Source organism: Acanthochromis polyacanthus, chromosome 24, assembly GCF_021347895.1.
Source record: "Acanthochromis polyacanthus isolate Apoly-LR-REF ecotype Palm Island chromosome 24, KAUST_Apoly_ChrSc, whole genome shotgun sequence".
Taxonomy (NCBI): Eukaryota; Metazoa; Chordata; class Actinopteri; family Pomacentridae; genus Acanthochromis; species Acanthochromis polyacanthus.
In genome coordinates this window covers 2,378,665-2,518,583 of record NC_067136.1, presented here as the reverse complement: position 1 = coordinate 2,518,583, position 139,919 = coordinate 2,378,665, and the positions used below count along the sequence as shown (strand labels likewise).

General features: G+C 42.5%; 11 protein-coding genes, 1 long non-coding RNA gene and 7 other non-coding genes across 19 annotated transcripts in view; 9 read left to right on the top strand and 10 right to left on the bottom strand.

Annotated features, from left to right (window-relative positions):
• Positions 1-48,444: 48,444 nt before the first annotated feature.
• Positions 48,445-56,366, bottom strand: LOC110946816 (L-amino-acid oxidase-like). Its single transcript, XM_051944474.1, has 8 exons — positions 56,200-56,366; positions 55,145-55,202; positions 54,314-54,531; positions 53,309-53,421; positions 52,738-52,939; positions 51,667-51,735; positions 51,412-51,548; positions 48,445-49,820 (listed from the first exon to the last, which is right to left on the bottom strand). Exons 2-8 carry the CDS (start codon positions 55,173-55,175, stop codon positions 49,019-49,021), a joined length of 1,572 nt encoding a protein of 523 aa, XP_051800434.1. The 5' UTR covers positions 55,176-55,202; positions 56,200-56,366; the 3' UTR covers positions 48,445-49,018.
• Positions 56,367-58,401: 2,035 nt separating this feature from the next.
• LOC110971583 (L-amino-acid oxidase-like) lies at positions 58,402-70,009 on the bottom strand. Its single transcript, XM_051944471.1, has 8 exons — positions 68,429-70,009; positions 67,565-67,616; positions 65,376-65,596; positions 63,948-64,060; positions 62,929-63,130; positions 61,044-61,112; positions 60,410-60,546; positions 58,402-59,886 (listed from the first exon to the last, which is right to left on the bottom strand). Exons 1-8 carry the CDS (start codon positions 68,558-68,560, stop codon positions 59,091-59,093), a joined length of 1,722 nt encoding a protein of 573 aa, XP_051800431.1. The 5' UTR covers positions 68,561-70,009; the 3' UTR covers positions 58,402-59,090.
• Positions 70,010-72,629: 2,620 nt separating this feature from the next.
• Positions 72,630-77,258, bottom strand: LOC110946441 (uncharacterized). Its single transcript, XM_051944771.1, has 6 exons — positions 77,109-77,258; positions 76,102-76,351; positions 74,440-74,609; positions 73,970-74,340; positions 73,633-73,881; positions 72,630-73,502 (listed from the first exon to the last, which is right to left on the bottom strand). Exons 1-6 carry the CDS (start codon positions 77,256-77,258, stop codon positions 72,989-72,991), a joined length of 1,704 nt encoding a protein of 567 aa, XP_051800731.1. The 3' UTR covers positions 72,630-72,988.
• LOC127532673 (uncharacterized) lies at positions 76,972-79,989 on the bottom strand. Its single transcript, XM_051944677.1, has 6 exons — positions 79,977-79,989; positions 79,417-79,682; positions 78,884-79,332; positions 78,476-78,800; positions 78,138-78,383; positions 76,972-77,847 (listed from the first exon to the last, which is right to left on the bottom strand). The coding sequence occupies exons 2-6, from the start codon at positions 79,555-79,557 to the stop codon at positions 77,305-77,307; spliced, it is 1,704 nt and encodes a 567-aa protein (XP_051800637.1). The 5' UTR covers positions 79,558-79,682; positions 79,977-79,989; the 3' UTR covers positions 76,972-77,304.
• A 3,081-nt stretch (positions 79,990-83,070) lies between these two features.
• Positions 83,071-83,177, top strand: LOC127532753 (U6 spliceosomal RNA). Its single transcript, XR_007940383.1, has one exon. It is a non-coding gene; the product is annotated as a U6 spliceosomal RNA (small nuclear RNA).
• Positions 83,178-83,792: 615 nt separating this feature from the next.
• LOC127532752 (U6 spliceosomal RNA) lies at positions 83,793-83,899 on the top strand. The gene has a single exon (XR_007940382.1). It is a non-coding gene; the product is annotated as a U6 spliceosomal RNA (small nuclear RNA).
• A 615-nt stretch (positions 83,900-84,514) lies between these two features.
• LOC127532751 (U6 spliceosomal RNA) lies at positions 84,515-84,621 on the top strand. Its single transcript, XR_007940381.1, has one exon. It is a non-coding gene; the product is annotated as a U6 spliceosomal RNA (small nuclear RNA).
• A 617-nt stretch (positions 84,622-85,238) lies between these two features.
• LOC127532750 (U6 spliceosomal RNA) lies at positions 85,239-85,345 on the top strand. The gene has a single exon (XR_007940380.1). It is a non-coding gene; the product is annotated as a U6 spliceosomal RNA (small nuclear RNA).
• Positions 85,346-85,960: 615 nt separating this feature from the next.
• On the top strand, positions 85,961-86,067 carry LOC127532749 (U6 spliceosomal RNA). Its single transcript, XR_007940379.1, has one exon. It is a non-coding gene; the product is annotated as a U6 spliceosomal RNA (small nuclear RNA).
• Positions 86,068-86,682: 615 nt separating this feature from the next.
• LOC127532748 (U6 spliceosomal RNA) lies at positions 86,683-86,789 on the top strand. The gene has a single exon (XR_007940378.1). It is a non-coding gene; the product is annotated as a U6 spliceosomal RNA (small nuclear RNA).
• Positions 86,790-87,404: 615 nt separating this feature from the next.
• LOC127532747 (U6 spliceosomal RNA) lies at positions 87,405-87,511 on the top strand. The gene has a single exon (XR_007940377.1). It is a non-coding gene; the product is annotated as a U6 spliceosomal RNA (small nuclear RNA).
• A 1,147-nt stretch (positions 87,512-88,658) lies between these two features.
• On the bottom strand, positions 88,659-89,967 carry LOC127532674 (atherin-like). Its single transcript, XM_051944678.1, has 3 exons — positions 89,694-89,967; positions 89,358-89,606; positions 88,659-89,272 (listed from the first exon to the last, which is right to left on the bottom strand). The coding sequence occupies exons 2-3, from the start codon at positions 89,411-89,413 to the stop codon at positions 88,669-88,671; spliced, it is 660 nt and encodes a 219-aa protein (XP_051800638.1). The 5' UTR covers positions 89,414-89,606; positions 89,694-89,967; the 3' UTR covers positions 88,659-88,668.
• Positions 89,968-90,061: 94 nt separating this feature from the next.
• On the bottom strand, positions 90,062-92,324 carry LOC127532672 (uncharacterized). The gene is made up of 5 exons (XM_051944676.1): positions 92,022-92,324; positions 91,677-91,922; positions 90,825-91,386; positions 90,496-90,720; positions 90,062-90,417 (listed from the first exon to the last, which is right to left on the bottom strand). The coding sequence occupies exons 1-5, from the start codon at positions 92,238-92,240 to the stop codon at positions 90,077-90,079; spliced, it is 1,593 nt and encodes a 530-aa protein (XP_051800636.1). The 5' UTR covers positions 92,241-92,324; the 3' UTR covers positions 90,062-90,076.
• A 1,363-nt stretch (positions 92,325-93,687) lies between these two features.
• Positions 93,688-94,964, bottom strand: LOC127532735 (uncharacterized). The gene is made up of 4 exons (XM_051944770.1): positions 94,607-94,964; positions 94,340-94,530; positions 94,171-94,237; positions 93,688-93,759 (listed from the first exon to the last, which is right to left on the bottom strand). The coding sequence occupies exons 1-4, from the start codon at positions 94,940-94,942 to the stop codon at positions 93,688-93,690; spliced, it is 666 nt and encodes a 221-aa protein (XP_051800730.1). The 5' UTR covers positions 94,943-94,964.
• Positions 94,965-98,891: 3,927 nt separating this feature from the next.
• On the bottom strand, positions 98,892-101,139 carry LOC110945909 (uncharacterized). The gene is made up of 6 exons (XM_051944769.1): positions 100,831-101,139; positions 100,081-100,713; positions 99,855-99,990; positions 99,513-99,722; positions 99,281-99,367; positions 98,892-99,142 (listed from the first exon to the last, which is right to left on the bottom strand). Exons 1-6 carry the CDS (start codon positions 100,987-100,989, stop codon positions 98,892-98,894), a joined length of 1,476 nt encoding a protein of 491 aa, XP_051800729.1. The 5' UTR covers positions 100,990-101,139.
• A 6,910-nt stretch (positions 101,140-108,049) lies between these two features.
• Positions 108,050-109,907, bottom strand: LOC127532544 (uncharacterized). Its single transcript, XR_007939964.1, has 3 exons — positions 109,830-109,907; positions 108,264-108,329; positions 108,050-108,141 (listed from the first exon to the last, which is right to left on the bottom strand). It is a non-coding gene; the product is annotated as an uncharacterized LOC127532544 (long non-coding RNA).
• A 1,097-nt stretch (positions 109,908-111,004) lies between these two features.
• On the bottom strand, positions 111,005-112,115 carry LOC127532734 (low affinity immunoglobulin gamma Fc region receptor II-like). Its single transcript, XM_051944768.1, has 3 exons — positions 112,085-112,115; positions 111,356-111,610; positions 111,005-111,282 (listed from the first exon to the last, which is right to left on the bottom strand). The coding sequence occupies exons 1-3, from the start codon at positions 112,113-112,115 to the stop codon at positions 111,005-111,007; spliced, it is 564 nt and encodes a 187-aa protein (XP_051800728.1).
• Positions 112,116-135,597: 23,482 nt separating this feature from the next.
• LOC127532533 (lithostathine-1-like) lies at positions 135,598-137,271 on the top strand. Its single transcript, XM_051944357.1, has 3 exons — positions 135,598-135,935; positions 136,027-136,118; positions 136,234-137,271. The coding sequence occupies exons 1-3, from the start codon at positions 135,704-135,706 to the stop codon at positions 136,345-136,347; spliced, it is 438 nt and encodes a 145-aa protein (XP_051800317.1). The 5' UTR covers positions 135,598-135,703; the 3' UTR covers positions 136,348-137,271.
• Positions 137,272-138,252: 981 nt separating this feature from the next.
• The window catches only part of LOC127532733 (scavenger receptor cysteine-rich type 1 protein M130-like), an 11,770-nt gene continuing 10,103 nt past the window's right edge, over positions 138,253-139,919 (top strand). Inside the window, exon 1 of the mRNA XM_051944767.1 lies at positions 138,253-138,299. Within this exon, the coding sequence (XP_051800727.1) occupies positions 138,253-138,299 (47 nt within the window). The remainder of the gene's footprint in view (positions 138,300-139,919) is intronic.

Sequence of the window (139,919 nt, the reverse complement as noted above, 5' to 3'; positions counted from 1 at the left end):
AATATTTCTATCACTCTAACAATGAAAAAGAACCAGTTAATTACATTGACTTCTACAATTTCCTTTAGCAGACACTTTTATCCAAAGCGACTGTTTGAGTAGACATCAATACTTGTTGCTCTGCCATCAATAAAAAACATTTTGTATGCAACGTTATCCATGAAACAGCAACTAAATTTATCTAGAAATTACCAGAAAAAAAATTCACGAAACACCAACAGCTGAGACAACAAACAAGTATGCAGGCAGTAAACAACATTTACATCAGCTACTGAAACACAGGTGATGTGGAGGTGAACTTTTTAGTCTTTTGTGTTGCTTTCAGAAGTTAGCTATCACAAAAATTGTTTGAAAAAAAATGGATTAAGTGAGCTAAAATTAGCATAAAGTCCTGTTGAGACAACTGAATCAGTTTAAGAAATAAATCCCAACTTCATTAAAAAGGAGGCATTTTGGAAATTATAACTATCAGTAATTATGAAAGAACACCCACCTTGTCTGTTGTATTGTTTCTGATTGTTCTTAATCCTTTTCTCTAAACTCACCAACTGCTGTTCACTCCAAACGAGCGGTGATGCTTCTGACTCTGTTGAAGATATTCATGCATCTGTTTTACTCATATAACTTCATCCTTCCAGATGCAAATCAGTGTGATAGAATGAGAGGCATTCCTCATTGTTATTTCTCAATTTTAGAGAATCTCAGAGATGACACGCTGCATTTTTAAACAGTTAAGAAAGGTAAAAACATGTTTAAAAATGTCCTTTAAATGGGGTTTATTCATTTTTAAAACATATTTTCACTGGCTGTTCTTCATTTCATCAATCTATTACATTTGACAGGATTCAAATCAAAAGTCTGCACGATTCAAATGACCTGTAAACACAGACTGGTGTTTATTCAAATGAAGCAGTAGCGTGCAGATTGTGTGTATAAAGTGCACAGAGATGATTGATGGAAATTCATTTCTTTGTTTCATAATTTCAGCATGTATGACCTCAACTGTTGTTCTTATAAACAGCTTTCAGGCCATCCCCTTTGGTATCCTGCCGTCCCCTAAATACAGTATACAACAGAAGTGAGCATACCTAAAAATCAACCAATAAAGACATCACTGAAAATGGCACCACCTTTCAAGAATGAAGTTTATTCTGTGTTGATGCATGGAACAATCAACAAACAATTTAGATAGACTATGCTGGAAATTCAGGCCTCAAATTAAAAACTCAATGCAGTAAAAATAAAGACACCTCTGATCCCTGATACACAAGTGAGAAAACATCTGCATGTCTTCATCGTGGCTGTAAATGGAAAATAACCGAGATGAAAAAGAAGAATTTGACAGTGACATTCACAAAGGTGGAAAAGGATAGTAAAAAACAACAACACTCAAACATAGTTACAGCAGTAATCAGGCGACATACACACGTGGACAAAATTGTTGGTACCCCTCAGTTAAAGAAGGAAAAATCCACAATTCTCACTGAAATCACTTGAAACTCACAAAAGTAACAATAAATAAAAATTTATTGAAAATTAAATAATCAAAATCAGCCATCACTTTTGAATTGTTGATTAACATAATTATTTAAAAAAACAAACTAATGAAATAGGGCTGGACAAAAATGATGGTACCCATAACTTAATATTTTGTTGCACAACCTTTTGAGGCAATCACTGCAATTAAACGATTTCTGTATTTGTCAATGAGCGTTCTGCAGCTGTCAACAGGTATTTTGGCCCACTCCTCATGAGCAAACAGCTCCAGTCGTCTCAGGTTTGATGGGTGTCTTCTCCAAATGGCATGTTTCAGCTCCTTCCACATATGTTCAATGGGATTCAGATCTGGGCTCATAGAAGGCCACTTTAGAATAGTCCAACGCTTTTCTCTCAGCCATTCTTGGGTGTTTTTGGCTGTGTGTTTTGGATCGTTGTCCTGTTGGAAGACCCATGACCTGCGACTGAGACCAAGCTTTCTGACACTCGGCAGCACATTTCTCTCCAGAATGCCTTGACAGTCTTCAGATTTCATCGTACCTTGCACACTTTCAAGACACCCTGTGCCAGATGCAGCAAAGCAGCCCCAAAACATTACTGAGCCTCCTCCATGTTTCACCGTAGGGACAGTGTTCTTTTCTTCGTATGCTTGGTTTTTGAGTCTATGAACATAGAGTTGATGTGCCTTACCAAAAAGCTCCAGTTTGGTCTCATCTGTCCAAAGGACATTCTCCCAGAAGCTTTGTGGCTTGTCAACATGCATTTTTGCAAATTCCAGTCTGGCTTTTTTATGAGTTTTTTTCAGCAGTGGTGTCCTCCTTGGTCGTCTCCCATGAAGTCCACTTTGGCTCAAACAACGACGAATGGTGCGATCTGACACTGATGTACCTTGGCCTTGGAGTTCACCTTTAATTTCTTTGGAGGTTGCTCTGGGCTCTTTGGATACAATTCCAACGATCCGTCTCTTCAATTTGTCATCAATTTTCCTCTTGCGGCCACGTCCAGGGAGGTTGGCTACTGTCCCGTGGGTCTTGAACTTCTGAATAATATGAGCCACTGTTGTCACAGGAACTTCAAGCTGTTTAGACATGGTCTTATAGCCTTTACCTTTAAGATGTTTGTCTATCATTTTTTTTCAGATGTCCTGGGACAATTCTCTCCTTCGCTTTCTGTTGTCCATGTTCAGTGTGGTACACACCTTTTCACCAAACAGCAGGGTGACTACTTGTCTCCCTTTAAATAGGCAGACTGACTGATTATGAGTTTGGAAACACCTGTGATGTCAATTAAATGACACACCTGAGTTAATCATGTCACTCTGGTCAAATAGTTTTCAATCTTTTATAGAGGTACCATCATTTTTGTCCAGGCCTGTTTCATTAGTTTGTTTTTTTAAATAATTATGTTAATCAACAATTCAAAAGTGATGGCTGTTTTTGATTATTTAATTTTCAATAAATTTTTATTTATTGTTACTTTTGTGAATTTCAAGTGATTTCAGTGAGAATTGTGGGTTTTTCCTTCTTTAACTGAGGGGTACCAACAATTTTGTCCACGTGTGTAGAATGACCCATAGCACCACTCCATCTCGTGTTTCTAAACACATGTAAGCTAATAATTTACTAAAGTCAGAGAAACCACACTGTCAGTAGGATCCATCCTCTGGAGATCATGAGGATGGTTGTATCAATCCATCTAACAACACACTGAGTGACACTGAAGTCAAGTAGTTTCATTGAAAACTATCTAATGTAACCCAACAAGTTCCATATTACTGAAGGAACAACTACTGAGTTCATATAAATTTTAAATAAATAAAGGCTCAAAAAGGCAACTTTCTGACCGCCTTAATCATGAGCCATTTTAATTTACAAGCGACTATTATCACACCACTATCTAAATCTATCTGTTTTTTTCAAAGGGTTGTAAATTTATATCAAAGACTATTGTGAGTCGACTTTATTTTTCCGTTTTTTCACTTAGAACAAAAACAAAGGACTCAGAAACAAGGTCACAGAGGAATTTGGTTCAGTCCCAGTATAAAACTCTGGCAGTTTAGGGAAACTCTCTGTAGATTATTACAGAAAGAAGCAATTATGTGACACTTGATGCAATGATTGATAATTTTAACCCTCTGAACCCTACCACATTCTGGTTAGTTTACAAAGCACGGGTTTAAATTTTTCTTTTAGAAAATGGCCAATAAAGTAGTTCTTAGATCCACAAACTATAAACGCAGAAAGAATGGTAAGACTTTTAGTTTTCCGATGGCCCTTGTACCTGTCAGCTGTGCTGTGTGGTTCTGTCAGAAAACATAACCAAAGGTACATAAAACACAGCTATACAATGAAGTGTGTAGTTCTATATTTGATGTGCAGAGTTGTGTGAAAATGCTAAGTTTGTAGGGACTGTCAGAATGTACAGTAAATAGTTGAATATCTATACCAAGGGTCACTAACTGGCAGATCACGGTCCAGACCCAGATGTCGTCTTGTAAGAACTCAGACCTGTAATCAGTAAATTGTAACAGGATTTTAAATCTAATGGGTCACTTCTATTTTACCAATGCAGTTTGTCCAATGCTTAGGGCAATGCACACAGACCAATTATAAACAAGTTCAGCCATCCCACGTGACGCTACTCAGTGAATGAACTCTCTGCATTCATCGCAGCTCTGTCTTCAGAAAACAGTTGACAGGTGAGGGACAGACAAAAAAAGAAAAAGAAATAATGCAACACTGAGAAGAAAGTAGCACTGCACATGCTGATCATGTTTGGCTCAACATACAGCTGTAAGGCAGCTTTCTCAACCACAAACATAATCAAAGCTAAATCTGGTTCCAGACTCACCAGTGAGCTCCAGATGTGTTTGAGAACGACCCCGACACTATTCAGACCATGATTCAGAATACTAACAGCTCAGTTCTAACATTAAGCAGCAGGGATGTAAGGGGAATGATACAAGACAGGGGCAAAATGTAAAAATGTTCACTTGTTTAAATTTTTGCTGAGATGTAGATATTGTTAAATATGTATATGATTTGATTCAGGTTGTTCAGTCATTATTTTTTCAAGTTCTGCACTTTTTAAAGATGTACAGTTAAATCAAAAGTTATTTATTACTAAATGTTGTCAAACTGTTTCTGAATTTATTTGATTTGATGGTCACTTATTGATTACATGCAGATGCTATTAAAACTACCAGGTTACATCAACATATATCACACTAATTCAAGTTAGACATTATGATGTTCTGAATCTTTGCTTAAATACATTTTCTCTGACTGGACCTCTTTGAAATTTAGTTGAATATCCCAGATGTATACCCTGAAGAACCACCAATTTCCATCCAGTAATGACAACAGCTGTGGGCTTTTGTGAAAATGTTGAACATGCTGATTACAACATTTATGTAATTAAAACTGTGTCGAACTGCACAGAAGACATTTCTGAGTTCTCTGCTTCTAGCCATGGTTGTGCTGTTTCCGTAGAGGCTGAGGACTTTATATTGAAGTAAAAAAGAAATTAGCCCAGTGACAAAACACATGGTAATAGCAAAAGACATCCAGAAACTGTTGTGAGTTTCTGATGGTAGCGGTGCACACATACCAGTCATAGGTCAACACATTGCTAAATTTGGCTGAATTACAAGAGCCATAAATGAAGAGCTATTTGAGAGCTGAAAGAGCAGTAATTGATCATGTGATTGATTTTTAATTTAGATGCTGATTGGTTGGTTTAACATGCTTCAAACCGCCAATTGAACAGATTCAGTACAGGAAGCTCCCTCACAAAGAAATAAAAAAACAAAGGAGTCAAACTCTGCTTAAAATGACCCTTTTCTGAAAAATAAAAAAATGGGAAGGCTACAAGGTGTTAAAATTGCCTAATCTAGTGACAAAATTGCAAAGATTTGAAATTTTGAAACTTTGATTCATGGTGCTATAATAAAAACAGCAAAAGATAGTTACTCTTTTTCATATATATTGTAAAATATCATCGACAAAGAAGTGAATTTATGTATGCTATAATATCTTCCTTCTATGATGCTATAATGTTTATCATATATTATCTTGGCATTTTATGTATATTTGTTTACTTATTCTAAAAAGGTGTCCAGTGAAACCTTTCTTTGTCAGGCATGACACACTTTCAAAGATTATATCTCACATGCTGTTATTTATTCCTGTGTAGTTTTTTCTTGTCTAATCAGATTTAATGTATTTTTTTTATTCTCAAAGCTGCTATAATCAGTGTTTTTTAATCATCATTAAAGACGTTCAGTCAAATCATCCTCCAGATTTGGTGTCTTACTTGCAGACTGGTAGTTTTCCTGCTCTGTGCAGAAACAGCAGAGGTAAAACCAGACTGCCCGGCAGAGTCATCCACGTTGCAGATGATGCCACCGCACATGAGGCCTGGGTCAGAGTTGAATAGTACACTATATTGCAAATCAGGGTTCCCACAAACCTCAACAACAGAGCTCCCATTATGACTGTGATGGTGTGGAAAGCCCGCTTCTTCGTTTGGTCAACATGCTCCCTGTCCCCGCCCCCTCCCCCGAACCTGGACGAATCAGGACGCACAGAACCGAGAGGTTGCAGAACAAGACAAGTATTAAGCCGAACACCAGGAAGCAGGATTCTGCGGCAACTATCAAAGATCTGCTGAGCACTTTGGTCAGAGCTAACATTGCGAAACAAAGCAGCCAATTCTGTTGTTTCTGAACCTGACACCGCCGGCCTGTCTCAGACCCAAGTAGGTGACTGGATGGACGACAGCCAGGTAGCGTTCTACACATGTGAGGACATGGAGCATAGACTGTCCAGGTGAGGTGTAGCAGAACACGTCTATCACTACCAATATAATACTTCTAACATTTAATATGGCACCAAAAACATAACAGCAGCACCCTAAGAAGCTTATCAGCTCCAGGGCAACCACGTTGTAGGTGAAGATATCGGAGTGGGTCGTCATTGCCGCTGTGGAACCACGCCGCTGTTTCCTGCATCGCTGGTAGCCCACATGGAGGACGAGGATGAAGAGAGGGAGGAGGAAGAAACTGACCACCATGAAGGACATAAAGATGAAAATGCTAGATCTGGATTCAAAGCAGTAGCGGAGAAAATCGGTAGAGGTATCGGAAGAGTTGAACGAAGAGTTGACGGACATCTTTAATTGCCTGGAGGCCTAAAGAGGAAGAGGAGAAACAGACGGATTGAGATGAAGAAGAAGAAGAGAGTTGGAGAGAGATTAAAAATCAAACTGTTTATCAAAAAAATAAAATAAAATTTGCTCCCAAATGAACTATTAGTCATTTAGATTCATTTTTTGTGCTGTTTTTATGCTGTAGAATAAATCTTAAATGGATGGAATTTACATTTTGCCCATCGATCTACTCAGTTATGTCACAGTTCCGCTCCTCTGCCCTGTCTCTGTCTGGTTGTCTCCCGTCCGCTCCTCTGCCCTGTCTTTCCCCTGCAGCTCGGTGCCTGAGTGGAGTCTAGCTTCTCAAGCTGACTCCACTCAGGCAATCAACTATCTCCATGGCTCCCGGACAGCTGACGATCATTCACTAACGACTCACCTCTGCAATAAGTACCGGCTCAGCCTTCCACTCCCTGCCAGAGTGTTAACCAAGAACCATGCAGTTCGGTTTGCTCTCCAGCCTTTTTGCATTATCTGTTTGAGTTTCTACCCAGTTTTTCCTCACGTTTGTTTTCTCCTGCCTCCACGCAGCCAGCTGTCCGGGAACCCCACTCCTGCCTGGTCCCCCTCTCCTGCCTGGAACCCCCACTCCTGCCTGGAACCCCCACTCCTGCCTGAAACCCCCACTCCTGCCTGGAACCCCCTCTCCTGCCTGGAACCCCCTCTCCTGCCTGGAACCCCCACTCCTGCCTGGAACCCCCACTCCTGCCTGGAACCCCCACTCCTGCCTGGAACCCCCACTCCTGCCTGGAACCCCCACTCCTGCCTGGAACCCCCACTCCTGCCTGGAACCCCCACTCCCCCACTCCTGCCTGGAACCCCCACTCCTGCCTGGAACCCCCACTCCTGCCTGGAACCCCCCGCTCATGCACTCTGGTTTCCCCATCCTGGCCATTATTCATCCCCAACAATAAACCACTTGCATTCAGCCAGCCCTGGTAGTGTGGCTTTCTGCTTGGGTCCACCCGCTCGCCGTGACAAGTTATCCATAAAGACAAAGTAAATATGTTTATTTATTACAAATCAAAAACTGAAATCCTACTGACAAAGTATCCTTAAAATGTGACTTTGTAGAAGCCACTTTGGCATCTTCCAGTCGTCTTGGATACGTCTATATTTAGACTGTTTAAATCTCAGGCTCCATCAGACTGGATGTCTCACTGCAGGGATGGTATTACCAGCTATGGGCAGTGTTGCTGTTTAGACATAGGACTTAGAGTTCCATTGAAAATGATCATCTGCATTGAAAATGTTATTTTCTTTCAGTCAGGTTTTGACAAAATCCCCAAAAGATTGCTAGCATCTATCAACAATTCTAGTGATTTTATGGACTTGTCTTTACTACTTTCTGTCAAAGAAAATCACTACTTTACTAGTCCTGTCCCACAAACGTGACACCCTTAGCCTGTAAAAATGAATTAACCCTCCATGGCGTCATGTATAGGTTTCTGACTCGTCCCAACTCTCAGCTAATCCAGCATAACTGAGGTGGACAAATATTTCTGAGCCATGGACTGTCCTACAACAGCACACATTTAAGGTGGTCATGCCCCTAATTATTCACAACTTTAAGCTGTCAAATTTTGTAAAAAATTCACCACCGTACAGCTGTCATGAACAGAGAGTTTTGTTGTAGAGACCAAGCATGTTCTTGTACCAAGCTGCCAGCTGTTAGATTTCTGCTGCACATTTTAAAAAGGGGATCTATATGGATTAAAGAGGACAGTCGAAGAACTACATCGGTTTGTGGCTCATCAATGTTGTCTCCATTTTTCAGCCTTTGCAAGATAAATCAAAATTAATTGGCAGAAATGAGCACAACTTTCAGTTGACTGCTGGGCCAATGCAAAAGTAACTTTTTAATGTGTGCAAACACTTTCGCCTTCCTCTTTGAGTTATTTTAAATACCTCCAACTTCACTGCAGAGCTGTTGCATTTTTCTCGAGTACAGATTGAATTTGTCAAATATCACATTTGAGAAATCAGGAATTTAGCAGAGTGGACCAACAGTTTGGAAAGTGACGATTAACACATGGTGCTGCTATGCAAAATGACTTCTGATCCAACCAGAAACAGTAAAAAATGAAAATAGAGTAGCTTCACTGTGAGTTCAGTTGTATTTAAATATAGAACAAGAGAGATGCTAACAGATGTACAGGCCTGACAATAGACAAAACACAAACTTGACGGGATGGCATCATGAAAATGCAAATGACAAAGTTATGCTACTTATTAACATTTAATAACTTTTCATAGAAAGCATTTGACAGAAAATGGTGAATTATGAGACCTCACAGGCCTGTTTAGTCCATTTAGTTTCCCACAGGTGGACTATAATCAACCTCTCGATACATCTTTGTGTTGTATTTTATCTGTTGCTTGCTCTGTAAAGCACTTTGGCTTGAAAGTGCCATATAAATTAAATTATTATTATTATGTCAGGGGAAATTTAAAAAAAAAACAAAATGCACCTGACCATAATTTGTGAAGCTGCAAATAGTCTGAATACTTTTACAAAATAGAATTATTTTAATTAAATTTGCAAAATTCCCCAAAAAGTTATGGGTAAAATTAAAATTTTATTAACTTAACATCAAAAATACAACAGAATAAAGTGTTCACAAAGAGTGGAGGGTTCTGATATCTTTGTGAAGTGACTGTGTGTCCGCAATAAACTGGGTTAAAATCTGTAAATGCAATGTTTTCGTCTTGAAAAAACAAACATCAAAACCCACAAAATGAACATTTTTACACATTGTGTTACTAATGATGCCAGGATTATGATTTTTATGCCATTATTTGGAAATAACTTCAGAATGACAACAATAATTCCTTGTTGAATGCAAAGCACTCCTTAATTTACACACGTGGACAAAACTGTTGGTACCCCTCAGTTAAAGAAGGAAAAACCCACAATTCTCACTGAAATCACTTGAAACTCACAAAAGTAACAATAAATAAAAATTTATTGAAAATTAAATAATCAAAATCAGCCATCACTTTTGAATTGTTGATTAACATAATTATTAAAAAAAACAAACTAATGAAACAGGCCTGGACAAAAATGATGGTACCTCTATAAAAGATTGAAAACTATTTGACCAGAGTGACATGATTAACTCAGGTGTGTCATTTAATTGACATCACAGGTGTTTCCAAACTCATAATCAGTCAGTCTGCCTATTTAAAGGGAGACAAGTAGTCACCCTGCTGTTTGGTGAAAAGGTGTGTACCACACTGAACATGGACAACAGAAAGCGAAGGAGAGAATTGTCCCAGGACATCCGAAAAAAAATTATAGACAAACATCTTAAAGGGAAAGGCTATAAGACCATCTCTAAACAGCTTGAAGTTCCTGTGACAACAGTGGCTCATATTATTCAGAAGTTCAAGACCCACAGGACAGTAGCCAACCTCCCTGGACGTGGCCGCAAGAGGAAAATTGATGACAAATTGAAGAGACGGATCGTTCAAATTGTATCCAAAGAGCCCAGAGCAACCTCCAAAGAAATTAAAGGTGAACTCCAAGGCCAAGGTACATCAGTGTCAGATCGCACCATTCGTCGTTGTTTGAGCCAAAGTGGACTTCATGGGAGACGACCAAGGAGGACACCACTGCTGAAAAAAACTCATAAAAAAGCCAGACTGGAATTTGCAAAAATGCATGTTGACAAGCCACAAAGCTTCTGGGAGAATGTCCTTTGGACAGATGAGACCAAACTGGAGCTTTTTGGTAAGGCACATCAACTCTATGTTCATAGACTCAAAAACCAAGCATACGAAGAAAAGAACACTGTCCCTACGGTGAAACATGGAGGAGGCTCAGTAATGTTTTGGGGCTGCTTTGCTGCATCTGGCACAGGGTGTCTTGAAAGTGTGCAAGGTACGATGAAATCTGAAGACTATCAAGGCATTCTGGAGAGAAATGTGCTGCCTAGTGTCAGAAAGCTTGGTCTCAGTCGCAGGTCTTCCAACAGGACAACGATCCAAAACACACAGCCAAAAACACCCAAGAATGGCTGAGAGAAAAGCGTTGGACTATTCTAAAGTGGCCTTCTATGAGCCCAGATCTGAATCCCATTGAACATATGTGGAAGGAGCTGAAACATGCCATTTGGAGAAGACACCCATCAAACCTGAGACAACTGGAGCTGTTTGCTCATGAGGAGTGGGCCAAAATACCTGTTGACAGCTGCAGAACGCTCATTGACAAATACAGAAATCGTTTAATTGCAGTGATTGCCTCAAAAGGTTGTGCAACAAAATATTAAGTTATGGGTACCATCATTTTTGTCCAGCCGTATTTCATTAGTTTGTTTTTTTAAATAATTATGTTAATCAACAATTAAAAAGTGATGGCTGATTTTGATTATTTAATTTTCAAGAAATTTTTATTTATTGTTACTTTTGTGAGTTTCAAGTGATTTCAGTGAGAATTGCGGGTTTTTCTTCTTTAACTGAGGTGTACCAACAATTTTGTCCACGTGTGTATTGTTTTTGAAGTTGTTGTGCACTTACCTTATCAGCAGTGTTTTGTGGTTGTTATTGTCCTGCGTCTCCAACCTCATCGACTGCCCTGAACTGATCTTTGACCGATACCTTTATACTTATGTGTTGACACTTCAGAGTGACAGATGGCAGGAGGACCTTGACACTTTTTTACATCTTGCAAATCCAATAAATCCTGTGTTGCTGATGTAATATGCCACTCTACATTCTAGTCATCTTGCTAACTTTCTTTCAATATTTTCCATCACTAAGATAGCAGTGATGGCTGTTGCTCATCAGCGCTATAGTGGGGAGGCACCATCATAAAATAGTCACAATCTTAAATTTGTGGGCAGCTTTCAGAGAACAAACGCATTTTCCTTGACTTGTACCTTAATAAATTTCCTTGTCAATTTCACAAATTTCAACGTTTTTGTGCTCATACATAGCTGCATCATTTTTGATTTGACTAATTAGTCCATATTTTATTGAATCGGGGTGGTTTTAAGCTTTCAAAAGGACACCGACATGCACGCACATCTAAACGGAGGCAGCACACAGGTGTTCTGATTTGACTAAGCGGCAGTGTGGATAATTTAAACAATGTCAAACACTCAGATGAAATGAAGTATGAGCATTACACCTCTTCTTACGTCTATTTTGTTTTCGAGGTGACAAATTGCTTTTTGCATTAAGCCTACATACATAATATGTAATATCTTCCCCAACGGTCACTGGCAGTAGTGCAACAAAAATTCCCATCCAGGCCAAAAAGCATTTTATTTGTACAAGTCACTGTCATAAAGAGTACAGTACATTCTACAATATAAAACCTATGATGACTGAAACAGCATATTTGAAGTGAACCTGAGCAGGATGACCACAGTGAATGAATGGTTCTGACAGTGAAGCACGGAGGTGGGAGTGCGATGATGTGGGGTGACATTTACAGATGAATGTCTGTGGATCTGTCAGGCTGACAGCACCAGGGTCTGGTTAGTTCTCTCTCTCTCTCTCTCTCTCTCTCTCTCTCTCTCTCTCTCTCTCTCTCTCTCTCTCTCTCTCTCTCTCTTTCCTCCCCCTCCAGGATCTTCAAGGGAGGCTGACAGCGGCAGGTGCTGCTCATTACAATTATCAGGTGCAGGTGGAGAGCGCATCCAATCAAGCCCTCTTCACCACAATATAGCCAGACACCTTTCGTCTCCCAGTGCCGGATCGTTGCACAACGAGTAATACCTCTCATGTTCACTAGCTTGTTCCTCAGTTTTGGCTAACCTAGTAACTCTGACTGTCCTCCTTCGCTTCAGGTTTTGGATTCCCCCTTTCCAGCCCCCTTTCCCCCGGTCGACAACCGCTGCTTCTGGATTCTTTTGCTGAGATGCCTTCCTCCACCCGGCTCTCCCCTGCACCTACCTGCCATAACTGTGTTCCCCTGGGATTCTCACCTGCCGAGCCCCGAGCCCAGTCCGAGCATCCAGTTTAGTTTCGTCTCTAGCTAAGTTGATTTGCCTAGTTCCTTGTATTATAGTTTCAGCAATAGTGTGCTCTGCCTCAGAATTAGTTTTTCAAGCCACCTTGTGCTTCGCTTTTGGTTGTTCTTCGGTTTAGGAATTTCTGAGCTCGTGAATTTTTGCTGATAGTATTTCGGTTCTGTTATTAAAACTTTTCGAATGCACTCACTGTCTGGCGCTCATTTCCTGCACCTGAGCCTCCCTGTAAAATCCTAACAGGATCAACCAAAAATACTGGCCAACAAGTAGCTGGAAGAAGAGGAATATTCCATGATAAGTGTCAATTGTTTAAAATATTTTCATTTTTATCGTTGAGGCTTTGTCGCACGGGCAAGCAGCTCGCATTATTTAAAAGATCAGACTTAAAATCATATTGTCACACTCCCTCCTGTGCCAGTGCTCTGATTCAGCTTATTAGGAACAGCTGGGGAGAAGCACAGCTGAGCGCGATGACAATCAAGAACAATCTGCTCAGTATAAAGCCTGGCGCTTCCCCCAATTCCCTGCTGCATCATTGCCACTTACCTCCCGTATCTTGTCATGCCCGACACCAACCACACCCCACCGCGAGCACACAGCTCTCTGGATTTTTGGATCATTTCGTCTGCCACCCCGCTACATGCTGCCCCATCACACGCACTCCATTGTTTGGACTCTGCTCTCTTCCGCCAGCTGCTCAGTTCTCACACCGTCTCCGCCGCCATCTCCCTCAGCTCTGCTCTCAACCTGGTCTCCCGATTCCCCTCCTGGACACTTGTGAGTTTTCCCCTCTCCCTGTTATATTAGTTTAGCCCTTATCGCGGCTCTAAGCTGTCGCCTTTCGTTTCGTTTAGTTTGTTTTGCCCCCCTTCCTGATTTTATCCCCTGTTCCTCCTTTGGAGCGATTTTATGTTAATAGTAAATTTATTGTTTAATAAATCCTTATTAATCCATCCTGCCTGTCTGTCGCCTGCTGCATGGGTTCGCACCCCCTGTTCATGACACATATATTGGCTCACAGAAAAGCCCACCCATGGCATTACATTGTTGCAATTCATAGGTGCGAAAATGACTTTGTAGAGTTGACAGTCGATGATGCGAACTGATGTTGACCGGAAAGAGTCTAAAATTTTTAATGTCTTCTATAGTCATAGAAGATTAAATCTTTTATTGGAGTATACACTGATGAGGATTAACATTCTGACCACAGACAGCTGAAGTGAATAACACTGATAATCTCTTCATCATGGCTCTGGTTAGTGGCTTGGATATATTAGGGAGCAGGTGAATATTTTGTCCTCAAAATTGATGTTAGAAGCTGGAAGAATCTTCAAGTGTAAGGATTTGAGTCAATTTGAAAGACGACCGAGTCAGAGCATCTCTAAAACTGCAGCTCATGTGGGGTGTTCACGGTCTGCAGTGGTCAGGATCTATCAAAAGTGATCCAAGGAAGGAACAGTGTTGAACTGGTGAGAGGGTCATGGATAGCCAAGACTCATTGATGCAAATGGTGAGGAAGGCTGGCCTGTGTGGTCCAATCCAACAGACAAGCTTCTGTTGCTCAAACTGCTGAAGAAGTTAATGCTGGTTCTGATAGAAGGTGTCAGAACACATCAGTTTGTTGTGTATAGAGCTACATAGCTCTATACACAAGAGATATATAGCTCTATACTCAGACCAGTCAGAGTAACCCTTTGCATCAGAACTGGACCACGGAATGATGGAAGAAGGTGGCCTGATGAATCACATTTTCTTTTACATCACATTGATAGCTGGGTGCGCCACTTACCTGGGAAACACATGGCACCAGGGTGCACTATGGGAGGAAGGCAAGCTGGCAGAGGTAGTGTGATGCTTTAGGCAATGTTCTGCTGGGTCCTGCCAACCATGTGGATGTTACTTTGATATGAACCACCTACCTAAGCATTGTTGCACACCAGTACACCCTTTCACAGAAACAGTATTCCCTGATGGCTCTAGCCTCTTCCAACATGATAATGCACCGTGCCACAAAGCAAAAATGCTTCAGGAATGGTTTGAGAAGCACAACAACCAGTTTGAGGTGTTGACTTGGCTTCAAAATTCCCTATGAACTCAGTCTAATCAAGCACCTCTGGAATGTACTGGACAAAAAAGTCCAATCCATGAAGCCCCCACCTCACAACTTCTAGGACTTAAAGGATCTGCTGGGAACATCTTAGTGCCAGATACCACAGCACACCTTCAGGGGTCTAGTGGAGTCCAGGTCTCAACAAGTCAGAGGAGTTTAGCAGCATAAAGAGGACCAACACAGTTTTATGCAAGTGGTCATAATGTTATGCCTGATCAGTGTAAACAGGAGGAGTTCATTTTAGTTGTTCTCCATCAGAAGACATAAAATTAAAAAAAAAATACAGTAATAGCACAATAACGGCAAGAAATGAGAGTTAATGTGCCCATAGTCAACTGGAGGGCAAAGTTCTTATTATGGATGTTTTTAGCTGATTGCTCATGCTGAAATCAGAAAAATCGAAATTTTATACTTTCAATGTCTGAGGATGATGAACAAATGGTCAAAACCTTCCTTACTAAGTTGTCTTTGAGTGAGGTGTTGGATCTTCGGCAAAGCAGCTATGCTCCCTGTGGACGAACAGTTTCCATACTGCAAGACTCACAGTGAATGAGTTGTTTTTTTTCTGCATGGAAAAAAATACAAACAGTCCTGCCCACAACTATATACTAAACATGCAAATACAAAATCCTACATCCATATGAACTCACACACAGATGCACCAAAGTACATCTGGATTTTAAACCCCACACAGCAGTCAGCCACTTTGAGGAAACCAGAGGAAGAACATCAGGAACCAAGTCTTCTGGTGAGGTGGATTTAATTGTTAATATTTTATCTGTTTGTGCAATTGAGAACAGTAGCGTGAAGTGAATTAAAAATCAAGACATTCTCATAGAAATCAGCAGTCAAATGTATTATTTGGTCAGTGACAAAACTCTGAACACTGTTAACTGTCTTTAATATTTTGATGGTTATTCATGACACATGAACTAATTTCATTAAAGTTCCCTGAAAAATCACAACAAAAATCACATCAAAACCCTCTAAAACCAGGTTATAAACTGCAGTGTCATGAGCCACACCCAACAGAGCCAGGTCTACATACATCAGTGATCCAACTCTTTCGAACCCTAATCTCATGTCTTACCATTTAAATAATTTTGACATTCATTTAAAGTTCAGGATAACATGTTTTAGGGTTTTTAGGACAGAGAAAATTCACAAATATTTCAAACGAGATATTTGATGTTTTTTCTGTCTCATTTTGCACAAAACCTGCTGTGGGTCATCATAGCAGGACTTCTTCCAAACCTACCAAAGCAGGTTTTGTGAGACAGAAAAAACATCAAATATCTCATTTGAAATATTTGTGAATTTTCTCTGTCCATAAAGATCCCAGACCGGGACTTGAACCAGGGATCTTCGAGCTGTAAGACATCAGTGCTAATCACCAAGTCACTTTGCAGCCCACTACCAAACACATTTATTAATATTCACAACCTTAAGCTCTGATCGTTTGGCCAAGCGACAGATTTGATTTGATTTGATTTGATTTGATTTATTTGGATCCCCATTAGCTACAACATCTTTACAAACACAAAGACAGGATGCTTATATGCTAAGTTAAGATTGTGTACGTTACATAAGACTTCACCTTTTATGCATTTAGCTCAGAGTACTTCTGTTACCACATAATGTTTCAAGCAAAAGCTTACATCCTCTTGTGAAGATCATGAAAATCATGGTAGTCTTCATTTTCCTGTGACTTCTATAATTTTCCATGATGGAATCATTGAAACACACAAATCTTTGTCACAGAAACAATCGTGTATTTTGGTTCTTCTATAGATTTATTTAAGGTCCTTTTGAAAAATGACAAAATGTGCTGAGTCATAGATATACATATAGAAATGCTAATATTTGGTTAGATGTCCATTTTCCCCTCAGTTGGTTCTTTTGGTTTCCGTCCAAGAGCTTCTGGTTTATCTTTCACTCCTCTGGACAGAATTGGTGACTCAGACTTGTTTCTTCATCAGTCACAGGTTCTTGATGGATTTAAGTCAGGACTTTGGTGAGACCAGTCAAATACTTTGATCCTAGCCTGGCTGAACCATTTCTTTATCAAGTCTGATGTGTGTTTGGATTCATTGTCTGGTTCAGACATCCAGCTGTGTCCAAGATCAACTTTCTGCTGATGATTTTAGATTTTCCTAAAGAATGTGGAAGCAATCTTCCTTCCACATGATGCAATTTACTTTGTGTAAATCCCCAGAGCATGATACTGCCACCTCCATGCTTGATGGTAGGTTTGGTGTTCTTGGGGTTAAAGGCCTCACCATCTGTCCTCCAAACATATTTCTGCTCAGTTTTTGTTCCATCTGAACACAGAAGTTTCCTCCAGAAGACCTTTTCTTTGTCCATGTGATCAACAGTAAACTTGAGTGAAGCTTTAAGGTTCTGCTTCTAGAGGAAGAACTTCCTTCTTCATGGATCCTCTCAGCTCATGTTGATGTCAAACCCTGTGGACACTGACAGCTGTGTTCCAGCAGCTTCTCATTCATTCAGATTGATGGTTTTTGGTAGATTCTTGGCCATTCTGACCAATGGTCTCTCAGCAGCAGGTGATTGTGTTTTCTTCCTGATGATGGCAGTAACACAACTGGACCATGAACTTTATTCTGACAAACAGATTATTCTGGATCTGAAGCCATGTTCAAAAGGCTTCAAGTGACTTTCTGACTTGTTCAAGTCAATGATCTGCTTTTTCACGTCTTTGTTTATCTCTTTAGATTTTTATGTACTTTAGTGTATCTCATATTTCCAGAAGACCTAGAATAAGTCTGTAAAAGAACCTAAATGGTTCATAGTTTTTTGTGATTTGTGTTTCAATGATTTCATCTGAGAAAATTCAGAATTACAGGGGTCATTGGAAAGTCATTTAAGACTGAGGTGATGCGTGATATATCAGCCCGATCTCACGAGGATTCGTGAAACTGTTACGTAAATTTTTGTTTCGGTTTCGTGCGCACCAACACGATTTCGTCATGTTTTTCGTGCCGCTCACCACGAAATGCGCACCAATGTATTTTAAACGGCGGACTTTTCGTGCCACCCAGAACGTATTTCAAACGAATGTGTGTATTATATTTTTAATGTAAAACCATGGCGAATCCAACGCTATATTTTGCATGACATCGTCCCTAACCATAACCCTAACCATAATCCTAACCATAACCTAACCATAACCCGGTGGTACACTTACCAATTTGCATAGGAATTTAAAGAATGTCCGGCGGCTGGCGGCCGCAAACGCGATCACACAAGCAGTATACGCCGATGGACAGCTTAGATCGTCATGAATCCGCTGGTATAAACCACTTTCAGCTGTGATTACCACAGCGGGTTTCGTTGTGAGCAACACGAAAAACATTTCGTGGTGAGCGGCACGAAAAACATGACGAAATCGTGTTGGTGCGCACGATAAAGAAACAAAAATTTACGTAACAGTTTCACGAATCCCCGTGAGACCGTGTTGGATATATAGGTGGAAACTTCACGACCTTAACAGAGATGTTCCTGTATCAAATATCAGGCCTTTCATATATGTTTAAGATTATTTCTTTTCCATTTCTGTAAGTCTGATTTTCAGTCGTCTTCTTGTCCTGTTCCTTCCTCAGGCCTCCACTGGGTGAATATGTCAGTCAGCTACTCATTCCCCAACAATGACTCCCTTCCTTCTCAGCCTCCCTCCTTCAATTCCTCAATATTTACCAATTTATGCGCCGACTCCATTTCATTGTACATGGTCGCTGCCTCCTACATTATCAACATCGTCCTCGTCCTTCCACCCTCTGTCTTCGTCCTCTTTCTGGGATTCCAGCGATGGAAACAGCAGCGTTCCTCTGCAGCTGTCGTGAGTCACTCAGACTTCTTCACCTACAACATGGCTGTGATGGAGCTCATTGGAATTTTGGGTTCTGCCATTATTAGTGTGAGCAGTTTGATTGGTCTCCCTGAAATAATGTTGGTGGGCTTGCTCATTTGGAGTTTCCCCTGGAGTTCACAGATGTTCTTCCCCATCCTGGTCTGTTTGGAGCGCTACCTGGCTGTTGTTCACCCCATCACCTACATGAAACTGAAACAGGGAGCAGGTGTTAAGATCAGGTACATCAGCACTGTAAGCATTTGGCTGCTGTGCTTTACAGGGGTGGGTTTTGTGATTTTGCTCATTAAGTATCCTCAGGTCATCATTATGAATATCTGCTTAATGGTCTTATCTTTATTTACTGTAACGTTCTGCAGCCTTTCGATTCTCTGCGTTCTGATTCGTCCTCGACCAGGTGAGGTGGGCAAAAACAGGGTGCAGGTAGACCAATCAAAGCGTCGGGCTTTCCAGACAATGGTTATTATACTGGGAGTTCTGTTGGTGAGATTTGGAGGGAATCTGGCTGTATATTTGGTGACATTCTCGAAATCTTTCAACAACAATATTAAGTGTATTGTGGGTACATATACAGTCTGGTTCAACCTGCCCAGCAGTCTGGTTTTACCTCTGCTGTTTCTGCACAGAGCAGGAAAACATCCAGGATGTAAACACAGCACTGAGTGAGGGTGAGGATCAGATCATGTTACAGAGTCTTTCATTAACCCCTTACACTGTAGTCAATTTTCGCCTGAAATTTCTACTAAAGATGTACGGAAAGTAAATTGAATGCTGTTCTTGAACTGTTTGGAGTACATGCATGGTTGGGGTCTCTTTTGAAAGAAGACAACCTGAATTTTCACCCAGTGCAGTCAGAATTACTCTAGGTGCTACTGGCACAGAGCATTTTATGTTGGAACACACTGAATTAGGATGAATTTTATTCTCGTCTAAATTTTTTCCCTAATAAAACACCTGAAAATAAGTGTGGCAGCACTGTGACAGCTTGAAAACACAAAAGGCAACAGCCTGGGGTCTTACATAGTTCAGGTCAAAATTTTAGAGCAATACTACAAGAAATGAGTGTTTCACACATGTATTTGTACTGCTATGGCCAGGCGCTGTCAATTTTGGACACCCTCTGCACACCCTCTGCACTCCCTGGGCAAAAATAGTATATGTTCGTTTTTCAGCCCGTTTTCACATTATTTTCACTCCAAAAACTTATAAAGAACTCAGAAAAAGCACTTCAGAGCAGCTCCAGTGTGGATCAGACACAGAGACTGGGAGGGACAGAGAGAGGCTGCAGCTGCAGCCCCGCAGCGGAGGTGTGAAAAGTCACAGAACCCTGCTAGCAGAGGCTCTATTTACATCCTGGTATTCAGCAGGCTCATTGGCTACATGCCCTGTCAGTCAAATGTTTCCTCCAACGTGATTTGCTCAGAATTTACTGACAAAATGAGGTAGGTCCAGATCTGTCAGTCTCGGCAATGGTTGGCTGTTTGGCTTGCCTCCCAGGCCTAGAGTCACTTGATTGGTTGAAATGCGGTTGTAAACATAGATATACTAGATGCCTCGCCCCACTGTCCAGCATAGGCTGGCGATGCGTCAGTGCGCCGCCATCTTGGAGCGGGAGTGACGTTGTAAACAACCAACGTCTGGTATATGCGAGACCATTACACAGCCACAGTTTTCCGCTCATAACTTTCCTTGTAATGCATAGATTTCGACATGGTATGGCTCATTTGAAAGCTTACAAGGTCATCTTTTGATTACACTCCCAAAGAGATGGTGTCAATCAGCACAACAAGTTTTAGGGACCCTTTTCCTGCAACTGTTTGTTGTGTTGACCTGTTGTGATGTCAGGTTTCTCTGATCACCCTGATAAGCAGCTTCTAAATTTTATTTATTTAGTCTACTGATTATTCCTTTTTTGTGCCGCATTTCCATATGGGATTAACATCTTTGAACAATTATCTTGAAATTATGTTGAAGGTTAATATTAAGTTAATAAAAATTTTGAGGGTTTTTCTATTTTCTCATTTTCAGTGCGTTACTACTAAAGAATTTTCAAAGCTGGCACAAAGTTGGAACCATGCCTAAATTCTTCAATTTACTTGTGTTCCATGCGTGCATGAAAAAAAGCTAGATATTCTGCCCTCCCTAACGTCTTGTCAAGTTGGCAGATAGTCAACAGTCTTCATACAAAGACAACACTTTGTGGGTTCAGGCCACGCTTTATTATCTCCACATGAATTACTGTAAAACTGAATAGACAAGAAAAATACAATAAGTAACGACATACACAAAAATACGCGTATAAACAAAGTCCGCTAGCTTGATGCTAATTCCTACGGGAAAACCCATTAACATGCTAATGGTTAGCATTGCGGTCGCGGAAAATAGTACAAGATCAAACTCAACAGCATCGTACTTGCTCAATTCAATAACACAAACGGTAAGTAATTCAGTACTCACAGGCATAGATTTTCCTCACTCTGAGAAAAAAGGGAACAACAATAACAGCACATAGCTGGCACAAAGTTGGAACCATGCTTAAATTCTTCAATTTGCTTGTGTTCCATGCGTGCATGAAAAAAAGCTAGATATAATATTGATTTCATTAACTGCTCATCAAAAACAATATATCCTTTTCTAAGTTCAGTATGAGTTTATTTCTGAAACCCAATTTGCCATCTCTGTGTGCACTTCTCCAAAGATATAGCCACATCAAGAAGTGACAGACTGACAACGTCTTGGTATCATACCATGGGTTTCTGCTACAATATCTGGTGAAATCTGTGAAAAGTTCAATGGAAAGGACATACTCACTTGAGGAATGTGATTCCTTGTGCCCTTGTGTTTGGGTTGCGTTGTATTGTGCAGCCCCAGGCCGCACAAGACTGTGGCATTTTGAGCTTTTAGGCAATCGGTGTGTGATAAACACGCTTATCGCTGGTTTGTTTACTCTCGCTTGCTCCCGTTCCAAGATGGCGGAGCACTGACGCATCGCTCATTGGCCGGCGAGGCATCTAGTATATCTATGGTTGTAAACCAAAAGGATAGAGTTCAGCCGCCATTTTGACTGCAAAACAGCAGCGTGACCTGTATTGCTCATAAAAATATGGACAGAAATACAGTGAATATGAAACGCACAGCGCCACCATGCGCCGCGTGCACGCGCACGGAGCCGAGCTATTTGTGGATTATTTACTTATTTCAAGACATGTTTTGGACAAAATATTATACTGGCTTATTTTGTCTGGATGCCTAAGATTGGATTCTGGCCGGTTTTTGTGGATTATTTTCATCTTTGACCAGTAAAAGAGCGTCCAAAGGTGAGTTCTGCCCTTTAAATGTTTTGTTGTTTGTCTGGAGAAATGTGTTTATATTACCCGCTGTGGTAATCACATCTGAAAGTGGTTTATACCGGCAGATTCATGAGAATCTAAGCTTTCCATGGGTGTATAGTGTTTCTATGGGAAAAGCCAGCGTGTCGTCATTTGTTATGGTCACGTGGTACAAGACCACTGCTGGTTGGCAAGAACCGGCAGTAACATAACGGCTTGCTACGAGAACGATATTGGGTTTGAAACAAATACGTAAAGTTATCGCTTTTCATGAATGAAATTGCACATGTATTTATCACAATGGTAATATCATGTGTCGTTGTTAGTTGTACGAAGCGTTCCTTCTCGTGAAGCGATCTCTACACTTTCGGTTTGGTTCAGTGTTGTCATGTGTTACCGATCGCTTTTTAGGCGATGAAAGTATACTAAAGTCGAATGAAGCATATTCAATAACATCTCCTTAAGCCAGCAGCCTCATATTTGTAACCACATTTGTTTCTGTATGCGTCTTGCGATCATTTTTTAGAATTGTCCTATTTTCGATCACCAATGCTGTGCGTCTGTTACTGTTACATAGAAGCCATACTGCAGACAAAAAATACAGCAACTTCTTGACGTTTCTTTGACATCTTGTTGAAGATTAACATATATTATTTTTAATTCATAATTATATATTTTTGGGTGGGTGAACTGCCCAGCGGTGTCAATCAAGTAAAAATAAATGTCAGTGAAGGAAATGTCCGGCCACAATGAAGGATCGTCAACTCACCCAGTCTTCAAATTGTAGGGATCTGGCAAGGTTTCACTGTTTCCCTGATATCTCAGCTTACTCACGTATCTTTGTCGGGCCTCAGGTGATGAGGATAGAGCATAATCGGACAATTTCACGGAAGCATAGTTCGCATTGTTATCGTCAGCCATTGTTCCTCTGGTTCCTCTTGCCAACCAGCGCGGTTACACTGCAGCGGCCCGTATTTGGGCCGCTGCAGTGTTAATGTCTTAACGTTAGATGTGCATCCACACAGTCATCAAGTAAATCTGAAGCAAATTTTGAAAATGTCACAATGAAGGTTGTTCCCTACAGCAATGCACAGGGGTTGGAATCCCATGCATGCAGCGCGCCACCCATGGCAGCAGCAGCTGGATGAGTGACTGACTACTGAGCTGAGCTCCCCGTCCCATTACCCTTCACCCTTACCCCAGTTAACCTTGTCTAGTGTTATGGTTTGTCTGTTGCGGGTTTGTTTTTTTCAGGTTCCTTCTCAATTTGAATTTTCCCAACCTTGGAGGCTTCATTTTGTTTAATGAACCTTTTTTTCATTTTACCCTCTGCCACCCTCACCAAATGTCTCTTCTTTTTTCTTTTTCTCTCATTTCCTACATACAGGTGGCACGCTTACAGCGCAGCAGCCGGAGCTGCCATTGGCAGGGCAGCTCAAATGTAATTTCGTTGTATACTAAAGTGTGCAATGACAATAAATTCTCTGATTCTGATTCTGAATTGGACTATTGCAGACTACAGTCAGGGCTACACAGTGGCGTAGTGGTTAGCACTTTCGCCTTGCAGCAAGAAGATCCCTGGTTCAAATCCCAGGGTGGGCCTGGGATCTTTCTGCATGGAGTTTGCATGTTCTCCCTGTGCATGCATGGGTTTTCTCCGGGTACTCCAGCTTCCTCCCACAGTCCAAAAATATGCTGAGGTTAATTGGTTACTCTAAATTGCCCGTAGGTGTGAATGTGAGAGTGATTGTTTGTCTGTATATGTAGCCCTGCGACAGACTGGTGACCTGTCCAGGGTGTCCCCTGCCTAGTGAGGATAAAGCAGTGTATAGAGAATGGATGGATGGATTTAGAGTGAATAAATAGACTGTGTATGTCATCAAAAGATGGTTGTGTAGGCTTCTGGTATACGCAGGAGGTTTAGACTAATTCATAGACGCTGATTGCTTGTAAAAGAAAAAAAAAGAAAGAAAAAAGGGGGTGTTAGACGCGAGATTGGGACATACTCCCTTTGTAATTTGCAGTGTAGGTCAGAGTAGAATCTTCAGCCCTCAATTCATCAGCCCTCAATTTTGTGTGAATTGTTTAATTTGTGTTCATCATCTACTTTTCATGAAACAATTTCAACTTCGGTTCAACAGCGTTACTTCCTCTAGACAGTCAAAAACCTTCTTGAGTTAGTGTCAAAATTATTTTGTAAAATTGAGTTTTATTGTCGGTTTCCATCAATGTTTTCAACTGTGTTGCTCAAAATGGGCTTTAAGATACAGAACGGACTGGAGTCTATTGTATCAGTCGGTTTTGGTGTGCCACAGGGATCAATTCAAGGCCCAGTGCTTTTTGAAAAATCAAGCAAATTCAGCATCAACAAACAATTGCAGACATTTCATCATCCATCCATCCATTCTCTATACACTGCTTTTATCCTCATTAGGGTCGTGGGGGGTGCTGGAGCCTATCCCAGCTGACTCAGGCAAAGGCAGGGGACACCCTGGACAGGTTGCCAGTCTGTAGCAGGGCTACATATACAGACACACAATCACACTCACATTCACACCTACGGGCAATTTAGAGTAACCAATTAACCTCAGCATGTTTTTGGACTGTGGGAGGAAGCCGGAATACCCGGAGAAAACCCACGCATGCACAGGGAGAACATGCAAACTCCATGCAGAAAGATCCCAGGCCCAACATTTCATCATGTACATTACAATTTGGATGTGAAATAGTTGTTAGACAATACAATCTACCATAACTTGTCAACTAGTCCAAAATTACAAAAAACACTACCTTTCAAAAGTCTGGGTAAATTACTATTCTAGCAAGAAACGGTTAATTTTTAACAGAATACCTACAATGGGGTACAGAGGAACATTTCCACCAATCATCTCTTGTGTGTTCTAATGATACATTGTGTTAGCTAATGTTGAAAGGCTAATTGGGCAGTTATGTTAGCACATGAATAAAAGTGTGAGTTTTCATGGAAAATATGAAATTGAATGGGTGACCCCAAACTTTTGAACATTGGTGTATATGTGGAACCTTTTACTACCTGTATGCTTGTATTTTATCAATGGCTATTGAGTGCCATTTTCTAAACATATGTGCTTCGATATTTTGCAACCTACAATAGAAATTAAGTCATATTTTCCTTAACAATTTTTGCTTGCAAACTGACTTTCATTGATTAAATTCATTAAAGCAATGGCTCACTGATAAGATTTGACTTTGTGCTTGTTGCATTTTTTGCTTCTTTCTTCTTCTTTTTTGACTAAAAATCAACAGGTAAAGAGTCACTGGCATTGTTGTCTTCCATATTGAAAACTGAAACTCTTTGTTCAACTTGATAAAACTAAAAAGTGTTTTTCGTTTAAAAAAAATCATATTCCTCAAAGCTGTTTCCTCTTAAGATATTAAACAAGATTCCTATCAAAGTTGATTCATAAACATACACATTGATCTGGATAGATTTGGATTCTCCTTGGACCTTCATACAGTCCCACATGGAACCTGATTTGCTGCATTTACATTTCCTTTGTCCCAGAATCCATCTCCATCCAATGTTCCTTTCTTCCTAGATTATCCATCCAAGGCAGTTTTTGATCAAATATAGTTGCAGTTTCAGTAAACCCCTTTAGTCTGCTGCTTGACTACTACTGATGGCTGAGCTGGATTTAGTCTTGACACATGCAGATGAAAGATGAGGAGTAGAAGTGGATCCAGTCAGTCCCAATGACCATTTACTGCATTTATTGTTGTCGAATAACAGAAAAGTTGAGTTTTTTTTTTTTTGAAAAAAAGCTTTAAACCAAGGAGTCTTTAAGAAGACCTCGTTCCTTGATGCAGCCACATGGTCTAAAAACTGTTTTCCTGCCTCAGCTACACCCAGATGCTGTGGCAGCTGGTTCTTCAGCCTTCCTCCTTGGGCTCCACTTTCAGCTTCCTCAGCCAGGAGGAGTTAGACTCTCTGGTCTCCTCTAGGAGGGTAAACACACCTGTGGCCATACATTCTTCCAAAGACACACAAGCGCTCTCTCTCTCTCTCTCTCTCTCTCTCTCTCTCTCTCTCTCTCTCATTCACATCCACATACTAATAACAAGAAATGTATGAAAATCAACATAAAGCTCTATTTGGCTCCTGCACTTGGATTGTGTGGATATTTGCTCATCATTCTTGCAGTGCAGTGAACTACAAAGTGCAAATAATGCCCATTTTATGATATCTGTTGTTCCAATGCATTTACACAGTCACTGTCCACAGTTCCACCCTAAAACATCCGTAGTGTTTGAACTCTTTGACTTGGTTGTAATGTGTTGTGTGACTTATTCCACCAATAGATGAGGACTCAAAGACAAACCTGGGTAATGCCACACATTCCACAATATTAAGAACAGCTTCACTTGTAGATCACATTTGTTTGTTTCCTGAGTGTGTTTCATAATGACCTACACAAACAGAGAGCTCAACACTGATTTGAATAATAGCACGACTCTGTTTGCAGCTTATTTGAATGCTGTCAGAGTCATAAAATGACTGATGGACACAGCTCGACTTTAAGGGAAAATACTTTGCTTGTAAACCTGCGATCTTTCTTGCAATAAATCAGATTTTAACATAAAACCTCACAGATTTCACCATTTATTCCATTTCATAACCTCATTCTAAACCAGTGATGCTCATCTTCCACTGACCCTGCAGCTCCATCCTCAAACAAACTCCTTCATTTGTTTATTGTTGCGCAAAAAAAAAAAAGTGTCACTTTGACACATTAATAACTGTCAAAGAGCAGTCGGTGAGTTTGGAGCTGAAGGAGAAACTTCATCTCTGCATTCGACGTGAGCATCACTTCATATTTTCAACTCTTTCGTAAGTAAATATTATGTTTTTAAAAATTACCTTGATCCATTGCTTACTAACTGAAATTGTTGTTTAGGAAAATGGATAAAAAATACCACCATATAACTCGATATTGTCAATCAGCTGTTGTTCATTGTTGATGTTTTTCAAATTGCCCTTTTGTCAATTTTACGTCCACTTTGATTTAAAATAACTTCACATCATCAGTTAAATTCACCACTAATGCTTCTATTTGTGGTGATCATAAAGTTAATTCTTTAAAATGTCATGTTCCATAAAATGCTTTAGATATGCAATATCACAAGGGTCCTTTCTATGTTTTTCATCATTTTCCTGTAATATTGTGAAAATAATATGGAAGCCCATTTTTGCTGGGCTGCAATTTAAGTAACAAAATGTTCTTCATGTTAAAAAAAAAGCACACACATACACACGTGGACAAAATTGTTGGTACCCCTCAGTTAAAGAAGGAAAAACCCACAATTCTCACTGAAATCACTTGAAACTCACAAAAGTAACAATAAATAAAAATTTATTGAAAATTAAATAATCAAAAACAGCCATTACTTTTGAATTGTTGATTAACATAATTATTTAAAAAAACAAACTAATGAAACAGGCCTGGACAAAAATGATGGTACCTCTATAAAAGATTGAAAACTATTTGACCAGAGTGACATGATTAACTCAGGTGTGTCATTTAATTGACATCACAGGTGTTTCCAAACTCATAATCAGTCAGTCTGCCTATTTAAAGGGAGACAAGTAGTCACCCTGCTGTTTGGTGAAAAGGTGTGTACCACACTGAACATGGACAACAGAAAGCGAAGGAGAGAATTGTGTAGCGATATTGCCTTATTAAACGTTAATTTAATAAGTCTGCACTCGTTGATGATAGTTTATTAATCGGGGCACCACCCAGTCTATTTACTGGGAAATTATTAATCAATCTTAATAAAAATATTATTAATGGATTGAATATTTTGATTAGTTAATCAGTCTAATATCTGAATGTCGAGAATCCTCGAAAAACATTGACCCCAGTCAACACATATAAACCCAAAAGAGACTGTAATTGTGGTTTAAATGAAAGATATTTATTGACTAAAACTAATAACAAAACAGTGATTAATACAGTAATAAGTATAATGTGTGTGTGTGTGGGGGGTGTAGGTGATGATAGATGGGCGTGTGTGTGTGTGTGTGTGTGTGTGCGTGCGTTAATTATTCAGATTTGCATTTCTAACTAGGATTATGGACTGAGTAATCAGACCGCTGAAGGTATGACGAGATGATTAATAATTTGGAAAATGAACGACTGATAGGTAACTAAACGGAGTAATTAAAAGAAAGATTTTGGAACTATTTAAGGAAGATTTCAAGCTATTTTGAGACGTCAACCCAATAATTCAGATCACACCAATGCGTTTGCTGGCTTACTTTGTTGGAGAACGGGTCACTCACGAGGTCCGGCTGGGACTGCGTTGCCTTGAACGGACCTGACTATACGGGTCGGCTGATGCTCCGGCTGTGAAGTCTGTCGCTATGGCAACGTCTTGGCGTCCTGCCGTCTGGTAGCTGTTGATGCTTTTGAGCGCCTCTGGTTCGGTTCGGGCCAGCTGGGTGGATCTCAGCAGATGGTGAGAAGAACGCAGGAGCCGTTCTTCCTTCTCGGGGGTTGACTTGACCGAAAAATAGCTTGATAACAAAATAAAACCGCAGGCTCTTGGTTTGTCTCAGTCAGCAGTTTTGGCTGGAGAACAGACGAATAGAGAGCCACTAAAAAAAATTAGTTCTTGATTAAAAATAATTGTCGTCAAACAAAAATGGACTTGATTTGTTTAAATAGTGAGCGAAGATATCTATTCTTTGATTTAAAAGAAAAATGATTAAGAGTCGTGGTTAGCAAAGGCCAGCTCTGCTACCAGGATAAGCTTAGAGTAAAGAGGACAAAAGATAGTGAAAGGCGCCAAAGAAAGAACAAAAGAACCGCTCGAACTTAGTTTCTGTAAGCAAGTTAGTAAAAAGAGAGCGAGAGAGTAAGAGGCGTAAGAGGGTAAGCGGCGTAAGAGAGCGAGCAACGTAAAATGGCTGGTTTTAAGGGTTTTCTCTGAGAAGGGGCGTGGAAGTGTCGGCTGAGGCGCGCATTCCTTTGAATCTGAAGGAGGAACCTCCTTGGGCTCAGAGGGGAGAGATGAAACCGGATCAAATAATGATTAAAAATATTAAAACACGCAAAAAGAACGATCTGTTTACTCCTCCATGATCCTTACAATATATTTTAACCGATCAAAGATAAAATAAACTGATTATACAAGCTAGTCTAAGAATATGTGAGTTCTAGTTTCTATTTATATGTTCGTGTGCATTCTAATGGTTGTTATATGTATCACAGTGAAGACATGGTAACATACATTCATACAAGGCAGAATAAAATAGTTTTCACTTCTTTGAAACCTGGATAAAGCAAAGTTTTTATAGTTAATACCGTGAAAACCTCGATAAGGTCATGGCATTCCGACGTCAATAGGGAGCAATGTTGAACTGTGGAAGAAATGGGTCAGGCAGACAATAAACTTTCCAGAATTAATATCTCAGGACAGAAACATGCTAGAGACGTCGGAGTTGGACTAACATGTATAACAACTTATTATTTCAACTTTAATATCTTCAAAATCGCAAAATAAACGTCAGAAGCAGGATTTTAGAAAGAGTGTCCTTCTGAGCAACAAACAGGCTGAGTGTCTTTTTGCAGAGGTGAGAAGCAGGTCATTAGAATATTTATGACCCTGCTTATCTGATGGCAGACCGGGAGAGCAGCAGAGGTCCAGCTTAGTTCATCAAAGCAGTTCTGTCGGTGTGGACCACAAACATTTGAATGGTAATCAAATTTAAAGGTGTTAAGAGTACTCTGAAAAAAAAGGGTCTGTATGTGAAGTTAGAAATACATGAAAGCATACATGTCCCAATTCAATACAGGAATAGTGATAGCCTGCAAAAAGGAGTCTCTTAAGCAATGTCAGAGGTCGTCATAAACATGAATCAGGTGTCCTGGTGAATGGTACAGATGTCTCTGAAAAGATGCAGGTCTCTCTCTGGTCATAAAAAAACACTTTGGGCTCTTAGTCTTGTTTGTTTAAGCTTTCTGAGAGGAGAGAGTTTGTTGTTATCTGAGGAGGGAATCTGCTGGGGAATGTTCCGGTCACTTAAAGTGGATGTCTTACTACAATTGTCCCAGGACATCCGAAAAAAAATTATAGACAAACATCTTAAAGGTAAAGGCTATAAGACCATCTCTAAACAGCTTGAAGTTCCTGTGACAACAGTGGCTCATATTATTCAGAAGTTCAAGACCCACGGGACAGTAGCCAACCTCCCTGGACGTGGCCGCAAGAGGAAAATTGATGACAAATTGAAGAGACGGATCGTTGGAATTGTATCCAAAGAGCCCAGAGCAACCTCCAAAGAAATTAAAGGTGAACTCCAAGGCCAAGGTACATCAGTGTCAGATCGCACCATTCGTCGTTGTTTGAGCCAAAGTGGACTTCATGGGAGACGACCAAGGAGGACACCACTGCTGAAAAAAACTCATAAAAAAGCCAGACTGGAATTTGCAAAAATGCATGTTGACAAGCCACAAAGCTTCTGGGAGAATGTCCTTTGGACAGATGAGACCAAACTGGAGCTTTTTGGTAAGGCACATCAACTCTATGTTCATAGACTCAAAAACCAAGCATACGAAGAAAAGAGCACTGTCCCTACGGTGAAACATGGAGGAGGCTCAGTAATGTTTTGGGGCTGCTTTGCTGCATCTGGCACAGGGTGTCTTGAAAGTGTGCAAGGTACGATGAAATCTGAAGACTATCAAGGCATTCTGGAGAGAAATGTGCTGCCTAGTGTCAGAAAGCTTGGTCTCAGTCGCAGGTCATGGGTCTTCCAACAGGACAACCATCCAAAACACACAGCCAAAAACACCCAAGAATGGCTGAGAGAAAAGCGTTGGACTATTCTAAAGTGGCCTTCTATGAGCCCAGATCTGAATCCCATTGAACATATGTGGAAGGAGCTGAAACATGCCATTTGGAGAAGACACCCATCAAACCTGAGACAACTGGAGCTGTTTGCTCATGAGGAGTGGGCCAAAATACCTGTTGACAGCTGCAGAACGCTCATTGACAAATACAGAAATCGTTTAATTGCAGTGATTGCCTCAAAAGGTTGTGCAACAAAATATTAAGTTATGGGTACCATCATTTTTGTCCAGCCCTATTTCATTAGTTTGTTTTTTTAAATAATTATGTTAATCAACAATTCAAAAGTGATGGCTGATTTTGATTATTTAATTTTCAATAAATTTTTATTTATTGTTACTTTTGTGAGTTTCAAGTGATTTCAGTGAGAATTGTGGGTTTTTCCTTCTTTTACTGAGGGGTACCAACAATTTTGTCCACGTGTGTATACGATATTTAATGAAGAAGTGGAAGATTTTCTTATTACAAACAAATATGATCCCCAATATAAGATTTAGATTTTCAAAATATAGAGACTCTAATACTGACTCCTTCTTAATTATTTTAAGTAACAACACTCATTGGAAAAATCACATTTCATGATTTCAATTAATGGGTTTGTGTGTGTTATTAATCAAAATGTTTCATCTTGGACTTTTACCAGGTAGGTTTGAATTAAAGTCACATGTTTATTACGTGAAACATTTAGACAATTCCTTTTTAAAGGCATTTTGAATAAACGAAAGTTTAAACAACTTCAAGAGTCTACAGGGATTAAAACATCGTCATGATGACACCAAATTATTTAATTAATCAGTTATCAGCACAACAAAATGGGTTATTACATGATGTTGTAATAATATGAGGATAAAAATAGTAGATTTCTAATATAACTTTAGCAAAAAAAAAACCAAAACATTACATTCCACTCTGATGCATTATTATTTTTATATGCAGTCTCAGATTCTCATATTCAGCACCATAAGGGCTAAAATATGTGTCAAACCCCCTTAAAAATCTCTTTAGCTACTATTCTGTTTTCAGTGACTTTGATTTTTTTTTTAAGCAACATCAGTCCTGGTCATAACATGCAAATATTTATTTTTAGGATTTAACATTTAAACAAAACAGTAAAAATGAATTCTTTTTAAAGCCATTGCTCCAGATTGGAAGCCTATTAACAAAGGGCATTCTAAAAATGGCACTCTTAATAGAAAGAGTTTGTTCAAAAGGTGTTCACACTTTTAATGGATTTTTAAAAGATCCATTAAAAGTGACAGTTTGTTCACAAGATCCTCCATGGAATGTTTTGGTTACATGATGGATTATGGGAGTTTGAACTTAAATACACAGTTAAATGTCTGCTGTATGCATTACCACAGCCAAAATTAACACAACCATTGGTGGTCAATGATAGGAAAATTCAGTGACCGAAACATCTGCTAATGCATGAGAGGCATGAAATGGGATTAGGTGATCCTTTGTCAAGCACCGTCATCAAGTGATTTTTACTTCTTTTTTTGCAAAACTAATGATGGAAAGTCTTTGAAGATTAGACACAATTTCACCATGTTAGTATTCAGTCTAAAGCACTGCTGATACCTCGTCACACTTTCTGTGGATATAATTTTCCTTCCTCTTCTTGTTTTTTTCCTTCTTCAGGCCTCCACTCTGTGAACATGTCAGTTAACTTCTCGTCCCCCAACAATGACTCCCTTCCTCCTCAGCCTCCCTCCTTCAATTCATCCATATTTAAAAATTTATGTGCTGATCACTTCATGTTATTGTACACGACCACTGTCTCCAATATCACCAACATCGTCCTCGTCCTTCCACCCTCTGTCTGCATCCTCTATCTGGGATTCCAGCGATGGAAACAGCAGCGTTCCTCTGCAGCCGTCCTGAGTCACTCAGACTTCTTCACCTATAACATGGCTGTGATGGAGCTCATTGGTATTTTGGGTTCTGCCATTATTAGTGTGAGCAGTTTGATTGGTCTCCCTGAAATAATGTTGGTGGGGATCTTGATTGGGAGTTTCCCCTGGTCTGCACAGATGTTCTTCCCCATCCTGGTCTGTTTGGAGCGCTACCTGGCTGTTGTTCACCCCATCACCTACATGAAACTGAAACAGGGAGCAGGTGTCTGGATCAGATACATCAGCACTGTGTACATTTGGCTGGTGTGCTTTACAGGGGTGGGCTTTGTGATTTTGTTCATGAAATATCCTCAGCTCATCATTATGAATATCTGTCTAATGGCCTTATCTTTATTTACTGTAACATTCTGCAGCCTTTCAATTCTCTGCGTTCTGATTCGTCCTCGGCCAGGTGAGGTGGGCAAAGACAGGGCGCATGTAGACCAATTGAAGCGTCGGGCTTTCCAGACTGTGGTAATTATACTGGGAGTTCTGTTGGTGAGATTTGGAGGGAATCTGGCTGTGTATTTGGTGACTTTGCCAACAGCTTTAAGAGACAATGTTGTATGTATTGTGGACACATCTTCACTTTGGTTCAACCTGCCCAGCAGTCTGGTTTTACCTCTGCTGTTTCTGCACAGAGCAGGAAAACTTCCAGGATGTAAACACAGCACTGAGTCAGGGTGAGGATCAGATCATGTTACAGAGTCTTTCATAATGTCTTAACATTAGATATGCATCCACACAGTCATACATTGTGTTAGCTAATGGTGTTGAAAGGCTAATTGATGATTAGAAAACCCTTGTGCAACTGTGTTAGCACATGAATAAATGTCTGAGTTTTCATGGAAAACATGAAATTGAATGAGTGACCCCAAACTTTTGAACAGTAGTGTATATGCATATATATGTGGAACCTTTTACTACCTGTATGTTTGTGTTGTTAAAAATGGTTATTCGGTTCAATTTTTGATGTTTTGTCATGTAAAGTAGAAATTGAGAAATAAATTTTTCTTCACAATTTTTTCTTGTGGATTCACTTTCATCAATTTGATGCATTAAAATCTGTCCGTGAGATACACATAATGGCTCACTAACATGACTTTGTGCTTGTAGCATTTTTTTTGCTTCTTTCTTCTTTTTTTCTAACTCAAAATCAACAGGTATTGTCAGGCCTGCTGCTGCCAGGACGAGATAGTGTTCTCCCCTTCCCCTTCAGTTTCTCTCGGTGTACTCAACGACAGGTGTCTATAATTAGCAATCAACATCAGCTGAAGCAGGAGCAGGTGGAATGCATCCAATCATGAGCTACCTCTGCTACAATAAAACCAGACACCACTCTGTGCCGGATTGCGATTCCACCTGTAGTCAGTCTCTGCTCGTCTCACTCCAGCCTTTTTGTTTATGAAGCATTCTCTTGCACTCCTGGTAATCCTGTTGTGTCTGTTTTTCTTTTAGTCTGGACCCACCTGCTCCTGTTTTGTCCACAGTGCACATTTCAGAGTGGCCTTTTATTGTGGGCAGTCTAAGGCACACCTGTGCACTAATCATGGTGTCTAATCAGCATCTTGATATGGCACAGCTGTGAAATGGGATGGATTATCTCAGCAAAGGAGAAGTGCTCACTGTCACAGATTTAGACAGATTTGTGAACAATATTTGAGAGAAATGGCAATTTTATATGTGGAAAAAGTTTTAGATCTTTGAGTTCATCTCACAAAAAATGGGAGCAAAAACAAAAGTGTTGCATTTATATTTTTGTTGTGTACACACACACACACACACACACACACACACACACACACACACACACACACACACACACACACACACACACACACACACACACACACACACACATATAAAAACAAATTAAAACCTAAAAAAATGAACCAGTTCATCTCTCACTCCGAGCTGGTCTCAGGCATCAGCTCTGGCTTAAAATGTCTCTTTGCTGCTGCTGTGTCATACTTATGTGGCTTCAGTCTGTCAGACGGCTGTCCACTCTGAAAACGCCTGCGATGTGCAGCTGTGTTCCTTACATCAGCCTCAAGGCTCACTTGTAGAGCAGCTCACAGGTCGGATAAGTCCTGGCTGTGGAAGGATGGAGGCCATACTATCCATCCACACTCCCCGTCAACGCTGCCGTCCTCCTCATCTGACATCATGTCCGCTGTGATGCCCTTCCATAAGTCCTCTTTATCTGGAGCAAGGACCATCTTCCTGGCATCCAGCAGCTGTGAAGACAATCAGTACAGGGAATCAATACATTTACTAATGTAACAGAAAAATAATGTCATAGTGACCGGCAATACTATTCTAACCACATTTTATATACAACACACAATGGAATGACTCAAACCAATATCTCTTACATTCTTTCTTCTCTGGCGACTCCGGGTGAAAGACTTCATGGCCTCCACCTGATCCGCCAGTAGTTCCTCTGTATAGTTTCAAAATGCATTTTACAAGCAGCTGGAAAACAGTTAAATGAAGCCGTTATTAGCTTCATTATTATTATTTCCTGCTGTTTTCAGTTTGTTAGCTTTTGTTGCTGTTGATAAAGTCAGATAACTTGGAAAAGTTTGATACAGGATACTTACATAGAAAGACGTCTGTCTCCACATCCTCCACATCTGGACTTGCAGCCAAAGTTTGAACTAAATATGTCCTGACTGCCTCATTGTGAGGCGAGCCCAGTCTGTGAAAATAAATCAGAACATTAATTTACTACTCACAGCAGAACAACGGTAGAGTCAACTGTAAAGTCATTTAAAACAGTTAAATTAGCAGACGCAATTTGAATGAATGAATGAACACATGCATGGTTTACGATCTACAGTACAACAATTGTGTGCATTTAGCTCACAAAGAATTATGATACATGCTTACAGTAAACTTTATTTCTCACAAAAAAGAAAAGAAAAAGGAAAAAGAATAAACAGTCTCACCCGTGTTCCTAAAACTACAACACGGCAAAAAAAGTCACGTTTGTGAACAAAGATGGAGGATGACATGATATCACTGCTTAGCGTTACCAATTCAGAAAATTGTACCAAAACTCACTAAAGAAATGTCCTACAAATGGAACATATCCTTACCACAATTTTAGGACTGTGCTCTCCTCTTTTCTGCTGAATTTCCTCGCCGCTGGAGAAAGTGTTTATTTGGGCTTCCATGGCGGACATCCTCTCCTGCAGCTCAGACAGCGATCCTGCTTCTCCTCCAGCTTCTGCTCCATCTTCTCCTCCGTCTTCTCCTCCAGCTTCTCCTCCAGCTTCTCCTCCAGCGGTGCTCTCTGGCAGACAGCCCGCTGATAACGCTCAACAGTTTCTCCTCAGTGTCTGTCGCGGGTCTGACTGGAACCAGTCGGTCATATCCAGGCTGTTCCATGCAAGGAGCCTGTAGTGAGTCAGACTGGCGATACTGGGCCGCCATTGTAAAAAGTCACGTAACAAAGACCACTTCTTTGTCCGTTCATGTATCGCGCGGTTCTTGCGAGACGACGCATATGATTGGACAAGCAACTCTAACGTGATGACGTCAGTGACGCAGCATTTCTGAAAGTAGCAGACTTCTCCAGGCCAACAGATTTTCTCTATGCCTGCAAGATGAGCTTCTTTGATCAAGAGAAGAAAAGGCTTTGCCCCTTACAGTGATGTGGCTGTCTTATCATTTTGGATGAGCTTGATCTACACTACCAGTCAAATGTTTGGACACACCCAGCGCCGCCCCGACCAAATTGGGGCCCTAAGCAAAATGTTACTTGGAGCCCCCCCAAGAGACACACACACACACACACACACACACACACACACACACACACACACACACACACACACACACACACACACACACACACACACACACACACCTCCCCATCCCAAATATATATGTACAAAAATGACTGTATAACAACATGCCAATTAACTTGACAACCTTTATTAATAATAGAAAATGTACTTCAAGTATAGATACAATAGTTTGAGTCAAATAAAATAAAAACTTCAACCTGAAATAGACAAATATTAAATAAAAAACTTCAACCTGAAATAAATATTAAATTAAAAAACTTCAAAATAAAATAAATAAATAAACCAATCTGAATAACATATAGCCATCGACAAATAGCACAACTAAACAGGCACGTGTGTCTTTTACAGATGCACAGGTCTGCTTTTTTTCAATGCAAAGTCATCAATGAGATCATCATATGACAACTGCTGTGCCATTCCTGAGTTAATGCCTATGATAGCCAAGCCACATCAGCGTTCTTGTGCCATCGATGAGCGGAGGTATGTTTTGATGAACTTGAGTTTTGAAAAGCTTCGCTCAGCAGATGCAACTTAACTGGGAGAGTTATTGCTATGCGGAGGGCAATCCAGAGATTTGGACACAGTTCCTCTAAATTATTTCCATGGAGAAAAGACAACATCTCCAGAGCAGTTGTTTGTGGTGGCAGCTCCAGGAAGTTCATGATCTCCTGGGCCATCTCTGCGCCATCAATAGCAGACTCCCCCGCTGCAGTCAGTGTCTTCTCTACCTTGGTGCAGCATTTCTGCAAGGTGTCCTTGGGCATCCCTTTATGCTGGCTGAAGTCAAGCAGCACACCAAATTTCTCCTTAACCTGACTAAATGTCTCAAATCTGTCTTGCAGTGATGTGACAGCAGAGTCCACAACAGTGTTGAAAAATGTGACCTCAAGCTTTTCAGAGCATCACTCATGGGCTCATCTGCAGCCTCATAGGCAAACTGCCTTTTAGTACTCCTCAGCCTATTCACTCTAAGTTCTGGCTCTGTGTTAAGGGTCTCGCAGAGTTCCTTGGCAGATGTCTGGGCATCAGCAAACCCAGACAGTCTGTACATGGAGAGAGAAGTTTTTGCACTTTCAATAAGTTTGACAGCAATGTCAAGTTGCATTGAACTTGACTGAAGCAGCTTGTTCACCTGGTTTATGGTGGTCAGAATGTCAAACCACACAACTGAGCAGATCAAAAACCTGTAGGAAGCCACTTCTTCTGCCAGAGCCTGAGCCTCTACTTTAGCAGCTGGGTCACTCACAGTTTCCCTAACCTCAAGGAGAGCATCCCAGATTTCTTTGGCTTGATGTCTGACAGCTGCGATACTCTGAAGTCTGCTCTCCCATCTAACATCACTCCAGGACTTCAGTGTCACATTGACATGCTTAGTCAAGATGTTCCATCGCTGTGTGGCTCCTGAGAAAAACATAAACAGCTTCTGCACATAGCCGAAATAACCCACAGCATCCTTGGAGGACTTTGCTGAATCTGCTATTACAAGATTCATGGTATGTGCACCACAAGGGACAAACAGGGCTCTTAGGTTTTTTTAGCAGTCTTGCTTGTACACCTTGGGTCTTCCCTTTCATGTTAGCCCCGTTGTCGTAGGCCTGTCCTCTGCAATTTTCAAATGGAATCTGCAGCTCTTCAAGTCTATCCAGGATGACATTTGATAGGTTAAGGCCAGTAGTTTCCTCAACAACCACATATCCTAAGAAGTATTCTTTAACTTCTGGCTTGGGTTTCAATGACACACTGCACAATACGACTGACATCTGTTCCTTGTGACTTGCATCTGGGATGCAGTCAAGGATAATTGAATAGTATTTTGCCTCTTGCACACAGGAGAAAATTGTTTGCTGGACTCCGTCAGCAATTATATGTATCAGTTCATTTTGTATTCTCTGGCCAAGATAGTGAGTGCGGGTGCTCTCATCTTTTATTCTGGCCAGGTGATTTTCCATCACTGGATCAAACTTTGCTAAGAGCTCAACTTCCTTCAAGAAGCTGCCATTATTTGGCTCATAAAGGTGTTCTGAAGAGCCCCTGAAAGCAAGATTTCTTGAGGCAAGTGACAGTGTAATACCAATAAGGCGTGTGAGGACATTTCGCCACCTGTTCCTCTCTGCCTCTAGTAAAGTTAGTTCCTGATGGTCAGTTGTCTGGCCCTTTCTCAGACGAATGGAAGGTCAAGTTCCTTCCATTTCAGCATTGACTTTGTGTGTTCTTGGTTGTTGCCATGACTCTCGAAAGCAGCATTAATATTAGACCAATCACTAAGGCCCTTGGTAGTCAGTTTTATGTCTTGAGCACTAAAAAGTTTGCAAGCAAAACAAAACACAGAGTTGTTGTGCTTTGAATACACAAGCCAACTTCTTGTTACCTTGTCTCCATTTGCAAGTGACTGGTAGAACAGGCTGCTATGAAAACTTCTTCCATCTGAGGGAAATTTGACACAACCTTAAAAGGCCCTCGCTACACAAATTCAACCCGTTCAGCATCTGATAATTTTGCTGGCTAAAGAGCAGGATCAACTGGTTGTGCACTTGGAGTAGCACCTGTATGTGTAAAGATGCTGCTTGATGGCTCTGGTGATGTGCTGCTAAATATCAGCATTGACCCTGTTATGGTAAGAAATCGAGACAAATCCATACAAGCAGATTAAGATATGTTTTGGTCTTAATGATAATCTACATGATGAAATTAATGTAAATACTAGCCTCTAAAAGATTGAAAAGCAATTAATGTGAATCATACAATAACAACAACAACTACAACTACAACAACTACAACTACTACTAATAATAATCATGATAAAAACTACTGCTGTTACTACTATCTATTATTATAGACTATAATACAAATACTACTACTACCACTACTACTATTAGTACTGGCTTGGTAGTTCTACTGCTACTTCTACTAATATTAAACAAAAACTACTCATATTGCTATCTATCTATCTATCTATCTATTGTTATTATCATTATTATTATATTTTCTATTATCATTATTGTTGTCGTATTGTTATTATGCACAGATTACAGTCCAAAAAGAACATAATTCAGGATCCCTCTGTCATCAGTTAAACTCTCATTTCAGTGTTTCTCTCTGTCTCCTCAAAAATTGACTGTGAATTAAATTAACCAACAGAGGTGACATTTATCTCCTTATTAATAGTCAAAACCTTCTTAACAGCATAAACTGATATAAAACTATAGCCAATATATATGTTGGCTAAAGTTTATAGCTTATATACGACCATCAACAACTGGTCTTTTCTTTTATCACTCTTTTTCAACAGAGGTGATGCATAGGGCGTTAACAAGGCATTCAGTTTATGTTAACTGGGGCCGCTGGAAGAAAAAAAATTCTCCAGTCTAGACAGAGACTGATGTTTTATTTCAACAACATACCCACCTTCAAGAGAAGCACGAGTTTCCTCGTGTTTTTTTTTTTTCTCTTGGTCGCTCTGGATTCATAATTTCTTTTCGACGTGTTGAAATCTCGCCCTCTGCTCTGCAGCGAGAACCTGTCTGCACGCGCACCATCATCTGATTGGTCAGATGTTGAATGCTGACAATCATTGCGCGGTCAGATTACAGGTGGTGTCTTTTTTCCTCTGCCTCACGATATAGCGCATCCATGCACAATGGATGCACATGGATGCTCTACCGTGTGCAAATGCGTCCCCTTGCGCAAAACGGGGCCCCCCCTTGGAAGATGAGGCCCTACGCACAGTGCGTGTTCTGCGTGTAGGGAGGGACGGCCCTGGACACACCTTCTCATTCAGTACATTTATACATGTGAAATTATGTTGTAAATAAAATCTGTTAATATTCAATATTAATCTACAATGTAGAAACAATACAAATAAACTAAAAACCATTGAATGAGAAGGTGTGTCCAATATTTAGTCTGGTAGTGTGCATGCAATGTTGACAATGTATCATCAGATGAACCCTGAACACTGTAACTACAGTTGATCATTTTCCCATTTCATGCTAACTTGTAACAGTACTATATATAGACATGTAATTGCAGGAGTTTCCAGGCTTCATCCCCATCCCAACAGATACACACGTGGACAAAATTGTTGGTACCCCTCAGTTAAAGAAGGAAAAACCCACAATTCTCACTGAAATCACTTGAAACTCACAAAAGTAACAATAAATAAAAATGTATTGAAAATTAAATAATCAAAAACAGCCATTACTTTTGAATTGTTGATTAACATAATTATTTAAAAAAACAAACTAATGAAACAGGCCTGGACAAAAATGATGGTACCTCTATAAAAGATTGAAAACTATTTGACCAGAGTGACATGATTAACTCAGGTGTGTCATTTAATTGACATCACAGGTGTTTCCAAACTCATAATCAGTCAGTCTGCCTATTTAAAGGGAGACAAGTAGTCACCCTGCTGTTTGGTGAAAAGGTGTGTACCACACTGAACATGGACAACAGAAAGCGAAGGAGAGAATTGTCCCAGGACATCTGAAAAAAAATGATAGACAAACATCTTAAAGGTAAAGGCTATAAGACCATCTCTAAACAGCTTGAAGTTCCTGTGACAACAGTGGCTCATATTATTCAGAAGTTCAAGACCCACGGGACAGTAGCCAACCTCCCTGGACGTGGCCGCAAGAGGAAAATTGATGACAAATTGAAGAGACGGATCGTTGGAATTGCATCCAAAGAGCCCAGAGCAACCTCCAAAGAAATTAAAGGTGAACTCCAAGGCCAAGGTACATCAGTGTCAGATCGCACCATTCGTCGTTGTTTGAGCCAAAGTGGACTTCATGGGAGACGACCAAGGAGGACACCACTGCTGAAAAAAACTCATAAAAAAGCCAGACTGGAATTTGCAAAAATGCATGTTGACAAGCCACGAAGCTTCTGGGAGAATGTCCTTTGGACAGATGAGACCAAACTGGAGCTTTTTGGTAAGGCACATCAACTCTATGTTCATAGACTCAAAAACCAAGCATACGAAGAAAAGAACACTGTCCCTACGGTGAAACATGGAGGAGGCTCAGTAATGTTTTGGGGCTGCTTTGCTGCATCTGGCACAGGGTGTCTTGAAAGTGTGCAAGGTACGATGAAATCTGAAGACTATCAAGGCATTCTGGAGAGAAATGTGCTGCCTAGTGTCAGAAAGCTTGGTCTCAGTCGCAGGTCATGGGTCTTCCAACAGGACAACGATCCAAAACACACAGCCAAAAACACCCAAGAATGGCTGAGAGAAAAGCGTTGACTATTCTAAAGTGGCCTTCTATGAGCCCAGATCTGAATCCCATTGAACATATGTGGAAGGAGCTGAAACATGCCATTTGGAGAAGACACCCATCAAACCTGAGACAACTGGAGCTGTTTGCTCATGAGGAGTGGGCCAAAATACCTGTTGACAGCTGCAGAACGCTCATTGACAAATACAGAAATCGTTTAATTGCAGTGATTGCCTCAAAAGGTTGTGCAACAAAATATTAAGTTATGGGTACCATCATTTTTGTCCAGCCCTATTTCATTAGTTTGTTTTTTTTAAATAATTATGTTAATCAACAATTCAAAAGTGATGGCTGATTTTGATTATTTAATTTTCAATAAATTTTTATTTATTGTTACTTTTGTGAGTTTCAAGTGATTTCAGTGAGAATTGTGGGTTTTTCCTTCTTTAACTGAGGGGTACCAACAATTTTGTCCACGTGTGTATTTTTATGGAACGTCAGTAGAAATTTGGAACTTGAAGGAAACAGACACCTCATGTCATCATTTCTCCCTGTTGAGGGCATTGCTGGCAGATGTGTGGTAAACACATCCACTGTACAGTTAAGCAACACAAGAGAAAAGGTGACTGTAGTCATGCTGCTCTGCATGGAGTTTGAGATGTAGGATTTTGACAGTGTTAAGTGCCTGTGATACACTTTGATTTTACTTTTATAAAAACTGTATGAACCCTGATTCAAATAAAGTTTAAAGTGTATAGTTTTGTTTGTGTAGGGTCCTTTTTCTCTAAAAACCAGTGCAGCTCCCTACCTCACACCCACCACTCTGATTTGCATTTGTATAGCTCTAGTTTCTGAAGTTCAGAAAAGACTGATAATTCATGTGTTTTGTTCATTTATACTAAGTAATAATTACACAATACAACTTCACTTGTAGGTCACATTTGTTTGTTTCCTGAGTGTGTTTCATAATGACTATGAAAACAAACGGAGAGCTCAACACTGATTTGAATAATAGCATGACTCTGTTTGCAGCTTGTTTGAATGCTGTCAGAGTCATAAAATGATTGATAGACACAGCTGGACTTTAAGGGAAAATACTTTGCTTGTAAACCTGTGATCCTTCTTGCAATAAATCAGATTTTAACACAAAACCTCATAGATTTCACCAGTTATTCCATTTCATAACCTCATTCTAAACCAGTGGTGCTTATCTGCAGATGACCACACAGTTCCATCCTCAAATGAACTCCTTCATTTGTTTATTGTTGCGCAAAAAAAAAGAGTGTAATTTTGACACATTAATAACTGTCACAGAGCACTCAGTGAGTTTGGAGCTGAAGGAGAAACTTCATCTCTGCACTCAATGTGAGCGTCACTTCATATTTTCAACTCTGTCGTAAGTAAATATCCAACTTTGTTTGCATGTTTATAAAAATTACCTTGATCCGTTGCTTATTAACTGAAGTTGTTGTTTAGGAAAATGGATAAAAATACCACCATATAACTCAACATTGTCAATCAGCTGTTGTCCATTGTTGATGTTTTTCAAATTGTCCTTTTGTCAATTTTACATCCACTTTGATTTAAAATAACTTCACATCGTCAGTTAAATTCACCACTAATGCTTCTATTTGTGGTGATCATAAAGTTAATTCTTTAAAATGTCGTGTTTCATTAAATGTTTTAGATATGTAATGTCATGTGTAATATACAAATACAACACACACATACTCAAATCAACAAAGAAGTGGAAGATTTTCTTAATACAAACAAATGTGATCCCCAAAGTAAGATTTAAATTCTCAATGTTCAAAATATAGAGACTCTAATACTGACTTGTTCTTAATTATTTTAATTAACAACACTCATTGGGAGCGTTGTTGGTGTTAATCTGAATGTTATATCTTGTAGTTTTACCAGCAAGGTATGGACTTAAATCACATTTTTATCAGATGAAACATTCAGAAAACTTATTAAAGGTACCTACTTTCTGCAGGGATTAAAACTTTTTCATCATAACAGCAAATTATTTTGTGTTACAGCATCAATCTTCAAACTATTACACAGTTATCAGCACAATAAAATGGGTTATTGCACAATGTTCTAATAATATGAGGATAAAAATAGTAGGCTTCTATGATAAATTCAGCAAAAAAAAACAACACAGATACCACTACCTTCCACTCTGATGCATTATTATTTTTCTGTGCAGTCTCACATTCTTACATTCAGCACCACAAGGGCTCAATTCTGTGAGTCAAAACCCTTTAAAAATAGATTATTATTATCTTCTGTTTTCACTGACTTTGATTTTTTATTATGATTTTTTTTTTTTTTTTTTTAGCCCACATGAGTCCTGGTCATAACTTGCAAACATTTATTTATCTTCAGGATTTAACCTTTAAACAAAACAGCAAAAATGATTATTTGAAGCCGTTGTTCCAGATTGGAAGCCTATTAACAAAGGACATTCTAAAAATGTCACTTTTAATGGATTTTTAAAAGATCCATTAAAAGTGACAGTTTGTTCACAAGATGCTCCATGGATTTTTTTGGTTACATGATGGATTATGGGAGTTTGAACTTAAATACACAGTTAAATGTCTGCTGTATGCATTACCACAGCCAAAATTAACACAACCATTGGTGGTCAATGATATGAAGGAAACTCAGAGACCTGAACATCTACTGATGCATGAGAGGCATAAACTGGGGTGATGTGATCCTTTGTCTTTCCACATAACACCATCATCTGGTGATTTTTACATTTGTTTTTGCAAAACTCATGATGTTGTCATCACAGTCAGCTCTGATTTGTGCTAAAAGAAAAACAACAACAAATGTCATCATGTTAACATGCCAAGAAAAGATGTTGAAGATTACACACAATTTTACCATGTTAGAGTTTAGTCTAAAGCACTGCTGATACTTCGTCACACCTGTATTTTACTGATTTTTCCCTGTTTCTGTGGATATAATTTTCCTTCCTCTTCTTGTCTTGTTCCTTCTTCAGGCCTCCACTCTGTGAACATGTCAGTCAACTTCTCGTCCCCCAACAATGACTCCCTTCCTCCTCAGCCTCCCTCCTTCAGTTCATCCATATTTAACAATTCATGCACTGAGTCCTTCATCTTATCGTACACGACCACTGTCTCCTACATCATCAACATCATCCTTGTCCTTCCACCTTCTGTCTTCGTCCTCTTTCTGGGATTCCAGCGATGGAAACAGCAGCGTTCCTCTGCAGCCGTCCTGAGTCACTCAGACTTCTTCACCTATAACATGGCTGTGATGGAGCTCATTGGAATATTGGCTTCTGCCATTATTAGTGTGAGCAGTTTGATTGGTCTCCCTGAAATAATGTTGGTGGGGATCTTGATTGGGAGTTTCCCCTGGACTGCACAGATGTTCTTCCCCATCCTGGTCTGTTTGGAGCGCTACCTGGCTGTTGTTCACCCCATCACCTACATGAAACTGAAACAGGGAGCAGGTGTCTGGATCAGATACATCAGCACTGTGAGCATTTGGCTGGTGTGCTTTGCAGCGGTGGGTTTTGTGATTTTGGTCATGAAATATCCTCAGCTCATTATTATGAGTACCTGCTTAATGGCCTTATCTTTATTTACTGTAACGTTCTGCAGCCTTTTGATTCTCTGCGTTCTGATTCATCCTCGGCCAGGTGAGGTGGGCAAAAACAGGGTGCAGGTAGACCAATCAAAGCGTCAGGCTTTCCAGACGGTTGTTATTATACTGGGAGTTCTGTTGGTGAGATTTGGAGGGAATCTAGCTATGTATTTGGTGACTTTCTCAACAGCTTTAAGGGGCAATGTTCTGTGTATTGTGGTTACATCTACAGTCTGGTTCAACCTGCCCAGCAGTCTGGTTTTACCTCTGCTGTTTCTGCACAGAGCAAGAAAACTTCCAGGATGTAAACACAGCACTGAGTCAGGGTGAGGATCAGATCATGTTACAGGGTCCTAGTTGTGTTCTTGTAATACAGTTGAGCAAAAAAATTCACTAGGTTGCATAGTGATGTCAGACGGTGGCAGTATATGCTATGTTAGCTGTAATAAACAGAGTAGAAGGAATAGGCAAACTGGAAATATATCCAACCGCCAAAACACCTTGAAGAAGAAGAAAAATCTATAAGAGAAAAATTATGAGATTTCATTTGTTTAGTTCAGTACAACTTTTCTCTTATGTCTGCCCTAAATGGTTGATCACTAATGTCATTTTTTAGAAAAAGTGTTCCCAAGAAGTGCAAGAACTGTTTCTAAAAGGCCAAAGCCACCTGAAGTGAGTGTAGACGCTTTCTTTTGTGAAATTACAAGTCAAAAATTGCAAGTGGTCACAAAACATCTTTAACACTGGTCCTGATGTTGATAGTGTGATCATGTGATATTCTGATTCATGATCATTCCTGTTGCACATGGTCCATGAATTTGAACCACAAATAGTCTCTGAACTTTTTGTTTAGTCACAAAAGAACACAATCATGTCATCTGCATAGAAGGCAATCCTACCAGAATTCTGTTCCGAGTACTGTGGACCCATGTTATTGAAACTGTGTGGCTTTTCTCAGTTTAACAGAGAACTATGATGCAAGCTCTTGTCAGCATAGCTTAGCATCTTTGGAATGTAGATGAAGATGTCACATCAGCTCACCAGCACCTCTTGTGGTTAGAGTTTGAAGCTGCACTGACAATGAAACTGCCACCCTGGCAAGATGCAGAATGGGGAAACATCTGCTGTCACACCAGGGGACTGATGGGACTGACATCATCACCTGAACTCTCTGAGGGAAATGGTGGAACTTCCTGTGAAGAGAGTCCCCTACCTCCTACAGAGTGATGGGCCGTCCATATTTTTTGAGACATCAAAGGCACAACAGACGCATCTTTCCACGTCTCCTGACCCCTGTGAGGAAGCCACCTGATTCGAAAAAAGCCCTAAGCTGTTGTTGCAATAGGGATCTGCAGCATGACCCCCTTCCTTTCAACATTTATACATATATGGAGAATATAACTGTAGTTTCAGTCTCTGTTTTGTTTGTTGTTTTAAATGACATCTTGTGGGTGATACAAAGACAATCACTTGTCTTTGACAACGCATTCCTACCACAAGCCTACAGTGTTGTCCAGCAGCATCGTCTTTAAATAATTAATGCACTCATTCTCATGATAAATATTCATATTAGTTGATTTACTTCTTTTAAGCAATTAATATTGTTTAAATCCACGTGATACATTTCTGGTACTTCGGTTATATTTTGTCTTGTAGGAAAATGGAGTCTCATTTACTAATAGTTATGCTTGATTGATTTTTGTATTCTGTGGTGACAGGTAATGGTAAGAGTTTGACTGTAGGACTTACTTTTTTATTGAGTTTCAAAATTAAACATACACTTCTCTAAATGCTGCACAACAAGACAAGGCAGAAATTTTAAAAATTGATTGGAAAAGAACGATTCACTGAGGACAAATGTAGACGATTGTTTTTTAATCTAACTTTTCAAAACTTTTTTTGTTAACTCTGCACACCTGATTCAGGAACATTTTCCTCCACAAAACCACTCACTCTTATTTTGATGTTTTTTAAAGTCAAACAACAGAATTTAGAGAACCTGAGTCTTTGTTTTATTTCTGCTCCAAATAACCCTAAGCATCAATTTTGTCTGTTTCCTAACCCCTAATTAATTTCCATCATCCTCAAACCATTTTTATTTTCACCATCAGCCAGTTTTTTGTGATTTAATAGTTTTACATTATTAACTTACACCTTATAGCCCATTGTATTTAACTACCATTTATCTAATTCTGTTGTATTTAGATGCAGGTTGAGTCATTGGGACTGTTTTGTGCATTTCTTTGTGTTGAAACTTGAAGTCAATGTTGGTCTGTTTATTATTTTCTTCTCACATTTCACAGCATTCTGATTTAATTTTAGGTGCAGTTATGCCAAAAGGTTTTTTAGATGGATTAAATTTAGATTTATTTATATTATTACTGTCTCAAGTAAACAATAAAAAAAAATAAAGTTACCTGATTTTGCAAATGAACTCTTCAAATGCAAACTGATTTTAAAAGACAATTTACTAAATCTGACAACCCAACATCAGGGCACAAATTAAGTTGTAAAATATTGATTTGAATGGAGAAATTTAAAAAAAACTTTGAGTGAAAATGAAGTAATGTAGAACAAATATCTGAGCCTTATTATATATCCAGTTGGAGAGCGCAAATTATTTTTGTTTTGAGCTGATAAATTAACTAATTTACAAGCATAAACTTTAAATTTGTATAAACAAAATATTTTTTGAATGTATGTTTTGACACAGCTCTTTTACTGTTTATTATGCTGTCACTTACCTTCTTCTACATCTGTAAAACATTGTCTAAAATATCGAATAAAAGATTTCTACATTTTCAGAGATTGTAGTGGCATCAGTTTAATTGTGTGATAATTTACGAAACCAGCGGCATGGTAGGGTTAGGGTTAGAGTTAGGCACACAGTGGTAGAAGCATCATAATCAAGCTTGGTCTCAAGATTAACACACGAAAAGACGACATTCAGCAACAACTTTAATGTTTTTAAATTAGAAATTTCAAACATTTGCAGGTTCAAGCATCAGAAATGTGAAGTTTTACTGCTTTCTATGTCACTTATTATAGCAAACAAACTATGCTCAGTTTTAGACTGCTGGTTGAAGTTGGCACAAGTTATTTCTGAGACATTTACAACTACAATGATGATACCATTTTCTGAGATAAAGCACACTTCAAGTGTTACAGATCAGCTGTAGTAGCTGGTTTGAGCCACCAAGCAGAGCCTCTTACTGTTAAATACTTTAGAGACCAGGGGCAGCAGGCATTTCTGTGTTGGGACTTTAGGAAGTTAAGGAGCACCGTGACAAAGACTACAATGAACTAAGCTGAAATAAACAAGGCCAGCAAACTTGGAAGTCAAACATTTTACAGCCATTTCATCATCATTGCTTGTTTTTGAATGAAAACAGATTCAGGATGAGGTTTATGGTGATCCATATTGCTGCAAAATGCCTGTGATCGGCACTGACATTAAGACTGGGCTTGGATAATTAAAATAGTAACAGCCCCACAACTGAGCAAAGGTGCAAAGCTGAATTCAACATTTCTGAACATAACTCAGGTTTCCACAGAATGCAGACTCAGGACCTTAGAGCTCGTCTCGGTGGTCAGCTGTAGCCGACTCTTTGTGTGCAGCATTGTTGATGTTGGTCGCAGCCCTGATTGCAGATTTCATGGACGTCTCGATCCAAGCATGAGGGAAGGCTGTGTGTTCTCCAGCAAAGTGAACTCTGCCTTCACGTCTAAAGAGCTCTTTGGCGTATTCTAAGTGTTGGTAGGGCGTGAAGAGAGCGAAGGCGCCCAGGCTGTACGGATCCGTGCTCCACCTCTTCACCAACACCCCGGTGCACAGACCTCTGACCTTCTCACCGTGGATCTGCACCAGATCTCTCAGAACCAGCTCTTTGAGGTCTTCATCACTCGCACCGCTGAAGAGGAGGGCATCATCGGACCAGGTGTAGGAAGCCAGGAGGACGCCGACGGTGTCATTGTCTGGGAAACTGTGGCTGGGGTAGTAGATGTAGCGAGATGGCCCATCGGTGATGCTCTTCCCTCCTTGGATTCCGTCTTCCTTCCAGAACTTCTCCTTGAAGGTGAGGATGACTTTCGTGGAGCTTTCATAGTGGACCGCCCTCAGAGCCTCCATCTTTTTGATGGACAGAAGTGGTTCAAACTCTATGAAGAGGGCTGCTTTGGCTGTGGTTGTTACTAGGACAGCATCGGCAGAAATGTCCATCAAATCGGACTGGTTACCTTCCTGATACCACACAGTTACACCCTTGTGGGAATGGTTGATGCATTTGACCTTGGAGTTGAGGAGGATTGGCACATCGAGCACAGTGAGAAAAGCATTTGGGAGGAGATCGGATCCCCCAGTAATTTCATCATACCTTTAAAAACAGGAGACAGATTTTTAATGGTATTAAATCAAACAAATTGACCACAAATGTTTGTCCAGCAGGGCCTCTTTGTTTTTCACTTTAGAGCTAAAATGACAATGAAGTGCAGAAGACCATTCTACAGAGAATAATCTGGCCTCTAGAGGTCAGTGTCAGATATTACAGAGGAAATCTAGCCTAGCCGCGCTAGACAACCCACGGCAACGAATTTAATTCTCTGCCAGGGTGGGTCTAGTTACCCTCCATAAGGCTCGAGGCTGGATTCTCCAAAAACTGGCCGGACGAATCACCATGAAGTGTAGAGTCAGAAGGCAGGCGTAACGAAGTGACGATAGAGGCATGACAATTCTGACAGAAACAACCGGAAACAACTAGCCTAGCCGCGCTAGACAACACACGGCAACGAATTTAATTCTCTGCCAGGGTCGACAACAAAAACGACAACAGTCGTTGAGCTCCCTTAGCACCGACTCTGAATAATCTTTCTGTTAACATGTCTGTAATATACTTGAGCTTCACCCATTGACTGTATAAATAAGGCTTCACCGAACTGCCGCATCCTCTGACTTCCGGCGCTCTAGGAGCCTATTCGTTGCGCTGATTGGTTGTATACCTACCCAATTGCTGCAGAGTGATTTGAAAGACAACCTTTTAGCCCGCCTCCCTCCCTGTCAAGCGTGCCTAGACCCTTGTGCCTTCAGAGCATGGGTCTAGCTGGCTAGGCTAGAGGAAATCTGCATCTGAGTCTGACTGCTGAAACTGTCGAGTTAGTATCTATTGAAAAATCCTAGCAGCAACATTGAAAAAAATGTTTTCACTGTGTTTGAGACTTCTGATGCCAGAATGTTCTTTATGAAACGTTTCTAAAATGTGATATATTCGACAAAGGTGGAACATTCTCAAAAGACCATCAAAAAAATGTTCTTAAGACCTCAGATCACAAAATGCTATGTACATGGAACTTTTTAGAATGTTTTATGTAATGTGATGCATTAAAAGTAGAGCATATTGCTTTTTATTGAGGGAACACGTTATAAAATGTTCTTTCTTTAGAGTCCCTTCACCAACAATAACAAACAAAGAATGCCCTCAAAGCAACATTTACAAAAATGTTTTCAAGATGTCTTTAAGTCCTCAAAGGACAGATGTGCTTTAACAGACATTCCTGTGCTGCGATATATTTCCAAAAGTGTAACATTCTGGCTGTAGTGTTTTGTGGATGTGTTGGGGATGTTGTGGAGGGAGCACGTTCTTCTATAAAACATTCTCCCAAATGTTTCACAATGGTACATGAAAACAAAGGAAGAACGTTCTCACTGCAACATTCATTTTTTAGGGTACAATGATCTCACAGTGCTGCCACTACACATCTTTGGAACATCTTTAGTTATCCTACGTTTCGGAGGAACATTCTGGAAACTAATAGAAACTTTCTGGTAAAAACATTAGGACAACTTTGGAGAACTTTCTCATAACGTTTCTGGACCAAAACAACTGTAACTACAGTATGTCCTGGCTTGGATAAATGGTGTAATTTTGGTGGATTTTGGGGTTCATGAGGTGTTAAATGGACAAATCTTACGTGGTTGTGTCACTGACGTCACTCTGGATGTAGATCACCTCAGTCAGAGCTAAATGCATGAGGCTCTGTTCATTGAGCAAGTCTCCGATCATCCTTACTGCTTCTGCACTCAGCCCACCTTCTGTTTTCAGGTATTCCTGTCAAACCAAAAGTAAACCTTCTCTAAAGTGTGTGTTTTTAGCTGAATTTTTAAGAAATTGAACAACAAAATAATAAAAACAAGTTGTACTGTTTACACTTCACATTGTGGTTTACCTTGAGAGTGTAGTGGTCATATTTCTTCAGTGCAGCTCTGCAGCCGTGAGCTTCAACGTAATCTTTCACCTGGGGAAAAGATCATTTACAGTTTCATGTTTTCTGCAGTCTCAGCCAGAGAACCATTTATGTCTTGCTCAGAAAGCTTGCCCACACCTGTTATTTTAGAAACGGACTTAAGAAAATCTGAACATTCAGATTACAAACAATGTTCCAGTTAAATTTCAACAGAAGCAACTCAGTAACAAAATGTCTGCTTGCAACCCAGTCTCCACAAAACTACATTTCTGCACAACTAAACTGCATTCTCGATTATGTTTTCAGGAGAATTTTGTTTGGAAAAAAAACTAATTTGTTACCTTAAAGAGGCTAATTTGAAAGAATCACTAAGTTGTGTTACAAGGTAGTTAGGTTGGATGGCACCATAAAACCAGAGACCGAACAGATGTTTAGTTTCATTTTCTGGCGTTGCTTACTGTAGATTTATACCTGCTTTCGGGTTAGGTACAAAAGGGTTAAGGTTTAGGAAAATATACCACCTTGTCCCACATTTTCACAAATTTGCGCACCAAAATTATTTGGTTAGGGTTTGGAAAAATATCATAGATTTGGTCAAAACCAGGGTGACAAGTCCCGCACCTTTTAGTATACGATTGGTTGGCAACAAAGGAGCAGGTAACAGTGATACAAAAAGCAAATACGTTTCCTTCAAAACTTGTTCAGAAAAATTGTGGAATTGAGTTTCACATCTGATTTGCCTACGGGCTTGAATGCAGCCCGAGTTAAAATTTTGCAGCTTCGACACTGACAATAAAAATCACCTTTTGCTGGAATCTACTTGACAAACTTTTGCGTTCCAGACATTAAGTTGTGATATGGTCAAATGTAGTGCAGACTCCACCAAATTTAGTTGAACTTGGACATCTCACTTCTCACAATAATGTAGAAAACTGTCAATTTTCCGTCGTTGCTTTCTTTTAAGAATCTAGCAAAAAGTCACGTAAGTTTAGAAGAAACCGACACACTGGTATCAGATACTGTTAGGAAAAAGCCGCCTCCATGCTTACACACCTTCTGCAAAGCTTCCTGCAGCAGATCGTCGGCCGACTTCCCCCTCTCACTTTCCGGCAGTTTGTACTGGAGGATGTTTGGGTTCGCTTTCACCGAGTACGTCCTCTTCCGCAGCCCATGAACAAGGTAGAAGGTGTTGTTGTCATCCATGTTGAATTTATTCAGCTTCACCCCCAGATCTTTGGCAAACCAACGAACGATGCTTGAAGGAGTGTTTGTGAATGGAAAAACCAAAAAGTGGGTCAGGTTTGCTTTCTCAAGAAGCTACTATTGGATAGACAGGTAGAGAAGGAAAGTCTGGAGAGGCTGGACTAAAAATGACCCGAAATCACTAAAATTGTCCATAAAAGACGATTTGAATTAGTTTTAAGTTGTTGTGAGGAGTTTCAAGTAGTTTAATGCAAGTTTTGAAGAAAACTGAAGAAACGTGACTGGAAAGGGGAAACAAATGCCCAGAATCAACTCGGAGTTGAAGCAATGTAACATTTTGACTAAATAAACAAAGGTAGAAGGTAATTTAGGTGATGCTGTAGAGGAAGAACTTAGAAGCTGAAGATATATTTTTACTTACTGGTGAAAACTCGGGATCCTCATTGCTCCCATTTCGGCGTACCAGCCTTCCTTTTTATTCCTGTAGGTTTCCACTCGTCCTCCAACACGACCACTTGCCTCCAGTATGGTCACCTTGCTCAGACAAATAAATAAACCTCATTACAGTTTTAAAGTAAAATTATCTGAAATTTACATAATATTGCTAATATTCTTAAAATTTCACAATATTACCTGTCCTTTCTCTGCTTTTAGCAACAAGTCTAATGACATAAAGCTAAAAACTGGGCTCTCTGATTAAAGTGTGTTACAGTCAAGGATTTTAAAGTACATCATTGATTTGGCCAGACTGATTTCCGAAGACAGGTCATATATGTATACATATATATGTGTGTGTGTGTGTGTGTGTGTGTGTGTGTGTGTGTGTGTGTGTGTGTGTGTATATATATATATATATAGATAGATAGATAGATAGATAATACATTTAGCTCTCAATTAATTCTCTTTAAAAAAAAAACTATCAAATTGAGACATTAACGAAATGAGACACAGAAGCACCAAAATGAGATGCTATACAACTAAATTTCTTCATCATGTATCAACCAGAAACTGCAAACCTAGAAAGAATCCACATATTTTCAACTTGTCGACACTCCATAAAGATATCGTGTACAATCTGCTGCTGATCACATGGACAAAGAAAAGACCTTCTGGAGGAAAGTTCTGTGATCAGATGGAACAAAAACTGAGCAGAAATATGTTTGGAGGAGAGAAGATGAGGCCTTTAACCCCAAGAACACCGAACCAAGCATGGAGGTGGCAGTATCGTGCTCTGTGGAACTTTAGTTGAACTAAACCAATTCTGTCCAGAGGAGTCAAAGATGAACCAGAAACTTGTGGACAGAAACCAAAAGCGCCTTGTTGATGTGAAAATGTCTGAATGCTTTTCAACAGAATGTATTTTTACAGTGAAGCTCCAAGAACATTTGACATCCCAGAAAGTGTTGAGGCTGCTGCATGTACGTACTTTATGTCCGGCGTCTTGCAGCAGCTTGGCGGCCGTCAGTCCAGCCATGCCGGCTCCAACAACGACAACATGATGATGTTTGTGGATGTGTGGAAGGCCGGTTTTCACCGTCTGCAGCTCCTTGTAGTCTTTGTCCTCCAGACAGTCGGCCAGATGTTCCTTCAGGCTGACAGCTGCAGTGATGTGGAGCAGAGAGAGCAGCAGCACAGCCACAGCAGCTGGAGGCAGCACAGTGTACAGAATCAATGACTGATTGTAAAAATACAGATGTTTGATGTGGACTTTAAAAAAGAAAATTGGACAATTTCTTGTTGTTGTTTACATTTTTTTAATTCTGTGATTTCATTTATCTGCAATTGAACAAATAGAACTTAAAAAAATCTAAATAAGCCAAGATATACACAAGTACTAGTCAAAGGAACATTATTGCACAGATTTTTTCATGAATGGAAATATTAACATTCATTTTTCACAGATTTCATGTAACTAGAAAAATACCTATAAATGTTCTAGCGCATGTACAAACATACACTACCAGTCAAAGGTTTGGACACACCTTCTCATTCAACGCTTTTTACTTGTGTATTTATTTGTACTGAAGATTAACATGTTTTTGTTTACAAAATAATTCCACACATATTCTTTTATAGTTTTGATGTCTTCAGAATAAATCTACATTGTATAAAATAATTAAATATAAACCACTGAATGAGAAGGTGTGTCCAAACTTCTGACTGGTAGTGTATACATACATCCTTACTGTAAGGTTGAATAGCCCAACCCAAGCTTTACAACTTTGTTTGAACATAATATTGCTGCAAAAATACTCACATAATTTCCATTTCCCCACATGTGGATCCATCTCATCAGGGAGCCTTTGTTTGGTGGACTGAGGAGGAAGAAGACACCACAATGTTTTAGTTCTGGATGACAGTTTTATTCTGTTTCTGTCTTCCTTGTGTCTCTGTTTTTGTGTTTGTTGTGTGTTTATATTTCATGTGCGTCTTCAGTTACTTCCTATTTTACTTTGAAATTGCCTTTTTTCTTCATTATTTCTTGCATTACTTCGTTTCCGGTCTGTTTCACCTCCTGTTGTGAATCATCTTATCTTTTACTCCCTCGTGTATTTACAGTCCTGTGTTTTCCTTTGCTTTATCTCCTGTTCTCTCCTCGTGTTATCCCGGTTTGTGTTTGCTTTCCTGTCTTTGTAACGCTGAAAAGTTTATTTCAATTAAAGATTTTTTTTTGTTCGTGAACCTGCCTGTCATTTGGATGTTTCTCTGTTTACCCAGAAACAAACTAGAAACATTATAATGGGTGATAAAACATACAACATGTGAGCTTTTAAAATTCACTTTGGTGCATTCGACATGTGATTTCCATTCAATGAGGTCAAAATGCAGAATTATGTTTAACAACAAATATCCAGAAGTTGACAATCATCAAACAGCAACTTCTGTGGTGGTCTAAATAACAGTATCTCACATTAAACCTCTTCATTTTACATTTCTGTTATTATATTTTACTGTTCTACCACTGCAGCTCCTCTTTTCTGTGGACAAAATAGTTGGTACTCTTCCATTAATGAAAGAAAAACCCTCAGTGGTCACTGAAGTAACTGGAAACTGACAAAAGTAGTAATAAATAAAAATTTACTAAAAATCAACTAATGAAAATCAGACATTGCTGTTGAATTGTGGTTAAACGGCATCATTTTAAAAAACAAAACTAATGTAATTGGCCCAGACAAAATGAATATGTTTGGTTTTTGTAGCTGCTGTTGCATTAACATTCCTGTCACAGTCTCCTGCAGACTAAAATGTTTTTCCCCACAAAAGATAACAGACAAGAGAAAAAACACATACAGAATGAAAAAAGTTTCCTACCTCTCAAGCATCAGATGCCGCTGTGACCTGACGTGGAAGTGAAGCCTCTTAAATATGAAGCTTCGCTGCAATCCTGGAATTTTGTTCCCACCTGACCAGTCTTTGTGTCTGAGTGTGTGGTTTGTTTGTTTTTTACATCCAGCTCTTATTCTGCTTTCATTATTCGTATTGCCATGCAATTATGCAACTTACAGTAACCAGTGAAAGCACATGATCGTTAAAAAAAAAAGCTCTGCGGTCTTCAGGAAATTTTGCCAAAAAGGAAGCTGCAATGAGGCGATAAGTTGTTTTAACTTCTCTAATTTAATGACCGCATGTGTCTCTCTCACAGCTGCAGATCCTTTTGTGCTTTAAATTATGTCTGGGATTGGTTTTGATGAGAAGAAAAACTGTTTCAATGTCAACCTCAGCAGTGCATTTTGGTCTTTAAACAACACTTTTATCTTGGAAGAGTGCGATAAACATTTAAAACAAGATTATATATATATATATTTTAGCTAATTTAAGCACACAGCTGTCATTTTGGAGGCGTTTTAAATAACTTTGAACAGATTTCTGTCATTTTGGACCAGTTTTAACTAATTTTGAACAGTTTTTGAGTCAGGCTTTAGGTTATTTAGGACCAGTTGTTGTCATTTTGCTGATTGTAAGCAAGTCTGTTATGTTAATTTATTGCTTGCTAATTTTAGTTTACAGCAGTGGATAAAACCCTTCATCAAACTGAAACAAAATTATACCTGACTCCGACTGTGCTATAAATCAGTCCTCCTCACTGATTTGCAGAACATTTCCTCTAAGAATTTTCAAAATGATTCCAAAGAAGATATTTCTGCAGTTTCCCAGAGGCACACGGGGAGTTTGTGGTGATGTCTGAACAAGTTTAAAGGATAGAAAATTGTGATTTGATGAAAAACGTGTTTATGTAAAAAAAATACTTACATTGGTGCAACACTATGAATGAATTAGCAACCTAGCAGAGAAGTTCTGATGCCTAAACTGTTTCACAAAGTAAAGGAAGGATCCTTCAAGCTACATTTTTGGAATGTGGTTGAAACTAATTATGCCTCAGCACTGTTGAGGACCCTTTAAAATCTGCAAAAATGGAGTCCTTCCTTCAGAGGAAGTTCTTAGGTACCGGTGTTTATACCTGCAACCCAGTGGTACTACACAGCTAAACTGCTTTCTGTTTGTAATTAAGGTATTTCTGCTATGTATTTTAACCCAAATGAAGTAATTTTGATCCCAAATCATAGTAGAATGTCTACCACAAAAAAGAGTCTTTAAAAGTATGATTTCTTTTTTAACACCTACACACATACTTTTAGTACCTGAAAGCCTCATGCACCCTAATATGGACTTTGTCACTTTTGTCAAAGGTCATGAATCATGTTTATTTCAAAACAAGATTGCATTCCTTTCAGAACATATTGGAGAATGCAGTTTACTTGTATGGGAACATAAATTAGTGGATTCTGGGTTTATCCAATGCACAGGTACAAGATTGGGAGACACCGCTACAAAGAGACACTGCTGCCAGTAATGCAATATGCATTTTAATGTAAATGAACTGGTGTGCTGTAAATGTTTAAGCCTTCATATCATTAGCTAGCTCAGTTTAACAGCCTTAAAATATAACAAATGTGGAATTTTCATATGTTGGTTGGATAAGATTTATCACCTTCACAACAACTTGCAGATGTGCTGCTAAAACAATGCATGTGAAGCAGGTGTTCTTCACCCAAAGACACATTCAATGACTGATTATTAGGGTTAGGGTTAGGGTTGCTCTGCCACGCCTCTCATTGGCCTCTGATGTGGTGGGATAAGGGCCAGAGGTTCCTGTCGACATAGTTACCCACCAGCAGCTAGGACTCAACTGAACTGTATTCTCCCCATTTTGTCCAAAAACATAAGAGTCACAATCATAATAAAGTCTTCCAGTTCAAAAAAAAAAGATTTGAGTTTGTGGGACCATTTTTCTGAGATGTTTTTTCAGCATTCACTTGCAGTTTGATTCAACTTTGTCACCAAATTTACGTGTTTGGGTTGAGGAAAATAACACCACGCTGGATGACTCTTCCCCAGAAGTTTTTCCTCCATTTTTTTAGTTGAAAGTGTAACAAGCCGTGCCTCATCTAATACACGATTGGGTGTTTGACAAGGAACAATACAATAAATAGTGAAGGACCCAGCACAGAAAGACCTGCCAGGAAGTGTCCTTTATTTTGAAAAACACCTTTAGTTAATAAAATGTGGATTCATTTTCCAACTTTTAAAACCCCAGCTTTAGAATCCAGCTGTTAAGGAACATTCCCACAATAATCAGCTAACATTAAGTACATGTTCTAGCATTGTTTTTGAGAAAATGTTTTTAAATCAAATGTCCAAAGAGTATGTTCAGAATGTTTTCATTCACAGTAATGTTCCTGGAAAAGGAAAGAGTCTTATTGTGGCATTTAAAAAAATTGTTCAAAAGATGCTGTCATGACCTCAGATGACAGAACAGTACAGTGCAGTTCCTGTACTGTTCTGAGGACATTTTATGGATGTTATTGAGACAACACATTACAGAAATTATACATTGTTCCCACCATGTTCCACAGTGGTAGTAGACAACAAAGAACATTTGAGAATGTTAGTGCACAACAATCTAACAATGTTATCACCAAATATTTTATTTAGTTTTTGCTGCCTTTGAGAGGAACATTCTGAGAGCTAAAAGAAAACCTCCTGCTGAAAACATTAGAAGATCTCTGCAGAACTTTCTGGGAACATTTCTTTGCAAAAATTAATAAAACAATGAGAAACTGTCTCAAATTTCACATTCAGCTTTTCCTGATTAATTTTCCATATAATTACTTTCTTTTAATCAATACTGCAACACTCAGATCCTAAAGCTCATCTCGCGCTGGCTCTGATTTCTGTAGCACTGCCTTGTTGATGTTGGTCGCAGCCCTCACTGCAGATTTCATGGATGTCTCGATCCAAGCATGAGGGAAGGCTGTGTGTTCTCCAGCAAAGTGAACTCTGCCTTCACGTCTAAAGAGCTCCTTGGCGTATTCTAAGTGTTGGTAGGGTGTGAAGAGAGCGAAGGCGCCCAGGCTGTACGGATCCGTGCTCCACCTCTTCACCAACACCCCGGTGCACAGACCTCTGACCTTCTCACCGTGGATCTGCACCAGATCTCTCAGAACCAGCTCTTTGAGGTCTTCGTCACTCGCGCCGCTGAAGAGGAGGGAGTCATCGGACCAGGTGTAGGAAGCCAGGAGGACGCCGACAGTGTCATTGTCTGGGAAATTGTGGCTGGGGTAGTAGATGTAGCGAGATGGCCCATCGGTGATGCTCTTCCCTCCTTGGATTCCGTCTTCCTTCCAGAACTTTTCCTTGAAGATGAGAAGAACCTTAGTGGAGCTGTCGTAGTGGATCGCCCTCAGAGCCTCCATCTTTTTGTTGGACAGATGTGGTTCAAACTCTATGAAGAGGGCTGCTTTGGCTGTGGTTGTTACTAGGACAGCATCGGCAGAAAGGTCGTTAAGAGAAGACTCTTCACCTTTCTGGTATGATACAGTGATGCCGCCACTTGATTGGCTAATACGCTTGACCTTGGAGTTCAGGAGAATAGTGGCATTGAGGACATCGAGAAAAGCTTTGGGGAGACGGTCCGAGCCACCAGTAACTTCATGGTACCTTCAAAACAAAGACAAACAGCTGCTCTTATGGCACTATAACATAACTTTCTGTAAAATTCAAAGCAGCTGTGGTGGCCAGTAATTTCCTACAAATCTAGAATTTTCCTGTTGTGTTTTGCATAACCAGACAAATCCTGTACAACAGATAGAATTTGAGCTTGACTCTGTCATACGGAAACTAGACTCTCCAATAACATTGTTGACTCTCGTTTTTGTTGTTTTTTGGTCATTTTTTTTGTCATGTTTCTTCTCTATCATCTGAAAAGAAGTGGACAATTTCCAGAATTCCCTCAACTACTGTTTGACTTAAGTCTGTTCTTTTAAATGTACCGGGGTTCTTGAGAAATCAAGTAGCAGCCAATGCACGCAAAGATGTATAGAACTGTGTCATCTGCAAAGAAGTGGACAATTTGGCACAATGTTCATGATGAATAAAGTCTGTTCTTTTCCTTTGAAGAAACGCTTTAAATTTTTTAAACTCTTTTATAAAAAACCTAAGTTAAATAGTAGTCTGGCCTTACGTGACGTTGTCATTGATGTCAGTTTGGTCATAGATCATCTCGCTCAGTGCCGTGTACATGAGGCTCTGCTCATTAAGCAGCTCTCCAATCATCCTAATGGCTTCTGGACTCAGACCTCCTTCTTCTTTCAGATACTCCTATTAAACAAGCAAAGGTCCACGTTGTCAGTCAGGTTTGCTCACAGAGAAGTCTTGAGAATTTTTACAAGCAAAACACTTTGGAAAAAATTACACATTTTCAAACATTAGGATTCATATACTGATGGACGCCCATGGGGAGGTGGAACGTTTCAGCAGCTGCTAGCTTTGCTTTCTCTCCACAAATTGCTCGGTCTGTTCTAACATTTTGGTAATTTGTGTGACATTTCACCTCAGAAATAAAGCAAAGTATGTAACAAGCCAAATCCAAGGACATGGGACACAAGTTTTTATGTTTTTTTCCTCGACATTATATGTTTACACTTGATTTACTAACACATTTCACTATTTATGGGTGAAACCAAGAAAACCAAGAACCAAGATGTACTATTTCTGATTCCAGTTACCCCTCAGCTTCAAATGGAAAATTCACATTATTTCTAATCCATCAGTAGCAATTCACATAATGCATTTCATGAGCTCACGTTGTGCTTTACCTTCACAGAATAATGGTCATATTTTTTCAGTGCTGCCCAACAGCCGTTAGCCTCCACTTCATCTTTCACCTACAAAAACGAAAGCAAAGATTCACATTAGTGGATTAATTTAGTTAAATCATTAGGAGTGATCAAAAAGTAAACTCTCAAACGTTGAACTCAGCTCCTAGTCTGACTCACTAGATGTAGTCTTTGGGCATAGCTTTGCCATTTCTGCATTTCAAGTAACTTTTCCCTCCCAATTTTGAAATCTGTGCTACCATTGTCGAAATCCTTTCTGGTATGGGAAACAACTACTTGCTACAAATGACAAGTTACCTGAGGATTTGAACTGTTCAATGAAGCTGACCCGCTTAGTTCTTTTGGTGAATTTTCCACTATAGAAACAGCTCTTGTTCAAAAACAGCTGCATGTACCTGTTCTACTGAAATATATTCACCGTCACTGTGTTTCTGGGGCGCCATTGCTGCAGTCTAAGCTTAGAATCACCCAGGACAGTTGCAATTAGTTTATAGAAATACAAAAAATGCAGAGCTTACATTTTCCTCTATACCAGAATGATAGGGAGGTGCAGTCAGACCATTCTCTAGTTCTTATACAGTGCTGTGGTGATACGAGTCAACTGTGCAGCCAAACCTGCCTTGAAATATAAAGCAGGTCTGGTTTCGTTATTCATCTTCTCATGCAATTATGCAACATACAGCAACCAGCGATCATAAAAAAACTGTGTGGTCTTGGAATTTTGCAGTTGAAGGAAACTGCAATGAGGCGATTAGTTATTTTAACTTCTACAATTTGCTGACCACATTTATCTCTCTCACAGCTACTTATCCTCAGTGTGTGCCACATTATGTCTAGGATTGGTTTCGATGATAAGGAAGCAAGAAATATAAAAATATTTTCATATCAACTCCAGCAGAGAGTTTTGGTGCTGACACAGCACATCATTATCTGCATGTTTTACATTTCTTGGAAGAGTGCGGTAAATGTTTAAAACAAGTTTTGTTTTAGCTCATTTAAGCACACAGTGTAAGTTTAAGTCACACAACTGCTAATGTCATCAAGAAATAGAAACAATGCAGAGCTTATTTTCCTCCTACATCAGAATGAAGGTGAGGTGCAGTCAGACCATTCTGTAATGCTTATACAGTGCTGTGCTGATGGGTCTGGATATATGAGACGACCGGTTGTGGTTGTTTGTGTTACTTTGTCCCTGGCTTTTTTTCACTTTGTGTTTCATTTGTGCCATTTTGTATCGTGTTTGGGTCACTTTGTGTCTTGTATTGTCTTTACTTAGTCTTGTTTGTGTCTTCAAAAACTACTGCAGCCATAAGATCGCTCTCATTGGATGTCTGTAACTTTTAACGTCAGAATATCAAAACCTTGTCCTTCTTTTATAACCTGCACCAAAGTTCAACAGCAGGAAAAGGTGATAAATAATGAATAATCACATGATAGGACATCAGAAATGGTTCCAGGAATCTAAATGTAAAATGTGGTGAAAAATAACAGAAAGTTCTCGAGGTGCTTGTAGCTGAAGTCTCCATTTTGATCTGTTTTCCACAACATGAAAAGTGACATAATGGAAAGACGCTGGCATGATGCCTTCAGTGTCAGCAGCTTATTTATAGTTGTGAGTAAATCTATCCTGTTATTTGTCTTTGCAGTCCTAAAGTTAAAGCAAACCTGAGATCAGTATTTAAAGCTGATTTCAGTCTCCACTATAAGTGAATTTCCCTGCACAAAATAATCACATGAAGCTTTCTTTCATTTTTTACTCCTCTACGTTGATGATAAACTGCTGTTTGTCTTAACTTATTCCACAGTTATATAAAGTTGCAGATCCTTTGACTCAATCCTGCCTACGTTTCCTTTTCTGACATACCTTCTGCAAAGCGAGCTGCAGCAGCTTATCGGCCGACTTTCCTTTCTCGCTCGGTAGCACATCGTACTTGAGGATGTCGGGATTATCTTTCACCGCGTACGTCCTCTTCAGCTGCCCGTTTACCAGGTAGAAGGTGTTGTTGTCTTCCATGATGAATTCCTTTAGCTCGACCCCCAGCTGTTCAGCAAACCAGTGGACGATGCTGTGAAGGAAGCAATAGTGGCGGATTAAGGTTGTGAACCAAGACAGTTAAAGAGAACTGATCCCTCTAAGGCCTAATGGTGGCACATGTAGTACATAATTATTTTACATTTTCCAAATTCCATATAATATTATTACACTGAGCCATACTGTGAGGAGAGAATGCAACACTGCTTTATGTCAACAGACTAGAAAGGAATTCTTCTGTACAACTATGCAACTTTGCAATAGTTTAACTGTTCATTTTCGAGATTTTGGATTCCATGAAGCTCCATTTTCATCATCCATTGACTGTTCATTTTGTCGTTGTGAAGAAAAAATTACTCTTTTCCCTTTCTAAGGTATTTCCTTGCAGCTGTTAGCTGACGTCATCCCAAATGATCTTCCGACAGGTAGACACTGTAGGATGAAGATATGTTAGGATTCTCTGCTCTGGTCAAGGTTAGATATTGTCTCTTGTGATGTGACTAAGCAGACCAGTTGTCTCCATATTGGTCTGTAATCGAAATCTCACCTTCTCCCAACTCCAATATAAAGCCAAAGATCAGAGAGAGTCCTCAGAAGTGCTGCTGGCATTGCTTGCATGTACTGCTGCTCTGTTGGTGTCACTTCTCCTGATATCAGTAAACATTACTCACAACCTAAGTCATCTGAGTCTCCAGTGTGTCTCTCTGGATCTGCCTCTTCATTGAACTTCCTATCCAGGTCTGAATGCCATGCTTTCAAATCAGCTGCATCAAATTGTGTTTGGTGTTGGATGCAGCCACTGCGTGATACATTATCAAAAGAAAGCGATTATATGTGAATCCTGCACTTACAGGTGAGAACTTGGGATCCTCATGGCCCCCAGTTCAGCGTACCAGCCATCGTCTTCATTCCTGTACGTTTCCACTCGTCCACCAACACGACCACTGGCCTCCACTATAGTTACCTTATTCAAACACAGAAATACAAACAGAAGAGTAAGAGCACAACTTCTACCAAGAGTTTTTACCAATAGCCTTGTTTTCTTGCACATTTATGTGGTGCATTACCAACAACACCAAATAAGAAGCTGCTCAAAAGCCACAAATGACTGTAGGGCAACCGTGCTGAAATGATCTGATTAATTTCAACATTTAAAGCCAAAAAAATATATTGAGAAATGCTGAGTACTGTTTGTTGACTGTAACACAGATTAACAGATCAAAACTGTATAAACAAAATCAATCAGGCATTTTGGTTATTTTCTAGTTTTTTTTGTTGGTTTAACCTGCTGAAGAACACATTCCCTGAAGTCAAGGTGTACAGCAAGGAGCACGACAACACGGTGGATCAGACGCTCACCTGGAGCCGGAACATTCCAATGAAAATCAAACAAAGTAGGCATTCTGGAAATGCACGAAATCTCAAAAACACACATACAGTACCTTGAATTATCAGGTTTGGTGATGTAGAGAGTTGTTAATCAAATCTTCTCAGTGGCATGACCTTTTAATTTTCCACTGATTGGTTACAGTCGACTACAGCTGTTGACCCCTCTGAGCCATTTTAAAATATTTGATGCACTTATACTCAAACCATCAACTTGAACAAGTCAGAAATTCAATTGGAGCCATTTCAAAGCAGCTTCAGATCCTAAATCATCTGTTTGTCAGAATAAAGTTCATGGTCCAGTTGTGTTACTGCCACCATCAGGAAGAAAACACAAACTATCACCTGCTGCTGAAAGATGATTGTTCAGGATGGACAAGAGTCAACCAAGAATCATTCCAGGTGTGAATGAATGAGAAGCTCCTATAACACAGCTGTCAATGTCCACAGGGTTTTACATCAACATGAGCTGAGAGGATCCATGAAGAAGGAAGTTCTTCCTCTAGAAGCAGAACCTTAAAGCTCCACTCAAGTCTGCTGCTGATCACATGGACAAAGAAAAGACCTTCTGGAGGAAAGTTCTGTGATCAGATGGAACAAAAACTGAGCAGAAATATGTTTGGAGGAGAGAAGATGAGGCCTTTAACCCCAAGAACACCAAATCTACCACCAAGCATGGAGGTGGCAGTATCATGCTCTGTGGAACTTCAGTTGAACTAAACCAATTCTGTCCAGAGGAGTCAAAAGATGAACCAGAAACTTGTGGACAGAAACCAAAAGCGCCTTGTTGATGTGAAAATGTCTGAATGCTTTTCAACAGAATGTATTTTTACAGTGAAGCTCCAAGAACATTTGACATCCCAGAAAGTGTTGAGGCTGCTGCATGTACGTACTTTATGTCCGGCGTCTTGCAGCAGTTTGGCAGCCGTCAGTCCAGCCATGCCGGCTCCAACAACAACAACATGATGATGTTTGTGGATGTGTGGAAGGCCGGTTTTCACCGTCTGCAGCAGCTCCTCGTAGTCTTTGTCCTCCAGACAGTCGGCCAGATGTTCCTTCAGGCTGACAGCTGCAGTGATGTGGAGCAGAGAGAGCAGCAGCACAGCCACAGCAGCTGGAGGCAGCACAGCGTACAGAATCAATGACTGCAAAATACTACAACTAGTAGGAAGACTTTGTTTTTTCTGCACAGAAAATCTCATAAAAACACATCATGAAAATGTGAAGTACCAGAAAAAACACTTTAATATTCATGAAATAGTCATGTAAAAAGCAAAAAAGGTAAAATAATGTAATTTATATAAAAACTGAACAAATTTAAATACAGAAACTATCATTTTATGCTCACACGCTATTAAAAAAACTATTTGTAGAGCTATATTTTTGCAACATCTGTTTGTAAATTTACACATTTTTCCTTTGCTTTCATATCATTATTATCATTATTATTATTATGTAATTAACAATACACTGTGATTCTATAAGATGAAAAAACTTTGATATTCATAATTTTAATTTAAATAAATAATACTTTTAACTTGATTGTGTTTTTGCAAATGACAAAAAGTAAAAACAGGAATTTTATGGTCAAACACTAAAAGAATAAATTATTTGTTAAAAATGCTTTTTTTTTTAAAAAAAAGTCAACACTTAAAATTGCATTTTTTGTTTGCTTTCACTTTCTTTCAGTCTGTATTATCCCTAATTTTATTTGAAATAAAGGCAAATACCTGTTAAACAGTTTATCGATAGTTTTTCTTCAGATTTCAACAAAAAAGTCAAAATATAAGAGCATCATTTAAGTCCAACTCAAGGAAGTTTGTAAATTAATGCTTATCTTCTATGATTCAACTAGACATTTTCTGTAATTGTCAGGGCTCCCTCTTCACCCCTGTCCTTCCCACCTGACATCCCCAATACCCCCTTTCCCATCTGGTTCCTCCCTTCCTCTCCCTCTCCTGCTCCTCTCCCACTCATGCTCATGCTCTCCTCTCTCTCTCTGTCCCTCGGTTTCTGTCTCTGTCTCTCTCTCTGTCTCCCATCCACTCCTCTGCCCTGTCTCTGCCTCTACAGCTCGGTGCCTGAGTGGAGTCTAGCTTCCCAGCTGACTCCACTCAGGCAATCAACCACCTCCACGGCTCCCGGACAGCTGAGGGACATTCTACTGATTACACAACCAGCAATAAGAACCAGCTCATCCTTCCACTCCCTGCCAGATTGTTGAACAAGACTGCACAGTCAGTTCTCTCTCTAGCCTCCTGAACCCCGTTGAGTTTTTGGTCGTTTTTCAACCTTGTCTCCCCTCTGCTTCTACCTAGCCTCAGCTGTCCGGGATCCCCTGGACATCAGTCACCACCTCGGCCCAAACCCCACTCCACCAGCCGCTTCCCCTGCACCCGGCTCCTCTCACCCTCCGCCAAAACCCACATCCCTGACAATAAAACTCATTCCCATTTTCACCCGGCCTTGGTAGTGTGGCTCTCTGCTCAGGTCCAGCCCTCGAGATTCGTGACAGCAATTTAATAAAACAAGAAATATGTGTACATCAGCAGGTACCTTGTTTTTTTCAAATAGCAGCAAATATTTGTGAAATAAAGATGAAACTGTAACTTTACAATCGGACAGTAAAAGGTCAAACACAGATTCTCGATGTGGACATTATTTACAGCTTTGGACAGTTTTTAATGGTCAACACATTTTTTTCTGTGATTTTATTGATTATCTGCAATTTAACAAAGCAGCAAAATAATACAGTTAATCTTGAATCCTTAAAGTGTCACATTTGCAGAAAATTAACAGTTTCAGGAGGAGTTTTGTTCTTCCACACTGTTACATGTTCCTGGAATGTCCAGTAACACATTTGACCTCTTCTTGTTCATCACACGGTGACGAAACCGAGGCTGAAAAAGCAGAACTAGTAAATTCTTCAATGGGTTTTAAACCGCAGACGGGGAGGAACTGACGAGAGGAAATGTGTAAATCAGGATTTTACGTTCACCTCAGGACAAAATGAAAGACTTCAAGGAGAATCGAAGCTGCAAATATCAATAAAAGAACATTCTGTTGGCTGGAAAACACTCACTGAGTCTCCAGTTCAGATCCATCGCAGTCATTCTGTGCATTTTTTTCTCCAGCTTTAGATCAGTGAAGAAGAAGAGAAAAATAAATTAGACAACATGTTTTATTATCTTTTACAATTATCACAAAAGCATCCAGGATTTATGGAATGAATTCAAGAAGAGAAATTGTAAGAAATTCAACAATTCTGGATAGGTTTAAAGCTTTCTGTTTTCTATACTTTGTGTACATATTCCATTCTACATTACGTCAGGCTTGCAAGTGAAAAATGTACTAAAGACAACATTCGTGTCCTTTTTTTCTCACAATGGATTTGAAATAAAGCAACCAAACATTAGACCTCCAGCTAAACATTGCATCAAATGTTCAGGAATTACAGCTGTTTGGATGTCGTCCTACTTTCACAGTCTCAAAATTAACTAGACAAATGTAAAAAATTAGAAATTTAAGGATATTTTCATCTGGTTTTCATTTCCTGCCTAATTCTTTCTTTGTAATCCTAATTCTAATTCTTTCTTTGTGTAGTGTTCACACTAAGTGATCAGGTTTTAACACAGATAAGAACAAGATTCAGTGCATTTATTCTACGTGTTTCATTTAAACGTTTGCCAAAAATAAACCACATTCTGTTTTTCCATTAATGTCGGTTGATTTCTGAGTTCTGTCTCCTGCTTCATGGTTTTTCTGTTTCTGTTAAGCTGCAGGACTTCAGATTGAAAAATCAACCAAACAGTGAATAAAAATGTGACAGGAAACTGACAAAGCAGCCCCTAAAAGTAACATCTATGAACTAATTTATCGTAGAAAACAGCATATTGTCAAGTTTCTGGTGAAATAACGAGATTAAACATGAAAAAAAGATCCTTACCCTTTCAGCTGCTTCAGAAGTCAAACCTGCAGTTTCAGTCACCTGATTTAACGTCTCCTCCTCGACTTCTGAGTTTCTGTGGCGCTGAGCCTCGTTTTTATCAAACACTTTAGGATCAGGTGAAAGAACCATGCAGGTCTTATGATGAGAAACCAAGATAACTTGGCACCATTTCAAGGAAACGGCTGCCAAGAATGAAGTGAAATGAGGAAGCAGAGGCTCATTTCATTCATCGCTTCATGTCAGAATTTATGGGTGAAGCTACTACTCTTTTGACCACTGAAGTTCCTGTGAAGTTCCAGGGAGCTTAGTGAGAAACTGTCTAACATCTAAAGACCAAACCCTTGTTTCATGCACATAGATTAGCTTCTATAAAATGAAAAACGTACAAAATACACCGAGGTGTTTATTTGACTGTATTTTGTGTCTTTTTGTCTGTAGGTTTTGTTCAGAAAACACATTTTCTCAGATTCTTGGGCACTAATCTCCACTTCTGCACCATAAACATCAAAATGTCAGTTTTTATTCCCATCTGCAGGTTTTCACAGAAAGTCGTGTTCTTATATCATTCACAGTCAGATTTAGAGAACATTTCACTCATAAAAGTGCATCAGAAATTGAGATTTTCTGGTCGTTGATGGTATTTTCTAATAAATGGAGTGAGTAAGAGGAAAAAAACTAAAGAAGTTCAACTGTAATGTGTCAACAAATTGGAATTATTTTGCCCAATTTTCAGATTTCTGTTGTGGACATGAATGCAAATGAGGTCATATTTCCATTGCTAAAACCTCCTTTTGCATTTTAAAACATCAAATTTCAGGAATTCTGTGACACATGAAAGGACTGCCTTAGCTTAAAATGTCAAAGTGAAGTCTTTGTTGGAAATGACCTGCAATGTGATTCAAAGCTGAACAAAAACTCTTTCATCAGTTTCCTGTCAGAACTATGTTCCATCAGACTGTCATGCAGTCACAAGAAGGTCAAATAGGGAGGAAACCTTCATGAAGCACTGACTCAGATTCATTTTCTGGAGTCTTACTGCAACATCACGGTCATGGGATGTTTGTTTGTTGGGGTTGGATTTTACTTTTGACCTCCTCTGGTTCACGTCTAAGTTTGAGCTGCTCTCTGAAGTCATTGAAGTGACCTCATTATTCCTGCGTCTGCATTAAAAGCATGGATGGAAAATGAAGCTTTTACCTTCCAAACATGTCTTTTCATCAGTTTTGTTGACATGATAATGCTACTTCCTGCAAATGTTTTGATTTGAAACTAAATTCAAACTGGCTTTTCAGGGTTTCTATGTACTTCTACTGAGTGTTAGAGAACCTGTGAGCCAAACAAATATGAGACTAAAGGATATTTCAAGATGAGCATTGTGTCTTTTTACTGATAAATTCCACTGAAGCAATGCATCTTGATCATTTCCAGGGCTTTTTGCTGCAAAATGTGTGCATTCTGCTGTTCAGTTTGGTGGATAAGGATCAAAGTTAATTTGACAAACCTGCTCAGCTTCACAGAGATTTTTGTTGTTTCTTTTGAAACTGTGCTGTTGTTGCTTACGATGACTTCAGATTTAAACGTTTCATGTTCGAACATGAAAAACTAACTGGAGCAGAAACATTATTATTAAAAGGTGTGTTCATAATGACTAGTTACGGAGCACATAATTCACTTTAAACTATGCAGAAAAGCCAGTTGGGATGTTGTCATTATTATGAGGAATCGAATTACAGACCGTTCATGCTGCCAATCATTATGTAATTAAAAATACCTTTGAATGAATCGTGTAGTTTGCTGGTTGTCAAAACTCTCAAAGACTGGTGCAAACTGCTAAGTTTTTCTTTATCTTTTTGAGCAGAAACCTTGTTTTTTAGAGTGAACTCTCAACTACATTCATCGTTGTCACATTAAGATACAAGAAAAACAGAAAAGCTGAGCTCGTTTTAACCACAACTAAATTTGGCTCAGATTGAAAATGACTTGTTCTCGTTCTCAATTCATCACAAAGACAAAGAGCTGACATCGTTGGAATCAACTCGCATCATTTTGGGTCATCTCGCATTGTAAAACAGAGAGTTTACAATATTACATTATAGAGAGAAACCCAGTTATTGCATTTAATTAGAAGAGAAAATCTCCCTTTTTAGCAGCTGTTGCCATCACGTTGCTGCTGAAGCTACCACACCTTCACAGTGTTCAGTGTTGTATATTTCACTTCTGACCACAGGTGAAATGTGAAACAACAACTTTAGCTCGGCAGTTGACACATTTAAAAGCCGCAGCAGCTCTTTTCTCACGCAGCAGATGGAACAAGGTGGTTTTTTACTGCTCAATAGCTAAAAAAAAACTTCACTCTCACACGAAGACGTTCTTATCGATGTGACAAAGCAACACGTGTGAGCTTTAAATGATTCATGCATTTGTATTTGTGGTTCTTGGGCAGTTTTATTGAAGTCAACACGTGTGTACAAAGTTTATCTGTGCTACCTCCTTTGGTTTTTCTGCCAACAAAGCTCCTCGTCTGCTCAGAAGCCTGTAAGACACACAGGGTGAAACCAGAAGCGTTAAACTAGAATTACCGTTTTTTCAGTTGCACACAAGCAGTTTGGCATCAAATATGACATTTGAACTTTTGGATATAAAATGTCTTCACTTCATTTTATTTCTTTATTTATTTTAGCGCATGAATTCCTTGGACTAAAGCATGTGAAGAGTTCATTTGCAAAAGCAGATAACTCCGCTTTGATAAATTTTCAGAATTTTTTTTCTTGTTTACTTGAGATAATATCAATCAAACTGAAGTTGAGTGGATTTGACTCAGTAGAAAAATACATGACAAAACAGAGAAAAAATAAATTGTTAGTGTTATTATTATTATCTCAAGTAAACAATAAAAAAAATGAGTTTTCTGAAAACTGAGTTACCTGTTTTTGCAAATGAACTCTTCATGTTCTGTGAGGTCACTGTGGTTATTTGATTGCCCAAATCCGAAGAAATTCTCTAACAGCGTTCAAGAGATATTCACAAGAATAACTCAAAAAACACAACATGTTCTGGGGTTATTAAGGCTGCATTTACGTCACATCAGAGTCCCTCTACATACACGGTGTGATCAGGATACCCAGATAGCATCGGACTGTCAACAACAAACTTCCTTCTTTCTCCCAAAATGCAATAAAAGTTTGTAGTGTCACCACTTTGGAAAAGCTTAGAGGATTCAGTGCTTGTTGGAGATGGTGCTTGACATGTTTACACACTTCCAGGGTGTGTTACAAGAGAATAACTCTGCTCAAGGAGACTACTTCCATGTGGATGGTGGCCACATTTAAATTACGTTCACGTACGTACGTGATTTTTATAGGTGTTGACAGAAAAAGCAAACAAACACAGACTCTTATTGAAAACCAAAATCATATCTATCCCCTTAAACTTCAGTGTACTGCCGGCGGTACACCTACTAATTTGCATCGGAATTTCAAGAATGTCCGACGGCTGCAAACGCGATTATACAAACACTATTCGCCGATGGAAAGCTTAGATTCTCATGAATCCGCCGGTATAAACCACTTTCAGATGTGATTACCACAGCGGGTGAGAAAAATACATTTGTCCGACAAAAACGAATATTCATCCATCCGTTCTCTGTACACGGCTTCAACGCACACAGCGCGACTCACATTTCCGGGTTCATTACTACACACAGATGAAAATATTCCACAAAAAACGACCATAATCCAACCTTTTACATCCAGACGACACAAGCCAGTAAACTATTTTGTCCAAAACATGTCCTGAAGTCGGTATAAAATCCACGAATCGGTCGTTTTCAAGGAAATGCACCTCACGATGCGCATCCAATATTCCCTGTATTTTTCGTCATTTTTTAAATGTAAAAATAGAATATTAGCGATTTTTTTATACTGAAAATGGCTGGAATTGACTGCAGCTTAAAGAGCTATTGTCATGCTTATATTCCAGCCCTCACACAAATAATTACTTCGACCTATGACATATTTTGTGAATGAGACAGAAGATGACATTTTCCATTCAACTTACAGGAAGGGGCCCAATGTTCTGGGGGCCCCCCGGTGGCCAAAATGGGCCAAACGGTGGCCAGGGCCCCAGCTCCCTCCCTGCCTGGATGCACCCCTGGTGGGCACAGGGCCCCACCTCCCTCAACAATCAGAGTCATTTGTTGTTGAAACAGTCACTTTTATTCACACAGATTTTTAAAAGGTATGAACAATTTGAAGCAATTTAACTGAAGCAAACAAACAAAAACATACACAAGGAAATGGAACAACTCAAACACACAAAGTTATTAATTAGTTTCCCTCTTCTCTCTCCTCTCAGCTTCCCTCTTCTCTTCACTGGTCCTTAAAAATGTTAACAAATGAAAACAATTCCTGAACCATGGTACATTATTATTATTATTATTATTATTGTTGTTGTTATTATTGTTATTGTTATTACACTATTTACAGTATTTACATTCAAAAACAACTATGTACACACACTGTGTCCACTGCACACGAGGCTGACCGGCAGCCTTTAGTGTCACTTGAGGCAGGACAGCCACTCCTCTGGACTCTGTCCTTTGGCTGCCACAGGACAGAAGGTCACCCTCTCCCCACTCTCCTTCCTCAGCACTCTGTGTCCAGTCTCCTTTATCTTCCTCTGCCCACAGTGACCACAGCTGATGATGGAGGGCCTCCTCACTCTGACAGTCTCTCCCCTCTGAGCTGCTTCTGCCTGCATCTCCTGCAGCCTCTGGCGATGCCAGGCGGTTGACTTTGGGGTGAAGGAGGCTAAAGAGGTGGAAGGAGCAGAGGTGGAAGGAGCAGGTGGGGTGGGGGTGGTGGCAGGAAAAGCCCAGGACGGACCAGCAATGGGCTCCTCCTCTTCCGTCACAGATGGCAGCAGTGTGTAAATGGGGGCAGCCGGAGCAGGTGGGGTCTCCTCCTCCGTCCTCTCTGGCAGGAGAGTCTCCTCCGCCTGTGCAGGGGCCACCATCAGGGGGATGGCGGTGGTGAGGACGGTTCTCTCCTGTGTGGCCGTCCACCTTTTGTGCCTGCAGAGTGAACACAGAGCCGTCAGCGCTGAGCGGTGACAGGAAACAGCTAACGGAGCATCAGGAGCAGCTTCTGCAGTCACATGATCACCTGTGATGCCACAAAGTGTAAATAAGCTCACAGTCTTACCACTGAGAGAGGGTCCGCTGATTGACCTCAAACAGCTGGAGGGTGGTCCTGGTTTTGAGGGCTGGGTGGGTGCAGACCACAATCCTGATGGTGTTGTAGTCCCTCAAAACCAGGGTCCAGCGGCTCTGTAGGCACCCCATCGTCCTCCTGCTACTGGGGTGGAGGACGCACAGCTGGATGAAGATGGCCTCCACCAACCGGCTGGTGTCGGGCCATATGGCGGGCCCGCTGCCGGTTCCCACCATGCAGCTGTTAGAAGACAAAGGAGAGAGATGAGTGGTGTGAAAATGCTCTGAGACAGCAGGACAGGACGCAGCAGCTCTCTGCAGACACGCACCGTTTCATACTCTCCACCCCCAACACGGGTGCAGCACTGGGAGCGTAGCTCTTGGCCTTCTTGAACCTCCCTTTTGTCAAGTGGCTCCTGTAGCGAGGTGGATAAACTACAGGACCCTTGTCCCCATCAGGGAGGTTCTGCCACAGAGCGACAATCTCCTCCACCTCAGCCTGGGTGATGTAGCCCTTCCTGCAGCGCTCCACCAGACACCGAGCCAGCAACACCACCTGCTGGTAACCAGTAGCTCCGTCAGCTCCAACACTGACCTGAAACACATGGAGAGAAGAGCTCCTTAGTTCAGGATCAAACAGCTGATCAGAGAACGCAGCGTCAACAATCAGATCACATGATGAAGAGGACAAACTGTAGAGCTGCTGACAGCAGCTTCCTGATCACCAGGGGTCAACTGCAGCTCCATCCTGCTGAGGATGTGACGCCGGTCAGTTGGGTCACCCCCCCAGGGCTCTGACCTGCGCCCGAGCATCGGCTTCTGCCTTCTTTGCTGGCTTGAGGGTGAAGGTCTTGCCGGCCTGCTGCTGCCTGGTCTCCTGGGCCACCCTGACAGCTTCACAGCTGGCCTGCAGCTGCAGCTGGGTGGTGGACCCACACAAGAATACAAAGTTGGGTTTGTATTCCATTTCTGCAAAAACAACACAACCTGTTAGAAGACAAGATATCAAACACTCAGATATCTTCATATTATTATTAGATTGTTACTGATGCATTAAATATTAAATCTGATTGTATCTGACTGAGGTTCAGCTGATTGGACTCCTTCTGTCTTTACTGTGGAACTCACTGGGTTTCATTTCATTCATTACATTATGATCAGCTGTTATATTTCCACTCTGCTGGAAACAAACTACAGCTGACACACAAACGCAGTACAGAGTATAACACTTCCCTCTGAAATACGAGTTAAAGTACACACTCCTTAAAGTTGAGTACAGTAAGTACAGTATTTGAGTTAATTCATGTACTTAGTTACTTTCTATCAGTGAATTCAGACATGAATTCAGTCCGTCAGACGGCTGAATGTTTCATCTGCATCAACATTAAAGTTACTCACATTTCCACAAAGTAGAATTTCATTCAGCGCTTCATTTTTACAGTAATTCAATAAACCACTAAGTTTACATTAAAGTGAACCTCCGTAACACAGCGGCGGACCAAACTGCATTAAAGAATTACAGACTTTTAACACACAGCTGACAACCAGTTAACAAACAGCACGGATAATAAAATAAAGCTCAGACTTCACTTTTGTATGCTTCAGATGAAAAACGGCGGCAACATAATCCCGTATAATACAGTTTACAGTTTGTTTTACTGGACGGTCAACTCGTCCGCCGCTAACGGAGCATCGTAGAGCGGTAACGGAGCAGAAACTAACATGTTAACAATTAAAACATACATCTAATATCAGAGCTTACCTTTTCAAATGATGAAAACAAGTTTGCTTTTTTTGGCAGACTTTGCTTTGCTTTACAGGTTCGGCAATGGGTCTCGCAAGTCCAGTGTACAAGGTTTACGCATGTACTGCATGGACGGACTCACTATAACTGTGACTTTCAACCAATCAGAGCGATATCCAGTTGACGGACTCGCTAAGTGAAACTTTCAAACAATCAGAGCATGAAAGGTTTGGAATTCCTAACTCAGATGGGCCAATCTGTGTCAAGGAGCGATGCTGGGCGAGACAGACTAACTGAGACAAAGTGAGACAGCCGAGACCCGAAGAACCGGACGGCAGGGGCGAAAAGGATGGCGGGCAATCTTCTCGGTGGGGGGAAGGGGGAAAAGCGGCGCGGCGGCGACGGGGGGGTGCGGGGATCGCCCGCGGTGCGGGAGGTCGCCGGATCGATCCCAGGCGACGGCCGAATTCCGCGCGGCGGCTTCGGCCGGCTCGGGCGAATCGGGACCGACGAAACGAAGCGGCGATGCGTACGGTACCGTCGCACACGTGCAACGGTACCGTTACGTGCGTGCGGAGGCGCCGCGTTCAAAACACTCTGCTGTTACACTGTACATGATGTTATGCTTTGGTGCACAAACTGTTAAAACTAAATTAAAATCATACATGTACTCTGTATATACTGATATACATGTACTGTGCAGCAATGTACATGTACTCTCCTTTCCAGGACAGGAGGTGTTCTTCCCCTTCACTGCCTTGAACCGCCCCGTGGGCTGCCTCTCCCAGTGTCTGGCAGGGTAGACGACTTGCCTCTTGTCAGCCTCTGGCAGGCGCTGCCAGAGTGCAATCAGCCTGTCTACCCTGCGATCAGAGAGCCCCTGAAGGTTCCAGATCTCCACCAGGGCCTTGGCCAGTTTCAGGACATGCTGGTATCCTGGCTGGCCATCAGGACCCTGGATGTCCTCCTGAAGAACCACAGATGGAGAAATGTAGACATTGAGAAGCAGAAAGTATAAAACGCTATGAAATAGTGTCTCCGAGGTGCTTTTTATTTAGATGAAGAAACCGGTTCCTCTGCCGGTACATTATCAGGGGTTAGTGGTTGCTGAAGATACCTCAGAGTCGGAGGAGTTCTGAGTCGGTCCTTCAGGGGCATCCTGGTCCAACACGGTCTCACGGGGATTCGTGAAACTGTCACGTCAGTTTTTGTTTCGGTTTCGTGCGCACCAACACGATGTCGTCATGTTTTTCGTGCCGCTCACCACGAGCGAAACCCGCTGTGGTAATCACATCTGAAAGTGGTTTATACCGGCAGATTGATGACGATCTAAGCTGTCCATCGGCGTTTGCGGCCGCTGCCGCCGGATGTCTGGCGGCCGCAAACGCTGATGGACAGCTTAAATCGTCATGAATCCGCCGAATTTGCTTAGGAATTTAAAGAATGTCCGGCGGCCGAAGCGGCGGCTGCAGCGGCGGCCGCAAACGCCGATGGACAGCGTAGATCATCATGAATCCGCCGGTATAAACCACTTTCAGATGTGATTACCACAGCGGGTTTCGCTCGTGGTGAGCGGCACGAAAAACATGACGACATCGTGTTGGTGCGCACGAAACCGAAACAAAAACTGACGTGACAGCTTCACGAATCCCCGTGAGACCGGGCTGCCTGGTCAGGGGCGGCCGGACCAGATGGATCAGACCTGGGTACGTCAGCTGGATCACCTGACCGGGCTGCTGCCGCTGTGCTGGTGGACGGGGGCTCCAGCTGGAAGACTGTGGGGTCCTCGCCGTCGTCCACAAAGCCCTCGTCCGCCTCCTCCAGCGCCTGAATAGCAGCAGCCTCGTCCGGAGCGTCAGGGTCCAGGCTGACATCCTCAAGCACGCGTCCGGTCTGCTGGTACAGGCTGAGAGACAGGAGTTACCTGGGATGAACCGGTGGAGGTGGAGGTGGAAGGACTCCAGGGACGTGGAGCCCCTGGCGCAGCGATAAACCGGCAGGCTGACTCCGCCCTTTGTCAGCCTGCCGGTCTGGGTGTACAGCTGCACCCCCGGCGGGTCCTGAATGCAGCTGAGGTGGCGTCTCTGCGTCTTCCAGATGTCCTGGATGCGGAGAGCGTCCAGCAGCGGGATGTCCAGGGTGTCGCGTCCTGCCGGACCTCCAAAGGTGTCCAGGAGGTCCTGTATGAGGAGTGCGGCGACGACAGTGGAGCCTCAACTCCTCCTTGGAGATCGTCCGGATCACCTTGGCATTTGTCAGGCCGACCATCCCGTGCTTCCCCTCCAGCTCGGACCGCTTGGCCTCAGTGAGACGGCGGGCATCTTCGGGGTCCACCTCAAAGATGCAGTGAGACAGCTGCCTCATGAAAGTGGGGTAGAGCTGGTGAGACTCCGTGGTGACACCTGATGCGAAGCGCCGCATCAGGTGCCAGATGTCCAGCCTCACCAGCAGCTGTCCCCACTTCTGACAAACAGAAAATAAAATAGAATAGAATTAGAACTGTCCTTCAATAAAATATCAATATAAAATATCTACATGAAATAATAAAATGCACATGTGTATTAAACAGTATTTAAGAAGACAACATGTGAGTTTTCATTATCTGTGAGGTGGCTGGAAGTGAAACAGCTTTTATGTCCAAGATGTTGTTAATGTTCAGAAACAAACCTGTCCTGACTCTGGTCTGCAGTCATGAGGGTCAGGACCATGAAAGATGTGTGACTGTCAGGAACACATTAACCTCAGGTACATACCGGGAATAAGGCAGCCGTCTTGGACACGCCGTCTCTGTTGCAGCAGTCCCGGTCTACGTAGACGAGCTGGGGGGGAGGTACCCCGGCGTGCTGGTATCTCCTCATCAATCTTGCCGCCATGCAGGACAGGCCCTCAGAGCCCTCTGAGCAGGTGAGGACACTGATGAGGACCTGTCCGTGCTCGTTGGCCACGTTGGTAACCCAGGCGGCCGTGTCCGAGGAGATACCTGCGAGCTTCTTGGTCACCTGGACACAGAGACAGACAGGTTTCAGTGGGGGGGGGGGGGAGAGAGACAGAGACAGACAGAGACAGAGAGAGACAGATGAACTTCCTTCACCTTCCTTGTGGAATCCATCTTAAGGATGGATCCGAAGGTGGACGTGATCCTGGCCTTGTACTCCTCCAGCCGCGTCAGGACGTCGTACCCATAGACGGTCAGCAGCCATTCGGGTGACGGCAGAGGGGGCATCTGGGGCTGTGGTGGAAAATGCCCCCGGACAGAGCCCAAGGCCAGGAACTGCTCGCACACGCCGAGGTAGTGGATGGGTCTCCGCATCCAGGAGTCAGTGTGGGTCTCCCGCAGGGTGTTGTACAGCTGAGTGGCACTGTTACCAAGCGTGCGGGACTTCAGCTGTGACACCACCCTCAGGTCACAGGACAACCTGCAGCAACAAACAGCAGCATCAGTCTCAGTGTCATCCATGTCCGACACACAGGGTCACAGTGTGGCTAGACTGCCTCTTACCTGTACGTGAGTACAGCTGGGAACTGGCAGCTGTAGGTGGGGGACAGCTGCCTGATGATGCTCTGTGACCAGCCCCCGACCTTCTTCTTACACCGACGGCACTCCAGGTACTCAGTGGCCATGAGATACCAGCCATCGATGTCCAGGACCCTCCGGATGGTCCTGTACAGCCCAGCCTTCACCATGGACCCGGAGCATGAAGGCTGGGGGCATGTCAGCTGTCGGCGCCAGATCCTGTGTGGCATCCACAGGAACAGCCGACATGCGAAGAAGGGGTCGGGGGACGCGGGAGGCTGACTGTAGACTGGCCGGGTCTGGGGAGGGAACCACCAGAGGTTCAGGTCTCCGATGAGACGTGGCCTCCCCCTGCTGTCCCTGGAAAACAGCACCCGGCCGATCCACTGCTGCTGCTCTGCAGTGAGAGCTGCTCTCCAGGTCTCTGGGAGCAGCTGGAGAGAGAAAAATCCAACAAGTTCAGCACCTGAGGAGCAGCACAACACCTGAGAGGACACGCCTACTGTCTGACAACTCACCTCAGCACCGCCAGCAGGTGGAGGAAGATGAGCCGCCTGCTCCATGGCTGCAGGTGGTGGTGGTGATGGTGGTGGAGCCTGGACCAGTGGTGGAGCGGCGGGCAGGGCCAGAGGAGCATGAGGCTCCTGTGAGGCCTCCATGAGCTCCTCATCTGTGGGCTCCTCTGGCCCTGCAGAGCTCCCATCAGCCCTCTGTGGCAGGGAGGACGTGGAGGGAGGAGGTGGAGGAGGAGGGAGGAGCGAGAGATGGGCCTGTACTTCTGAGGCTGCAACAGAAATGTGAGGTTTTAGTTCCATGAATGGAGTAAGGATGAGTTGAGGTTAAGGAGCAGAATCAGAGAGACGCCATGAAAGCTGATTACAACGACGGCTGAATGCAGGCAGCAGCTGGAGGAGGGGGCGGAGGGTTATGCAGGTAAACAAAAGCGAAATGGAGTAAAGGTGTGTCTACAGGTGATCTCATTAGTCAGGATGATTCAGGTGGTGAGCAGCATGGCAGTTAGTGATCTGAGATTAAAACCACAAAGACACCAGAAAGTTCTAATGTGACACAAACTTACTGTTCAGTTTCCAGTTCTTCTGTCATTCAGAAACATTTATAAAGCAGAAGGAAAAACAAGTCAGCATGTATTCAATATTTCTGTTGTATTCAATATTTCTGTTATCAACAACATGTTCCAGGTGTCAGTCTGTCTTTAACAAATACTTACACTCTTCTGCGTCAACTACCGCCTGGACCAGCTCTTCATCTGTGGGCTCCTCAGGTTGTTTTGAGGGAAGAGCTGGTCTGCAGGAGGCTGGAATGGAAATACAGAAACATGAAGTAAAGAGTGAGAACAACAAGTAAAGTCTAACTGTGTTTCACTGAGGATGAACTGGAGCTCACCTGGAAATGCAGGCTGAGAAACCACCAGCTTCTTAATCTTTGCCTGCATTTCCACCGCAGACAGAGAACGCCGGCCACAGACAAAAGCTGCAAATCTGAAAGCAGACGACATGAAAAACATGAAGCTTCCTTCACAAAAATCCTCAAAGATCACCAAAGTCAGACATCAGCACGATGAAACACATACTGGGATGCAGCTCTGGGACCCTGTGTTGAAGCCGAGACAGAAGCAGAGCTGCTGCTCACAGTGGAGGACGTGGAGGAGGAGGTGGAGGTCCTGGCAGCAGCAGCAGCAGCAGCAGCAGCAGCAGGGTTCCTCCTCTGCCTGTCTCGGCTTCTGACATAGCGGACGGCGTTCTCCATCTGCGTGCCTGGAGCTGGCGCCTTCCGTCGCAGGTAGTTGACGAATCTGCAGATGATGCAGGTCCTCAGGTGACTGAGATCTTCACTGATCATCCAGCAGATGTTCTATCATGACAGTGTTTTGAATTGTATTACAGTGAAAACATACCGGATCTTCTTGGGGTCCTCAGACTCGTACAGGCTCCGCAGGGTCTCAAACTTGAAGTCCCCGAAGCCAACAAGGGCCTGTCCCTCCTGTCCAGGCTGCAGGGACTTCACCCGGGCCTCCTCAAAGGCTCTGTGGAACCCGACGGCTTCCACAAAGTCCGGGTATCCAGAGGAGTACCGGGTGAAGGCGTCCTGCAGGTCCACAAAACAGAGTTAGAGCTGCTGCAGTCAGACTGGATGTCAGAATAAATCAGGTCCAGTCATTCACCTTGTTGGCCATCAGCGGGGACTGAGACCCTGTCCTCTCTCGCTCCTTCTGGTGGGATGAAACCAGGTTCACAGCATAGCCCACGTCGTTCTCCAGCAGCCAGTGGAAGGTCTGGCCCTGGTACCGGCCGAACTGGACCCTCCACCGGCTCAGCACCAGGGTGGCGTTGGTGACGTCTCCACCCATGGAGACGACGTGGGCCCGGGCCTCCTCCTCCACCTCCTCTGCTGGTCTGGCCCTGCAGCTGGCCTTCTGGGGCCCCAGAGCCTGAGCCTCAGAAGAGGCCTTCAGGAGAAGGGTCCCATTAGGGGCCCTCCTAAATGTTGGATGTTCCATCTAAGTAGAAAAAATGACAATGAGCAGAGGACTGCAGCAGCACTGGAAGATGACTGAGAACAGAAGATCCATGAAGGACACCAGTGAGGAAAACTTACTGCAGATGATAAAAGCAGAGTACTGTGATCTCAGTTCCTGTAAAGAACAGAAAACTGTTCAACCTGTTTGTAACTCGTCTATTTTGATTAGTGACAGCCTTACAGATCAACACTCTATCATTCTATGTATATGTATATGTATGTATGTATGTATATATATATATATATATATATATATATATATATATATACATATATACACGTGTGTATAGATCTGTTTATACACACTCATGCACGTGTATATGTAAACCCAAAATAAACCCAAAATATACACATGAATACACACATACGTGTAGATATACCTGTATGTGAACACCTAATTATACACGTGTAAACATGTTACTGCTTATTTCATACAGCCATAAAGCTGTTTAATGTCGACAATTAACAAACAAGCATAAATGTTAGCCTGCTATCACACCACATAGAGAACACACGATGATGCTAAGCTATTAACGCACATAACGGAAAACTGTAGTACATCAGTTTCTGACACAAAGCAGCCACTTTTCCACAATTATTTCGACATGTCCAGTTAAAAAACACACGACGGTACCTGAGTGTGATTGAAAACAATTAATCTCCTGATTTTTAAAGCAGTTTTGCACAATTATTTCTTTAAAATGACAGAAAGACGTTGCTGCGGTACTTACTGTAGATTCCGTGACACTCAACGGCGGCACGAAATTGGGCGCTATGGTGCTCGGGAAATCCCGAGTCATGTGACCTAATTGGAACAATCGGAGCTATCCCATTGGTTGCCAAAAACTCGACAGAAGAATTCGGAACAAGCGAGCGACGTGATTGGCCGAGCGACCAGGAGAGGAGGACTCGGGGCCAGGGGCGGAGCAGGGGGGAAATTGGAACAATTGGAACAGAGAAGATTGGGAATTCATAGGCGAAAGGATGACACGCAAATTCGTGAAGCGGTTCCCATTTTGATCTAAATAAATGTCCCGTTGCGTTTGGCCTAAATGAATTTCAACTGTGTGAAGGACTTGAATGAGGGTTGAAAGAAGATATACCAAAAGTAAGATTTTAAAGAATACCGACAGGGTACTGGTCAGCAAGACATAATGCCGAATTTGCCCTTTCTTCAGCCAAAAGTGCAGTGAATCTGTCATCCCAGGCTTCAGCCTGTGTTGGTTGCCCCTGCTGGACCTAGCACGAGTATGACTCACCATCTATGGACATTTCCCAAGTGCTCTCCATTTTGGATTCAGTACGAGCAACTTTCCACACTGTGTCTGACACTACAGCAGATGATCAAGCAGACCCATTGTCAGGTGAGAGATCCACACAGTGTCCTTGGGATATGTCACAGGAGGTGAAGTGAAGCTTTGCCAGCAGTTTATCCTCTGCACTGCTGCCAAATGGGCCTCCCCTCCCGTTTCCTCTCATCTTCCACTGACTGCCCGCCCACAAAAATCAGCCCTCTTTCGAGTGCTAATTACTGGAGCTGTCTATCATGGATGGTAGCACTTTACCTGGCACCGTCTCAGGCCGGCGGTTCCCCCAGCAGGGTATATGAGGGAAGGCCCTTCCTTCCGGCAAATGTGCTCGCTCAGGCAGCACATATAATAAATTGGAATCGATACAGAGAAGATTAGCATGGCCCCTGCGAAAGGATGACACGCAAATTCGTGAAGCGGTTCCCATTTTGATCTAAATAAATGTCCCGTTGCGTTTGGCCTAAATGAATTTCAACTGTGTGAAGGACTTGAATGAGGGTTGAAAGAAGATATACCAAAAGTAAGATTTTAAAGAATACCGACAGGGTACTGGTCAGCAAGACATAATGCCGAATTTGCCCTTTCTTCAGCCAGAAGTGCATTGAATCTGTCATCCTAGGCATCAGCCTGTGTTGGTTGCCCCTGCTGGACCGAGCACGAGTATGACTCACCATCTATGGACATTTCCCAAGTGCTCTCCATTTTTGATTCAGTACGAGCAACTTTCCACACTGTGTCTGACACTACAGCAGATGATCAAGCAGACCCATTGTCAGGTGAGAGATCCACACAGTGTCCTTGGGATATGTCACAGGAGGTGAAGTGAAGCTTTGCCAGCAGTTTATCCTCTGCACTGCTGCCAAATGGGCCTCCCCTCCCGTTTCCTCTCATCTTCCACTGACTGCCCGCCCACAAAAATCAGCCCTCTTTCGAGTGCTAATTACTGGAGCTGTCTATCATGGATGGTAGCACTTTACCTGGCACCGTCTCAGGCCGGCGGTTCCCCCAGCAGGGTATATGAGGGAAGGCCCTTCCTTCCGGCAAATGTGCTCGCTCAGGCAGCACATATAATAAATTGGAATCGATACAGAGAAGATTAGCATGGCCCCTGCGAAAGGATGACACGCAAATTCGTGAAGCGGTTCCCATTTTGATCTAAATAAATGTCCCGTTGCGTTTGGCCTAAATGAATTTCAACTGTGTGAAGGACTTGAATGAGGGTTGAAAGAAGATATACCAAAAGTAAGATTTTAAAGAATACCGACAGGGTACTGGTCAGCAAGACATAATGCCGAATTTGCCCTTTCTTCAGCCAGAAGTGCATTGAATCTGTCATCCTAGGCATCAGCCTGTGTTGGTTGCCCCTGCTGGACCGAGCACGAGTATGACTCACCATCTATGGACATTTCCCAAGTGCTCTCCATTTTTGATTCAGTACGAGCAACTTTCCACACTGTGTCTGACACTACAGCAGATGATCAAGCAGACCCATTGTCAGGTGAGAGATCCACACAGTGTCCTTGGGATATGTCACAGGAGGTGAAGAGAAGCTTTGCCAGCAGTTTATCCTCTGCACTGCTGCCAAATGGGCCTCCCCTCCCGTTTCCTCTCATCTTCCACTGACTGCCCGCCCACAAAAATCAGCCCTCTTTCGAGTGCTAATTACTGGAGCTGTCTATCATGGATGGTAGCACTTTACCTGGCACCGTCTCAGGCCGGCGGTTCCCCCAGCAGGGTATATGAGGGAAGGCCCTTCCTTCCGGCAAATGTGCTCGCTCAGGCAGCACATATAATAAATTGGAATCGATACAGAGAAGATTAGCATGGCCCCTGCGAAAGGATGACACGCAAATTCGTGAAGCGGTTCCCATTTTGATCTAAATAAATGTCCCGTTGGGTTTGGCCTAAATGAATTTCAACTGTGTGAAGGACTTGAATGAGGGTTGAAAGAAGATATACCAAAAGTAAGATTTGAAAAAATACAGACAGGGTACTTGTCAGCAAGAGATAATGCCGAATTTGGCCTTTTCTTCAGCCAGAAAGTGCAGTGAATCTGTCATCCTAGGCATCAGCCTGTGTTGGTTGCCCCTGCTGGACCTAGCACGAGTATGACTCACCATCTATGGACATTTCCCAAGTGCTCTCCATTTTGGATTCAGTACGAGCAACTTTCCACACTGTGTCTGACACTACAGCAGATGATCAAGCAGACCCATTGTCAGGTGAGAGATCCACACAGTGTCCTTGGGATATGTCACAGGAGGTGAAGTGAAGCTTTGCCAGCAGTTTATCCTCTGCACTGCTGCCAAATGGGCCTCCCCTCCCGTTTCCTCTCATCTTCCACTGACTGCCCGCCCACAAAAATCAGCCCTCTTTCGAGTGCTAATTACTGGAGCTGTCTATCATGGATGGTAGCACTTTACCTGGCACCGTCTCAGGCCGGCGGTTCCCCCAGCAGGGTATATGAGGGAAGGCCCTTCCTTCCGGCAAATGTGCTCGCTCAGGCAGCACATATAATAAATTGGAATCGATACAGAGAAGATTAGCATGGCCCCTGCGAAAGGATGACACGCAAATTCGTGAAGCGGTTCCCATTTTGATCTAAATAAATGTCCCGTTGCGTTTGGCCTAAATGAATTTCAACTGTGTGAAGGACTTGAATGAGGGTTGAAAGAAGATATACCAAAAGTAAGATTTTAAAGAATACCGACAGGGTACTGGTCAGCAAGACATAATGCCGAATTTGCCCTTTCTTCAGCCAAAAGTGCAGTGAATCTGTCATCCCAGGCTTCAGCCTGTGTTGGTTGCCCCTGCTGGACCGAGCACGAGTATGACTCACCATCTATGGACATTTCCCAAGTGCTCTCCATTTTGGATTCAGTACGAGCAACTTTCCACACTGTGTCTGACACTACAGCAGATGATCAAGCAGACCCATTGTCAGGTGAGAGATCCACACAGTGTCCTTGGGATATGTCACAGGAGGTGAAGTGAAGCTTTGCCAGCTGTTTATCCTCTGCACTGCTGCCAAATGGGCCTCCCCTCCCGTTTCCTCTCATCTTCCACTGACTGCCCGCCCACAAAAATCAGCCCTCTTTCGAGTGCTAATTACTGGAGCTGTCTATCATGGATGGTAGCACTTTACCTGGCACCGTCTCAGGCCGGCGGTTCCCCCAGCAGGGTATATGAGGGAAGGCCCTTCCTTCCGGCAAATGTGCTCGCTCAGGCAGCACATATAATAAATTGGAATCGATACAGAGAAGATTAGCATGGCCCCTGCGAAAGGATGACACGCAAATTCGTGAAGCGGTTCCCATTTTGATCTAAATAAATGTCCCGTTGCGTTTGGCCTAAATGAATTTCAACTGTGTGAAGGACTTGAATGAGGGTTGAAAGAAGATATACCAAAAGTAAGATTTTAAAGAATACCGACAGGGTACTGGTCAGCAAGACATAATGCCGAATTTGCCCTTTCTTCAGCCAAAAGTGCAGTGAATCTGTCATCCCAGGCTTCAGCCTGTGTTGGTTGCCCCTGCTGGACCTAGCACGAGTATGACTCACCATCTATGGACATTTCCCAAGTGCTCTCCATTTTGGATTCAGTACGAGCAACTTTCCACACTGTGTCTGACACTACAGCAGATGATCAAGCAGACCCATTGTCAGGTGAGAGATCCACACAGTGTCCTTGGGATATGTCACAGGAGGTGAAGTGAAGCTTTGCCAGCTGTTTATCCTCTGCACTGCTGCCAAATGGGCCTCCCCTCCCGTTTCCTCTCATCTTCCACTGACTGCCCGCCCACAAAAATCAGCCCTCTTTCGACTGCTAATTACTGGAGCTGTCTATCATGGATGGTAGCACTTTACCTGGCACCGTCTCAGGCCGGCGGTTCCCCCAGCAGGGTATATGAGGGAAGGCCCTTCCTTCCGGCAAATGTGCTCGCTCAGGCAGCACATATAATAAATTGGAATCGATACAGAGAAGATTAGCATGGCCCCTGCGAAAGGATGACACGCAAATTCGTGAAGCGGTTCCCATTTTGATCTAAATAAATGTCCCGTTGCGTTTGGCCTAAATGAATTTCAACTGTGTGAAGGACTTGAATGAGGGTTGAAAGAAGATATACCAAAAGTAAGATTTTAAAGAATACCGACAGGGTACTGGTCAGCAAGACATAATGCCGAATTTGCCCTTTCTTCAGCCAAAAGTGCAGTGAATCTGTCATCCCAGGCTTCAGCCTGTGTTGGTTGCCCCTGCTGGACCTAGCACGAGTATGACTCACCATCTATGGACATTTCCCAAGTGCTCTCCATTTTGGATTCAGTACGAGCAACTTTCCACACTGTGTCTGACACTACAGCAGATGATCAAGCAGACCCATTGTCAGGTGAGAGATCCACACAGTGTCCTTGGGATATGTCACAGGAGGTGAAGTGAAGCTTTGCCAGCAGTTTATCCTCTGCACTGCTGCCAAATGGGCCTCCCCTCCCGTTTCCTCTCATCTTCCACTGACTGCCCGCCCACAAAAATCAGCCCTCTTTCGAGTGCTAATTACTGGAGCTGTCTATCATGGATGGTAGCACTTTACCTGGCACCGTCTCAGGCCGGCGGTTCCCCCAGCAGGGTATATGAGGGAAGGCCCTTCCTTCCGGCAAATGTGCTCGCTCAGGCAGCACATATAATAAATTGGAATCGATACAGAGAAGATTAGCATGGCCCCTGCGAAAGGATGACACGCAAATTCGTGAAGCGGTTCCCATTTTGATCTAAATAAATGTCCCGTTGCGTTTGGCCTAAATGAATTTCAACTGTGTGAAGGACTTGAATGAGGGTTGAAAGAAGATATACCAAAAGTAAGATTTTAAAGAATACCGACAGGGTACTGGTCAGCAAGACATAATGCCGAATTTGCCCTTTCTTCAGCCAGAAGTGCATTGAATCTGTCATCCTAGGCATCAGCCTGTGTTGGTTGCCCCTGCTGGACCGAGCACGAGTATGACTCACCATCTATGGACATTTCCCAAGTGCTCTCCATTTTTGATTCAGTACGAGCAACTTTCCACACTGTGTCTGACACTACAGCAGATGATCAAGCAGACCCATTGTCAGGTGAGAGATCCACACAGTGTCCTTGGGATATGTCACAGGAGGTGAAGTGAAGCTTTGCCAGCAGTTTATCCTCTGCACTGCTGCCAAATGGGCCTCCCCTCCCGTTTCCTCTCATCTTCCACTGACTGCCCGCCCACAAAAATCAGCCCTCTTTCGAGTGCTAATTACTGGAGCTGTCTATCATGGATGGTAGCACTTTACCTGGCACCGTCTCAGGCCGGCGGTTCCCCCAGCAGGGTATATGAGGGAAGGCCCTTCCTTCCGGCAAATGTGCTCGCTCAGGCAGGCCCGTGTGCGCGGCGGCGGCGGAGCGGGAGGTCGCCGGATCGATCCCAGGCGACGGCCGAATTCTGCGCAGTTACCTGCGTGCGGCGGCGCCGCGTTCAAGACACTCTGCTGTTACACTGTACATGATGTTATGCTTTGTGCACAAACTGTTAAAACTAAATTAAAATCATACATAAATCACACATGTACTCTGTATATACTGATATACATGTACTGTGCTGCAATGTATATGTCCTCTGTGCGTGTGCAGTAATATACATGTCCTCTGTGCGTGCGCAGTAATATACATGTCCTCTGTGTGTGTGCGCAGTAATGCACATGTCCTCTGTGTGTGCAGCAATGTGCATGTACTCTGTGTGTGCAGCAATGTGCATGTACTCTGTGTGTGTGCAGTAATGTGCATGTATTCTGATTTATTACTCTATTAACTGACTGTTTCCCTCCAGGAGACTGTGCAGAACCAGAACCAGAACCTCTCGACTCCATCTGCCCCTCAATGAACATCAGGTAATAAAAACAAATAGTCATTCCCTCTCCTCTGGGGGCCTCCTCATGTTCTCCCTCCACTCCTCCACAGTCATTCCGCCGACAGCTGCACAGTATGACACACCTGCAATGCGTGTGTGGCCAGTGTCCAGCCGTTTTAGCTGGCCACACTTACTGCAGGTGTACTGTGCAGTCTGCCGGCGGACTTTAGTCCCTAGTGGTGGGCCCTCTCCTGCAGCAGCAGCAGCAGCCGCCTCGGCTGCCTTCCTCTTCCTGTATGCTGTTGTTCTTGGCAGCTTTGTCTGTCCAGGAAGAGGAGGGGCTGCAGGAGCAGAGCCGAAGGCTGGAGGATGAGGAGGAGGAGGAGGAGGAGGAGCAGCAGCAGCAGCAACAACTGTGGCGGCAGCGGCAGAAGCAGCAGCAACAGCAGCAGAGCCAAAAGCTGCAGGATGAGGATGAGGAGGGGCTGGCTGACCTCCAGCTGAAGGTCCGGGGAAAATAAAGGGCTGTCCCTGCCCCACCTGCACCAGGGACAGCTGTTTGGCAGCAGGGAGAGGCCGGACTGCTACTACTGGAGCAGGGACGATTCCCGTTCCCTGCTCCAGCACAGTCCTCTCCCAGGCCTTCTGACGACGACAGAACCTGAAACACACAGAGAGACTTTAGGCTGCTGGGTTTTCATAAAATAATCAATCTCAGATAACAACAGCTTCTTATCAGCTCTTACCACTGGGACAGGGTTCTTTGATTTAGCTCAAAGAGCTGGATGGTGGTCTGAGCCATCAAACGTGGGCTCAACAGCACTGCCTCTCTGATGGCCACGTAATCGGTGAGGACGAGGGACCACCGGGTCTTCGGGACCCCACCGACACGGGCCGTGGCGGGGTGGAGACGGCATAGCTGGCTGCAAATGGCCTCGACCAGGCGACTGGTGCTGGGCCAGTTTGCAGGGCCCGTGTTCAGTCCGAGCAGGCAGCTAGAAGGCAGCGGGGGATGAGATGGTGTTAAAATACAGGACTGGAGCAGATGGTGGTGGAGGAACGGCTGTTTGAAAGAGTCCTACCGTTGGAGACTCTCCTTTCCAGGACAGGAGGTGTTCTTCCCCTTCGCTGCCTTGAACCGCCCCGTGGGCTGCCTCTCCCGGTGTCTGGCAGGGTAGACGACTCGCCTCTTGTCAGCCTCTGGCAGGCGCTGCCAGACTGCAATCAGCCTGTCTACCCTGCGATCAGAGAGCCCCTGAAGGTTCCGGATCTCCACCAGGGCCTTGGCCAGCTTCAGGACATGCTGGTATCCTGGCTGGCCATCAGGACCCTGGATGTCCTCCCGAAGAACCACAGATGGAGAAATGTAGACATTGAGAAGCAGAAAGTATAAAACGCGATGAAATAGTGTCTCCGAGGTGCTTTTTATTTAGATGAAGAAACCGGTTCCTCTGCCGTTACATTATTAGGGTTTAGTGGTTGCTGAAATTACCTCAGAGTCGGAGGAGTTCTGAGTCGGTCCTTCAGGGGCCTCAGGAGGGGCGTCCAGGTCAGTGGCGGCCGGACCGGATGGCTCAGACCTGGGTGCGTCAGCTGGATCACGTGACCGGGCTGCTGCCGCTGTGCTGGTGGACGGGGGCTCCAGCTGGAAGACTGTGGGGTCCTCGCCGTCGTCCACAAAGCCCTCGTCCGCCTCCTCCAGTGCCTGGATAGCAGCAGCCTCGTCCGGAGCGTCAGGGTCCAGGCTGACATCCTCAAGCACGCGTCCGGTCTGCTGGTACAGGTACTCCACCCCGATGAGCTCACCTGAGACAAAGCAGGAGGAGGGTCAGACTCACTGTTCCAACAGCTGACATAGTGATGGAGAGTTTTCCTATCATCTACCTGTGTACGCAGCAGGCCTGGTGAAGTCCTGAACCATCTGAAGGCCAAGCACCCGTTGGCTCTTCTGGTTCAGGACGTGCTTGAGGTGGCCACAGTAGGAGTGCAGAGACGCCACTCGCTCCTCAGCTGCAACCGGTGGTGCAGCTGCTGCTGCTCTGTCCTCATTCCACCTCACCAGTCCATCAACCAGGAACGCCTGGAAGTATTTGGCGCTAGCACTTGTACCTGACAAGCAGATTTTAAATCAGACATGAAGTGTACAGCAGCAGTACACGTCACACACGGACTACACAGTGTTTCTGTATGGCAGGCTGAGAGACAGGAGTTACCTGGGATGAACCGGTGGAGGTGGAGGTGGAAGGACTCCAGGGATGTGGAGCCCCTGGCGCAGCGATAAACCGGCAGGCTGACCCCGCCCTTCGTCAGCCTGCCGGTCTGGGTGTACAGCTGCACCCCCGGCGGGTCCTGAATGCAGCTGAGGTGGCGTCTCTGCGTCTTCCAGATGTCCTGGATGCGGAGAGCGTCTAGCAGCGGGATGTCCAGGGTGTCGCGTCCTGCCGGACCGCCAAAGGTGTCCAGGAGGTCCTGTATGAGGAGTGCGGTCTCCTCGGCCCCACGCGTCCGGCGACGACAGTGGAGCCTCAACTCCTCCTTGGAGATCCTCCGGATCACCTCGGCGTCGGTCAGGCCGAACATCCCGTGCTTCCCCTCCAGCTCGGACCGCTTGGCCTCAGTGAGACGGCGGGCATCTTCGGGGTCCACCTCGAAGATGCAGTGAGACAGCTGCCTCATGAAAGTGGGGTAGAGCTGGTGTGACTCCGTGGTGACACCTGATGCAAAGCGCCGCATCAGGTGCCAGATGTCCAGCCTCACCAGCAGCTGTCCCCACTCCTGACAAACAGAAAATAAAATAGAATAGAATTAGAAATGTCCTTCAATAAAATATCAATATAAAATATCTACATGAAATAATAAAATGCACATGTGTATTAAACAGCATTTAAGAAGACAACATGTGAGTTTTCATTATCTGTGAGGTGGCTGGAAGTGAAACAGCTTTTATGTCCAAGATGTTGTAAATGTTCAGAAGCAAACCTGTCCTGACTCTGGTCTGCAGTCATGAGGGTCAGGACCATGAATGATGTGTGACTGTCAGGAACACATTAACCTCAGGTACATACCGGGAATAAGGCAGCCGTCTTGGACACGCCGTCTCTGTTGCAGCAGTCCCGGTCTACGTAGACGAGCTGGGGGGGAGGTACCCCGGCGTGCTGGTATCTCCTCATCAATCTTGCCGCCATGCAGGACAGGCCCTCAGAGCCCTCTGAGCAGGTGAGGACACTGATGAGGACCTGTCCGTGCTCGTTGCCCACGTTGGTAACCCAGGCGGCCGTGTCCGAGGAGATACCTGCGAGCTTCTTGGTCACCTGGACACAGAGACAGACAGGTTTCAGTGGGGGGGGGGGGAGAGAGAGAGAGAGAGACAGAGAGAGAGAGAGAGAGAGAGAGAGATGAACTTCCTTCACCTTCCTTGTGGAATCTATCTTAAGGATGGATCCGAAGGTGGACGTGATCCTGGCCTTGTACTCCTCCAGCCGCGTCAGGACGTCGTACCCGTAGACGGTCAGCAGCCATTCGGGTGACGGCAGAGGGGGCATCTGGGGCTGTGGTGTAAAATGCCCCCAGACAGAGCCAAAGGCCAGGAACTGCTCGCACACGCCGAGGTAGTGGATGGGTCTCCGCATCCAGGAGTCAGTGTGGGTCTCCCGCAGGGTGTTGTACAGCTGAGTGGCACTGTTACCAAGCGTGCGGGACTTCAGCTGTGCAACCACCCTCAGGTCACAGGACAACCTGCAGCAACAAACAGCAGCATCAGTCTCAGTGTCATCCATGTCCGACACACAGGGTCACAGTGTGGCTAGACTGCCTCTTACCTGTACGTGAGTACAGCTGGGAACTGGCAGCTGTAGGTGGGGGACAGCTGCCTGATGATGCCCTGTGACCAGCCCCCGACCTTCTTCTTACACCGACGGCACTCCAGGTACTCAGTGGCCATGAGATACCAGCCGTCGATGTCCAGGACCCTCCGGATGGTCCTGTACAGCCCAGCCTTCACCATGGACCCGGAGCATGAAGGCTGGGGGCATGTCAGCTGTCGGCGCCAGATCCTGTGTGGCATCCACAGGAACAGCCGACATGCGAAGAAGGGGTCGGGGGACGCGGAAGGCTGACTGTAGACCGGCCGGGTCTGGGGAGGGAACCACCAGAGGTTCAGGTCTCTGATGAGACGTGGCCTCCCCCTGCTGTCCCTGGAAAACAGCACCCGGCCGATCCACTGCTGCTGCTCTGCAGTGAGAGCTGCTCTCCAGGTCTCTGGGAGCAGCTGGAGAGAGAAAAATCCAACAAGTTCAGCACCTGAGGAGCAGCACAACACCTGAGAGGACACGCCTACTGTCTGACAACTCACCTCAGCACCGCCAGCAGGTGGACGAAGATGAGCCGCCTGCTCCATGGCTGCAGGTGGTGGTGGTGATGGTGGTGGAGCCTGGACCAGTGGTGGAGCGGCGGGCAGGGCCAGAGGAGCATGAGGCTCCTGTGAGGCCTCCATGAGCTCCTCATCTGTGGGCTCCTCTGGCCCTGCAGAGCTCCCATCAGCCCTCTGTGGCAGGGAGGACGTGGAGGGAGGAGGTGGAGGAGGAGGGAGGAGCGAGAGATGGGCCTGTACTTCTGAGGCTGCAACAGAAATGTGAGGTTTTAGTTCCATGAATGGAGTAAGGATGAGTTGAGGTTAAGGAGCAGAATCAGAGAGACGCCATGAAAGCTGATTACAACGACGGCTGAATGCAGGCAGCAGCTGGAGGAGGGGGAGGAGGGTTATGCAGGTAAACAAAAGCGAAATGGAGTAAAGGTGTGTCTACAGGTGATCTCATTAGTCAGGATGATTCAGGTGGTGAGCAGCATGGCAGTTAGTGATCTGAGATTAAAACCACAAAGACACCAGAAAGTTCTAATGTGACACAAACTTACTGTTCAGTTTCCAGTTTTTCTGTCATTCAGAAACATTTATAAAGCAGAGGGAAAAACAAGTCAGCACGTATTCAATATTTCTGTTGTATTCAATATTTCTGTTATCAACAACATGTTCCAGGTGTCAGTCTGTCTTTAACAAATACTTACACTCTTCTGCGTCAACTACCGCCTGGACCAGCTCTTCATCTGTGGGCTCCTCAGGTTGTTTTGAGGGAAGAGCTGGTCTGCAGGAGGCTGGAATGGAAATACAGAAACATGAAGTAAAGAGAGAACAACAAGCAAAGTCTAACTGTGTTTCACTGAGGATGAACTGGAGCTCACCTGGAAATGCAGGCTGAGAAACCACCAGCTTCTTAATCTTTGCCTGCATTTCCACCGCAGACAGAGAACGCCGGCCACAGACAAAAGCTGCAAATCTGAAAGCAGACGACATGAAAAACATGAAGCTTCCTTCACAAAAATCCTCAAAGATCACCAAAGTCAGACATCAGCACGATGAAACACATACTGGGATGCAGCTCTGGGACCCTGTGTTGAAGCCGAGACAGAAGCAGAGCTGCTGCTCACAGTGGAGGATGTGGAGGTCCTGGCAGCAGCAGCAGCAGCAGCAGCAGGGTTCCTCCTCTGCCTGTCTCGGCTTCTGACATAGTGGACGGCGTTCTCCATCTGCGTGCCTGGAGCTGGCGCCTTCCGTTGCAGGTAGTTGACGAATCTGCAGATGATGCAGGTCCTCAGGTGACTGAGATCTTCACTGATCATCCAGCAGATGTTCTATCATGACAGTGTTTTGAATTGTATTACAGTGAAAACATACCGGATCTTCTTGGGGTCCTCAGACTCGTACAGGCTCCGCAGGGTCTCAAACTTGAAGTCCCCGAAGCCAACAAGGGCCTGTCCCTCCTGTCCAGGCTGCAGGGACTTCACCCGGGCCTCCTCAAAGGCTCTGTGGAACCCGACGGCTTCCACAAAGTCCGGGTATCCAGAGGAGTACCGGGTGAAGGCGTCCTGCAGGTCCACAAAACAGAGTTAGAGCTGCTGCAGTCAGACTGGATGTCAGAATAAATCAGGTCCAGTCATTCACCTTGTTGGCCATCAGCGGGGACTGAGACCCTGTCCTCTCTCGCTCCTTCTGGTGGGATGAAACCAGGTTCACAGCATAGCCCACGTCGTTCTCCAGCAGCCAGTGGAAGGTCTGGCCCTGGTACCGGCCGAACTGGACCCTCCACCGGCTCAGCACCAGGGTGGCGTTGGTGACGTCTCCACCCATGGAGACGACGTGGGCCCGGGCCTCCTCCTCCACCTCCTCTGCTGGTCTGGCCCTGCAGCTGGCCTTCTGGGGCCCCAGAGCCTGAGCCTCAGAAGAGGCCTTCAGGAGAAGGGTCCCATTAGGGGCCCTCCTAAATGTTGGATGTTCCATCTAAGTAGAAAAAATGACAATGAGCAGAGGACTGCAGCAGCACTGGAAGATGACTGAGAACAGAAGATGCATGGAGGACACCAGTGAGGAGAACTTCCTGTAGATGATGATAGCAGAAGACTCAGTTTCTGTAAGGAACAGAAAATCTATTCAGATTAGTGACAGCCTTACAGATCAACACTCTCTCATTCTATACATATACACACATGTGTGTGTAGATCTGTGTACACATTCACACACATGTATATGTAAACCCAAAATATACACATGAACGAACACACACACACACACACACACACACACACACACACACACACACACACACACACACACACACACACACACGTAGATATACCTGTACGTGAACATCTAATTATACACGTGTGAACATGTTACAGCTTACTTATTACGGCCATAAAGCTGTTTAATGTCGAGAATTAACGTACCAGCATGAATTTTAGCCTGCTATCACACCACATAGAGAACACGCTATGATGCTAAGCTATTAACACACATAACGGAAAACTGTAGTACATCAGTTTCTGACACAAAGCAGCCACTTTTCCACAATTATTTCGACATGTCCAGTTAAAAAACACACGACGGTACCTGAGTGTGATTGAAAGCAATCAAACTCCTGATTTTTAAAGCAGTTTTGCACAATTATTTCTTTAAAATGACAGAAAGACGTTGCTGCGGTACTTACTGTAGATTCCGTGACACTCAACGGCGGCATGAAATTCGGTGCTATGGTGCTAGGGAAATGCTGAGTCATGTGACCTAATTGGAACAATCGGGGCTATCCCATTGGTTGCCAAAAACTCGACAGAAGAATTCAGAACAAGCGAGCGACGTGATTGGCCGAGCGACCAGGAGAGGAGGACCCGGGGCCAGGGGCAGAGCAGGGGGGAAATTGGAACAATTGGAACAGAGAAGATTCGGAATTCATAGGCGCAAAGGAAGCGGCCCAATGTTCTGGGGCCCCCCCGGTGGCAAGAAGGGGCCCTAAACAGGCCAAACGGCGGCCGAAACGGGGGGGGCCCTGGGGCCCCAGCGCCCTCCCCCTGCCTGGAGGCACCCCTGGTGGACACAGGGAGGACTAGCTCTCCTCCCCCTGCCGAGAGGCGCCCCTGGTGGGCACAGGACCCCAGCTCCCTCAACAATCAGAGTCATTTGTTGTTGAAACAGTCACTTTTATTCAACAAACAAAAGCGCACACAAGGAAATGGAACAACTCAAACACACAAAGTTTTTCATTACTTTCCCTCTTCTCCCTCCTCTCCCTCCCTCCTCTTCTTCTCAGCTTCCCTCTTCTCCCTCCTCTCCCTCCCTCCTCCTCTTCTTCTCAGCTTCCCTCCTCTCCTTCCTCTGCTTCCTGTAGCGTTCGCTGACTTCTGGCTGTTGTCTGTACAGGCTCCATCTTCTCAGATTTTCCTGGTAGAGGTCCTCAGTTGTGACCCCCCACGGACCTCGGTGAGCCACTGCTCCACTGTCCTCCCCGAGGGGTCGGTTGCCTGGCAAAATGTCTCTCTGGTTTTTTTCCGGATGCTGTGGCCCGTCGACCTCAGCATCCGCTGGTTGCAGCGGCTGCAGGTCCTCTGCTTCCGAGGCGTCAGGACCTCAAGGTGGCTGGCCTCCTGTTTGACTTTCCACCGCCACCTGGTGGTCCTGGGCACATTGCTGTTCATCCATTCCTCCAGGGTGAGCCCGCCGGAGATGGACCTGCAGTACGTTTTGTCCCTGTGGACAAAGTGCCCAGAGACAGAGGTGGCCTTTCCACAGGCAGCGCACACCGAGGCAGCAGTTTTGTCCCTGGAGGTCCCCGGCTGTGAAGAACGAGCAGGAGCAGGAGCGGAAGCAGGAGCAGAAGAAGGAGCAGGAGCAGGAGCAGAAGAAGGAGCAGAAGAAGGAGCAGGAGCAGGAGCAGAAGAAGGAGCAGAAGAAGGAGCAGGAGCAGCAGGAGGGGTATGGTGGGTCTCTGGGGTACAGTTCCCCCTTTTTTCAGCCCTCCTGTCCCTCCTTTTTTGGGCCCATGTTCGAAGGTTCCTCTGGTAGAGGTCTTCCTTTGTCTCCCCACCCCTCATCTCCGTCAGCCACTGCTCCACTGTCCTCCCAAGCAGGTCAGTATGTCTTGTCCCTGTGGACAAAGTGTCCAGGGACAGAGGTGGCCTTTCCACAGGCAGCGCACACAGAGGCAGCAGTTTTGTCCCTGGAGGTTCCCGGCTGCGGGTCCTGAGACACAGGAGGAGTCGTCGGGGTACCGGGGGTCTCTGGGTCATCCGGGGCAGACGGCCTGGATGAAGCTAGTCAGACAAAAACAGGTTTGTTACAGTCAACACACCAACTGAACACTCTGTGTTTTTCATGTTGTTTGGTTTTACAGATGAATAAAGGTACATCATGTACATCACCCAGTAATCACCTTTCCTTCTCCTCTTTCCTTCCTTCCTTCTCTTCTTCAGCACAGGAGGCCAAAAGGGTTTTTGGTACCTCAGTGCAGGTGGAGGGATGTAGGATTTCCTGTCAGCCCTCCATTTCTGGACCTCCTTCCTCCTCCAGGCCCACAGATCCCTGTCCCTCTTCACCTGGTCTTCCATCTCTGCATGAGCACACAACAGACACAAGGTGTGAATCTAATGGAGCTGCACCTTCAGCACTGAGTGACTTCTTCAGGGCTTCACAAGGTAACCACACACATCATACAAACTGTCATAAAATCAACTGAGACTAAGAAATAATATAAAATAAAAATGTGTAATGCATAAATAACACAAACAAATTCAGACACGCATAACTTGACTGAGTTCCGTGAGAAAACTCACCAGACAAGGAGCCAAATACCAAATGAGCAGATGTGATGCAGCGTCTCTCTCCCTCAGCAGCAGTCTGATGACAACTGAAGGAACTCTGCAGCTTACCTCCAAATCTCCTCCTGCTTTTGTCTCATCCAATCACGTGTCAGCTCCTTTGATGTCCTGTGATGTTCCAGCCATCACCTCAAAGGGAGGCCCGTCCCTGCAGGAGGTCAGCAGGAGCCTTGAAGGTAACGGGTTCATCAGCAGAGTGACCCAGGTGCTCATCTTCACACCTGTATGTGAACAACTCCAGCTGCCTTCAGAGTAACGATCCCCCCTCCCAGCAGTTTGAAGTACATTTTTACAAAAAGATTCATACAGATGAAAGAACAAAGTTTTTCAGTAAATGCTGTCGGTATATATTTAATCTTGATCTGTTAATTCATCCTATTTCCCATTTTAATAATAAAGGTTTATCTTTCCTTTCTGAATTAAAGAACTGTTCTGAATGTCCTGTTGACCAGTTCTGATGACATTAGAAGCTGCAGCCTGAAGTCTGAGACATGTTGGATTCTCTCTGTGTCTGATAGTTTGGTTTTGGGTTTTTTATCATGTCTGACATGAGCACACACTGAGAAGCAGAGCTGAGATGCAGAACAGACTGGTTTGATGTGGAGAACTAGAACTGGTTGCTATAAGATGGTCTGTGAAACGAGGGTCAGGAGGTCCTCCTGAGCTGACGATCAGCCCATCGAGTAGATCTCAGTTCAGGATTCCCTCCAGCGCTGTAACAATGATTTATTCTGACTTTGACTGTTTACCTGTGATTCCTGTGTTCATGTCTTCTGTTTTTGGAATAAATAGTTAAACTTGTACAGACTGTGTCTCATTCAGGGTTCAGTTCAAACTAGAGGACTGTGTGGGGGTGCTGTGATGAAGGGAAAGATACACCTGAAATTCTTTTAATGCCAATGAATTTATTCAAGCCTTCACTGGTCATTAAAAATGTTAGGAAGTGAAAACAGTTCCTGAACCATGGTACACTAAAAATTATTATTATTGTCACACTATTTACACTTAAAAACAACTATGTACACAAACTATTATTATTATCACACTATTTACACTTAAAAACAACTATGTACACTTCAGAGTCACTGGAGGGAGGACAGCCACTCCTCTGGACTCTGTCCTTTGGCTGCCACAGGACAGAAGGTCACCCTCTCCCCACTCTCCTTCCTCAGCACTCTGTGTCCAGTCTCCTTTATCTTCCTCTGCCCACAGTGACCACAGCGGATGATGGAGGGCCTCCTCACTCTGACAGTCTCTCCCCTCTGAGCTGCTTCTGCCTGCATCTCCTGCAGCCTCTGGCGATGCCAGGCAGTTGATTTTGGGGTGAAGGAGGCTAAAGAGGCAGAAGCAGCAGAGGCGGGGTGGTCAAAGCTGAACTCATCAAAGCCCTCATCGACAGTGTCCTCCATGATGTCTGGCAGCTCCTCCTCCACCTCTTCTTCTTCTTCTTCTTCTTCTTCTTCTTCTTCGCAGCCATCGTGCTCGTCAGGGTCATCAGGGAACTCCTGCAGCGTCTTCCCGGTCTGATTGTACAGGTAACTGATCCCGATGAGCTCCCCTGTAGAAGAACAATGTGAATAATGATATTAATTTATCTGCTGATCAGTTTTCTTCCTTGTTGTCTTTGTGTCCAAACAGAGAACTGGAACCTTCACCACACCTGCAGCTGCTCCGTGTTTCTCCGTCCTCATGCTTTTTCTTACCGGTGTACAGCAGCGGACTGGTGAACATCTCAGCCAGCTTCAACCGGTAGAAATGCTGACTGAGCTCGTTGAGCGTGTGCACATCCTGTCCACTGTAGCACTTCCTGCCGCTGTTCCCCCTGCTGGCTGCCGCCTGCGCGCGGTCCTCGTTCCACCTCGTCAGCCCCTCCAACAGGAACATCTGGAAGAAGCAGCCTCTGGCTGCAGTTCCTGCAACAGGAGAGAGAAATGTCAGGATGTTGGAGACAGGAAGAAAGAGTGTGTGTGTGTGTGTGTGTGTGTGTGTGTGTGTGTGTGTGTGTGTGTGTGTGTGTGTGTGTGTGTGTGTGTGTGGTGACTCACCTGGGATGAACCTGTTCAGGTGCAGGTGGAACGACTCCAGCAATGTGGACCCGCGGGCGCAGCGATACACCGGCAGAACGACCTGGCTGCTCGTCAGCTGTCCAGTCCGCTTGTACAGCCGAACACCGGCAGGATCCTGATGTGGAGAAGAGGAGACAGAAACCACGTCCACTTTATTCTGAAACAACTCAACTGTTAAATTCACTTCAGAGTGTTTCGGCCGTACCTGGATGCAGGCGACGTGCTTCCTCTGAGTCCTCCAGATCCCCTCCATGCGGTCCCGGTCCAGCAGGGGGACGCCCATGCTGTCAGTGACTGTCATGAACACTTGGATGGTGTCGTCAAGGAGACGCTCGGTCAGCTCCGCCCCGCGCGTGTGACGGCGACAGTGCTTAGCCATCTCCTTGACGGTCAGCCTGTTCCCCCTCCTGGACCGGTCTGACAGCTTGGCTGTCTTTAAGCTGGACATGTCCTCCGGGTCCCACTCAAAGATGCTGGCAGAGAGACGCCGCATGAAGTCTGGGTAGAGGATGTGGCTCTCTGAGGTCACGCCTGCCGCCAGCCTGCGCACAAAGTGCCAGATGTCCAGTCGCACACAGAGCTGCGGCCACGCGGGGAACAGAGCGCCGGCCGCACAGGTTCCTCCGTCCCTCCTGCAGCAGTCCCTGTCCACATAAAGGACGAGTGGAGGATCTCGTCCCGCTCGCTGGTACCGCTCCTGCAGGCCGCTCGCCATGTCCTTCAGGCCATAGCCCTCCGCCGCCGTCATTACAGAGATGAGGACCTGCCCCAGTTCGTTCCCCACGCTGCTCATCCACTGAGCGGTACCAGCGTCTCTCCCAGCCAGCTTCCTGGTCACCTGCAGAGGACAGACAGCTGTTTGATCCCTCAGTGAAGACGCAGCTCTTCATGTGAGGTGCAGTCTGCAGTCAGAAAACATCAGCCACGTGATGTGCAGCGACTCAGATCCTCTCACCTTCTTTGTGGAATCCATCTTCAGGATGGAGCCGAAGGTCCAGGTCACCTTTGCCTGCAGCTCATCAATCCTGGTAAAGGACTCCCTGGCATACGTGGAAAGCAGCCAGCTGCTGCTGGGTACAGGCTCCATGGTGGGCAGAGGGGGAGGAGGGGGCATCTGGACTCATCCCAGCAGGTATGGAGGAACAGAGTGCTCATCCTCATCCACTCTGCTGTGTGCTGCTCCAGCAGGAAGGAGCGAAGGCGGCTGGTGCTGTTGCCCAGCGTGCGCCCCTTCATTTGAGCCAGGACCTTCAAGTCACACGAGAGCCTGCAGCAGGAACAGTTTCACACTTCAACACGTGTGTCATGCAATCTGACACCTGACACGCTTCCTGTGGACATCAGTGTGACAGCGGGCCGTACGGAGGCCCGTGTTCTTCATGTGTACCTGTACGTCAGCACAGCAGGAAACAGCCGCTGGTGGTGCAACTTCAGCTGCTCCCTGATGGATCCCGACCAGGAGGACACCTTCTTCCTGCAGCGCCTGTGACAGAAAAGTAAATGCATTAAAGTCAGTCCTCTGAGCTGTGACACTTCCAGCAGTCACAGTCACAGCAGTCAGTTTTAAAAACTCCTCAGTACCTGCACTCCAGGTACTCTGTACCCATGTAGTACCAGCCATCAAGGTCCAGCACTTTGCGTACAGTCTTGAACACGCCGCAGCCTGTCAGCTTCTTTGAACAGACTGGACACTTGAGGTGGTACTGCCACATGCGGTACGGTGCCCAGAAGAAAAAGGGCTGCTGGAAGAAGGCGTCAGGGGTGGAGGGACGCTGGCTGTACACCATCCGGGGGCCTGGCGGGTGGTACCACAGGCGGAGGTCCTGGGACAGGACGGCCCTCCCCGTCTGGTCCTCCACAAACAGGGCCTTGCTGACCCACTCCTGCTGCACTGCTGGCAGGCTGCTCCTCCACGCTGTGGGCAGGAGGAGCTGGAACACAACAACACACACGTCAGCGAGCTGCTGCTCCAAACAGGCTGACACCAAATGAACAACACCAACCTGAGCTGGAGGAGGAAGCAGTCGGACCGGAGCAGTCGGTGGAGGTGGAGCTCTTGATGCAGCAGGAGGAGGCGGAGCTCCTCCGTTTGCAGCAGGTGGAGATACTGAGGACAAATAATAAGTATGTTATAAGAAAACAGTTTACAATAACCAGTGGTCACCTCCTGCTGTACTGACCACATTAAAGTAGAAGACAGAACTGCTGCTGCCCTGATGCACATCTGGATGAAACAGACTCACCTGATGCAGCTATGCTCTGCTCAGCAGCAGCAGCAGCTTCAAACATCATCTGGTCTTCATCCTCAGAGGAACCTGCAGCCGTCATTAAAAAAATTCATCACTGTGGAGAACAACAAGCTGCCTCACAATCGACACCAAACAGATTTAAAATGGACTTGTGTTCATGTTGGTGTTTATTTGTTACGATGATACTTCAGTAATCTTGTTTGTTCCAGCTTTCATGCTGATGAAGCCTCTGAACTGAAGCAGGCCTCAGATGACACAGTGTGAATGTGAGTGAAGAAGATGACTGGACGCATACTTGACAGGACGTTGGTCCTTCTCTTCCTCAGGGAGGATGAAGACGGCCGAGGATGCTGCGGAGATGATGTGGAGGTGGTGGGTGCGGAAGCAGTGGAAGCAGTGGAGGTGGAGGATGCAGCTGGAGAAGCAGCAGTGACTGCCTGCTGCTCCCTGTCCCTGCTAAGGATGTACCTCTGCAACCGACCAAGTCGGGAGCCAGCGGTCTTTACAGGGACCCATCTCATCCACTTCCTGCAGCTGCAGTTTAACAAAGTAAAAAAGTCAAATGAGAACACTGATTTTAACAAGTTCAAACAGCTCTTCAAAATAAAAGCAGACAGACACACAGACAGACAGAGACAGCTGTTAAAATCAGAAGGTGAGTCTCTACCTGTTGATCTCTGCGTCCACAGTCTCATACAGCTCTCTGTAGGTCAGGAAGCTGTATTCACCAAATCCCACCACCTGATCACCTTCTGCATCGATGCCCGTAGTCTTTTTTCCTGCTATGGCTGCCACCATAGCAGGAAAGAGTCGGGCATATTCTAGAAGGGCGTCTTTGTTGCCCATGAGGGGGGTCCTGCTGCCGTCTCCCCTCTCACGCTCTGCCTTGTGACCAGCCAGCAGACTCGCCGCGTAGCCAACGTCATGGGTCAGCAGCCACTGGAAGGTCTGACCCCGGTACTGACCCAGCTGCAGCTCCATCCTGCTGAGGATGTGACGCCGGTCAGCTGGGTCACCCCCCAGGGCTCTGACCTGCGCCCGAGCATCGGCTTCTGCCTTCTTTGCTGGCTTGAGGACGAAGGTTTTGCCGGCCTGCTGCTGCCTGGTCTCCTGGGCCACCCTGACAGCTTCACAGCTGGCCTGCAGCTGCAGCTGGGTGGTGGACCCACACAAGAATACAAAGTTGGGTTTGTATTCCATTTCTACAAAAACAACACAACCTGTTAGAAGACAAGATATCAAACACTCAGATATCTTCATATTATTATTAGATTGTTACTGATGCATTAAATATTAAATCTGATTGTATCTGACTGAGGTTCAGCTGATTGGACTCCTTCTGTCTTTACTGTGGAACTCACTGGGTTTCATTTCATTCATTACATTATGATCAGCTGTTATATTTCCACTCTGCTGGAAACAAACTACAGCTGACACACAAACGCAGTACAGAGTATAACACTTCCCTCTGAAATACGAGTTAAAGTACACACTCCTTAAAGTTGAGTACAGTAAGTACAGTATTTGAGTTAATTCATGTACTTAGTTACTTTCTATCAGTGAATTCAGACATGAATTCAGTCCGTCAGACGGCTGAATGTTTCATCTGCATCAACATTAAAGTTACTCACATTTCCACAAAGTAGAATTTCATTCAGCGCTTCATTTTTACAGTAATTCAATAAACCACTAAGTTTACATTAAAGTGAACCTCTGTGACACAGCGACGGACCAAACTGCATGAAAAAATTACAGACTTTTAACACACAGCTAACAAACAGTTAACACATAGCACGGATAATAAAATAAAGCTCAGACTTCACTTTTGTATGCTTCAGATGAAAAACGGCGGCAACATAATCCCGTATAATACAGTTTACAGTTTGTTTTACTGGACGGTCAACTCGTCCGCCGCTAACGGAGCATCATAGAGCGATAACGGAGCGGTAACTAACATGTTAACAAGTAAAACGTACATCTAATATCAGAGCTTACCTTTTCAAATGATGAAAACAAGTATTTTCTTTTTTGGCGGACTTTGCTTTGCTTTAGCAGGTTCGGCAATGGGTCTCGCAATTCCAGTGTACAAGGTTTACGCATGTACTGCATGGACGGACTCACTATAACTGTGACTTTCAACCAATCAGAGCGATATCCAGTTGGCGGACTCGCTAAGTGAAACTTTCAAACAATCAGAGCATGAAAGGTTTGGAATTCCTAACTCAGATGGGCCAATCTGTGTCGAGGAGCGATGCTGGGCGAGACAGACGAACTGAGACAAAGTGAGACAGCCGAGACCCGAAGAACCGGACGGCAGGGGCGAAAAGGATGACACGCAAATTCGTGAAGCGGTTCCCATTTTGATCTAAATAAATGTCCCGTTGCGTTTGGCCTAAATGAATTTCAACTGTGTGAAGGACTTGAATGAGGGTTGAAAGAAGATCTACCAAAAGTAAGATTTTAAAGAACGCCCACAGGGTACTTGTCAGCAAGAGATAATGCCAAATTTGCCCTTTCTTCAGCCAGAAGTGCAGTGAATCTGTCATCCTAGGCATCAGCCTGTGTTGGTTGCCCCTGCTGGACCTAGCACGAGTATGACTCACCATCTATGGACATTTCTCAAGTGCTCTCCATTTTGGATTCAGTACGAGCAACTTTCCACACTGTGTCTGACACTACAGCAGATGATCAAGAAGAGCTATTGTGTTTTTGCATTTTAAAACATCAAATTTCAGGAATTCTGCGGCACATGAAAGGACTGCCTTAGTGATGTCTCTGCTGGAAATGATCTCAATGTGATTCAAAAATGGAAAGTTTCAAAGCTGGACAAAAACTTTTCCTGTCAGAACTATGTTCCATCAGACTGTCATGCAGTCACAAGAAGGTCAAATAGGGAGGAAACCTTCATGAAGCACTGACTCAGATTCATTTTCTGGAGTCTTACTGCAACATCACGGTAATGAGATGTTTGTTTGTTGGGCTTGGATTTTACATTTGACCTCCTCTGGTTCAAAATTCAGCTTTTACCTTCCAAACATGTCTTTTCATCAGTTTTGTTGACATGATAATGCTACTTTCTGCAAATGTTGTGATTTGAAACTAAATTCAAACTGGCTTTTCAGGGTTTCTATGTACTTCTACTGAGTGTTAGAGAACCTGCGAGCCAAACAAATATGACACAAAAGGATATTTCAAGATGAGCATTGTGTCTTTTTACTGATAAATGCCACTGAAGCAATGCATCTTGATCATTTCCAGGGCTTTTTGCTGCAAAATGTGTGCATTCTGCTGTTTAGTTTGGCAAACTATATAAGGATAAGGATAAGGATCAAAGTTAATTTGACTAACCTGCTCAGCTTCACAGAGATTTTTGTATTTACTTTTGAAACTGTGCTGTTGTTGCTTACGATTACTTGATATTTAAATGTCACATGTTAGAATATGAAAAACTAAGTGGAGCAGAAACATTGTTATTAAAAGGTGTGTTCATAATGACTAGTTACGTAGCACATAATTCACTTTAAACTATGGAGAAAAGCCAGTTCGGATGTTGTCATTATTATGAGGAATCAAAGACTGTTCATGCTGCCAATCATTATATCATTAAAAATATCTTTGAATGAATCGTGTAGTTTGCTGGTTGTCAAAACTCTCAAAGACTGGTGCAAACTGCTAAGTTTTTCTTCATCTTTTTGAGCAGAAACCTTGATTTTTAGAGTGAACTCTCAACTACATTCATCGTTGTTACATTAAGATACAAGAAAAACAGAAAAGCTGAGCTCGTTTTAACCAGGAATATTTTTCAGTTAAAAATTCATGTATTTACACAGCAAGTTATCAGCTGCATTCGGTTTCACTTGATGCTGTCTGCTGCCTCCTTGTGGCAGAAAGAAAGAAATGCAACAGACACAAAACTCAGACATAAAGCACTATTTCCTGTTCTGATTTTGCTTTGAATTTATGGTTAAAATCCGTCTACTGATGACATTTGCACCAAATACAGCTGCATCATTTTACAGTTTTCATTTAAACATCATGCCTTCAGCTTAGTTTAGCTTTGAACCAAATTGGGGCAGACAAATTTGTGCAAATGCAATAAAGAATCACTTTTTTAAGTGAATTTGGTAGAAAGAATGACACAGACTTTCCAAAGTACAGACATTGTGTATAATCACCTTGACTTTTTGCTGTGACAACATTGAACAGTAAACTTCAACAGTAGTTCTGTGAATCTTCATTCTTTGACTGTAATTATTTTTCCCATGTCTAGCTTGAAAGGATTAAAAATAAAACACATTTCTCTTGTAGCAACAGTGAGACAAACTGAAAGTCTTGCTTTTGGTTGTTGTTTTTGTTTTTATGGCAGTTGGCTACAAAACAGCTCCTTGAATGCCTGTTTTTACGAACAAAACTTTTGCTTTTATTTAAATGGCATCAACTCGCATCATTTTGGATCATCTCGCATCATAAAACAGACAGTTTAAGACATTATGTCATAGAGAGAAACCCAGTTATTCCATTTAATCAGAAGAGAAAATCTCCCTTTTTAGCAGCTGTTGCCATCACGTTGCTGCTGAAGCTACCACACCTTCACAGTGTTCAGTGTTGTATATTTCACTTCTGACCACAGGTGAAATGTGAAACAACAACTTTAGCTCGGCAGTTGACGCATTTAAAAGCCGCATCACCTCTTTTCTCACGCAGCAGATGGAACAAGGTGGTTTTTTACTGCTCAATAGCTAAAAAAAAACTTCACTCTCACACGAAGACGTTCTTATCGATGTGACAAAGCAACACGTGTGAGCTTTAAATGTTTCATGCATTTGTATTTGTGGTTCTTGGGCAGTTTTATTGAAGTCAACACGTGTGTACAAAGTTTATCTGTGCTACCTCCTTTGGTTTTTCTGCCAACAAAGCTCCTCGTCTGCTCAGAAGCCTGTAAGACACACAGGGTGAAACCAGAAGCGTTAAACTAGAATTACCGTTTTTTCAGTTGCACACAAGCAGTTTGGCATCAAATATGACATTTGAACTTTTGGATATAAAATGTCTTCACTTCATTTTATTTCTTTATTTATTTTAGCGCATGAATTCCTTGGACTAAAGCATGTGAAGAGTTCATTTGCAAAAGCAGATAACTCCGCTTTGATAAATTTTCAGAATTTTTTTTTCTTGTTTACTTGAGATAATATCAATCAAACTGAAGTTGAGTGGATTTGACTCAGCAGAAAAATACATGACAAAATAGAGAAAAAATAAATTATTAGTTTTATCATTATTATGTCAAGTAAACAATAAAAAAAATGAGTTTTCTGAAAACTGAGTTACCTGTTTTTGCAAATGAACTCTTCATGTTCTGTGAGGTCACTGTGGTTATTTGACCGAACAAATCCGAAGAAATTCTTTAACAGCGTTCAAGAGATATTCACAAGAATAACTCAAAAAACACAACATGTTCTGGGGTTATTAAGGCTGCATTTACGTCACATCAGAGTCCCTCTACATACACGGTGTGATCAGGATACCCAGATAGCATCAGACTGTCAAAAAAAACTTCCTTCTTTCTCCCAAAATGCAATAAAAGTTTGTAGTGTCACCACTTTGGAAAAGCTTAGAAGATTCAGTGCTTGTTGCAGATGGTGCTTGACATGTTTACACACTTCCAGGGAGTGTTACAAGAGAATAACTCTGCTCAAGGAGACTACTTCCATGTGGATGGTGGCCACATTTAAATTACGTTCACGTACGTACATGATTTTTACAGGTGTTGACAGAAAAAGCAAACAAACACAGACTCTTATTGAAACCCAAAATCATATCTATTGTCATGTTTATATTCCAGCCCTCACACAAATAATTGGTACGACCTATGACATATTTTGTGAATGAGACGTAGAAGATGACATTTTCCATTCAACTTACTCAGCGTATTGTAGAATAGAAGGAATCCTCTGATGAAACCTGGACGGTACCCGATGAGGGAGCCGATCTGACCGTAACGCCGGATGTTCCCAGTTCTGCTTTGAGAATAAACAGAAATCAGAGTGTGGTCACTTTATTTATTACCAGTTCATGGTGTCTCAAATGCTGGTTTATCCCAGTTAGCAGTAAACAGCACTTTAACCACAGTAAGCCTCACCTTGTAGTTGAGTGTCAGTCTGGCCCAAAGTGTAGTAAATCTGTCTGGAAGAGGATGCTGCTTCATCTGACAGAACGAGACACATGGAATAAGGTGGCAGATACATTTGGATTGTTTTAATGTTGAGTTGGGATATTTGTTTGCAGAGGGAAACAAGAACCCTTCTGTCCTAAAGGATAAAATATGGACACAAACGCAACAAAAAGTGCCCCCAAAAATACATCTTGCGCATTTCGTGAGACCAGAAAGAAGTACAGATGTTCAGTAGTGAACTCTATTCTGTGGTCTACATTCTGCTGGTTGCCTGGTAGTCTTGCTTTGTCCATCTACAGCTGCTGCTAACAACTTCCTGCTTTTTACACTATCATTCATTAGGTTAGCTTTATCCTAAGCTAAGGCTCGTTCATGCTTTCCGCATCGCTGTGTTTATAAGGGTCTGTGAGTATTCCATAATCTGTGATTGTGCAGAATGTCTACTAGGAAAACAAACGCCGTGAGAAGCTGCATGAGCTCATTCTGCATCATCCGCACCTTTATAATTCATCACATGAAGAGTTTTAATTGAAGTAGTCTCTGTTGGATTTTTCTCACATTACACACAATTCAAGAGGTTCTAAATTCTCCAGATATGCTGAGCTGTGGCTGTCCACTGAGCTTGTGTTTAGAAGGCTACAAACTCCAGCAGCACAGATTCATGCCCGATAGTATGTATAATGTCGTATCAACAGAACTGCTCTGGCATCTGTTGTCCATGTTCAAAGATGACCTTAAATCACCACCTGACTCCAGTTCCTCACTTTAGACACAGATGTGACAGAGATGTCAATCTTTTCAAGAAGCACTCTGCAAGATAGCACATAACTGCTTCCCTTTAAAATGTAGAAGATTCTCTTTTCAAAGTCTTGAATCTCTCATCTAGTGCTCCTTTGTATTCTGAGCTGTCACTGGCATCGATTCTCTGCAGAACTCTGATAGTTATTTTACATTTTAATTAATTGGATTTTTTGTTATTCACCATTACGGAGATGACACCCAAATTTACATTCATTACAAAAACTATAAAAATGATTCCACCATTCATCGGTAGTATAGATTTAAACTTATCTTTCAACTTTATGTTGTCTGTGCTTCTTATACATTTCATAGCATTTAATATGTAGCATCATTTTCTCAGATAGTTCTTGGAAATAGCACAGACAAGTTTGAAACTTGTCTTTAATCATGTTAAATGCCAAAGGTAAACCATTTCAGCTGCATGAAGGCTTATCATAACCTTCGCTGTACTTTCATGTCTGACGAGGGCTTCTCACTTATTTTCTGTGGTGATGGAGTCCAGGAAGCTCATATCATCACCAAACACCTAAACAGTTTGTGAGTGATGCTAGTTACTTGTAACCACACAGTTATAACTTTGTACTACAGCTGTTATTGCACTAAACTAAATTAAACTTTAAAAAAAAGCAACTTCATTGAGTAAAATATACAGTGTAACTCATGTTGATCAAAAATTTTGAGTCACCCACTTATCATAGTCTGTGCTAAAAACCATCACGTGAAGTGGAATACCTTTCTTCTTCCTGTTTCTTGTCACTGTAGCATACTCTGCTGTGGACTCAGCAGCTGCAGTGTCTTCCTCTGACACTGAAAAAAGCATATAATTTACATTTCATGGAAGCAGTTGGTGGAAAAATACAAAAAACAAGAATAGGCAAAGTGTATTGATGTTAAACTTCTTAGTTTTAGAGATTTACAGATATTGTTTTTCTTTAATCTGTCTTAATTTAACTCTCTGAACTAGCAGCAGTTTGGGGGCGTTTCTTTGTTCGCATCACATTTTTACTCAGTGTGGCCTCATTTTTCTCTGCAGCATAAATTGTGCACCTCTATGGAAGTGCAAACAGGTGTTACAAATATAAAAATATGGTGGACAACCTTCACAACCTCTGTTCTTTACACTACTCTGGACATCATCTGTGCAGAGATGTTGCACCATGCTGAAAACTGTTTTTGTGCTTTCTCTAGATAGACCTCAGTAAAGGAAGTTTGGGTAGTTCTTCAACTCGCGAAGCTCATGAAGGATGCCAAAAATATACCAGAATACTGACATGTGGTTTGGGTTCTCACCTGGTTGTTGGTCTGCAGGACGTAAACGAGCTGCTATTGTTGACATAGAGAGTAAAACTGTGGTACAAGTAAAGAAACACATATGCATCAGTAGAGAACCATAAAGAAAACATAGCTGGTATTTCAAAGTATATGCAGAATACAAGGTAAATTAGGGAACTCATTTGTCTCATCACAATATGCTAAAATTAAGTGATCTCATGAAGGGGAAGTGCACGTTTCTGCTGATTAGAAAGTTATCTGTTCAACACTGTCAGTTTGTTCTGCTGAATTTTGACAGAAAAGTACAGGAGTGTGTTGTTTCTTCACCTCTGTCCCAGTAACTTTTGGCAAAGTGGTGCAGCCCCCCGACCACCAACAGAAGCACCAATAAAACAGTGATGACGATCCACGGTGTGGCACTGGAGGAGGTAGAAGTTGGATCTGTGTGATCTTCTGTAAGAAGTAACACAACTTAAAATGTGTTGGAGGCAAGAAATGGATGAAAGTACGTTCTAGAAGTCTAGACGATGGCTTGTAAGCATCATAAACAGGAAGAAAGAGACTAAACCTAAAATTCAGCTTTTCATATGAACTGCTTGTCTGGCAGTCATATTGATCATGTGTACGTATAAATCTTAGTTGAAACCTTGTTGTGTGTCAGCTCTGACAGTCAGCCGACTCTCTGCTGATTCTCCACCTCCTGAGATGCTGCATTTGTAGAGTCCTTCATCAGACTTGGACACTCTGTGGATCTTCATGTTCCCTGAGGGGCTGCTGTTGATGTGGACTCCGTATTTGTAGAAATCAGCCGCCAAGCTGGAGTTCATCTTGTTTCTGCATCTCAGAGTCACAGCTTCTCCTTCCATCACTGGAAGAGCAGGACTCTCCAGGACCACAGAGCCGTTCAATCGTCCTGTTTCATGTTTATTTCATGTTAAACGTGCACTGACTTTATGGCAAACTGTGCTGCATTGATTCAAACGTACCTTTTACGATGATGTTGATGCTGTTGCTTCTCTGCCCTCCAGCCTCACACCAGTACTCTCCACTGTCGCTAGCATAAGCGTTCTTCAGGTAACAGGATTCTCTTCGTGTTCTTGTAGCTGTGCTGCCACATGTAGGTGTTTTCCCCTTCAGCTTAAATGTAATGTCATCATAAGAGTCCACCTGGCAGTAGAAAGTTATCGACTCGTACTCAAAGAACTGCAGTCTGTTTGGTTCAATACGAAGAAAAGTCGCATCTGAGAAGAAGAAAAGGCAAAGTTCTGGTTACACTTCCTCAATATGTGCAACAAAGAGACCAAACAACTTACAACATCACAACTTCAGAGATGATTAAACAGATTCAACTGACATAAAACCCTGTCTTTTGAAAGCTGACTGCTACTTACCAACTTTATGACCAAACAGCAGCAAGATCATCACTGAAAAGACAAGAAAAAAACAAGATCTAACGTCACAAGAGCCGTTTGTAGCATCTTTACACTGTTTCATCTCCAACGGCTGCTGAATAAAGTTACCATAACGACAATTTAGCCTCAAACTCTGTGCAGGAAAACACAACCCTTCAGCTGAAAGTATAATATCTGCATTTAAAAAGACACATTTTGCTCTAAGAAGTCATCAGAACTACAGGAAAACCTTCAAAACAACATTAGTGGCTTTAACCAACCTCTTCATGCTTGTGTTTATGCAGGAATAAAAGCAGATCTTACTCAGACTGATGCAGAGAGCTCTGACCTCCATGTCGTCTGGTCGCTGACTGTGAGAACATCAGACTGAGGGGAGTTTCCTCCTGCGTGGCTGATTTCTGCTGTTCAAGCAACTTGAATTCAGTTAGAAATGGTCTCAGAAGCAGAGCTGCTAGAAATAAGCTCAGTGGGTAGAACAAAGCAGACTGACGCTGTGGTTGGATGAAGCGTAGAAGCTGCTAAAGTCTTCTCAAGCCCACCGTCTTAGTTTGGTGTGTTGCTTATTAAACCCGAACTCAATAAAAAAATAGATCATTTCTGATTTCTAACAGTGCTGGAAATAAGGGTGTGTGATGTTTGGGATTGAAACACTACAACAATTACACAAAATACTACTACACCTGGAATGCTTTACCAACAGTATATACTGTTTCATGCAGTGAGCATTGTCTTCCTGTTTATGATGCTTACAAGCCATCGTCTAGACTTCTAGAACGTACTTTCATCCATTTCTTGCCTCCAACACATTTTAAGTTGTGTTACTTCTTACAGAAGATCACACAGATCCAACTTCTACCTCCTCCAGTGCCACACCGTGGATCGTCATCACTGTTTTATTGGTGCTTCTGTTGGTGGTCGGGGGGCTGCACCACTTTGCTAAAAGTTACTGGGACAGAGGTGAAGTAACAACACACTCCTGTACTTTTCTGTCAAAAAGCAGCAGAGCAAATTAAAAACACTGAACAGATCACTTTTTGATCAGCAGAAAAGTGCACTTCCTCTTCATGGAATCACTTAATTTTAGCATATAGTGACTGAATAAATGGGTTCCCTAATTTGCCTCATTTTCTGCATATACTTTGAAATACCAGGTAACTTTTCTTCTTGGTTCTCTACTGATGTGTGTTTTTATTCTTGTACCACAGTTTTACTCTTTATGTCAGCAATAGCAGCTCGTTTACATCCTGCAGACCAACAACCCGGTGAGAACCCAAACCACATGTCAGTATTCTGGTATATTTTTGGCATCCTTCATGAGCTTCGTGAGTTGAAGAACTACCCAAACTTTCTTTACTGAGGTGTCTTTAAATAAAAAAGACTTTAGCAGCTTCTACGCTTCATCCAACCACAGCATCAGTCTGCTTTGTTCTACCCACTGAGCTTATTTCTAGCAGCTCTGCTTCTGAGACCATTTCTAACTGAATTCAAGTTGCTTGAACAGCAGAAATCAGCCACGCAGGAGGAAACTCCCCTCAGTCTGATGTTCTCACAGTCAGCGACCAGACGACATGGAGGTCAGAGCTCTCTGCATCAGTCTGAGTAAGATCTGCTTTTATTCCTGCATAAACACAAGCATGAAGAGGTTGGTTAAAACCACTAATGTTGTTTTGAAGGTTTTCCTGTAGTTCTGATGACTTCTTAGAGCAAAATGTGTCTTTTTAAATGCAGATATTATACTTTCAGCTGAAGGGTTGTGTTTTTCTGCACAGAGTTTGAGGCTAAATTGTCATTATGGTAACTTTATTCAGCAGCCGTTGGAGATGAAACAGTGTAAAGATGCTACAAACGACTCTTTGCTTTTTTGTTCTGGGTTCTTTTGTCTTTTTAGTGACGATCCTGCTGCCGTTTGGTCAAAGAGTTGGTAAGTAGCAGTCAGCATTCAAAGGAAGCATTTCAGTTCAGTTTAACCTGTGTAATCATCTCTGAAGTTGTGATGTTGTAAGTTATTTTATCTCTTTGTTGCACATATTGAGGAAGTGTAACCAGAACTTTGCCTTTTCTTCGTCTCAGATGCGGCTTTTCTTCGTATCGAACCAAACAGACTCCAGTTCTTTGAGTACGAGTCGATAACTTTCTACTGCCAGGTGGACTCTTATGATGACATTACATTTAAGCTGAAGGGGAAAACACCTACATGTGGCAGCACAACTCAGAGAAACAAAACAGAATCATCCTGTTACCTGAAGAACGCTTATGCTAGCGACAGTGGAGAGTACTGGTGTGAGGCTGGAGGGCAGAGAAGCAACAGCATCAGCGTCATCGTAAAAGGTACGTTTGAATCAATGCAGCACAGTTTGCCATAAAGTCAGTGCACGTTTAACATGAAATAAACATGAAACAGGACGATTGAACGGCTCTGTGGTCCTGGAGAGTCCTGCTCTTCCAGTGATGGAAGGAGAAGCTGTGACTCTGAGATGCAGAAACAAGATGAACTCCAGCTTAGCGGCTGATTTCTACAAATACGGAGTCCATATCAACAGCAGCCCCTCAGGAAACATGAAGATCCACAGAGTGTCCAAGTCTGATGAAGGACTCTACAAATGCAGCATCTCAGGAGGTGGAGAATCAGCAGAGAGTCGGCTGACTGTCAGAGCTGACACACAACAAGGTTTCAAACTTTCTTCCTTTCTTCAAGTCGTGTTAAATTCCAACTCTCAGGAGAAACATTCACTAAACTCAGCAAAGAGTTTCTAGAAGCTCTATCAGCAGATTTTTAATATTACCACATTAGTGAGAAGAAGTTTTAAAGGACATTTGAATCTGAGGTTTATTCTCTTTCTTCCTATTTGCTGTCTTTACAAGCCGTCATCTAGATGTTTACTTTCATCCATTTCTTGCGTCCAACACATTCTAAGTTATTTCCTACAGAAGGTCACAAAGATCCAACGTCTTCATCTTAGTGTGAAGAAGTTTAAATGAGAATCTGAATCTGAAGTTTATTCTCCTTTTTTCTCCACATTTTCACTTGTCAAACCGTTACTTAGACTTAAATAATTTCATCTATTGTTTGCTCCTGTTTGCTTCCAGAGACGTTGTTCACAGGTTTTTAGTTTTAACAACCTAGAAATTCCACTATTAGGGCCATTTAAATTACTCCACAGATGACAGCCACAACACTGTCTGGCATGAAATGTTCAAATACATTGATGGATGATCTGAAACAGATTTCAGCGCCACTGTGTCTCATGATGATCATTTCTATAGAGTCTGCAGCAGATCACAGCGAGACTCGTCCCTCCTCAGACCACGGCTGCCACATCTACCTCATCTCCAGGACCGCCATAACCGCTGTGATGGTGGTTCTGCTGCTGCTGCTGGTCGGACTTCTTCACTGTGGGAAACTGGGAGCTGCAAAAAATCCCTCTGATCCTCCCAGATGTGAATGAAAGTGTGATGAAGTAGAAGACAGAGTGAAGGACTGTAAATAGGTGAGAATGAATCAGGTAATGAGACATCTGGAGGCTGATTCTCACATTTCATCCACAGTCATGTCGTCTGCATCTCTGTTTGTTTACAAGTTTACAAGCTGTTTTTCTGATAAAAACAGACTGATTTTCTATGATTTCCTGGTTTTAATGGCAGTAAAAACATGTTTAACCTGTTGTTATTCTGAATGAGGCCTGCAGGGGGCAGAGTAGGACTGAAATCAGACAAAGACACAAGAGAAAGAACAAATCCAGATGCTGATCACATATGTAGCAGGTGTTCTCCATGTTTCTGTAAATATTTTCTCTCAGTGATAATAAATGATGTGAACTGATGTTAAAACTAGGATCAATTTTCCATGAATTCTAGATGGAAGCAGAAGAACAATAAGCTGACACTGCTGCACATGGACTCACTATGAACTCTCACATTCATCATTTCACTTTTTCTGGGCTTTTGTGCAGAAATCAGTCCAGCAGATCTTCCAGAAGTAAATATTTGTCAGTGAAGCTGTTGCAGGTCATTAAAGCTGTGAACTCCAAGCAGCAGTTTGTGTCTAGTTTTTGGTCCCGTCATGTTTTTCTTCACTCCGGTTCATTTTTCAATCTAAAGTCCTGCAGCTCTTTGGGAACAGAACAACATGAAGAAGGAGAGAACTCAAAAATGTTATCTGTGAAGAATGATTGCTAAGGTATAAAATCTAAAAAAAAAAAAGGTCAAAAAAGAAAGTTTAATTCCTTTATTTTCCACAAAAAAAGAAAAGAAAAAAATGGTGCCAAACATTTTCCAAGTGTTACGAACACAAGAGAAAAAGTGGTGACTCCACATCCTGGACATATTTCACTATTTACATGTTGAATTTGCATATTCCTGACATTTATATATATCACATATTTAATCTCACATTCATTTCATTTCCCCCCCAGATGTTCACATCTCACATGATCAGTTCTTGGATGGTTTGAAAGTTGATCATTCAGTGCTTCAGTCTGTTTTCTACTGTTGTGTGGCTCTGAAATGGTGACATTTGTTGAGTTTTATTTCTACACTTATTTAAAAAACAACATGTCTTTCTGACCTGCTGAGATGTTTTCCAGTCCTGATAGTAAAAAAAGGTTTTTGTCTGCAGAACTGCCCCTGTTTAAACCTGCAGTGTGGAACCTTTGCCTCGTCCTTCTGGCAGTGACAGTAATTACACCAACACTTCACTTTCTTGCACATTTGAGGCACTTTTTTGTGTCAGGGAGGAGTTTGTATTTGTTTTCCTTTCATGTTTCATCAGATGTTACAGAAGTCTGTGTTGCCCTGAACACGTTTAAAGTTCTAATACATGAGGCGAATAGCTGTAAAACGCCCCCTCCAGGTTAAAAGCTCAAACTGCTCTGTGACTGTGAATCTACTTCATTGTCCTGACTTGATCTTAAACGAATGAATAAACCTTGTTGTTGCTGTTTTTCAGTTTGAAGCTGATGCATTCTTTGCATGTGTGTCTGAGTCACAGGGGTGTGGTTCTACTATTCCAATGGAATATGTATGAAACCAAATTATACAGAGTGCAGGAAAACATGTAGTATGTATGCATACGATTAGAATTAGTACCCACTTTGTACTGCAGTATGCACTTAAAGTAAACAGAAAAGGCAGTGATTAGTTCCACAATCTAAGTAACCCACCAACTCATAAATTCATTCATTCATTCATTCAATATTGGAAGCTAATAATCCATGGAAGATCAAAGATATTTTAGGGAAAAGTGAAAGAGACAACCTGCCAGATATTCTTGCCTTTGGGCTGTCCTTCAGACTGCCCTCTCCACCAGCCTCCAGAGGGGTTCCATTTCAACAACTGGCCTCCTGGGGGGTTCAGGCCACGGCTCACTAATGGCCAACTGTCTGAGAGATGCTCCTCCATTGCCAGACTCCCACCTCCTACTCAACCTCCAGAGGGGTTCTATTTCCACCCCTGGTCTCACGACTGGTTCCATCTCTGTTGCTGGCCTCTGGAGCAGGTCCACCAGATACTGTTGTCTTCGACCCGCCTTTGAGACTATCATCACCAACGGCCTCACACTTAGAGGCAGACCACAGATAAGAGTGGTGGTAATGAACATTATGTCGTCTTTATTCATAGGGCAAATTTAAATAAGACGTAATGATGGAAAACACTGCATGGCACAAAGTGGTCCAAGTGTAGGCGTTGTAATTCCATCCATCCATCCATCCATCCATCCATCCATTATCTGTCCATCACCTTATCCTTTGTGGGGTCACAGCTGACATAGGATGAAGACAGGGGACACCTGGACAGATCTCAGTCCATCACAGGGTCACACAGACACAAATAAGCACACCTTGTAATTCACTTTCATAAATCAACACCTTCTTCAGTAAGTCTCTGATCTCCTCCACCTCGTTAGTTTCTACATCTGGGTTCTCCACAAACCTGTGACAGTTTTGTTTCAACACAAACTGAATCTATGTCCTTCCTTGACCTGTCAGAGAAACAGGATGGAGTGTTTCCACTTATTACAGGATCAGAGCTGTTTGTTTTTCTTGTGCTTTATTGCCACCAAGTGGAGCAGTCAGAACAGTCTGTTATATGGCAGAAAGTGGTACAAATGACTGTAACTGTGATAGTTGTTCAACAATAAGGCCACTTCAGGTCACAGATTGTGGTTCCATGCTTTGTTGATCAATGCAAACCAGATGTAAATCCACCTGTCCTCACCTGATGCAAACATGATGCACACATGGACTAATAGGCTGATCCAAATACCCCAAACATATAAACAAAAAAACAGAATAAAATAGTAATTTAATAGAGGTTAGTAGCAGCATACATCATTTAAAGTAACATCCATGTGTAAACTATAGAACTGAGTAAACATTCAGAACGTAGCAGCAGCAGATTCACCTCATGTCTGTCTTTGTGCAACAACAATCATCATTTCCATACTAATTTGTTTATCTGGCCTTAGGTTGTGATGACAACAGGTGAAGTAGGTCATTATGAGGGGTTCTGTTTCCACCACTGTCTTCCTGACAGGTTCCATCTCAGTTGCTGCCATCTGTAGCAGGCCCTCCAGATTCTTGTTTTTGACCCATCCTTCAGACTGTCCTCTTCACTAGCCTTCCACTTGGAGGCTGACCACATCAACTAGTGGTGGTAATAAAAGTGTTCTGCATCATGTTGTCTTTCTTCATAGTGCAAATTTAAATATTCATCAAACCACGGTTATGGAAAACATTACATAGCACAAAGTGGTCCAAATGAAGGTAACTGTGATAGTTGTTCAACAATAAGGTCACTTCAGGTCACAGACTGTGGTTCCATGCTTTGCTGATCAATGCAAACCAGATGTAAATCCACCTGTCCTCACCTGTTTAAACCAGTTCACTAACATGAGGTGATATGAGACAAAGACAAACATTATGGATGTACATTCCACAATTCTCTTCATCAGTCACTGAGGCAACACTGACTAATAACATGTTTTTTTCTGTACCACTGGTTTCCACATTTTTTAACCCCAACCCTCAAAATAACAGAGATGTGTCACTCTCTGTCACTCCCAGACACTGTGAGGATATTTTGTTCTGTTGTTTTGTCATTAAATTCATGCATGTGTGCACAATGTTTGCATGTTTCACCTCCAGAGATGGTGGGAGTCATAAATCTCTGTTATTTTGTGGGTCTCAGCAAAAAGATGTGGAAACCAGTGATACAGAAAACAACTTGTTTATTGTCCAGTGTCTCAGTGACTGATGAATAGCCTTATGTAATGTACATCCATAATGTTTGTCTCTGGGCTCATTTTTCATTCATGTTTTGTCTCTTCATGTATCCCAACAGGGAATCACTTATGAGCAAACTGGTTTAAACAGGTGAGGACAGGTGGATTTACATCTGGTTTGCATTGATCAGCAAAGCATGGAACCACAGTCTGTGACCTGAAGTGACCTTTTTGTTACACAACTATCACAGTTACCTTCATTTGGACCACTTTGTGCTATGAAACATTTTCCATAACTGTGGTTGGACGACTATTTAAATTTGCCCTCTGAAGAAAGACGACATAATGTGGAACTCTTTCATTACCACCACTAGTTGATGTGGTTGGCCTCCAAGTCCTCCCTACAATCAGCTGGTAAATATGTGAGAATCCATCTCACTGACTTCAGTTGAGTATTCAATATTATCATCTCCTGGTGATTATAAAGCTCCAACTCCTCAGTGTCACCACTTATTTAAAAGACAGACTAGAGCAGGAGTTCTTAACCTTTTTGACCTCTCGGCCCAATTTCCCCATTAGCGGTCATTTTAATATGAACACTTTCTCTTCAGTTGGTCCGAGTCTGGGTTTAAATTGTATTCAGTAACTAAATCAAGTCCAAGCTAAAACCTTGTAAACCTTGTAATATAAATGATACACTGTGATCATCTCAAAGACATTTCTTTATATCGTGTATGTAAACCTGCACATACAACCAGTGGTGTAGTCTACGTGATACGCAGGTATACACCCCACCACGAGAAAATTTTCCAAATTTCCATATACCCACTTAAAAATGCGCAAAGATACGTATACCCAGGGATGTAAACACGCAGATATATGCCTTATACCCACTAGAAAAGGTCCCGAATTTCCATATAAGGACTTAAAAATGTGCAAACACATGTATTAGTATGTTTTTTTGACATAACGTTCACTTTCCCGTTCATAAATTCGTCTTCTCTGTGTTAGGAAGAGGTGAAGTTGTATGGGATGGGGGAAGGTGTCTGGCTGAGAACAGTGCTCACTAAAGGCCAACCGCGGTCCGGATCCAGACCCAAACTGGATGTAAATTTGACAGGTCGCTTCTATTTTACCGGTGTTTATCATTGGTCTATCAGCTCAGAAACGCACAGACCAATTATGTAGGAGTTCAGGCATCCCACGTGACGCTACTCAGCCAATGACGTCGCTGCATTACGCAGCTCTGCCTTCAAAAAGCAGCTGAGAGATAAGCGACAAAGAGGACAGTAGTGATGGAAGTTCAGCTCTTTTCAGAGAGCTTTTGGCACTGCTTCCAAAGAAAAGCCGGTTCTTTCGGCTCCCAAATGGCTCCTAATTTATTATTCTTTGTAGTCTAATGTTTTTGCCTAACCAGGCAAATATGAATCATTTGTGTTTTGACAAACTCTTTTTCATTCAGTGTTTTTATGAGAAGCCTTATAATTGACTCATTTTGTACATTTGCTCTGTTACAAAAACAGGTATTCTTGCTTTTGTTTATTATTTCAACCAAACTTTTTTGCACAAAAAATAAATGAACAAAACTCTGCACATGAACCCACAGAACCAGAACAGAACCAGAACCAGACTCAGTATTCAAACAGTATAAATGTCCTCAGAGCAGGCTGACATTCAGAAAAATCAGATGGCTGAGCTTAGATGGGCTGATACATTTCTTCTTTCAGTGAATATCTGCCGTGTTTTTGAGAAGATTCTCTCAGATGGAAGAAGTTGTCTCTCCTCCATCACCTTCACCAGGTGGGGCAGACTGAGGCCTTGTCCTGCTCCAGCTCAGTGGGTCGTCTGCTGGTTGGATGAGGGCTTCCTCTAGATATGATCCTCCATTACCACATCAGCTGTAGGATTTCTCCTGAATCATCTCCTGTAGCTCTTCCATCAAAGAGGCTCCACACAGCAGAAGTTTGAGGTTCCTCCTCCACTTGGTCCTCTAATGGTGGAGGTGTCAGACTGCTGCTCTTATTCTCTGAAGTTTCTCATCAACAGCTCTGTTGTCACTGAAGGCAACCTTCTTTCATCTAGGATCCAGTAACATGTTTTCTGCTAGGACAGTGTTAAACTCCATACTCCATTAAATACGTTAGGAGTCGGCTCTTCAGATTCACTACAAAGCATCGGCTCTGAGAGTCGTATCTTTTGTGCCTTATACATCTCTAGAGGACAGACTGTGGTCACATGCTGACCATGTTTGGCTCAGCAAACAGCTGTAAGGCAGCTTTCTCAACTATGAACATAATCAAAATATGTTTTGAGAACGGCTCAAACAAGCAGCAGCTCAGTTCTCCCATTAAGCTGCAGAGATATTAGGGGAGTGATATGAGACAGACAAAAATGTAAAAGTGTTCAAATGTTTACATTTATGAGATTTATGTATTGTAAAAGATGTATAGAAGTTGGTTCAGGTTGTTCAGTCATGTTTTTTTTAAGTTCTGCACTTTATTTTAAGATATACAGTTACATATAAGTTATTTATTAATAAATGTCAAAATGTTTTTGAACCGTACTGAATTTATCTGACGGTCAGTATTTGATTACAGGCAGACTCTAATAAAACTACCAGGTTACATCAGCATATATCACAGTAACTCAAGTTAGACATTATGATGTTCTGGACCTTTGCTGACTGGACCTCTCTGAATTTTAGCTGAATACCCCTGGCTTAGAAGAAGAGGGACATGAGTCTAGAACTTCTAATGACCCAACATCAGTCAGTGGAGAAAAAATAAGAAAAAGAAAGCAAAGCTAAATGAAACCATTTCAGTGTTTTAATAAGCCTGTTGCTTGTCCTGTGAATACTGCCGCTTTAGGGAACACTACAGCTGGAGATAAGGTTAACGTTTAGGAAAGGGAGCCTGATGAAGAGGAAACATCAGCTCTACCTGATGAAGAGGAAACATCAGCTCTACCTGATGAAGAGGAAACATCAGCTCTACCTGATGAAGAGGAAACATCAGGTCTACCTGATGGAGAGGAAACATCAGCTCTACCTGATGGAGAGGAAACATCAGGTCTACCTGATGAAGAGGAAACATCAGGTCTACCTGATGAAGAGGAAACATCAGCTCTACCTGATGGAGAGGAAACATCAGCTCTACCTGATGGAGAGGAAACATCAGCTCTACCTGATGGAGAGGAAACATCAGGTCTACCTGATGGAGAGGAAACATCAGGTCTACCTGATGAAGAGGAAACATCAGCTCTAACTGATGAAGAGGAAACATCAGCTCTACCTGATGGAGAGGAAACATCAGCTCTAACTGATGAAGAGGAAACATCAGCTCTACCTGATGAAGAGGAAACATCAGCTCTACCTGATGGAGAGGAAACATCAGCTCTACCTGATGAAGAGGAAACATCAGCTCTACCTGATGAAGAGGAAACATCAGCTCTACCTGATGAAGAGGAAACATCAGCTCTACCTGATGGAGAGGAAACATCAGCTCTACCTGATGAAGAGGAAACATCAGCTCTACCTGATGGAGAGGAAACATCAGCTCTACCTGATGAAGAGGAAACATCAGCTCTACCTGATGAAGAGGAAACATCAGCACTGCCTGATGAAGAGGAAACATCAGCTCTACCTGATGGCAGGAGGAGGAGCTGCTGACGCTATAATGTCTATAAGTATCTAATTGGTAGTTTGAAATAAAGGAGCTGCTGTGTGTGTGTGTGTGTGTGTGTGTGTGTGTGTGTGTGTGTGTGTGTGTGTGTGTGTGTGTGTGTGTGTGTGTGTGTGTGTGTGTGTGAGTGCACACACACATATGAGAACATGACGTGGCTTTGATTTATGAGGCTGGAGTATACCCACTGACTAGACTACACCACTGCATACAACACTGAACAGATGAGCAATTAGAACAAATCAAGTTGCTACAAGAACTGTAATGGAAATTTTATTATTTGAAGCCTTATTATTCAAAGCTGCTTTGATATTTTAAAATACACATTTTCTTACTGCTTGACATCTATAAATGAGGAAATAAGATTCCTATGCCTTTTGCTACATGACAAGTACAGTTGAACCTTTGACACTGTTGAACTCTCTGTGACCTAGCCTAGATGCTCTGTCTGTGTTTGTTCCTCAAGACACCCCAAATGGTAAACGTCACCATCCACTGAACCCAGCTCTTGGTATCACTTAACGCTCATCCTTCCCCATTTTATGCTTACACTTCTGGTTTTGTGGCAGTTGATAAACCACAGGAAGTTTCTACCTAAGGGGGGTGACTGTCTGTACATTCTGAGATTTGCAATGTTTTAGGAAAAAACAACGTCTGCAACCAAGCAGATAATGAACTCTCTATGGGTGTGTACACACGTGGACAAAATTGTTGGTACCCCTCAGTTAAAGAAGGAAAAACCCACAATTCTCACTGAAATCACTTGAAACTCACAAAAGTAACAATAAATAAAAATTTATTGAAAATTAAATAATCAAAATCAGCCATCACTTTTGAATTGTTGATTAACATAATTATTTAAAAAAAACAAACTAATGAAATAGGGCTGGACAAAAATGATGGTACCCATAACTTAATATTTTGTTGCACAACCTTTTGAGGCAATCACTGCAATTAAACGATTTCTGTATTTGTCAATGAGCGTTCTGCAGCTGTCAACAGGTATTTTGGCCCACTCCTCATGAGCAAACAGCTCCAGTTGTCTCAGGTTTGATGGGTGTCTTCTCCATCTTTCAGCTCCTTCCACATATGTTCAATGGGATTCAGATCTGGGCTCATAGAAGGCCACTTTAGAATAGTCCAACGCTTTTCTCTCAGCCATTCTTGGGTGTTTTTGGCTGTGTGTTTTGGATGGTTGTCCTGTTGGAAGACCCATGACCTGCGACTGAGACCAAGCTTTCTGACACTAGGCAGCACATTTCTCTCCAGAATGCCTTGATAGTCTTCAGATTTCATCGTACCTTGCACACTTTCAAGACACCCTGTGCCAGATGCAGCAAAGCAGCCCCAAAACATTACTGAGCCTCCTCCATGTTTCACCGTAGGGACAGTGTTCTTTTCTTCGTATGCTTGGTTTTTGAGTCTATGAACATAGAGTTGATGTGCCTTACCAAAAAGCTCCAGTTTGGTCTCATCTGTCCAAAGGACATTCTCCCAGAAGCTTTGTGGCTTGTCAACATGCATTTTTGCAAATTCCAGTCTGGCTTTTTTATGAGTTTTTTTCAGCAGTGGTGTCCTCCTTGGTCGTCTCCCATGAAGTCCACTTTGGCTCAAACAACGACGAATGGTGCGATCTGACACTGATGTACCTTGGCCTTGGAGTTCACCTTTAATTTCTTTGGAGGTTGCTCTGGGCTCTTTGGATACAATTCCAACGATCCGTCTCTTCAATTTGTCATCAATTTTCCTCTTGCGGCCACGTCCAGGGAGGTTGGCTACTGTCCCGTGGGTCTTGAACTTCTGAATAATATGAGCCACTGTTGTCACAGGAACTTCAAGCTGTTTAGAGATGGTCTTATAGCCTTTACCTTTAAGATGTTTGTCTATAATTTTTTTTCGGATGTCCTATGACAATTCTCTCCTTCGCTTTCTGTTGTCCATGTTCAGTGTGGTACACACCTTTTCACCAAACAGCAGGGTGACTACTTGTCTCCCTTTAAATAGGCAGACTGACTGATTATGAGTTTGGAAACACCTGTGATGTCAATTAAATGACACACCTGAGTTAATCATGTCACTCTGGTCAAATAGTTTTCAATCTTTTATAGAGGTACCATCATTTTTGTCCAGGCCTGTTTCATTAGTTTGTTTTTTTTTAAATAATTATGTTAATCAACAATTCAAAAGTGATGGCTGATTTTGATTATTTAATTTTCAATAAATTTTTATTTATTGTTACTTTTGTGAGTTTCAAGTGATTTCAGTGAGAATTGTGGGTTTTTCCTTCTTTAACTGAGGGGTACCAACAATTTTGTCCACGTGTGTATGTACAACTGAACCTTTAAGAATAGAGTGTTTCTCCTTTATAGGCGCACTTGCAGTTCCGCTTTGCTGCAAGCTGCCTGTCTCTTTTTGATGCATCAATAAACGGACAAACGCACTTCTGGACTCCTCCGAGTTTTTATTCATACATCGATCGATCATGGCTGAACTATATAATTTTTTCCACAACAGAAACACAATGAGAATAAAGATTTCTTGATTCTTGATTCTTGATTCTTATTACGTATAGAAACAAGATGATGTTGAAATGTCGTCAACAATCAGAAGCATTTAAGTGGCTCCTAAAGGTTTGGGCTTCTGATGAAAAAGTTTCAAGAAAAGAGGAGTTTAAAATGTAAAGAAGCATCAAGGTAAATGGAAAATATCCATGTTTATGTCAACAAATAAGACTTTCAAGTCAGTGTGAGAGGAGGAACAGGATGGACTATAACCACTAATAAGTAAACTGGTTTAAACAGGTGAGGACAGGTGGATTTACATCTGGTTTGCATTGATCAACAAAGCATGGAGCCACAGTCTGTGACCTGAAGTGACCTTTTTGTTACACAACTATCACAGTTACCTTCATTTGGACCACTTTGTGCTCTGCCATAACTGTGGTTGGACGACTATTTAAATTTGTCCTCTGAAGAAAGACGACATAATGTGGAACTCTTTCATTACCACCACTAGTTGATGTGGTGTTCCTTCAAGTATAAGGTCAGTGGTGAGGACAGTCTATAGAGTGGGTCCAAAACAAGAATCTGGTGGGTCCACTCCAGAGGACGACAACTGAGATGGAACCTGTCAGGAAGACAGTGGTGGAAACAGAACCCCTCATAATGACCTACTTCACCTGTTGTCATCACAACCTAAGGCCAGAAAAACAAATTAGAATGTAAATGCTGATTGTTGTTGCACAAAGACAGACATGAGGTGAATCTGAATGTTTACTCAGTTCTATAGTTTACACACAGATGTTACTTTAAATGATGTATGCTGAGACTAAGCTCTGCTAAATTACAGAATATTGAGGCTGTGAGGCTTATTTGTTCTGTTGTTTTGTTTACATGTTTGGAGTGTTTGGATCAGAATGTTAGTCCATGTGTGCACCATGTTTGTATGCTTCACCAAATACTACAGTTCACTTCACTTGGACCACTTTCTGCTCTGCAACATTTTCCAGAACTGATTCCTGTGCTTGGCCGACTGTTTAAATTTGCCCGGGGAAGTGTAGCATAACTACACTTTGTAATTAAAGTGCACTCATTAATTTAGGAGGACCATCTCAGTTTACTGAGAGAATGATCAATTTAGATTCAGTGTCAAAGAGACTTTACTTGAAATGAAGTTGATCAGTCTGTTAGCTGAATGTCTGATGCTCTGATTGAATTGACCTCAGTTCCCAAACATAGAGAAACATGAGACCATGAACTGCTCTAAATGAAAACTGTTGATTAACTTGTCTACTAACAGAATACACATGAGTTATATACAGTGAAACTGGAGTGTGGATAGTAAATGTGTGATGTCAGATTAACCAACTAAATGAAGAGGATTATGGTGAAAGGAGGGTAGTTAGCTAACAATCTACTGTTATGGATCTGTGGTCTGAGTTTACGATCAATACGCTTATGAATAAATACATTTAACCTCTGTTATTAAGTTATTGCACCATCAGCCCAATCTAGAGCAGACGGAAAGGTTGGCCTTGCCCACTTTGTGGCTGGATTGGAGCCTCCTTTGGCTGGAACAGCGGTGGTTAGACCAGAAACTTCTCCATGATGGACTCAGGCTGTCTGGTCCTGAAGCGCTGTGTGGTTGCTAGGCAACAAGTTCTCCTGTGGAGCTCTCAGCAGCATGAGAATTCTACGAGCAGACTTCCAACGTTGGAACACAGGAGGTGGTGTGTCAGCAGACAGCCTGCTCCTCAGGGTTGATGAAGAATAGCTGTACTATTAACGGTGGCTCTCATTGTGTTTTCAGCAACGTTTGGCATCAGACAGATTCCACAAAAAGTTCGGAAAAACTGAGAGCGAAGGCGGGGTAAAATTGAGTGATTACAAAAGCTGAGTTTCTATTGATTCTTGTTGTCTTTGTTTAAAATAATCAAACATATGAGCTCAGATTCAGAATGAAGGTGAGTATTATCTAAACAAGAAGTCTCAAATAAACAAAAAGTGAAAAAAAACAAAAAGGAGAAAAAGAGCGCCGTGAGCGAAGAAAAAGAGCAAAAGAGAACTAAAAAGGATGACTAAAGCAGCCTTCTACTTTTAATCTCCAAGGTCTGAAGGTGTGCACTGAGGGCGTGAAGAAAGTTTGCAGATAATTTTTGGTTAACTCCTCTCAGATGGAGAGATGGCTGCATTCCTTCAATCAAATTAAAACACATTATATCCACAAACGTGGTCAATCATCTCTCACCATGACCCATCAACATGAAGTAAAAGATCAATGATATTGTCATGATTCCTCCCTCTCCTGCTCGGCAATCAGACTAATTACCAGCGGCTGTGACAGAGCACAGCTGCACTCAGTCAGTGATCAGCGCAGCATAAAGCCCGACTCTCCTCACAACTCACTGCTGGTTCATTGTCTCATCCTCCATGCTGCACTCTGCAAACCACACGCCGTTACCAGGACTCAGTTCTCTCAGTTGGATTACCCTGCCGGCTCTGCTTTTCCACCTCCGCCTGTCCTTGGACTATCTGCCCCTTGGCCATCGCTACCCCCCCCATCTCCTTCTGCTTCTCTCCCCCCTGATCTCGTCTTCTGTTCCCCGGACTGGTCCGTGAGTTTCCTCCTTAGTTAATTTAGTTCTATGTTTGGTTTTTACCTCGACCTGTGGGTCCACCCTTAGTTCAGTTCAGTTAGTTTCTCCACTGTTATTTTCCCCGCTTCTGTGATTAAAAATTTTTCTGTTTATATATATTTTTATGTTATTAAATCACTACTAATTCACCCGCTTGTCTGTGCCTGCTGCTTGGGTTCACATCACAACCTAGATCATGACAGATACATAGATATGTAGCACTGATGGTCCTAACCAGGTGGGGTAGATGTAGACATCAACATGGATCTAGGTCCTATAGGAGTTTATATCTTAAATGACTCATCAGTAGGAGTTGGTGATGAACTGTTGATGATTTTTGCTGCCTTTCAGGAACAACAAAACATGTACAGCACCATTGTTTATATTACAAAAAACAAAAGAGAGCTCTGAAAAAAAAAAAACAATGAAATGAGTTCTTGAAGTTCAGTTTGAACTACCCGGGTAGATTAATGTGTGATTTTTTTTTTATTTTTTTTTTACCAGAGGTTCAGAAAGTGGATTAATAAAACTGATGATTTCTGAGGCAGGTCCTACAGTTGGTCACAGCACATCCACGACCGTCTTCAGTCTGTCTGGGCTGGACTCACCATCACCAGTTCATCTGTCTCTGACTAAATATTAAAGAAAAACAATCTACACAAATGGTGCAGAGTTGTAAATTATCTCATTCTATTCAGTTTGTAACATGAGATCTCATTAACTTCTTTCTTCAAAATGGTTTAATGTATGACCACAAACAAGGAAATACTTTGAAAGTACGATAAATTTCCTCGGTGCTGTAACTTCCACATGGAGGTTACTTTAAATGAAGTCTGCTGCTACTGGCCTTGATTAAATTACTACAATATGATATTTAGGTGGTGAGGCTGTTTTGATTTATTGCTTTGTCAATAAGTTTGTAGTGTTTGAATTAACCATTTAGTGCATGTGTGCACAATGGTTGCATGTTTCACCTCCACAGATGGTGGGAGTCTTTTTTTTTTTTTCTTTCTCTCTTTTGAAGGTCAGTGCTGAAAAATGTGGGAAAGAAAACATGTCTATTGTCTAACGTTTCCACAGTGACTGATGAATAGCCTTATGTAATGTACATCCATCATGTCTGTCTTTGGACTCATTTTCATTCATGTTTTGTCTCTTCATGTATCCCAACAGGAACCGCTTATGAACAAACTGGTTTAAACAGGTGAGGACAGGTGGATTTACATCTGGTTTGCATTGATCAACAAAGCATGGAACCACAGTCTGACCTTTTGTTACACAACTATCACAGTTACCTTCACTTGGACCACTTTGTGCTATGAAACATTTTCCATCACTGTGGTTGGACGACTATTTAAATTTGTCCTCTGAAGAAAGACGACATAATGTGGAACTCTTTCATTACCACCACTAGTTGATGTGGTCGGCCTCCAAGTCCTCCCTACAATCAGCTGGTAAATATGTGAGAATCCATCTCACTGACTTCAGTTCAGTATTCAGTACTATCATCTATTAATGATTTATAAAAATAAAAAAAAAGGCTCCAACACCTCAGTGTCACCCCCTATTTAAAAGACAGACTACAGGGTGTGTTCTCACTCCTTTCCTCTACATCCTGTACACTAATGTACATGGACACATTATTGAACAGACCTACTGGGCACAGGCCCATGACAATATACAGGTAAAAGCCAGAAAATTAGAATATTTTCATAAACTTGATTTATTTCCGTAATTGCGAACAAAAGGTATAACTTTTACATTATATGTAATCATTGCACGCAGACTGATGCACTTCAAATGTTTATTTATTTAATTTTGATGATCATAGGTGGCAACAAATGAAAATCCGACATTCCGTGGGTCAGAAAATTAGAATATTGTGAAATGGGTCAAGTTTGAAGACACCTGGTGCCACCCACTAACCAGCTGATTAACTCAAAACACCTGCAAAGGGCTTTAAATGGTCTCTCAGTCCAGTTCTGAAGCTTACACAAACATGGGGAAGACTTCAGATTTGACAGCTGTCCAAAAGGCAACCATTGACACATTGCACAAGGAGGGCAAGACTCAAAAGGTTATTGCTGAAAAGGTTGGCTGTTCTCAAAGCTCTGTGTCCAAACACATTAATGGAGAGGCAAAGGGTAGGAAAAACTGTGGTAGGAAAAAGTGTACAAGCGACAGGGATCACCGCGCCCTGGTGAAGATTGTGAAAAAAAACCCATTCAAAAATGTGGGGGAGATTCACAAGGACTGGACTGCTGCAGGAGTCAGTGCTTCAAAATCCACCACCAAGAGACGCATGAAAGACATGGGTTTCAACTGCCGCATACCTCGTGTCAAGCCTCTTTTGAACAAGAAACAGCGCGCAAAGCGTCTCACCTGGGCTAAAGAAAAAAAGAGCTGGACTGCAGCTGAGTGGTCCAAAGTTATGTTTTCTGATGAAAGCAAATTTTGCATTGCCTTTGGAAATCGAGGTCCCAGAGTCTGGAGGAGGACAGGAGAGGTACAGGATCCACGTTGCCTGAAGTCTAGTGTGAAGTTTCCACCATCAGTGATGGTTTGGGGTGCCATGTCATCTGCTGGTGTCGGTCCACTCTGTTTCCTGAGATCCAAGGTCAACACAGCCGTCTACCAGCAAGTTTTAGAGCACTTCATGCTTCCTGCTGCTGACCTGCTTTATGGAGGTGGGGATTTTATGTTCCAACAGGACTTGGCGCCTGCACACAGTGCCAAATCTACCAGTGCCTGGTTTAAGGACCATGATATTTCTGTACTCAATTGGCCAGCCAACTCGCCCGACCTTAGCCCCATCGAAAATCTGTGGGGTATTGTTAAGAGGAAGATGCAGAATGCCAGACCCAAAAATGCAGAAGAGCTGAAGGCCACTATCAAAGCAACCTGGGCTCTCATAACACCTGAGCAGTGCCAGAAACTGATCGACTCCATGCCACGCCGCATTAATGCAGTCATTGAGGCAAAAGGAGCTCCAACCAAGTATTGAGTACTGTACATGCTCATATTTTTCACGTTCATACTTTTCAGTTGGCCAACATTTCTACAAATCCTGTTTTTGTATTGGCCTCAGGTAATATTCTAATTTTCTGACCCACGGAATGTCGGATTTTCATTTGTTGCCACCTATGATCATCAAAATTAAATAAATAAACATTTGAAGTGCATCAGTCTGCGTGCAATGATTACATATAATGTAAAAGTTATACCTTTTGTTCGCAATTACGGAAATAAATCAAGTTTATGAAAATATTCTAATTTTCTGGCTTTTACCTGTACATCCCAGAATGAGACAGACAAATAGTAAGATGGAATGGACAGAAAATGACCACAGAGAGAAAATGTAAACACACAGATTCAAAATGACCAAAATCTGAAACAATTGACAAGAATTAAATGCAAATGACCATATACAAATGTGAAAAAAATGAACAGAAGTGCAACCATACAAGGATGTAAAACGACAATTAAAAGACACAATATGATGCTAAACTTCAGGAAGATGCAGTTGGAGACACAAAACAGAAACCATGACTTACTCCTCTGTGGGACGAATGGGGAGACTTTTACATAGGGGCAAATTGTTTTTAATCCATACATGCATCATCTGTAAATCAGAAGTTATTTCTTTAATAAATAACTAAATGTCATGACATGGGGCAGAGGGATCTCATTACTGCTGTCAGCAGATGAGATACTCATTGCTTTGCAAATCAAGGGAGGAAAATTTGTTTTAAGAGCAAGAAGCAAGTCCAAGACAAGGAGAAGAGAGAGGAAAGGGGAGACATAAGACATTACTGCAGCTGTAATCTGGACAATCATTAGAATTCTGAGATTTAGATAAAGAGAGAAGAAGTGGAGAGTTTGGAGATGTCACCAGCCTGCAGACCAGGTAAGAAATATGTTTAAGAACATCAGAAAAGCAGAAGAAAATGGATTTTAGTCTCTTCAGTGCATACAATAGGACAACAGATCAGACCCAGGTAGTATTTTTCTGATAAGTTCAGAAACAAACAACATCTTGTGTAACTTCAGAATGCTGGCATGTGCTGACAGGTTCTGATGAATGTGTTTTATCCTCAGGTGTTAACGGGGCCTTGCTGTGCATCGTCCTTTTATCAGGTCAGTCTGCATGTGTAGGATTCATGGTAAAAGTTGTTCTGCTACACAAATATGTTTAGAAATGCTGGAATATTTTGACTTTTAACAGTTACAAAAAACTGTGAAAACATCTGCAAATGTATGTCAAATAATTGTATTTTTGGTGTATTGAAGACAGTGAAACTGTCATTTTATTCCCATTTGTAAAACATCTGATTTCTGATGTCTGTTCTTGACGTCACTCTTTCCATTGACTTTTGAAGCAACTGTTGGATTTCTAACATGTTCCATGAAGAATCTGTCTCCTACCAACCCGATCATTTTAATGTTTGATGATTTTATATCTGAAGTATCTTTGAGTGTTTTGAAAAGCGCCGTACAAATAATATGTATTATTATTGTTATCATTTCACCAACTTTAACCATGTGATACATCTAAAGATAGAGACAATTTTATGAAGACTTTACAAAGACAATGTGAATGAATGCATGTTTGTAGCATCAAACATTTCAGCAGAACAAAATGGTTTAATAAGGAGAGCAAACCTCAGACATGTGGATGATGTAAATATGACACGTTTGCTTCATTTACGACCATTTTCAGTCCACAGCAGTCATTGGTGTCCAACCTGTGGGTGTGTTTGATCCACATCTGTCTTATTATTGTTTTTATGTCACATTCATGTGATCATTTGACTTGTTGACATCAGGACCATGACAGTCCTGACCTCAACAAACAAGTCATTTTAACCCAAACTCAAAGGTTAAAGTGCTTATTTTACCCAAAACAACAAACTTTAAACCTTAATGTGAATGATTTGTTAACTGCAGCACAGAGAAACAGTCACTGCTACAAATTATGTCACATTCAGGGTGAAAAATGTGTCTTTTTCAGGGCTCTGTTCAGGCCTTCATCTTTACAAATTGATTGATGAACCAAAGACCTGGAGTGAAGCCCAACAGTACTGCAGAGAAAAGTTCACTGACCTGGCTACTGTGGACAACATGGAAGACGTGGATCAACTGATTGCAGCTGCTGGCAGTGGCTACAGTGGTAAAGTATGGATTGGCCTGTATGACAATTCTAGCAGCTGGGCGTGGTCGATGACAGATGACGGCTACTACGGAACCAACAATCAGCTGTTTCTGAAGTGGTACAGAGGTAGACCAAATGGTCGCAGAGATGAGTGGAAGCAATGCACTATTTTACTTGGAGGCCAATGGTTGGATGATGTGTTATGCTCCCGTCAACACTCCTTTCCCTGCTATGACAATTCAAACAGTGAGTAAAACATTACTTCTTGTGGTTTCTGTGATCCAGTAACATGTAGTGCATTTTCCAGACTGTGGTATAATTATTACTTCAAGTGTGTGTTTAGGCCCCAAAACAGGAAATGAACGGCAGCTTTGACTGTTTCATTTGTCTTGTAAAGATGGAACTCAGATGTGAAGATTTCTTAATTTGATTTCATGCAGATTGGATTTTTAAAACTGTTCGTCAGAAGAAATTACTTTCATGTCCAAATTAACCCTTTAGACGCCAGAGTTTTTTCAATAAAATATTCAGTTTTGAAAACATTTTTTAAAAAAGGTTGTAACTTGAAAATGGTTAGAGATAAAGGCAAACTTTAAATGAGAAAAATCATCAGTATGACCCAAAGTTCATGATGGGAGTAAATTCACTCATCTAATTTGCATATTATGACATCACCAGGCGGCGGACATACGGATTACATAACTTTATTGATGTTTATGGGTCAAGATGGCATTGTTTGGCTCAGAATTTGTCAGATCTCTGTCTCCACGATACCCAACAGGGTCATCAAAATGTCTGATCCACTTGTGAAACTCTTCCTGATCTGTCAAGCAAACCCAGCAATCATCATCGTCATTTACGACGGGGCCGTGAACGCAACTATAGCCTCCACCGTTATTGTCAGTGCATTTCAGTGGGGGGGGTGCTGGGGGACACGCACCTCCCTCCGCCTGGATGAGTGGGGCCCCATTGGTCGCTCCTCTTTACTCACGTCACAAGCTTTGCACAATACACCTTGTAAATAGACACTTAGGGCACACAACATATCCCTTGGAGGGGTGGAAAGGTACTACTCCTGTTCCACAACTCCCCTCCAATTTTAATGCACAGTGCAATGTTGTACTGTGACAAGCCCCCCCCCCCCCCCCCCCCCCCCGCCCCCACCCCGCCACTACTTCCCCCAATTTTAACGCACTACATACACATTCACATTTCGGTCTGGGGGGCGGGGGGGTGGGGGGCGAGTGGTCGTGGGGGAGGTGGGGGAGGTGGGGCTGTGGGGCGCCGTGGGGGTCTGCTATGGCCCGTTCTGCTGCGCGGGCCTTGGGGCTCTGGCTGTGTCGGGGGGGGGGCACTCCGGGTTCCTGGGCTGGCTCTCCGCTCGGTAGCTCCTGCGGGGGGGCTGTGTGGACCTCCTTGGGCTGGAGGGGACAGCTCCCTCCTTTTGGTGGAGGTTTTCATGCATGCCAGACCCACCACACCGGCACCTACCAAAACTCAATAGAGTTTGTTCCTCCGGTCGCTGAGTCAGTGGAGGTTGCTGGGTTAGTGTCTGTGGATCTCACTCTGCTCTATCTATCCTTCTTGTGGCCTCCTGACATCTTCATGATTGATCCAGTTGGGATTTTGTCGTATCTGGTGTTTGTGAAGGGTTTTAGATTTGTAACTGGTTTCAAGGTGTGAATAAAAGAGCACAAACAAATAAAATGCACCTTTTCTCTTAGAACACTGTCTATGCCTCACCTTTCTGTCTGTCCTGTGTTTGTTTTATGTTTCACTTGGGTGTGCACAGCCCTCAATGGCATAATGTAGGAAACAGCTTGAAATAAACATGATAGGTTAATTTGCCATGAGGACAGGTGATGGTCACAGTCACAAAGAAGAAAAAATTGCATGAAGCTTAAGCAATGACACCATGGGTGGTTGGTGTCATTTGTGAGCGGATATGCAGACAAAAAAAAGAAAAAAAAAAATAAGTCAGTGCATTTTCTCCCGCGGCTTCTATCGCGTCTGCTGCTATTTCCGCGTTTTTTTTTTCAACCCCCATTATCCCTCTCACCATTAGCGGTGTTTTGACCACCCCTGCTACACCCGCCATGTCCCCTCCTGCCACCCTGGACCCGGTAAAGCAAAGCATCGGCTCCACTATGTGCTGCTCGTGGACAGTCATGGTGCACCGACCCGCTGCCGTTACGCACAGACGCAGCGGCACTTTCTGTCTCAGTGGACGACTGAACATCTTCATCAGAGGGTGAATATTCCTCTTCAGAATATGAGTGAGCCATTATTTGACAAAGTACTTTGTCAGCGTTGAACAGACCTCTCTGTATGGTGAGTTTTCTCGCTCTAAAATGCGCCGTCTTACACTCTGTTATGCTCCGACGATGAGTCTTGTCTCCTCGGTTTTCAAACTATATGAACTCCAAAACTTTAAATGAAAACACACCCACAAATGATGCTCAGATTGAAGTTCTAGATGTCCACCATCTCCTGGTGTAAAGTAGTAACCGCATGAGGCACTATATTTGAAGCTATGGCTTATGTTCAGCAATGTTGCTTGTCGCAATATTGTGACTTTGGCACTTAAAGGGTTAATCCGACTGAACTTTCAAAATTCTTGCCAGCTTCTTCTCCAAGATATGTCTTCAAGTCCTGGACGAACCTGACGTGGGAGGAAGCTCAGAGCTACTGCAGGAAGTTCCACACAGACCTGGCCTCCATCAGGAATGAAGAAGAGATGAAACTGATCCAGGAGGCTGGAACAGGAAATGAGTACATTTTCGTTGGTCTGTCCAGAAGAACCTGGTACTCTTGGTCAGACGGCACAGAGCATGAATTCAAAAACTTCCTGACTGGACACCCATTAGCTAAAACTGGAGACTGTGCTACCAGTGTGATCGGTGCTACTGATGCTGGAAAGTGGGTGGAAGATCACTGTGACCAAAAACGTCCTTTCATGTGCCACTACGGTGAGTTGTCTTCAAACAAACTCACACTGACTGTGCTGCACTGACACTCAAGTCTATTTTTCATGAATCTGTATTTCCATTTTGTCCACAGAGAAAAAGCAGCAGCTTCGGATCAAGCTGAGGGTTCAGAAATCTGCAATGGACCTGAATGACCCCGCTGTGACGGAGGCCATCCAGAAACTGGTCAGTGTGAGATGAGATACTTTCATGTTAACATTTAAATTTAAGGGACATCAATCTGTAAGAACAAGAAGAAGAATCAAAATCTTTTCTTTCTGCTCATGAACTTGTTTTTCAGCTGGAGAAGAAGCTGAAAGAGAAAGGGATCACAGCAGGGTTCAAACTTAGATGGGTCAAGAAGCCTGACAACACCATCTTTGAGGAAGAGAAGGACGAGAAGGATGAACTGTAAACTGTATTTACAGGATATCTTTCATTTGTTTTACTTTGAAGGTTCATGTTTTAGGTTGACATGTTAGAGCCAACTAATAAATATCAAACTGTCATGTGAGACATTTATTGTTTTGGAGTAGAGCAGAGTCAATTGTTCAGAAAACTGAACAAATATCTTATTTATCCTGTTGCTGTGTTGATAAATTCATGGTAGGGCAGATTTACAGCTGATTTTATGCAACATACATGTGGAAATCTACACATTTAAACTGTGAAAACTTTCTCATGTGAAAATGTTGTAATGAACTGCAGAGACATCAGCGTATCCCTGTAAAGCTGGATTCATTTATAGAGCATGTTGTTGGAGATTTCAGAGTGATGTGTGATGTATTAGGATTTAATATTGTAGCTTTGTAAGAAAATCTCTGAGGTCATGAGAGTTGTGAAGGAAAAATGACTCTTTCCCCTTTCTAAGGTCATAATGGCCTTTAGACAGACAGACACTGCAGGAGATCAGATATCGTCTATTGTGATGTGACTAAGCAGACCAGTTGTCTCCATGTTGGTCTGTAATCTAAATCTGACCTTCTCCCAACTCCAATATAAAGCCAAAGATCAGAGAGAATCCTCAGAAGTGCTGCTGGCATTGCTTGCATGTACTGCTGCTCTGTTGGTGTCACTTCTCCTGATATCAGTAAACATTACTCACAACCTAAGTCATCTGAGTCTCCAGTGTGTCTCTCTGGATCTGCCTCCACATCACTGAACTTCAGCAACAAGAGTCCAGTGAATGTTCTTCATTGTGTGGTTTTTAAATATCTACAGATCTGTAGCTGACTTGTATCTGTTCTTTGTGTTAAAACTGTTTTTGCAACTGTAATCATCATAACGATTTCTGTTCATTATACTGGTTTGGTTTTCAATAAAGAGTTCTGACAACAAAAATCATCACCAGTTGTATCCTTTAAAATGTAAATGAGACTTTTCAGTTTAATCTGAATCTTTATTTAAATATCCAGTCATGCTTTAAACCCACAACTCTTTCTAAACCTGCTTCTGAACCAGCTGAGCTGCTACATGAACTCTGGCATGAAGGAAAATATTTACAATCAGATGTAATGAGTAATAAAAATATAACAAAATATTCATGTGTGAAAATTAAAGTGTCGTTCACTTCACAGTTTACAATCTGGTTGAAATGAAGACTGAATGGTTAGAAACTTATTCTCATGATCTCTTTGGTTTATGAAAAGATAAAGAACATATTCTGTGAAAAAATCCTTCTTGTTGTAAAATTTCCTAAATTTCCCTTGATGTTGTCGTGTAAGTCTGACCAGGTGAACTAAACTGACATCATCTGTGAGTTAAAGAGTAAATTCCACAAGTATGTCAGGATGAAATGTGAACTCAACCTGGAATCATTTCTTGCAGTGTTGTGACTGCTCCACTTGGTGGCGATAAAGAACAAGAAAAACAAACACCTCTGATCCTGTAATGAGTGGAAACACTCCATCTGTTTCTCTGACAGGTCAAGGAAGGACATAGATTCAGTTTGTGTTGAAACAAAACTGTCACAGGTTTGTGGAGAACCCAGATGTAGAAACTAATGAGGTGGAGGAGATCAAAGACTTAGTGAAGAAGGTGTTGATTTAGGAAAGTGCAGTAACACATATTGTTACACACAGGAGAAGACACAATATTAATTAGCAGCTCGGCTAGGATGTAGAGCTGAGGCTGAACAAACCAGGTAAGACAAGGCTGGGAGAGCTACAGGGAACATGGAAAAGAGAACACAAGGACTGGTAGAGATGGAAGAAACAACACAGACCAACTCTAGGTTAAAGGCTAAGCAAAACTACACAGTCTGAAGGGCAGAACAAAGACCAAAATATCTGGTGGGACCACTGTGGAGGGCATCAATGAGATGGAACATGTTGGAGGACCAAGTGGGAAGCTGGTGGTGGAGGAGACGTGACTCCTCTGGAGGTTGCCCAAAGGAAAGAATATCTTGTGAGTTGTCTCTTTCACTTTTCCCTAAAACTGTTATGTTTGTTCTTGGTTGGATTGTTAGTTTCCAGTGTTGAAGGAATCAATAAAATTATCAGTTGGTGTGTGATTTAGGCTGTAGGATTCATCACTACTTTTTCTGTTTACTTCAAGTGCATACTGCAGTACAAAGTAGACGCTAATTCTTATAGTATGCGTACATACTACATACATTTTTCCTGCACGTTGTAATTTGGTTTCATCTACACTAGCGGTCAGAAGATTAGAACAGCCATTTGTTTACAATTTTTAATGGAAGTTAAGCATGTTAATGTCTCCTTGGACTCTGAAATATGAATAAACAAACAACAAATCAACAAATGAAGTAAAAAAAAGCAATACAGAAACCAAAATGTATTATAAGCTTTTGACTCATTTAAACAGCCACCTTCAGCAGATACAACAGCTGAACACACTCACGGCATTCTTTCCACAATGGAAATCAAATATCCTTCAGAAAGTTCTTCCAACTCTGTCGCAGAAGTTCCCATAAATTTGTGGTTCTTGTAGGTTCTTTGCTTTCACTCTTCTGTCCAGTTCATCCCAAACCAGCTCCATGAGGTTTCAGTCTGGAGGCTGTGCTGCCACTCCATGTTGTCAAGCTCTGGTTCTTTTTTCCTGAGCTAGTTCTGATGTAGCTTGGACTTATCTTTGGGGTTATTATCTTGCTGTAGGATGAACCCCTGACCATCTAGGAACATACCAGAGCGTTCTGCATGGAGCTGCAGAATGCTGTGGTAGCTGTTTAGTTTCAGGGTTCCTCTGACTCTGTACAAGAACCGACTGTACTCCTGTCAGACTTTCTCCCAGTTTGTGAGTCCCATTTGATGGAGAAGAAAACTGTACACACTGACACCTTGACTTTCTTGGCAATTTCTCTGTAGGAAAGACCTACATTTTTGCATGTTCTGATGGTCTGTCTCTCTTCTGCTGTTAATTGTCTTTTTCTCTCCATTTTTATAACAACACTCTACTTCCTGCAGTACAGCGCTGTTGTAATAATGCTCTGGAGGGTCTGGTGCCATGGTGTGTTCCAGCAGACAGCGGGGGTTGTAAGTAATCAAGGGAAGTTGTTACACCTTTAAGGTCTGGTAGCACCAGTTTTCAAGGTTTGCTGCAGAACAGCTTTAAGTGTTTAACCCATTTCTTATTCCTTGAAACAGGCCTTTCTGTAGAATTCTGAAATGTACATTATTTTTCAATCTTGGGTAACCTTAACTTTATTTTTTAACATCTGGCAGTTCACCAAAATAAATCAAAGTAAAGCAAGAAACCGAAAGAAACAAAAGTTGTTTTTTTTTTAAAAGTCAATAAAAATATAGCTGTAATAACTATGACCTCATAGGAGAAGCTCCACAACAATGTAGTTCAGACCACAGACCTCCTCCAAAGTGTCATTTTCTTCATTTTGTTCCAATCCAAAATGTATTATTCTGATGTATTTCTTTTTGGTCGACTGTGATGTGTTTTTAAATATCTTATTTACATCTTTTTTGAGACAGAACAATTGAGGTTCTATCACCGTTTGTATTTACTTTTTTTAGA

What these genes read in the sequence shown, in the direction of transcription:
- LOC127532673 (XM_051944677.1), bottom strand. Translation starts at nt 79,557, where the DNA reads ATGGAGGCCTCACAGGAGCCTCATGCTCCTCTGGCCCTGCCCGCCGCT. An exon ending in CACCTGCTGGCGGTGCTGAG is followed by an intron (nt 79,333 to 79,416) that starts GTGAGTTGTCAG and finishes TTCTCTCTCCAG; the next exon opens with CTGCTCCCAGAGACCTGGAG. An exon ending in AGATGGATTCCACAAGGAAG is followed by an intron (nt 78,384 to 78,475) that starts GTGAAGGAAGTT and finishes CTCTGTGTCCAG; the next exon opens with GTGACCAAGAAGCTCGCAGG.
- LOC127532672 (XM_051944676.1), bottom strand. Translation starts at nt 92,240, where the DNA reads ATGCGGAGACCCATCCACTACCTCGGCGTGTGCGAGCAGTTCCTGGCC. An exon ending in AGATAGATTCCACAAGGAAG is followed by an intron (nt 91,923 to 92,021) that starts GTGAAGGAAGTT and finishes CTCTGTGTCCAG; the next exon opens with GTGACCAAGAAGCTCGCAGG. An exon ending in CCTCCACCGGTTCATCCCAG is followed by an intron (nt 90,721 to 90,824) that starts GTAACTCCTGTC and finishes TCTGCTTGTCAG; the next exon opens with GTACAAGTGCTAGCGCCAAA.
- LOC127532533 (XM_051944357.1), top strand. Translation starts at nt 135,704, where the DNA reads ATGAAACTGATCCAGGAGGCTGGAACAGGAAATGAGTACATTTTCGTT. An exon ending in TCCTTTCATGTGCCACTACG is followed by an intron (nt 135,936 to 136,026) that starts GTGAGTTGTCTT and finishes TTTTGTCCACAG; the next exon opens with AGAAAAAGCAGCAGCTTCGG. An exon ending in CGGAGGCCATCCAGAAACTG is followed by an intron (nt 136,119 to 136,233) that starts GTCAGTGTGAGA and finishes CTTGTTTTTCAG; the next exon opens with CTGGAGAAGAAGCTGAAAGA.
- LOC127532734 (XM_051944768.1), bottom strand. Translation starts at nt 112,115, where the DNA reads ATGGAGGTCAGAGCTCTCTGCATCAGTCTGA. An exon ending in AGCTCTCTGCATCAGTCTGA is followed by an intron (nt 111,611 to 112,084) that starts GTAAGATCTGCT and finishes TCTTCTTCTCAG; the next exon opens with ATGCGACTTTTCTTCGTATT. An exon ending in CATCAACATCATCGTAAAAG is followed by an intron (nt 111,283 to 111,355) that starts GTACGTTTGAAT and finishes AACATGAAACAG; the next exon opens with GACGATTGAACGGCTCTGTG.
- LOC110945909 (XM_051944769.1), bottom strand. Translation starts at nt 100,989, where the DNA reads ATGCCCCCTCCTCCCCCTCTGCCCACCATGGAGCCTGTACCCAGCAGC. An exon ending in CCTGAACAGGTTCATCCCAG is followed by an intron (nt 99,723 to 99,854) that starts GTGAGTCACCAC and finishes CTCCTGTTGCAG; the next exon opens with GAACTGCAGCCAGAGGCTGC. An exon ending in CAGTCCGCTGCTGTACACCG is followed by an intron (nt 99,368 to 99,512) that starts GTAAGAAAAAGC and finishes GTTCTTCTACAG; the next exon opens with GGGAGCTCATCGGGATCAGT.
- LOC127532674 (XM_051944678.1), bottom strand. Translation starts at nt 89,413, where the DNA reads ATGGCTCAGACCACCATCCAGCTCTTTGAGCTAAATCAAAGAACCCTG. An exon ending in CAAAGAACCCTGTCCCAGTG is followed by an intron (nt 89,273 to 89,357) that starts GTAAGAGCTGAT and finishes TGTGTGTTTCAG; the next exon opens with GTTCTGTCGTCGTCAGAAGG.
- LOC110946816 (XM_051944474.1), bottom strand. Translation starts at nt 55,175, where the DNA reads ATGGATCCACATGTGGGGAAATGGAAATTAT. An exon ending in TGCAAGACGCCGGACATAAA is followed by an intron (nt 53,422 to 54,313) that starts GTACGTACATGC and finishes TGTCTGAGCAAG; the next exon opens with GTGACCATACTGGAGGCAAG. An exon ending in AGGATCCCGAGTTTTCACCA is followed by an intron (nt 52,940 to 53,308) that starts GTAAGTAAAAAT and finishes CACTCCTTCAAG; the next exon opens with CATCGTTCGTTGGTTTGCCA.
- LOC127532735 (XM_051944770.1), bottom strand. Translation starts at nt 94,942, where the DNA reads ATGGAACATCCAACATTTAGGAGGGCCCCTAATGGGACCCTTCTCCTG. An exon ending in GAGGACCCCAAGAAGATCCG is followed by an intron (nt 94,238 to 94,339) that starts GTATGTTTTCAC and finishes CATCATCTGCAG; the next exon opens with ATTCGTCAACTACCTGCAAC. An exon ending in TGGAGAACGCCGTCCACTAT is followed by an intron (nt 93,760 to 94,170) that starts GTCAGAAGCCGA and finishes TTTCCATTCCAG; the next exon opens with CCTCCTGCAGACCAGCTCTT.
- LOC110946441 (XM_051944771.1), bottom strand. Translation starts at nt 77,258, where the DNA reads ATGTCAGCCTGGACCCTGACGCTCCGGACGAGGCTGCTGCTATTCAGG. An exon ending in CTCCTGTCCTGGAAAGGAGA is followed by an intron (nt 74,610 to 76,101) that starts GTACATGTACAT and finishes TTGTTTTTGCAG; the next exon opens with AAATGGAATACAAACCCAAC. An exon ending in GGGGTGGAGAGTATGAAACG is followed by an intron (nt 73,882 to 73,969) that starts GTGCGTGTCTGC and finishes GTCTTCTAACAG; the next exon opens with CTGCATGGTGGGAACCGGCA.
- LOC110971583 (XM_051944471.1), bottom strand. Translation starts at nt 68,560, where the DNA reads ATGGTTCTTTCACCTGATCCTAAAGTGTTTGATAAAAACGAGGCTCAG. An exon ending in AGGATCCCAAGTTCTCACCT is followed by an intron (nt 63,131 to 63,947) that starts GTAAGTGCAGGA and finishes CTTCCTTCACAG; the next exon opens with CATCGTCCACTGGTTTGCTG. An exon ending in TGCAGCTCGCTTTGCAGAAG is followed by an intron (nt 61,113 to 62,928) that starts GTATGTCAGAAA and finishes TCGTTTTTGTAG; the next exon opens with GTGAAAGATGAAGTGGAGGC.